General features: G+C 43.9%; 2 protein-coding genes across 2 annotated transcripts; both read left to right on the top strand.

Moving 5' to 3' along the window:
* Positions 1-58,376: 58,376 nt before the first annotated feature.
* On the top strand, positions 58,377-102,545 carry TMC3 (transmembrane channel like 3; the record flags this gene model as incomplete). Its single annotated transcript, XM_082840651.1, has 22 exons — positions 58,377-58,468; positions 59,711-59,857; positions 63,731-63,806; positions 69,045-69,126; positions 71,814-71,920; positions 72,933-73,031; positions 73,128-73,270; positions 75,809-75,956; positions 76,663-76,706; positions 80,513-80,660; positions 82,262-82,371; positions 85,094-85,172; positions 86,671-86,916; positions 87,766-87,894; positions 88,192-88,259; positions 89,959-90,087; positions 92,060-92,170; positions 93,156-93,281; positions 93,905-93,983; positions 96,102-96,144; positions 97,813-98,062; positions 101,726-102,545. The coding sequence occupies exons 1-22, from the start codon at positions 58,380-58,382 to the stop codon at positions 102,543-102,545; spliced, it is 3,273 nt and encodes a 1,090-aa protein (XP_082696777.1). The 5' UTR covers positions 58,377-58,379.
* An 8,629-nt stretch (positions 102,546-111,174) lies between these two features.
* On the top strand, positions 111,175-121,485 carry STARD5 (StAR related lipid transfer domain containing 5; the record flags this gene model as incomplete). The annotated part of the gene is made up of 6 exons (XM_082839454.1): positions 111,175-111,273; positions 111,953-112,002; positions 112,356-112,488; positions 115,576-115,693; positions 116,547-116,640; positions 121,338-121,485. 6 exons carry the CDS (start codon positions 111,175-111,177, stop codon positions 121,483-121,485), a joined length of 642 nt encoding a protein of 213 aa, XP_082695580.1.
* Between the last annotated feature and the right edge of the window lie 4,398 nt (positions 121,486-125,883).

Genomic DNA, 125,883 nt, shown 5'->3' on the forward strand with positions numbered 1-125,883 from the left:
ACTTTCCCACAGTATGCAAAATGAAGTCATTCCACTACTTTTTTATCATGACATTTAATAAATATGCAAATTTTGTGGTATCCTATATCATGACCTTTAATACATATGTAAATTTTGTGGTATCCTATATCATGATATTTAATACATATGTAAATTTTGTGGTATCCTATATCATGACATTTAATACATATGTAAATTTTGTGGTATCCTATATCATGACATTTAATAAATATGTAAATTTTGTGGTATCCTATAATCTAACTCAATAAAGGAAGAGTACACAGCACTAACCAGGAGATCCAGTGTCCCGTTAAGAGATGCTCTCTGTGTTCTGCTCCATCTTCCCAAGATGGAGCTGTGCTGTGTCTCTCCTGGGAAGAATACTCAATCCTGTAAACTTGAGAAACATTGTCATGTTTCATTTCACCAATATAGTGAGTCTTCAAGTGGTCGTATCAAATTTAATCTGGGGGAGAATAAAATTCTCTCCAATGCATTTTCTGTCCGGTGGGTAAGAAAATCAGAATGTGTCCTGGGCACACTTTTTCCTGAGCCTTCACCATCTGTGCGTTGTCGAACATAATCTAAGAGGAGAAATTGGGGCAAAGTTACATGGCTTTTCCTCAAAGTTACTTTTTCTGTCTCAGGCGGTCTGACGGCTCTATTCCAGCACTGTTAAATCTTCTAGTTTTTCCTGAAACCACAACATTTATCCTGTTGACAAGGATGACTTACCAAACAAGGCTTTTCAAAAGCAGCAAAATCAATTGCCTGCCTTCGCTCTGACTCTTGGAGGCTGACAAAAAAAGACCCTGATTAATTAGTTCCTACCACTTGTATTTTTTGGAAACTTAGGCAGGGGTGTGTCAGAAATGGCTTAAAATGGCTATTAAGGAGAGCTAGCGCACGTTTTCATCTGCATACATAATTTATGCTAATGAATACATTTTCCGTACAAAAATCTAGCAGGTTGAATTGTTAGTGGAATGCATACAATCAGGACATCACGTATGAGGCATTTTCCTCTCCTGCAATTTCAAGTTTGTAATCGAAAACACAGAACTACTTAACAATGACTGTAAATGTGCGCTACATGGCAAAGATCATTGCATTTACATTTTGTCTCTTATTTGCTAGCATAAACTTCTCTATGTGTGGATTGCTTCCCAAACGATCTCCAAATGAGTATTTAAGGTCACCGTTTACAACTATGAGCTCCCTCTTCACCGCAGTCAGGAGATACTAGAATGTTTTCCGCACCAGCATTTCTCAAATTCTGTGTGGAAAGTAACAAGTTTCCGCCCCCCGTCCCCCCAACACACCACTGACCAATCATCTTGGAAAAGATAATGAAAGTGAATTTTTATAAAGATGAAATTTAAAAGGTACCAAATATAATCCTCAGGGATTTTTTGCCCAGCTGCTCCGCGGCATGTGGGATCTTCCCGGACCGGGGCACGAACCCGTGTTCCCTGCATCGGCAGGCGGACTCTCAACCACTGCGCCACCAGGGAAGCCCAGGGGTTTGTTTTAATGTTTAGATTAAACAGACATAAAATTACTCACTCTGTCCAATTGCTATAAAAGTTCTAACGCTTACTCTCAGTTCCTATATTTATCTCATTGCAGACCAGTGACAAATAGCTCAGGATGGGCTCCTGTTCACAAGCCCTATTTTGAGAAGCACTGCTCCAGATAATGATTGATAAAGGAACATGTGCCACTCTCAAGGTCTCCTCTGTTAGGAGATACTTAGAAAGTTAATAAAAGTGTCCCCGTCACTGTCTAAACCCCGCAGATTTATGGGAGCTGATAATGTGCCCTCGACTATATTTCTGATGAGCTAGCTGAGATCAGAGAGGCCCTGGGTTCAGGATTTTCTTCCAAATCATGTTTGGATAACCATCTGAAGATGTGAATAAATCTCTTTGAGACCCGGTTAAAGAACCAGCATCTAGGAAAAAGCACCCTGAGAATGGGTGCTCTTAGAGTGCAAGAAGAACACCTCTCAAATCTGCCCCACTCTGCTCCCTCCCCACTGCCATCATTTGATCTGAACCTCTGCAGAATCCATCTGCAGTTCCACTCTGGGTCCCTTCCAAGTCATTCCTTGCTTTCCAAGTCATTCCTTGCTTAAGTCTCTTCTGTGGCTTCCCATCCCCTTTAAGATGATATCAAGATGGCAGAGCACGTTGTCTTTCTCGCCCCAGCATCTTCTGTGTCATTCTCTCAACACTCCCAGAAAACAAGGTCAGGTCAGAAAAATTCACAAGCCAACTTCAAGTGGCTCTTACCAGACAGAGATGGGGAAATTTAAGCAACAGTAGGAGTAATAACTGCAATAGATGAGACATGCTAAATTATTTAAATCCATGTGTTCATAACAACACTTTAAAAACTTGTTGATCATCTTTGGAACATGCTGGGGACGAACTCATTGTTCCGTAAGCAGGTGTATAAAGAAAAGACACAAGCATTTATCCTGCCTTTGCTATGCAAACTATACCTCAGTACTATCAAATAATTGACGAGGGGAAGTTTTTCTATATAGAATTGTTCCAGCTAAAGAAGAAAAGATATCAGCGGTTTGCAGCCCCTAATGGAATAATGGATGTAAGTGATGTTCAGCAATGGGAGTATTCTTGCTAAAAACTTTAACCTGCATCTAATCAAGCCTCTAGATCCAGCTACAAGGTTCAGGAAATACAGAAGGTAGTGAAATATACTATGCATACTATGGGGATGCAACTGAGAAAATCCAGAGTATGGGAACTTTACAGGATGAACAACCCAGTTTCTCCAACATATAAATGGCAGGGGAAAAATAGAGACAGGGAGTTGGAATCTATAGATTAAAGTACACTTAGATGATGTATCAACCAAATGTCATTTTTAGACTTTGATTTGAATAAACCAAACAATATATATTCTTACATACTCATATATATTTGCATTATACATATATTAATATTTGGTATATTAATGTATCAGTGAACGAATTGAGAAAATTTGAACACTTAATACTGATACTGAGGAGTACTAACAATTATGTTAGTTTGATAGTGGTAGTGTGGATAGTTTTTTAAGACCCTTTATGTTTTAGATATGCATGCTGAAATGTCACAAATGAAATTATGCAATGCCTAGATTTGCTTCAGAATAAACCAGCTGGGGTAGGTGGGAGGGTTAATATGGAAGCATAAATGAAACTCGATTGGCCATGAGTTAATAACTGAAATTAGATGTTGAGTCCATGGGGGTTCATTATTCTATTCTTTGTAATATTGTGTTTGAATTCTCATAAATAAATATTTTTTCATTAAATCACGTATAATTTCAGACTCCAAAGTAATCACTACTTGTAACTTTTTAGCTGGTATTTCTCTATGTGCATGTTTAAGTATACACATATAATAATTACATATAATTCATATCTAATTTTATTTTTAAAAGAGGTAATTCTATACATAATGTTCTCATTCAGCCATTTGTACTTAACGGTACATCATAAGTATTTTGCATATCATTGAATATTCTTCTACAATATTATTTTAATGACTTCAAAGGGCCCTATTAGATATATATATGTAACTATTTCTTACTGTATTTAAAATTCCTATCTTTCAGTCATTTGCATTATTTCTACTACGTTGCTGTTATAAATAATGCTGCATTGAACTTCTTTGTATGTTAATCTTTTTTCAAGCAATCATTCTCTTAGGAAATATTCCAGATATCCTGAAATAAAAGATACAGAAGTTGTAAGGCTCTGCACATTTATTGTCATATTACCTTTGTGACAAGTATGCTCATCTTCCTACTCCTCTTTCAGTAGTAGATACTATAGACTTTAAAAACTGGGTTAAAGCATTTTTACACTTAATTGTTGTTTAATCTGGTGCAGAACGTTATCAGAGAACAACCTTCATTCTAGAGGGGACTTCAGACACGGGAAGTCAGTGGCCAACTATTTTCAAGGCCAACCTTGTCCTGCAGTAACCTTTGGGCCATACCAGCCCTGGAACATTAAGAAATAAGAAAAGTTTCCCAAGAAACCATGACACATCATGGACTATGAAATGCATCCTGCTTTCCAACATCAGAAGGTAGAAATTTTTGTATCTTAGACTTAATGAAAAAAAGTATAGTGTTCACTTCTTCTCATTTTATTTAATTACCCATTTATTCAGTATCTAATTCCCACATTCAGAAATATTTCCCAAGCTCCAAGCATAGTCGGGGTACTGTTTAGAACTGAAATGTAAAGATATAAGAATGGATTCTCTGCCTTCAGAAAAGCTGAGGTATCAATCTATATAACGAATTATAACACCGTATTTTCCTGTTAGATCAGAGGAACAGGAAATATTATAGGAGCAGAGAGATTAGCACAATTCCTATTTTTCTGGGGAGATTGGAAAGTACTAGTGAAGACAGTGCATGCCACCTGTCCTCGAAGAGGGAGCCTGTTTCTCCAGGCAGAGGGAGGCAGACACGGTATGGCCCTGGCCTGGCCCTCTGATCCCAGCCCCTGGCATCTCTTTCCTTCGTAAAGGTGCGCCTCAATTAGGTGGGGTAGTAAAGGTTACATTTCAGTCTTGGCTCCAAAAATCAGAGAAACAGGTTTTTAAAAGGCTTCTGAGGAATTCAAGACTACAATGGATTGCCTCTGATGCTGGAGTGAGAATCTAAAATCAGTGCAAAAGGTTAAAAGAAAAAGCGTGTAGCCAAATCTACCCTGGAAAAAAATCACTGTCTCCTTTAGATTACTAGGAATCAGGCCCTTGAAGTTCAAAAGATGTGATCTTTTTTTCCCTTCATTGTTCTGTACGTTTAAAGTGATGCCTTTCTTTTCCTTCTGGCATTTGGGGAAAAGTCCTTGGGAAGGCAAATGAGAAGATGAAAGCATTCTCTCAGCCTCTTTCTCTCCAGTCTCAGAGTTGAATTTGCCCAAATTGGATACTCAAATGATGTGACTCCATTCCCATCACTTGCAGAATATAAAGCAAGTAATTTAAAACATTTAAAGAATTTAAAGTGAGTAATCACTGGAGAAGACAAAAATAAATACCATGAACTAAAAGACAAACGAAAGGAAACGATGAAACACGTAAGTCACATGAAGTCATATAAAAGGAAACACAACATATATCAGCATATGAACACATTTAAATAATATTATATATGGTATATTTTCATATGTATAAGCAGAAAATCCACTGCAATCCAAATTGTTAACAGTGCCTATATTTGTGGAACAGAAACAGAAAGAAAAATGAAGAGCATTCATTTTTAACTGTATCTAATATCATATTATCTGAGTTTAAAAGCAGTGCTTACATCTTCAAGTGAAATAATTATTTAAAATATGAACATTTAGTTTAAGGTTTTTAAATCGTTCTATATTTATTTTGAATGCATCTTTGCTCTTTCCTTTGCTTTTGTTTTAGAAATATTGCTTTATTTGAGAAACTTACTTCCAAATTACTTTTATGCATTTTGAAAAGTATCAAAGACCATCTAAGAAGGATATTTCCTCCCCCACATTCATATAAGTGGGTAGGTAGGGAATCTAAAAGAGTAAACATTTAACTAAAAGATATGGGAAAATGCATGAAATTTTATTAAATTCCTTACTTGCCCCCAGCTATTCAGTGAAAGTGCAGGAACCAGAGAAACTAGATTAAAAACTAAAGAAGTTAAATTTTTTCACTGCAAATCTGAATATAATTGAGTAATTTAGAGACCTAATAACACACATATACCTACCTAGCCAACCTTTCAAAAAATATCAAAAGAACAAACATAAATAGATTAAAACATTTATGTAAAAGACAAAACCTCATAGACTGGGTCAAAAATATAAACCTAAGTTTATGCTGTTTAAAAAAGAATATTTAAAATCAAGGAAAACAAATTTGTGTTAGACAGATGTTTATTACATTTGAAAATAAATGTGAAAAACATTCAATGATATAAACGAAGTCACGTATTGGAAAGAGATCAATTGAAATGAGGAACTATTGTCATAAACTTTTATGCAGTGAATGATATATCCTCAAAATAAATAAAGCAAAATTTTTTTTAATTTTATAAAAAACTCACAGCAAAATTTGATGTCTTGATTTTACTTTTCTTCCTGAAAAAAAAAAATTCCCAAAGTATGTTTTTTTCCTGACACTTGCATGCTATTTATATATTTATACCCTGGAATTTTTTTGTTTCTACCTTTGGTCCTTAAATGTGTTTAGCCTTAGATCCTGTCCCTCTGTTTCCTCCAGAAACAAGTGAATGGATTCTCGCTGGATCACTTAAGCACAGTTGGGGATCTCCCTACAGATACCCAGACCCTATGCCATTTGACCAGCCCCGAGGGAGGTGATGGACCTGGAGCCCGTGGAGACCCCTGTAACAGTCCTTCCTTTGGGCAGTTTTCCCTCCCTTTGGGCATGTGCTTCATGCTATGCCTGATATAGCAGGGCTTCCTTCCTGGTACAGGAATAGTCCCACTTCATCTTGGACCTGTTTCGCAAGCTGTCAAATTTTACAACAAAAAAAGAGTTTCCTTGAAAACCCTTGTCCAGAATCATTGCTGTGGCTTTGGCTAGTTCTGTGACAGTCTTGCAGCCAGAGTCCTCAGAGCCAACTCATGACAACAAATGTAAATGGATCAAAGTAAAAGGCAAAACTTCACAGAATTTAAAAATCATACAGGATTTAGAGTGGAAATTTTCAAGACTGGAGGACATGAAAGATCTGGGGGAAAAAAAGGAAAGATTTTGATACAGATATGGAAAGACATACCGTATTCCTATGTGCGGAAAGTCAATATCCTTAATCAATTCCTGTTCTTTCTTAAAAAATAATCTGTTAGTTTAGTGCAACTCCAGTCATATTCCCAGGTATTATTTTGGGGGGTGGGGGGAGGGGATAAGGATGGAGGAGAGAATTGTAGGAAGGCTGGATACAAAAGTTTTTTAAAAAGCAAAAGAATTATGACATTTTAACAATGCAACAAAAAGAGTACAGAAATTTTAAATTAAAGGAATTGAGAAAGCTTTCATAAGCAAATATAAATAAAAAATATAAAATAAAATAAAGGATAAGGCCAGCAATATAATACTAGATAAAAAAAGATTTCAAGAGAAAAGCCACTGAGTGGGACAAAGAAGGTGATTTTAATTTTCTAAGATAAACTTGGAAATGAAGGTGTGATATTTATGTATCTTTGAATTAAATAAAATCACTTTCACGTTCATCCTCCTTAAGATGACTCTCCAGTCATCTTGTCTGGAGTTGTGGATGTCTCTCAAATTGCAATCACGGGATCACAGGTAATCTTTTAATTTGATCCCTTAGATGACTAATTATAACCAGTGTGGGTGTGTGGCTCTTACCAATTTATATCCAAGTGTTGGAGAGGACCCTTATTTCCTCCTCCAGATACTAACAACAGGTGTCAAAGTATATAAGTTTTCTACTTTTTGGAATAAGTTTGCCCTAGGTGGAATCAACCAATCAATCTTTGAATACAGTAAATGCGGGCTTCATGTCTTCTGTATTATTTTTCTGAATAGGAAGAAAGGAGATGATAAGGAAGAATTGTTGGGTCTGCAATTCACTTCACCCGCAATGAGGTGACACTGTTAGGTCAGAACACCAACAGTTCTGAAATGAGTCAGAAGGAGTCAAAGGAAGAAAGAAACAAAGAATCATGTTGGCTTCATTGGCGGGGGAGGGGGAGGTGTGTGGTGCAGGCAGGTGGATCCTCTGTGTAGAAGACACACATTGCCTTTAGGAATAGCCACAAACATAGTCCTCTTTTGCATTATTGAAACGTGTTCAGACGTTCGTTATTGCTGAAGTATTTTACAACAGTGGGAGAGACTGCTGCAGAAAATAAAACCTTGAAAAGAGAATTTAAAAAGCCATATCTAGGTTAGGTGATCATTTCATTTTCAGCACAGAAAATCCAGAACAGTGAAAGAAGCCTGCTGGTCTTTTCATCTTTATTCTCCTGCGTGGATTCAAGCATCCCTGAGAGTTATTTCAAGAACTGTTTTCACACATTCCCTCATTTTGTTTCTTTTTTTAAGCTTTCTGGAAGCACAACCCAAGCTGTCAGTTGCAGCCATGGAGATAAACAGAGATCTGTAAGCCATCATTTTGAAGCCTTCTTCTCTTTTAACTATTCTTAGCAGGATGAAGCTACCCTGACTGCATGATAGGTCACCTGGGGAGCTTTTCAAAAACCCCAGATACTCAGGACACACTCAAGGCCAATTAAATCTGAACCTTGTGAGGTGTGCACAAGGCATGGCAGAAGTAGAAGCCCCCTGGCAGCAACATTGTCTTGGGACCCAGATTCAGGGGTATTTTCTAGGTCATCCTGATAAGCCCTTAGGTTAGAATAGCTTTCACTTCTCTCATAAATATTATCTCATTTAATCCTTACCACAAGCTGTGTGGTGGGTCATACTCTCCCAGTTTTACAAATGAGGAGATTAAAGTTCAGATGAACTTGTAAGCATCAGACCCAAGTGTGTAACCCAGTGACCTGAATCTAAGGAAAAACTAGATCTTCCTGAACTACCCCCAGTGACTTAACTCTCATTACAAAATTCCTACAGAAGAGAACAGCTGGGTCCATATTATCAAACCTTGAGGAGCACGGGTGAAAGCTCCCTTGGTTTCCATATCACTCCTCTTCTGATGAGAGTCTTCTGGTTTGGAGTGAGTAATGAATTATTAGTATGATTAGAATTCTTCATGGACTCATAAGTCCTGAGAGTTAATAGAAAATTTATGCTGGTCTCTGCCCCTGGTTCCTTACACAGGGCTCCTGAAACCCTTATAATTTCCTGGGTGATAGGAGTGTCTTTTGTTCTAATGAGGTGACTCTGGGTGGGCTCCTGGATGAGGGCTGGTCACTGGAAAGACCAATCCATGATTAGACACTTAGAATTTTCAGCCCTGCCCCCCATTCTCTTGAGAAGGGAGGAGGCCTGAAAATGGAGTTTATGATCCATCATGACTACGTGATGAGGCCTCCATAAAAATCCCAAAGTATGGGGGTTGGAAAGCTTCCATGTTGATGAACACGTGGAGATGCCCAGAGAGGGCCTGGACGCTCCACACCCCTTCCACCATAACTTGATGCATCTCTTCCATCCGGCTGTTCATCTGTATCCTTTATCATATCCTTTTACAAACTGGCAAATGGAAGTAAGTATTTCCCTGAGTTCTGTGAGCCACTTGTGGATGAAAAATGTCTCCTGCTGTATCAGTAAACAAAAGAAGATGGGCCATCCAAGCCAGCAGCCACTGTAGCCTCACCCAACCGTGAGCCCTGAGGGAATTCAGGATGGAGAAAAGCAGGATACTGGCCCTAGACAGCTGAGGTGCCTATCAAAGGAATGCTTTCGGTGAGCCCAGCTTCTTGCAACTTTCCATACCTAGAAAAGCACTAAATTCATTCACTTGAGATGCCTGGTTTTCTTTAACTAACAGCAATCTTTTGATCCTCCAACTACCTGGTTTTTATTACAAAACTGCTATGTATCCTGGCTCCTCTCTGACCTCTTCAGAGCATCCCTCAGAGCGATCTGAGAGGCTGTCTTCTGAGCCTAAGTCCTCAGCAAATCTGCCGAAGGAAGCAAATTCATCAAACCCAAGGAGGGGTTTGTGGAAACCTCCAATTCACAGCCAGTTGGTCAGAAACACAGACGAAAACCAGGGCTTGCAACTGGCATCCGAAGTGCGTGTGGCTGGCCATGCTGGGCAGTCTTGTGGGACTGAGCCCTTAACCTGTGGGATCTGATGCCCTCTCTAGGCAAGTAATGTCAAAACTGAGCTAAACTGTAGCACACCCAGATGGTGTTGCTGAATGGCTTGATGTGGGGGAAAACCTCCACACCTTTGGTGACCAGAAGTGTCAGAAATGAAGTATCTATGTAAAAGTAGAGGAGATACCCAGGAGAGAAACACAGGTAGAAAAACTGAGTAGGTTTTTCCTTAACAAATTCAAAATTTGGAGAAAACTGAGATGTCCTCAAATCATCCTATGGTCAGATAGGGTCTTAGGAATGTGTACCGTTACCTCTTATGATGAAGCAATAGGTATCTGATACTGTTTGGGCTATTTTTAGTAGCTATAAAGAATATTAGTTTTGATTGTGGGTACAGAAATTACCTGGATAGGACATCCACCGGATTGGCCAGACAGGTGGAATTTTTCTGCATAATCAAGTGCTTGGTTGCAGGATAAAGGGGTGCTTCCCACTTAGGGGAGGATGGTTCACTGGACCAGAATATTAAGATTGAAACCAATCAAAAACATGGATGAATCTTAAAATGATAATATTAAGCTATGAGTGAGAATGATGTACTAAAGACCTCTGAAAATCCTCTCCATAAAAGCAATAAAAACATACCAAAAATTGACAACATTAACTTTTTCAAAATTCTAGAAATTAACCAAAGACTTGCAACAAAGTGAATGTTTATTCAAAAAGGGGGGATGGGCTGGAATCTTGATAAAAATAATGAGCTTTGGGATATTTTAACTTGCCCTATTATGGTGGCAGCCTGTCAGTCACTCAAGGGGCCAGAGCGGATTGAAGCTCTTTCAAAGCCCCACTGTCAGAGAATTACCGCTATTTGACCTGTCCGGCAGTTCCCTGGAAAACAACACACACAAGGATCGTCTTTATTTGACTTGACTCAGAGGTCACACAATGCCAATAGATTTTTGCCCAGTGGCATTTGTTAAAAAAAAATTAGCAGCAATTGTTCAACATCACGGCTACCTGAAATGACAATAACAATTGAAGCAAATAGCAAGTAGACCAAAAACTTGAAAGGAAAAGCTAGGGAGTGAGATTTCCAGAGGATGCTTTGAAAAGCTTGAGCACTTTCCTAGGAATCTAGAAGAACACACGTATATATGGGGTTGTGCACAGGCTCAGGAAAAACCTAAGAAAGCTCTAAAGCTCTCACATCTGACCGACCTTGAGGTTCCGTGCCAGTTAAGAGAGAAGGCTAAGGCAGAATAATAAGTTAGGTGGCTGAATGTTGAAAGCATGCCCCCAACATATACAGAGTTCTCAGTAAAGACAGGGAGACTTAATGATTCCATGAATTTAAGTACATCGGTGTCCAATCATTACCTGACCACTCAAATAACCATGCAAAGACGTCAGAGGTCACACAAGAAAAATATACAGAATTTACAGAATTAATTGAAGAAAGAGATTTTTTAAAAAGCAGCAGCAACAATAGCAACAAACAGCAATAATAGTAAATCCTACAGATGGAGAGAATCTGATTTCAAGAGTTGCCACATTATATTATTTAAAATGTTCAGTTTTTAACAAAAATATTTACGAGATGTGTGGAGAAACCAGAAAGTATGACATATATACGTAGGAAAAGAACCAGTCAGCAGATATCATCCCTGAGGAAGTGCACATGTTGGACTTGTTAAACAAAGACTTTAAATCCATTACCTAAATATGCTCGAAAAACTAGAGGACACCAAAACGTGATCCATGAAAGAAAATAATGATAAGTTGAACTTCATTAAATTTAAAACTTTCTCCTGCTTGAAATATACCATGGAGAGAATGAAAAGTCACAGATGGGGGAAAATATTTTCAAACTACATATCTTTGAAAGGACTGGTATCTAAAATATAAAAAATTATTAAAGCTCAACAGCAAGAAAACAACCCAATTAAAATGTGGGCAAAAGATCTGACCAGACACGTCACCAAAGAAAATACATAGATGGCAAATAAGCATATAAAAATGTTCTCAAACATGTCATCAGGGAAATGCAAATTCAGACAAGGAGATACCATTACACATCTATCAGGACAGCAAAAGTCCAAAACACTGAGAGTATTTTCAATACCAAAAACTGGCAAGAACATAGAGCAACAGGAACTCTCACTCATTGCTGATGGGGATACAAAATGGTACATTTTGGAAGACAGTTTGGCAAGTTCTTACAAAACTAAACATAGTCTTACCATATGATCCAGAAAAAATGCTCTTTGGTATTTACTCAAGCTGAAACTGTATGTCCACACAAAACGTTGCACACTAATTTTTAGAGAAGTTTTATTTATAATGATCAAAACTTGGAAGCAATTAACTTAAACAGACTGTGGTATACCCATACAATGGCATACTATTCAATAATAGAAATGAGAGGGACTTCCCTGGTGGTCCAGTGGTAAAGAATATGCCTTACAATGCAGGGGATGCAGGTTTGATCCCTGGTCAGGGAACTAAGATCCCACATGCTGCGGGGCAACTAAGCCCGAGCGCCACAACTCCTGAGCTCGCGTGCCTCAACTGGAGAGCCTGTGTGCTGCAAACTACAGAGCCCACACACTCTGGAGCCCGCGCGCCACAACTAGAGAGAAGCCTGCACACCACAACGAAGAGCCCCCGTGCCTCAACGAGGATCCCGTGTGCCGCAGCTAAGATCCGACGCAGCCAAAAATAAATTAAATAAAAAAATAAAGAATACTTTAAAAAAGAAATGAGCTATACAGTCATGAAAAGACATGGAGGACCCTTAAATGCATACCACTAAGTGAAAGAAGCCAATATGAAAAGGATACATACTGTAGGATTCTGACTTCATGGCAATCTGGAAAAGACAAAACTGTGGAGACAGTAAAAAGATCACTAGTTGCCAGGAGTTTGGGGTGGAAAAAAAATGGACAAAAGATTTGAATAGACATTTCTCCAAGGAAGATATACAAATGGCCAACGAGTCCATGAAAAGATGCTCAGAGTTACAGAAAGGCAAATCCAACACCCCAATGAGATACCACTTCGCAATCACCAGGATGGTTATAATCAAAACGGTGGATGATAACGGGTTGGCGAGGATGTGGAAAAACTGGAACCACCACACATTGCTGGTGGGAATGTAATATGGTGCAGTTGCTTTGAAAACCAGTTTAGGCAGTTCTTCAAATGGTTAAATACAGAGTTCCATGGAATCCAGCTGTTACACACTTTGGTATATCCCTAAGAGAAATGTAAACATATATGTATACAAAAACTTGCACGCAAACATATATAGCAGCATTATTTCTGATAACCCCCAAAATGGAAGCAACCCAAATGTCCATCACCTCACGAATGGATAAGTAGAATGTGGTATATCCTTACATTGGCATGTTACTCAGTCATGAAAAGAAATGAAGTCCCAAAATACGCTGTAAAGTGGATGACATTGAAAACAGTATGTGAAGTGAAAGAAGCCTGACACAAAAGCCACATACTGTATAATTCCTTTTATATCCAGAAATATCTGGAAGAGGCAAATCCACAAGGACAGAAGGTAGGTTAGTAATTGCCAGGAGCCGGAGGAAAGGAGAAGTAAGGAATGACCACTAATGGGTAGAGGGTTTTGGGGGGGATAATAAAAATGTTCTGGAATTAGTGATGATGGCTGCACAACTTTGTGATGATACTAAAAAACACCGAATTGTACACTTTAAATGGACGAATTGTATGGCATCTTTATTATTTCTCAATTTTTTAAGAAAGGAAAAAATCGTGTTAAGCAAAAATATCCAAACAAACAAACAAAATCCCATTTAAATAAATTTCAAAAGGCAAAGCTAAACTATAGTGTTGAGGAATACATACTTACGTGGTAAAACTATAACAAAAAAAATTTAAGTGATTATCATAAAATTCAGACCAATGATTATTTTAAGGGGTTTTTGGTTTGGAGGGAACACATGAGAACTAACGGGGTGCTGGTAGTGCTTCATTTTTTGGTGTGGGTGGTGGTTATCTGACTGTTCCTTTTATGATAATTCAGTAAATTGCACATTTATGTAGTGTACACTTTTCTACTATGTGCTATATTTCATAATACATGTTCTTTTTGATTTGTTAGGAAAAAAAACCATGAATTAGATGCTCTACAATTTACTTAATCATTCCCATATTGTTGACATTTCAATTGCTTCCAATTTTTCATTATTCTTAACAACACTGCAATTAACATTTTTGTGCAAAAATCTCCTCCCATATTTTTTAATATTAACTCGGGATAGATTTACATATGTGGGACTACAGAGTCAAAGGATTCAAATATTTTGCAACTGATACTATGAGCCCTCAAATGTAGTTTTCCTTTTTTGCGTTACATGTGGTTTATTTCAACCCAATGTTCCAGTTTTCCAAGGCCTTACTGAATTCTGATTCTGTCCTTGGATATGTGAGCTACCCCCTCTCCCTCCAAGGCATTTCCATCTTCCTCTCAAGCAGGCTCACAATCTCTCATTACAAGCCCAGGTTATGCAGTGAGCTTGGTTCTGCTCCCTCCTAGTTACATGCATCAATGTTCAGGACCATATCCAGAGCACTCCTGATAATGAAGGAGCTTCTGCATCTGATTTGTAGCCTGTGGCTTCCAGGCAACCTCCACTCTGCAAAGTACTCTTAAAACCACAATGCAGTGCCATCCCCACTGTCAAATTACAGCGCACATGACTCATACAAATATAGAATGAGTGCGTGCCAAATATTTTTTTCAACTCAGTTAACGAGAGACCAGTAAGGTGGTAAACTGTTAAGAGAACAATTCAAGGAATAAAGATTGATGGAGTCAGTTAGTCCAAGAAAGGCTGAAATGAATTTGCTAATAGATATAAAACTTTGTAGAGTCGTACAGGGTGATAAAACAAAAGTAATATTTGGAATTATTTTTTTACCAAACACAGAAATACATAAATGAGCATGTAACTTCACAGTGTGTGGGTTCTAATCAAGGGGTAACCAAGTCAAGTGTAGGTGTATTCGGCTAGATGATAAATAACCTTTAGGGGAAGGATTATGAAATAGTGCCCCAGTATGACATTTTAAAGGACATGGAGTCATCCTTTGGCTTTATTTCCAAGTGTTAGATATTCTTCTAACCACACTTTTTCTGTGGCCCTGAAAAAATTTACTGGGTCTGTCTTTTGCTATTTCGAAAATGCCGAAAGACTTAGGTAGATTGCATTGTAAAATCTAAGTCACTACATAGAAAAATGTTTTTTTCTTCCTAAGGTTAACGCAGTTCTATTTTGCATTATCTGAAAATTCACAAAAGGTCAGTTCTCTTTTGTTGAAGCCATTGATGCTTTGCAAGATGTAAGAAATCTCCCATCTTCAAGTGTCCATGGAGAGAGCATATGCCCATAGTGTCCATGGAGAGAGCATATGTCTCCTAAAATTGTGTTCAGATTATTGGTATAGGCACACATGTGCATTTTGCTTAAAAAAGGAAACAAATTTCCATCACCACAGAGGGTTAAGAAACACTGCCAAGCGGGGCTTCTGCAACTAGTATTTCCATGAAATTAGCCACCATATTGCAGGGTGCCTTTTCTTTATGCATGTCCTACCGCCTTCTTTAGAATCACTGGTTATAAACCCTGGTTTTAGTCCCATCCGTCCTATCCACCAGCCTGTGAGCAGCTCTCTTCTTCCTATGGGCAAAAAAGGTACCCATAATGCTCCACAGCACCAACCCAGACATGCGCAGAGTAACACTGCAAAGAAGGTAGAGAAACACAAAGGTGCGGTATTCTTGGCTGTTACATTTTGCAAACAAACAGACAACCCAAAAAGCCCTGCTGTTAACGAAGCACTGCTCATTTGTTATTGTAATTCCTTCTGTTCTAAATTTTATCTGCAGCCTAGCCTTGCTAAGAATTCGAACACACTCTAACATATCATTTGCATTATGTGAATATATATTCAACGTAAAGCTATTCCAAGATACCAAGAGTAATTGATGGTAAGGTTAGATTTCTTATATAAGCTATGAAATAAAAGTCCAAAATCCTTCTCAAGGCAGGAACAATGCATCAGCCTGTGTTGTCTTTTGGTCAATCCCTAACAAATGCCTCAAGCAAAGCCATTAAAGGCTTCTTTCAACTCACAAATTTTATTTTAATTAGAGACTAGGGTTCCTGGTTACTGAATGAATTGTGCCTATATAACAAGCTTTATATTTAAATACACTCTGAGACACTATTTTTACTATGTTTTTCTTATTTGAATAGGAGGATTAACATTACAGGGGCCAAAAAGTTGATAGGAAAGATAAAAGCGACACAACGCAAGATTTCAATCTCTCTCCAACGATGGATAAATAACATTTCACGGTGTAACAATAATAATAGCAAGTTCCATTTACTTAACAATTACTATGTGGCCATCATTGTGCTCTATGCCTGACAGATATTTAGTCGTTCATTTATTTAATAACTATTAATTAAATGCTTGTTATGACTCAAGGACTGTCTCTGTGCCCTAGCCTAGAAAACATAAAGTTTCTGCCCTCATCATGTTTAATAATGCTAAAGAGAGGAGAGACCGTAAACACAGAAAGAAATACATATACACATATACACACACACTTCATTGAGGTATGACTGACACACAAAATACTGTACCTATTCAGGATTTCCCTGGTGGCTCAGTGGTTAAGAATCCACCTGCCAACGCAGGGGACACGGGTCCGATCCCTGGTCGGGAAGGATCCCACATGCCGCAGAGCAACTAAGCCCGTGTGCCACAACTACTGAGCCTGCGTGCTGCAACTACTGAAGCCCACTCACGACAACGAAGAGTAGCCCCCGCTCGCCGCAACTAGAGAAAGCCCGCACGGAACAACGAAGACCTAACGCAGCCTAAATAAATAAATAAATTTATTTATTTTAAAAAGATATCGTACCTATTCAATGTATACAATTTGATGAAGTTGGAGATAAGCATACACCCATGAAACCATCACCACAGTCAATGCCATAAACATATCCATCACCTTCAAGTTTCCTCCTGCCATTATTATTATTATTATTTGTGATAAGAACGCTTAACATAAGATCTATCTTCTTAACCAATTTTTAAGTATATACTACAGTACTGTCAACCACAGGCACTACGCTGCACATCAGATCTCTAGGATTGGGACTTCCCTGGTGGCACAGTGGTAAAGAATCCACCTTCCAATGCAGGGGACGCAGGTTCGATCCCTGGTCGGGGAATTAAGATCCCACGTGTTGCGGGACAACTAAGCCCATGCTCTACAAATACTGAGCCTGTGCTCTAGAGCCCATGAGCCACAACTACTGAGCTCCCGCACCTCAATGAGACAGCCTGCGTGCCACAAACTACAGAGCCCACGCGCTGGAGCCCACATTCCACAGCTAGAGAAGAGAAAGCCCATGCACCACAACTAGAGAGAAGCCCGCGCACCACAATGAAAGATCCCGCATGCCTCAACAAAGATCCCACGTGCTGCAACTAAGACCCAATGCAGCCAAATAAATAAATAAATATATTTAAATCTCTAGGATTTATTTATCTTACATAACTGCAGGTTTGTACCTTTTGACTAATACCTCCCAATTTCCCCCTCTCCCCCAGCCCAGCTTTCTACTCTCTGCTTCTGTGGGTTTGACTATTTTAGATTCCTCATATAACTGAGGACTCATGCTGTATTTGTCCTTCTGTATCTAGCTTATTTCACTTAGCATAATACTCTCAAGGTCCATACATATTGATGCAAATGGCAAGATTTCCTCTTTTTAAAGGCTGAATAATATTCCATTGCCTGTATAGCATATTTTCTTTATCCATTTGTCCATTGATGAACACTTAGGTTGTTTCTATGTGTTGGCTATTGTGAAAAATGCTGCAATGAACATGGGAGCACAGCTAACTCTTTGAGATCCTTATTTCAATTCCTTTAGATATATATAACCAGAAGTGGAATTGCTGGGTCATGTAGTATGTCTATTTTTTTGAGGAACCTCCATACTATTTTCCATAGTGGTTCCACCAATTTACTTTTCCACCAACAGTGTACAAGCATTCCCTTTTCTCCACATTCTCACCAACACACTTACCTTTTGGTTTTTTGTTAAGTCATCCTAAAAAATGTGAGGTAATACCTAATTGTGGTTTTGACTTGCATTTTTCTGGTGATTAGTGATTTTAATCATCTTACCATATACCTGTTGGCTATTTCCATGTCTTCTTTGGAGAAATGTCTACTCCATTTCTTTGCTCATTTTTAATCATGTTGTTTGTTTTTTGCTATTGAGTTGTAGTAGTTCCCTATATATTTGAATATTAACCCTTTGTCAGATATGGTTTACAAATATTTTCTCTTATCCCCCAATTTTTCTTTTCATTTCATTAGTTGTTCCCTTTGCTGTGCAGGAGATTTTTAGTTTGTTATAGTCCCACTTGTCCATTTTTGCTTTTGTTGTATGTGCTTTTGGTGTCACATCCAAGAAATCATTGTCAAGACCAGTGTCAAAAAGTTTTCCCCCTATATTTTTTCCCAGAAGTTTTATGGTTTCAGATCTTATGTTTAAGTCCCTAGTCCATTTTGACTTAACTTTTGTGCATGATGTAAGATAGGGGTCCAAGTTCATTCTTCTGCAAGTGAAATATTTAGTTTTCCCAACACCATTTATTGAAGAGGCACTCCTTTCTCCATTGTGTATTCTTGGTACCCTTGATTATTGGTTCACCCTTGTCAACACACATATGTATGTATATAATTTTATAACCGGAAACATACCTTAAAGAAAATAGGCTAATCAAATACAGAGGTAACTGGAGTGGGTCAAAGGAAGACTATTTTGGCCAGATGGTCAAAGACCTCTCTGAAGAGGTCCCATGTGATGACTTGGGGAAGAACTTTCTGGGCAAAGAAAACAGCAAGTGCTAAGGCTTTGAACTTACTGAATAGAATTGAATGGAATTTGGTATGTTTGAGAGACTCAGAAAGAAGTCCAGCGGTCATATTGGATGAAGATGAAAATGAGGAGAGATGAAAAGCCCATTTGAGGGTTTAAGTGGGAGAATCATGTCTCTGATTCATTTTTCAAAGATCCCTCTGGGGAATGCACGGTAAAGGAGTAAGAGTGGAAGCAGGGAGATGGGGAAGTTGTTGGTTAAGATGCAAGATGATGGTGGTTGTGTCTGGGTTTATCAGTGTGCAAGGCAGGAGATGTCAGATTCTGTTTAAATTTTTGTGGTGGAGTGATTAGGATTTGATAATGGATGAAATATAGGGTGTGAGGTCAGGGAGGAATCAGAGATGAATACTGGGACAAAATAGAACCCCTGCTCTCCTTATCTCCTTTCCTATAATGGAAAAATTGATACACAATATCAAAAATTCACTATAGCAGCCAAACAAGTGTCCCAACACAGTGCAAAATATGTTTAACTTCAAAAATAATAAAATAAGTGAAAAGTTACAAACCAAAACTGTCATTTTGGTTTGTCCAATTATCAAAGACTTTTAAATGATATATATCAGGATTATCAAGGATGGTTAAAGAACCACCCTCACATCCCAATAGTAACCTGCAAAAGAATCCAAACACTCAAAAGGGCGATTTAACATTTATTTTCAATCACCTTCATACTGTACACTTTCTCCAGCAATTCTACCTCTTGGAAAATATTCTAAGAAAATAATCAACTATGAGCTAGATTTACATTCAAAAATCATTAATTGCAGTAATAATAAAGGAAAATTAGAAACAATATAAATATCCAATGATAGCAAAATGGTTAAAAATATTATGGTACAGGGCTTCCCTGGTGGCGCAGTGGTTGAGAGTCCGCCTGCCGATGCAGGGGACACGGGTTCGTGCCCCGGTCCGGGAGGGATTCCATGTGCCACGGAGCGGCTGGGCCCATGAGCCATGGCCGATGAGCCTGCGCATCTGCAGCCTGTGCTCCGCGGCGGGAGGGGCCACGGCAGTGAGAGGCCCGCGTACCGCAAAAAAAAAAAAAATTATGGTACAAACATTTATGGTGTCCTTAAAACCATATTTGGTAATAATTTTTGTGATTATAAAATGATTATGATATAAATAATGAGTTCAGAAAGCATGATAAAACAACTTTACATGCATAAACATGCCTATGCGTGTAAATAACAGGAAGTAGAAAGCTAAAAGGTTAATAATGGTTTTCTCAGAGAGGTCCGATGATAGATGATTATTTTCAAAATATCCACAATGAATATGTATTACTTTTTTCCCCCAGCTTTATTGAGGTATGACTGACAGATAATAATTGTATATATTTAAGGTGTACAATGTGATGTTTTGATATACGTACACATTGTGAAATGATGGAACTTTTATCGCTACAAATTGTACAATCCCCAAGAAATCCGGGGAAATTTCTGGGCTGCAGTATAGTGACAGGTGCTTTCAAACCAAGCCTGGCAATTTTCACGGACCCCTGAGTCTATCTCTCTAAGCTTGGGGATGTTTGCAGGGCTCTCCTGGGAGACTCTCACAACCACTCTTGTACTGGATCCTCTTTCTCACGTGACTTAACGTATATTGATTGGCTTGTCCCTTCATCTGACGTTGGCTGCAGAAATTGGGCTGAAATGTCTTGAAGTTGGAAGCGTGCTTCCCTGAGACTTGTGCTGGTAAAACACTTCCCTCTTAGGTTCTTTGCATGATTTAAGTGGGAAGGCAGGAGAGGTGGAATCAATTTGCTGAGCCCAGGTCACATTTGCACGCTGTACCCTAGTAGCAGGGCTTCTCCACATCTCCTATCTGCCAAGTTCCCTCACATACCAGCGGAAGAGAACAGGGGAGAAACAGCAGATTATCATTTTAGGGGGATCACGTACATTTGTTTTTGCCACTGTCTCTACTGCTATCTCACCAAATCAGGGTCCCTTTATTTTCTAATATGTGTAAAGCTGAGAAACCAATGAAACCAAACATACACTAGCAAACATCTTTTGCCACAAAGGCCATATTTAGCCAGCGATAGAAGTATATATACAATTGATTGATTAGTGTCCAAACACACAAGAGAAACCAAATTTTCAACCTATTTTGGTTGCATAGTCTGACTTAAAGTTTTGTGAATGTAAATCAGCAGATTTCCCCAAGATTATACCATCCAGTGACTCCAATGTTAATTGTATCAATTATCACATTTTATTTAATTTTATTTTCTTAAAGTCTTATATGAAAAACTTTTCTTCCATGATCATTACAGCTCTTGTGGGTTTTGGAGAAGCAATGCCATGAAAAGGTGGTTGCTAAAGGGTAATTTAATCAGCATTCTCATAAATTACACATGTTTTCTGTCTGATTTGCAGAGAGGAAAATGTCTCAGGACAGAAAGCATGTCCTCCATATTTTAATTTGATTTCCAGGTCTAATTACATTTGCTTAAACTCAACACACTTGTGATTCTACAAGGAGGACATGGTTGTATGATGTTATTTCAGCTTTTTAAAACTTCTAAAGTTGGCTTCCTTTCCTGGAAATTGAGCTCCTACTGTCATCCAAAGATACAGGCATCAAAGGTAACTTACTTTTATCACATGTTAAAGAAGAGATTTAATGTAAAATTGATAAATTGACCATAGCCTCTTTGCCAAAAAAAAAAAATGATAATGGAAAATAGAGCTAGAATTATCAAATAAGAGCAATAGGGTAAAAGGGCCAACTCTGTCAATTCTTCCAGATACACAAGCTTACTCCTTCTCCCAAAATGCACCAGTTATATCACAAAAGGTTTTCAAATCCTGCCAATTTCTTTTGAAATGCTTTGCACAATTTTTCAGTCCTTTTCATTACCAAATTCTAGATCAAACCTTAAGTATTTTTTACAAGCCTGAAACATTACAGTATCTTGTATTTCCTCTCTAGTCTCTCACCTATCTATTTGACACCTCAGTTATCACTTTTATTATTTAAATTACCTAATTAAAATATCCATAATCATCTCCTCAATCAAAATCGTCCCAACATTGGTTACTCCCCATGTGTCAGATCCACTGTTGAGGAATTAATGTTATGGATGATGGGGCAGTTGCAAGAAAACAGACATGCCCTCAGTTTTCCATGACCAGGGTGAACTGTCTGAACTCTGAGCTGCATGGCATCAGGAACCAATGTTTTCTCTTCTTGGTCTTGGTCATGTTCAGAAACATGACAGCAAATGCCAGGAACAGTCTTGCTGAGATCATTCTCAGACTCAGAAGAGTAAGGAGAGATCAAGGGACTCAGCAATTTCAGAGTCTCAGGTTACAGTTTGAAGCCAAAAGCTGAGCAGAAAAGGGCAGATTAGCAGAGCAAAGTCTTTTTCTTACGTCTCTCAGACTCTGCCCAGCCAGGAGGGTACATTCAAGGAAATAAGGATTAAATAGGATTCATTGAAGCACTTGTTGGTACCCTTTCTTTCTTAGAATGTGGACATGAAAATATTTAATTTTTCAATGAGATTACACATAGAAACCACCTGGAGAGCTAGGACTTGCACATACTTAGTAAGTGTATGAGTCAGCTGGGGCTGCCACAACAAAATTCCACAGACTGGGTGGCTTAAAAAGCAGAGATTTATTTTCTCACAATTCTGGAGACTGTGAACCAGATCAAGGTGTTGGCAGGTTCAATTTCTTCCAAGGCCTCTCTCCTTGGTTTGCAGATGACCGCCTTCTTGCTATGTCCTCACATGGTTTGTGGGTGTGTGTGTTTTTTTTTCATGAGAACATCAGTCAGGTTAGGTTAGGGTCCACACAATGGCCTCATTCTCATTTTACTTTAATTGCCTCTTTAAATTAATTAACTTGGCTTATCTCCAACTCCAGCCACATTTTGAGGTATTGGGGGTTAGGACTTCAACATAAGAACTTGGAGGGGAAGTTAGAGATGGTGATACTAGAGCTGCTATACTGAAATAAAAATCATACCAAGATGGGCATCAGTTCATGATAAAATAGACTCATCTGGAAGCACTCAAGACTTTAAGAATGTATCCATAAGAGTTGCCTAAATTACCCCAAACCTGTTTTTATTCTTCATAATCTCATAGGCTAAATAATCAAAACATCCTATTGTAATACGATTGTAGTGCTTTTATTAGCATTCAATGCTAATAGGTTTATAGAGTTCCATTTTGGGGTATTTGATTCATGAGTTTTTAAATGCCTAAGCACATGGTGCATTTTTCATTATCATTGTGTTATTGCTTTCAAGTTTCATTGCACTATGGTGAGACAATGTGTCATGTATGAAAATAATTATTTTAAATGTGTTGAGGCTTTATGGCTTAAGACTTATCCAAATTTTATAACTGTTCCATGTGTATTCGAGAAAAATTGTATTCCTTGTCAGATGCTATATATGTCCATTAAAATCTACCTTATTAACCATGTTATCAAAGTTTCCAATTTGTGTGTCTGTGTGTGTGTTCGACCTACAATTACTACTGATATGGGCAGTGAAATTTCTTAATATACTGATGAATTTGTCACCATTTCCTTGTAATTAGTTTTATATATTTTGATGCAATTTTAGGTAACTGTGTTTAGAATTCTCTCTCTCTGATTAAGTGACACTTTCATTATTAGTTAGTGATATTCTACACTCATCGATGTTTTGTCTCAAAAACCATTTTGTTTGATATTAATAGACATCAGCTTCCTTTTAGTTAACATTTTCCTGGTGTATCTCTTTTCACCTTTTGCTTTTGATATTTCTGTCATTTCAATGTCCTTATATGGTATTTTAGTCTCTCATAGTCAGCAGATAGCTAAATTTGGTGTCTTTTTAATCTTATAACACAGTTTGTGCCTCTTAACAGATGTGTTTAGATCCTTCATCTTTTTGTGTTCTCAATCATTTAGTTGTATTTATCTGAAATTATTTTATGTTATTTTAATATTTTTGTATCTTTTCTCTCTCTTTTTGCTTACTTTCGATTAATTGCCCACATATGCACTCTTATTCTACCATCCTTTGTCTACTATTGGAAAATATACCCACTATTTTTATTCTTTTAAGAGTTCTGCCAATCCTCAAATTCATAGCAGTTGGTTTGGAAATTTTTTGTTTATGAGTTTGTACTTGGCTAAATTTATTCTCTGGGAACCCTGAGGACTCTGGGTAGAGGATTGTTTTCTCCAGAGAGGATCTGCATTTGCTTCTGTTTAGTGTCAAGGGCACTACCAACCCAATACCATTTAAATTTCATTTTCTTAGCTGGGGATTGTCACGGCCCTGTAGGCAGTAACTAGTCACTCTCCAAGTTCGAATGAGGTCTCGTTTTGGGTTACAGTTTTTCTGAGTGAAAAATTTTGTTTTGTTTTGTTATACTTTTTTTGGCTTCTTGTCTGTCTGTCTGTTTGTTCTCCCCAGTCCAGAGGAGTGTGGAGATGAGCAGATTTCCTTGTTGATGCTCTGCAGCAGCAGGTGTAAATGTTTTAACTCCCTTTTTGAGGGAGTATCCGTTTTAAGTGTCCTGATGTGATGGGGTGTCTCAAGTTCATCCCCCCTCCTCCTCAGGCAAAGCCCTAATCTCTTGTTCTCCCATTTGCGGTCCTCTTTGGTTTCTTGGGTAGAAGCTGTGACGCTCCCAGGTCTGTGCTTTTTTACATCCTGGATTCAGTCCCCACTAGGGTAGTTTAGCACTTTACTTTCTGGAAAGTTCAGCAACGCTTATACGATATGCTTGTTCTGATTTATCCAGCAGCTATTTATTTTGCAGTAGCAGAAGTTTTCAGAATCCCTAGACCACCAAACTGATGGACACAGAAGTATAAAAAGCACTTTTCATCAGGTTGAATATTAAATTTGATCAAATGCATTTTTATCCCCTTTTGAGAGATGTTTCCTCCCTTTCCATTTACTAATTCATAATATTTGTAGAGAATTTACAATATGCAAGGCACTGTGTTTTATGTGCTCTACCCCATCTAATCCTCAAATCCTCAACACCTTGAAGGGTGTCACAGATCATTACTCTCTCAAAATGGGATGTGCTTCCAGGCATTTCTTTGCCAAGACCTCCTTTTTCCAAAATAATCCACACAACTCAGTGAAGTAGTATTTAAAACGGGTGACTTGTTGTAAATGTTATTGTTCAGCTGTTGTTTAATTATATCGCTTCATCTTTTTAAGCCTGTTTCTCATCTGTCAACAGAGGATAAAACTGACATCTACTAGACAGATTTGTATGAGATGAAATGGCAAAAAGAGTGGGTAAGAACGTAGTGAAGTACTTGGAGCATAAAAAGTGCTCAATGTATCTATTCATTCATTCAACCAATATTTAATTGATGACTTTTGATTTCCCAGGCATTGGGCTCAGGGTTGGGAAGGTAGCACTGAACAGGAACAGACACAGTCGCTGCCTTCAAGGGGCCTACATTCCAAGGGAGGTAAAAGAGGTTAGATCACAAATTCCACAACTCCCTTCTTAATTACAATTGTGATCAGTGCAATGAAAGAGAAATACAGAGTGAGATGGCCTAGGAACCAGAGCTAAGAGTCCAAGAAAACTTTCTGGAGGTACTGACAGATGACCTTTTCCAGCTCATCTGGAAGGCTGTTAGAATGCAATCTGCGATGTACAAGACTGTAAATACAGACAGAATCCAAGGCGCTCCTCACCCCCTTCTGGACTGGGGAGTTAGTGGAGGTTTCATGTGATTGTGCAACTCTAGATAAAATAGCAAAATAAACCTGCGATAGTGACAATGTTACTCTGCCCTTTTTGAGCCCAGATATGCTTATTTTCATAGAAATGTACACGTTTTGTGCAACTAGCCACCAGCAGGACTCTTATGCCTTTGGATTCTCTTTTTCATCACTATTCCAAACATGTCTCATGGCTCCATCACTGGAGTAAATATATTCTTTTAGTTTATCTACAATCTCCTCTTGTTATACACTGCCTTTTGCTACGGCATAATTCAGCTATTTATGTTGATAAAATATTCTCTGGCAATGGCTTTAATCCCAAGCCATATTTTAAACCAATTTCACAACCAGAAGAAAATAAAGAAATGAACCAGCTTATCAGTCATCATTCAATCCTTCATTCAATCCATCCTGAGCTTTCTCCAACGTGCCAAGGCTGGATATACAGAAGAAGCCAGACTGAAAAGGTTCCTGCTTGCTTCAACCATAAACTCTGGTGGGGGCAGGGGCAGGAAAATATAAAATGAGATGATTCTTATTTTGGAAAGGGCTAGATGAAAGTAGGAAGGGAGATGGTGAGAGTGACTGGGAATCATTGTAGACAGAACAGTGAGGAGAGATCTCTCCAGTGAGGTGACGTACGAACTGAGAGATGAGACAGGGCCAGGTGGTGAGGCAGGGAAAGAACCTTCCAGGTCTCCCCTTGCACGCTGGCATCTGGCTATGGCGAGTGTCTTGGTGCTGCAGAATTCAACCATGAACGTAGGATCAAAGGTGCTGATGCTGCTGGGGGGTGAGGAGGTTGACTATGACCCATGCTTCCCTAGTGTGTGACTTCCTTGTGGAAGACTAGATGTGCAGTACAGTAAGTCCCCTACATACGAACCTTCAAGTTGCAAACCTTCAAAGATACGAACGTGCGTTCCATCAACGTCAGGCATGAATGAAATTGCAGCTCACCCTCCATCTCCGATCGCTGATGATCCTTCAGCTCTACCATCTCCCACCTCCTCTCCCTCCTCCAGTCAGTAACTCTTCTTGCCTGTTTACTCGATGCCAGCCCCTGCATGCCAGCTGTTGTACTGTACTACTGTACTTCTCAAGGTACGGTACTGTAAGAGTCAAAATGTTTTCTTTATTTTGTGTTTGTTTTTTATGCATTATTTGTGTGAAAATTATTATAAACCTATTCCAGTACAGTACTATAGAGCCAATTGTGTTAGTTGGGGACCTAGGCTAACTTTGTTGGACTTATGAACAAATTAGACTTATGAACGTGCTCTCGGGATGGAACTCGTTCATATATAGGAGACTTACTGTATAGCAGGGGCAGGGTGCAGGTCGGGGTGCCTCTTTGATTTCTTGGGTAGAACCTGTGTCTGCAAGATCAGCTAATAACAGATGGAGGAAGGTAAGGTGGGTAGCAACTGTCTGTTAGAACAGCCAGTTCCCCTGTCAGCTGAGCCAGGCCTTCTCCTGCATTGGTTTGAAGACAAAGTGTGTACAGGTATCTGATTGCAGATTGATGCAAATTCACCCTGTAGTTAGTGAATCATCCCCCAGACTCTTTGCTACAGTTTTCAGTCTGGTCTCTTTCTGCCACTTGATGAAAACCATAGCAGGACTTGCTATCTTAAAAGAGAATAAACCACAAAGTCTAAGGTTGTGTAGACTTTTTATGTTCCTGCTTTGCTAGCAGATATTTTTGTATATCTGATGACTTTGCAACAAGAACTTTCATAAGTCAGCTCTGTAGTGACACATCTTTGAGCACTCCCCAAGTTTGTTCCAAAGAGACCCCAGAGAATGCATCTCTAGGGGTCCTGCAAGAAGACAAAACTTGTGGTTTTTTTGCATCAGATTTCCACAGTCATGAATCTATAACAGCAATGGGCATTAGCAAAGAGCCTCATTACCTCCCTTCCTGGGAGGGTGTCACAGATGGTGACTTGTGACAAACAGGGTGGTTTCCGTTGGCCTGCCTGACTCCTGTAAGCAACACAAAGGATCTTTGGAAATGGAATCCTGGTTTTTCTGGTTCTCTGGTGCCATCTGGAGGTCGGATGCTAAATTCACATCCAATTATTTATTTCTACGAAACAGGTCCAAATGTGTGGCGAAGAGGAATGAGTACATAATTCATCAGTTCAGACTCTTTGTTGTATCCTTAAAGGTGAAGCGAAGCACTGGGCTGAGGAAATTATTTAGATACTTTTGACCACACGTCCTTCCTGATGTAAAATCAGATAGCGTGGTTTATCGTTTGTTCAAAGTGTGAGAAAGAATGAGCTATACAGATGGACTGCCTGCACTGAAAGGACTCGTAGGCAACCGTTTAAGGCTTGAGTAGACTCGGGTTTAAACTGCATTAGCCCAAGTTCAAGTGTAAGGAGGACAATAGGAAAATATGTAAAGCATTGTTATTTAAGAGTGTGAGTTCTGAAGACAGTTTGCACTAGTTCAAATACCACCGCCACCACTTACAAACTGTATGATCTTAAATGAGTTACATAAATGATTTTTTTCCCTCCAAAATGAGTTTAATAGTCTGTACCCTAAAAGGTCATTGTGAGAATTAAATGATATAATGTGTGTAAAGTGCTTACCACAGAGCCTGGAGTGCAGTGCTCAACAAACACTAAGATGTATTAGGTAGCACCAGAACCTTCTGAGCCCTCTACCCAAAGGCTTCTGAATAATGAAGATTTCTAGTCCAGCTGGTGGGAGAAGGTTCTATGCCAGTGAAGACAGCGAGCCCTGGGTAGTGAGTACTTCCCGAAAGGGTTAAGTGTTCAGCTGACCACACCGGCCACGCGTGGAGGGGTATCATCAAGGCATGAGGCCAGGCTGGACGTAGGCAGATGGCTTTGCTTCTGAAGACAAATCGTTGGAGTTCTTATTTGCAATTGGAAATGACACCCAATGCAATTCTAGAGAAGTCAGTCCATGGGACTTAATGTGTTGGTTGGAGCTGGAGGGTGAACAAGATCTGATCCCTCCCAAGGAGAAGTATTTTCATGTTTCACAATAGAGTTGAGGACATTATACCAACACAGGCAGGATTCAGGTTTCGTATGGAGAATTCCGTCATAGGTGCACAAGAAAAAATGTCTGGACACACACAGAAGGAACCCAGAATCCCCGGATGTGGATGGGATGGAAGAGAGGGCCATGGTCTCCAACGGGCTGCCCGTTGAAGAAACAAGATAGGCTGTGATTTAAAAACATGCTGCACACAGCATTTTTTTTTCTTAAATTCACGTTAACATAATGCACAAGTCAACTTCGGAAACAAGGAAACATTCTTATTATATTAGTGATTGTTATTCTTGCAATATCAGTAATATCCTCTGATAATCATACGGCCTTTGTAGTTTGTAAAGAATTTTCAAAAATAGGAACATCAGAAACTTTTATCTTTATAAAAGTATATACATTTTATATATACTGAGTTGATAAACACAGAGCACCTTAGACAGAACTCAGCACACAGGCAGTGCTAAATTTATTATTATTGTTGACGTCGTTGTTGTTATCTTTAGAGGAAAATGGTCTCCAGTTACACTTGGATCTAAACAGAATTTCTTCATAGCGTGTTGCAGCATATAGATGTGACTTTTTTTAAATTTATTTATTTAGTTATTTTATTTTTCACTGCGTTGGGTCTTCATTGCTGCGCACAGGCTTTTTCTAGTTGCAGTGAGCGGGGTTACTCTTCATTGGGGTGCGCAGGCTTCTCACTGCTGTGGCTTCTCTTGTTGCGGAGCACGGGTCCTAGGCACACAGGCTTCAGTAGCTGTGGCACGTGGGCTCAGCAGTTGTGGCTCGTGGGCTCTAGAGTGAAGCCTCTGTAGTTGTGGCGCATGGGCTTAGCTACTCCGCAGCATGTGGGATCATCCCAGACGAGGGATCGAACCTGTGTCCCCTGAGTAGGCAGGCGGATTCTTAACCACTGCGCCACCAGGGGAGCCCTAGATGTGACTTTAAAACATACCCAATATAAGATTCTCTCTTCAATGAAGAAAGTAAATTATTGCTTTGAGAAAAATTAAGCTCTTTATGATCAAGTTGTTTGTCCCATAATTGAATCCCTGGTCTCACATTCTCAACCTTAAAAATTGTGATCTTTGCTCTTTAGGTGACAAATTCACGCTACTTAAGATATTGACCACTCAAGGGTGTAACTCTATTTATTCAAGAGTCGAAACTAAATAAGCACAACAGGAAATGGTTTTTGTTTTTCTCTCATCTTTGCTTTCAAACTCAATAAGTCGGATCTCTCCTTTCTCATCCATTTAAGGACGCTTTGGGCAAATCTCATAACTTTTCAGTCACTTTCCAGTACTTATGTGATACTTAACAGCCCAGTCTAACACAGTTGGTTTTGAATTTCAATCACTTACCAGATCTCATGTCACCCGTCTCCTGTTCCCCAGGACCTGCCAGACATCAGACCAGAGACTTGAGCACGATATGACACACGCTCTCTGGAGCACTTCTCCCTCTCTTTTTTCCTCCCACCTTAGGGCAGGGGAGGATAAATCAGAGAAAAGGCGCAAAGATGTTTTTATTTAATTGGCATTATTGCTGTTCTGGCGCCAGTGTGCTCTGTACAGGAGACTATTTTGTGAGACACGCATGTGTTCCTTTGGGGACGCCATAGGTGGCTTCCTCACGCTCATTTTCTTTATTACTTGGGAGAGTCACTCCAGCTTAATCCCTCAGTAAGTCCCCTCCCCAGCTCCTGCCTCCAGAGAGATGTCCTTATCCTCTTGTTTTCTGGTGAGCCTACAGCTGCTCTTGCTTGACACCTTCCATGGTGTCCACCTGAAAAGCAGGAAATCTGCCCACCCTGTCCCACCAGATAAAAGGGATGGGGATGGAGGGCACTCGCTGTTGCCCCTCTATCTGCCATCTCCCTCCCCTCTTTTCTTTTGTTTGAACAGGCACAGATAGCTCATAGGAGCAATTCACTGCCTACACAAATGTCTAGCCAGGGATTGAGAAGCCCGCTGCCCCCCACTCACACGGACACTATAGTTTGGGTTTTTTTTTTTAATAAATTTATTTATTTATTTATTTTTGGCTGCGTTGGATCTTCGTTGCTGCGCGCGGGCTTTCTCTAGTTGCGGCGAATGGGGGCTACTCTTCGTTGTGGTGCACGGGCTTCTCACTGCGGTGGCTTCTCTTGCTGTGGAACATGGGCTCTAGGCACGCCGGCTCAGTAGTTGTGACTCACAGGTTCAGTAGTTGTGACCTGTGGGCTCTAGAACACAGGCTCAGTAGTTGTGGCACACAGGCTTAGTTGCTCCGCAGCATGTGGGATCTTCCCAGACCAGGGATCAAACCCATGTCCCCTGCATTGGCAGGCGGATTCTTAACCACTGCGTCACCAGGGAAATTACACAGACATTACTGAATGTCCAAATCTCTGTAAGTGATTCTTAGAGCACTTCTCATTTTGCCTGGAGGAGAAGTGTGCAAAGCCCCAGGCTTTGGCTATGACTCTGCAGGGTCCCCTCCCTTCCTCAGTCCTATTCTCACCTACACTGAAGGATGTGGTAGACAGGGGGTACCCAGGCCAGTTCTTCCATCTCTTGGCAGTCTCTGGGCAGGCCCTTTGCATTCAGCCCTCCTAACCTCTGATTTCCACCACTAGACATTAGTTTCAATGTAGTAATGTAAAAATACAAATGAGGGGCTTCCCTGGTGGCGCAGTGGTTGAGAGTCTGCCTGCCGATGCAGGGGACACAGGTTCGTGCCCTGGTCCGGGAAGATCCCACGTGCCGCGGAGCGGCTGGGCCTGTGAGCCATGGCCGCTGAGCCTGCACGTCCAGAGCCTGTGCTCCGCAACGGGAGAGGCCACAACAGTGAGAGGCCCGCGTACCGCAAAAACAAACAAGAACAACAAAAAAGCAAATGGGCTAACCACCTGTCAAATACAAACAACACGGGGAAACACGGGGCTGTTAGCTGAATGGGAGCTGAGACTAACTCACCCAAGCATTTCCTGGATCGCTTAAACAACCTTTATAATAGAATAACTAGGAGTGCAATGAAATTTTAAATTTACGAATAATATTACACTTTGAATTTATAAAACATATGTAAGTAGAATTGTTTCATCATTTTTTCTCTAAAACTGCCAAACTACACGAGGACACCTTGATACACCAAGAGCAATGTGTAGGTCACAATATTAGAAGCCTAACTCAAGGAGGCTCTTGGCTTTAAAAAGGCCATGACAGGGCTTCCCTGGTGGCGCAGTGGTTGGGAGTCCGCCTGCCGATGCAGGGGATGCGGGTTCGTGCCCCGGTCTGGGAGGATCCCACATGCCACGGAGCGGCTGGGCCCGTGAGCCATGGCCGCTGAGCCTGTGCGTCCGGAGCAACAGTGAGAGGCCCACGTACTGCAAAAAAAAAAAAAAAAAAAAGTCCATGACATTGACTCCTCCAACTAGATAAATGATAGTTGTATGAACTGAATGTTTATACCCCAAATTCATATGCTGAAATTCTAATCCCCACTATGGTGGTCTTTGGCGAAGAAGCCTTTAATGTGGCTGATCAATCATTTGCTAAAAAAAATTAGTGTGATGTGATGTGATGTGAACCAAAGACCTAATTGGTCATCTCAGTGGAATCCTGGAGTAGCAATGGGATTATACCAGCAGACACATGGCCAGCTGGGACTCAAGGAAACAGAGACAATAGGACAGAATCAAGGTAGGCTTCCAACATGCACTATTCTTCAGCACAAAGGGGAGATTGACCATGAAAGCAATCCACAGGTCATCAAGGCCACCGCCTCAGCTTCAATAAGCCAGCCAGTCTCTGCCCAGAGCCATGGGAGAGGGATCTCCCAACGCCAGGGGGCAGGGCCACTCAGAGCCTTGGGGCCACTACTTTCACGGGAAGATAGAATGAATGTACTTTGAGGTAAGAAGGACAGGAATTTGGTGGTGGTTGGGCAGGGGGAACAGTAGCACAAGGTTATCAACGGAATGTTTGTGTTTCCCCCAAATTCATGTTGAAGCCTTAATCCCCAGTGTGATGGTATTTGGAAGTGGGACCTTTAGGAGGTAATTCAGTTGAGCTGAGGTCATGAGGGTAGAGCTCTCATGATAACATTAGTTCTCTTATAAGAAGAGGAAGAGAACAGAGCTCACTCTCTCTCTGCCACATGAGGTTACAGCAAGAAGATCGCTGTCTACAACCCAGGACAGGAACCTTAATCAGACATCGAATCCACTGGCACATTGATCTTGGACTTCTCAGAACTGTGAGAAATAAATATCTGTTGTTTAAGCCGCCCAGCTTATGGTATTTTGTTATAGCGGCCCAAGAAGAATAATATAATAGGATATATGGGGTGGGAGAGTAGGGCATATATATCTCTTTCTGGGGAAAATCTGTAACATGCATAAACGTCAAGGTGGTTTGAGAATTGGATGGGGGAGTTAGTCTAGTATAGTTCATCTCTGATGTCAGTGTAGTTAAGAATCAGCTCTTCTATTTGTTGAATAAATGTAAAAGCAAAAAGAGAGAGAGAGAGAATCATCTCTTCTAGCCAGGTGCATGGACTTTACCCCCATAGCGTATGATTCAGTAGGTAGTAGGGTCCAAGGACCTGAATCTTCAACAAACATCCCAAATGTTTGATACAAGTGATCCATGGACCTGACCTTGAGAAAGACTACCTTAGATCATGTTTAAGACCACTCTGAATCTTAAAATCTGATTCCACGAATTTCATATGACTGTCGGGTCACTGGAAGGACTTTGTCTGACAAAAGGTGACAGCATGTCAGGGATTTTCTGGCCGTTGTTTCCACACTTGATGAGACATTGAACTCATTCATCTTTAAAACCCTGTCCCATTTTTAAAATGTGTCCGTTCATTGTGCACAGCTCACAAGCATTCTTTACCTGGGACCACTAGAGTTCCTGGAAAGAAAGGAGCTGACACATGGAGACACTGCTCTCCTCCACAGGAGAATCTGTCACTCCACAGGGTCAGAACAAAGGGACAAGAGGGCAAGAACTAGGAGAGGGATTGTGGTCCAGGATGACAATAGAGGCAGAGAAGTCTCCCTCAGACATACTCAGCACCAAGTTCAATGAAGCACGGCAGGTGATGATCTGACCACTACTGCATGAAGCACGTCCTGCAAGAGATCCTGGATTTGAGCCCTGGAAGTTACGGCAGCTTCCCCAAAACACCTGTTCAGAGAGGACATCCCCATGCTCTTACCTGGAGGCTGGACTGAACAGAAGCCACTCACACCGTACTCTTAGTGCTGGGAAATGGCCGATAAAGAATTTCATGTCATAGGTAATTACAGGAGCTCTCTCTCCAACAAGAGTCACCCAAGAAAAACCAAGAGAGTTAAGAAATACAGTGTTGTAAAGGATTGACTGCTAATTTATAAGAAGCCGGAAGTGTATCTAAGATGAGCCATCTTCTAGAAAACATCCACAATGAGCAGAAAAGACCAAGGATGCTCAACATTTTCCCACAATGATGTCCTCAGAATATTCCATTTAAAAAATATTTCTTGGAGTCAACACACTTCTTGGACAATGAACATTGAAGTTAAATAAATAATAATAATAATAAAACAAATGATTTTCTGGAGAATAATAAGCAATACTCTGAAATTACATTATATTTGTTAGCTCTCTCTCTTTTAAATCAAATTATTTTTCCCACTTCAATTCAAAAAAATCTTCATGCAATTCAATAGAATAATTTGATAAGTCAAATATCACTGTGAGGTTTATAGTAAAAAATAAAATAAAATAAAGACTGCAATCACTTGGGCTTCTTTTCCTAACCTCCGGGATAGCTGACACAAAATCCAAGTAGGAAAAAAATTTCTCCTTCCACCACCATGGAAGAGGGCTGGGAGGGCCCTGAGTCTGAATTTGTTCAAGTGACCTTCCTGAATACATCACTAAAATCAGGGAGATTTCATAGTGAGCAGCTTATGCCAGTCAGGACCCACTCCTGGAACTGGACAAAGGTCCCTCTGAATGACACCTCATGGCTGCTCTCCGGTGGTGGCAGTGATGCTGGACAGACCAGTAACAGTGTTCACTATACTCTTGGTGACACTTTTCCCAGGTCCTCTTCTTTTCCCCCCCTGTAGTAGACTGAATCGTAATCCCCAAAGATATCCAGGTCCTAGTCACTGGAATACGTGGATGACAAATCCCTGGACCTTATATGGCAAAAGGGATTTTGCAGATGTGATTACCTAAAGGACGTTGAGATAGGGAGATCATTCTGGATTGTTCAGGTGAGTCCGACGTAACAACAGGTATTCTTATAGGAGTGAGGCAGAGGGGGATTAGACACAGAAGAATAAGGCAAGGTAAGGACTGAAGCTAGATGCTACCCTGCTGGCTTTGAACGTGAAAGAAGTGGACATAAGCCAAGGAATAAAGGAACACAGCTCTAGAAGCTGGAAAAGATAAGGAGAAAATTCTCCCCCAGGTGCTCTGGAGGGAGGGTGGACATGCAAACACCTTGATTTAGGTTCAGTGAAACTGATTTTGGACTTCTGACCTCCAGAACTGTAAGAGAATAAATGTGTTTTTTTTAAGCCATCAAGTGTGTGGTAATTTGTTACAGCAGCCATAGGAAACTAATACACTCCCCAATGCCCTGATTTTTTTAACCAAAACACACTCAAATCTCTGCTGCAACTTCCTATCCTACGCACTATCTTCATCATGTAGATTGCCCAAGCCCATCCCTCAGTACTTCTCCCTGCTCCTCTATGCTCCAGGACATCCTTCTCCATGTAATTGTTTATTCTGCAGCACACACACAAAAAAATCTAGGACCTGGTCAAAAAGAGAGAGGCTCTAAGAGCTAGAAGAGGCTGAGTGTAGGAAGGGAGAAAATTGGTTTTGCCACTGAGGATTCTCTTTGTAGACTGAGGTGAGTCACTGGCGTGGAGAGACTGTGGACAACTAAGCATTAATAGTTAGGTCCTGCCAAAGATGGTCAACCAAGTAAGAATAAATTTAAAAAACAATTGCCCCAGTAATAAAAGGAAATACACAATGAAGAAATATAATTGGTTAATGAATATATAAGACATTATATGGTTAGTTCACCTACTAATAATCAAACAAATGCAAATTTAAACCACACCATGATTGCATTTTCACCTAACAAATTGTCCGTCCGAGATTAAAATCATTGCCTGATATTTCGGAAATAAATGTTCACTCTCATAAATTGCTTACTGAGAAGTAAATTGGTGCAGACTTTTTTTAAGATTTTTTTTTTTTTTGATGTGGACCATTTTTAAAGTCTTTATTGAATTTGTGACAGTATTGCTTCTGTTTTATGTTTTGGCTTTTTTGTCCGTGAGGCATGTGGGATCTTAGCTCCCCAACCAAGGATCAAACCCACACCCCCTGCATTGGAAAGCAAAGTCTTAACCACTGGACCACAGGGAAGTTCTGGTGCAGATTTTTTGGAGTACAACTTGTGATCAATATCAAATCTATTTAAAATATGCATTCTGTTGAATCAGCTATCCTACCTTTAGGAATTTATCCTTAGGAAATAATTATGAACACGTGTAACATTCAACTTTAGCCACAAAAATGTCCTCAGTAGAATTTTTATAACAACAACAAAAAATTAAATTGTAGAAATAATATATGGGTGAAATAATTTATGCTCCATCCATACAGTATATTATTTAAGTCCTTTTTGCCAAATGGCAAGATAGCATCATTTGCCTCTCTGTCCTTTGCATAGGCCTGTTTTATATTAGTCTTAATATCTTAGTTCTCCAACTTTCATCTTCTAGCCAAAATCTAGCCACAATTTAATAAAATTCAAAACTTTTATCTGCTAAGAAAGGTAAAAACCAACTGGTTCAGCCCTACCCCTGGGTCCACCACATTTTAACACTTTCTTGAGACTCTTTTTCTTGTCTTCCAGCACCAGCTTTAATGATCTGCTTTCTTTCCAAAACTGTATATCACAAAGAAGGTGTTTTATCACTTCAAGAGGTCTATACTCCTCACAGTTCAAGGTAAACAGCCGTCCTGAAACAGGATTCTGCTGGCCTCACTCATGAGGTATGAGAATGGTTTCCTGCAATAACCCTGCTCAACTTCAGAGTTGTAGTATGCACTTCTCCCTCCCATGGAATGTTTTATGGACTAAATACCACCTTTTCTGGTCTTGTGACTGCCACTCCTGTTTGGTTTTGTTTAAATTTGCCTTGTATACATCTGCCCATCTTTTCCTTCCAACCCTTCTCCGTTGCATCGTTTGGGGTATGTCTCTTATAAACAGAGGAGAGCCACATTTTGCTTTTGATCCAACAAAGTATTTTTCTCCTTATAGATTAGTTCAACCCATTAGTAGTTATTTATATGACATGTTTTGTCTCAGTTCTGTCATATTCTTTTCTGCTATAGTTCCTGTTTTATCGTTTTAAAAGTCTTTTGCTATGTGGAGTGTGTGTGTCTGGTTTTCTAATACAGGTATATCCCTCTTTCTGAAAGCTTGCTTTATGTCACTTGGCTTTTACGAAAGACCTTGCATTAGTACCTGGAGAGAAATTCGAAGAGGATTTTTACTTTTACCGAAAAAGCCATTGCCATACTAATGTAGGACTTCCCTAAAAGTAAGCGACCTAACTTGAACTTTTGGAAAGCGGGGGACACTCTTCACTTTACACCACTTCAGCTTGAGAAAGGTTTCATAGGAAGGCTCTGCTTGGTGCTTTCAGGTATCAGGGGAAACCTGTATTTCTAAAGGTTTGTGTGTGAGTTCTAGTGGTTACCTATATGACATCACTGAATACCATCATGTCTTGATTTCTTTAGATTCAATGAGAACAAAAAGTGATAAATTAGCAAGTTTCTTCTTCCTTTCCCCCACTCCCTTTCCTACAACCCCATTTTAGTTTACAATATTATATCTCTCCCTGTTGCTTTTGAACTACTAAATAACGTGATTACTTGATTTAAATTAAGCTTTAACTTAATTGCTTTGGTTCCGAACTCTCACAGACTAGGTGCTGAGTATTCTTGTTTTATCTCCCCACCTTGAATGGATTTCTCTCATCCAATTCTGTTGCTTATATCAAATATTATATATCAGCAAATATAATATTTCTATTCTTCTCTAAACCCTTACTTCTGCATTATTTTACTCTTAGTTCTACAATTAAATATATTTCTTGCTCATCACTGGTCCTTCTGTCATAGTATGCTCAGCCATTTCTTTTCTCATTGAGATGCATCCTTTGGTGGTTTCTTCAAAAGAGTCTGAGTTCTTAATTACCCACAAGCATGTCTGTAGCCCTTACACTTGCATTACAATTCACTTGGAAATAAAATCCTTGGATTTTCCTTTCTTTTGTTGAGCATCTACAAGTCTCGTTATGCTCTCTTCTGGCTTTGAAGGTTGCGATGGAAAAATCTGAAGCCAACCTGAGTTTTTTTCCACCTATAACTGATTTTATTTTGCTTGGACACTTGAAAGAGTCCTTCCTTATCTATAAGGTGCAATACTTTTATTCAGATATATCTTGTGTTTTTGCCCATAGGTCATTTTTCCCTGATACAAGATGTGTCTTTCACATATTTTGTTTCAGGAATGCTTTCTTGGATTACAACTTTAAATATCAGTTCTGTTCCATTGATTTAGTTTTCTCACTGGAGATACGTTGGAGTCTCTTTACTCATCATTTTCTCCCCAACCCTTTAATTTTTTCTTCTTTGTGTTCACTGTTTGCATTTCTATCTCGTGTCTTCACTGTGTTTTCCACAATGCCTATTGTTTCCTGCGCTCCTTCCAGTTTTATCCTCTTACCTGTGATGTTTGTCTCTGTTCTCTCTCCATCTCCCTTGTGTTTCTGCTCCTGAGACTCCTTGATGCTGATGAAGGCTTAAAAAAAATTCTTGGCAAATTACTTGGTCACTATTTTTATCTCTTTTGAGTCGACATTGTTATGGTGTGTGTTCTCCATCTCTTGGCAGTTTTACTCCTGTTTTCTTCCATATTTCTCTTTAAAAAAACATGTTATATGGCTGCTCCACCAGTTTGCTTTTTCTTCATCATGAAATCATTTTTTAAGACAGCTCTTTTGTCTATTTATTTATTTAAGACTTACTACTTCTTCCACCTTTTATGCTACCTTAGAAATTGGCTGCATCATGTGCGTATGGTTCTCCTGTGTGATTCCTTGAAATTCCCATTCCCTCTGCTTCTCCAAACCAAATCAGGCCCAGGAGGGCTTCTGCCACCAGCCTTGCTCACTGCGGTTCCTGCACCTGTTACTGCAGATGAAGTGTCTATGGTGATCCCCTTCAGGGCACACCTCTAACTTCCAGCGGGGAGGTCTTGCTGCTCCTTTCTGAGATCTGCTGGCACTGGACTGTCTCTTTACTCTGCATGTTTTCTCTTTCTTCAGTATGTGTGTTTTCTGTCCAGTCTCAACTGCTTTCTAAGTTCCCTAAAAATGGAGACAGTAAATTCTTCCCCCCACTCCGATTTTCCTTGTTTCATGGGGGTTATTTGGGAGGAAATGTGGTTTCTAAAATATTGTTAGTTTGTCCAAAATAGCATTTCTAATAGTGTATTCTAGAGACCACTACTTTATAGGAAAAAGAGTTACTCAAAATAATGGAAAAGTTTGGAAAATATTGGATTAAACTAGTAAAGACCTCTTTACTGTAGGACAGTCTCGGATCCTTTTGTAAGCTATTGGATTTGTCAATCTCCAACACTTACTGTAATATTTCCCCTTGTCCCACAGCTGCCCCTAATAAACTATAGTGTGCAAGTTAGGAAGCCCTGATCTAAAACGTTTCTCTCAAACATCACTTGACCTATTTGCCCTTAACATTGATGCTCTGCATATCTGGTGGGAGATGAGCCTCAAAGTGCCTGAGGGCAGCTCCCTCCCCCAGGAGCACAACCTAACCCCGGAGGAGTCTGGTGAGCTTCAGGGGACCCCATCATGGGCTTGGATTCTTTGGGACTCAGCAAGACCCTGGGCTGGGGTAAAGAGAGCCCAGGAGGGCAGCAGGCACAGGAGACCTTGATGGAGATGTGATATTGCACGTGGGAGGCCAGGGCCATTTCACAAGGAACAAAGCAGGAGCTCAGTCCTTGGAATGTGAGTGCACAGTCAAAGAGTAATCCGGCTGATTTCATGAGCTAGCTAAGTGTCCCGGGTCCTCATATTTCCTATCTCCAGTCACTGTTGCTGCAGGTGATAATGAATCCTGGCTATAAACAGAAAGGGAATCGGGCTACAGAGAGGGAAAGGAAAAAAGACTGTGAATCTCTCATTTCAGAGGCTCCCAAATCCTAAAACGTCATACCTAACTTTTAATGCTAGAAATTTCCTTAATGTGGTTTGAAGATTCATTTCACATTTGGATGTAGAAAACATCCAAGTCAAAGACACAGATGGTTACCTAGGAGATTATTTTCCCTTTGGAAAGAGAGATATGGAAAGAAACAGAGAATAACCTGACTTGAGAAGGTCACCCCTAATAGTAGAGAGGTGCTGGCGTGAACAGCCAGGGAAGATGGGCAGGTCTGCACAGCCTTCTAACTTTTCCTGCAATTCTGATACCATGATATTTGAGAGTCTTTAAAAGAGCTACAGCTTGCAACCACTGAGCTCCCATCTCCCAGAGGTACAGTGTCATACAGTTACACCGTTGTGAATGAGCTTGGGCCCTTCACACACAGTGGGCCTGCTGTTTCTCCCAGGTAGACCAGAAAGCCCTGGAGTTTCCTCTCTTCTTCACAGCTGTTACCTCAGGACTTGCCCTCCTCACTACCCTCTCCCTCAAAGACGTCTGTGGTGGGTAGAATTCTTGAGATGGCTCCCAAGAATCCCACCTCCTGGTGCACACACCCTGGGTAACCCTTCCCCTGACTGTAGGCAGAACTTGTGGCTAGGATGGGATTACACTCTCCTGATGATATGTCATGTTCTACAGCAAGGCTGATGGGATGGCCCTGCCATGATGGCGTTACATTATGTAAAACTCCATCTTAGCAGACAGGAGGGAGGGACTCCCCTGCTGACCCTGAAGAAATAAGCAGCTGTGATGTGAACAGCCTACAGAGAGGGTCACACAGCAGGGGAACCGGAGGAGCGGAGGGCCTCTTTCCTACAACGGCAAGGAATTATATTCTGCCAACAGCCACATGAGCTTTGCAAAGCACCCCAAGATGCAGATGAGACCACAGCCCCAAATGACGCTTGATTTCAGTCTTGTGATGCCCTGAGCAGGAAACTCAGTCGGGCTCAGAATGCCCAGTTGACTTCCGGCCTACAGAAATTATGAGATAAAAAATGGGTGTTGTTTTAATCCACTAGATTTGTGGCGGAAGAGGAAACTACATGGGATACATGGAATAGGAAACGAATGCAAGTTTGACACCCAGTTTAGCAGCTCGGATGTCAACCTGCACAAGAACCACCCAGCCATTGTCCTGACCTTTTAGATTCTCAGACCATCTCAATTTCCATAAAATTTTAAATTCTTTCTTCCACTTTAGCTACCACTATCGTAATAGCACCTAGGACCTTGTCATGGCCTAGATCTAATCCACCTCTGTATCCTCCTCTCCATCCCGCCTGTCACTATCTTAGTTGGGCCCATATTAGCTTTTAACCTTCCCCTGCCCTCCCAGTCCATTTGCTAGGGCACCAGGGTGCTCTCTCTAAATGCATGTGACTTAAATGTTGGTGCTCAGGACAAAATCGAAGCTCCTGGTAGTAATTTACATTGTGGTCTAAGATTTTGTTCCTTTTTAAAATTCTACCCACTCTTACCTCATATGTCATATCAGCCACTCTCTCCTCCATCCCAGTGCACTCCCCCTGGCTAACACCTACACCTCCTTGAGGTATCAGCTCAGATGCCTCCTGTTCTACAATACCCACCGGAGTCTCCAGGTATCCCAGGTGTTCCACAGCACACCCTACTTGCATAGCATCTAACACCCTGTATGTCCTTGTCTGCACAACTGCCCCACTAGACTGTGAACTCACTGGGGGCAGGGACTGTGCCATGTACCAGTGTATCTTCACTTCCCAGCACATAGTAGGCCCTCCCCTGAGTAAAAGAATGAATAGATCTCTCTGCATAGTTCACTGTACAAGTTGAAATCCCCTTCCAAATGGGTGAATGAAACCTGCCCTGCTCAATTGAAGCTAACAAGCTGTGTTTATGTTTCTTGTGGAAGACGTTGACAGCTAAGCTGCTCCTCTAAGTTGACTTTTAGGAGCAGCTCGATGTTCACGGTAATAAGAGTGATTGCAGAGCTGAATTTAGCCACAAGGTGGAGACTATCCTAGTCCTGGAAAGCATCCCAGCTCCTGGAATTTCTGCCTCAACAATTTTAGGATGAATACCTTAATTCACTTCTAGTCCAGCCTCTGGCCCCATCTATAAAATGGAGGGGTCACATAGAGGTCATAGAGCCTGTTTTCAGCAGGAAGGAGAGATTCTCCTGCTGATCTTGAAGAAATAAACAGCTGTGATGTGAACTGCCAATGAAGAGGGCCACAGAGCAGGGGACCACGTAGGGCCAGATTTATTCAGGAGTTTACACTGGATTTGGAAGAATTCAAATTGAGTAGTTTCTTATGGGATGAAGGTGACAGCACCATTTAGTCTCCTTAACAAGGTAACTCAGCATGTCCTGGACATCCCACTGAATGGGATGGGGTAATGGGCTGAGCAGTAGGGCCAGCGTGCAGCAAAAGGGTGGGAAGCATCGCTTTCTTTCTGGCCCTAAAGGTCATGTCTTCAGGATTGGGCCCCTAAAAGTTTCAGGTATCCCTCCTACCTACCCACACCCACTGAGTAGGACAAGGTCTGGTATCAGTTGATTACCACAGGGAAAGATCTTCCCAATCGGGGAATGTGAATGTGAAGAAAGTCTAGCTTCAGTATTCTTTTTTTTTTTTTTTTTGGACGATTTTTGGGTGCGTTGGGTCTTCGTTGCTGTGCACGGGCTTTCTCTAGTTGCAGCGAGCGGGATCTACTCTTTGTTGCGGTGCACAGGCTTCTCATTGCGGTGGCTTCTCTTGTTGCAGAGCACGGACTCTAGGCACACGGGCTTCAGTAGTTGTGGCTCACAGACTCTAGAGCACAGGCTCAGTAGTTGTGGTGCACAGGCTTAGCTGCTCCGTGGCATGTGGGATCTTCCCAGACCAGGGCTCAAACCCATGTCCCCTGCATTGGCAGGCAGATTCTTAACCACTGTGCCACCAGGGAAGTCCTAGCTTCAGTATTCTGACGTAAGTCTCTCCAAGTCCAAGGTGGCAGGAGTTGTCTTCTCAATGTGGCCTTGTCATCACTGGGCTTCGGCATATGGAAAGGAAAATGAGTCTGTGTACATCCTACACACACACACACACACTGAGATCACCTAGTTTCCATCACTTGTATCCTGGACTCTATTGTACCTTCCTGCATACCCCCCGCCCCCGACAAGGCCAGGCAATGAGACATCAGTCCTTCACTACAGAACCAGAAGACAAAGGTTGCAGATACTTGACTGTGAAATTCAAAAGCTCAATGGCATTGAGATGGGCAACTTGTCTAAGTAAATAATAGGAAAGGTTGCTATTTCCTGCCTTTAGATACCAGGAAGCCGGGGGAGAGCCAGAGAAGAAAGGGACAAGGTAGACAAGAGAGAATAAGACCCAAAGATTTCCAGCAGCACAGTGATCAGGCATCGCAAGTCAGCATAATCTTAGAGCCCGTTTGTCTTTCATTTCATCATCAAGGGAAGACCAGAAATGGAGAACAGCCATCACTGCTTTCAATTATCCAAGGAGAAGAACATCTGTCTATGTTGTGAGAATTTGCCCTAGCCTCCATCCAAACCATGCCATGTAGATATCCGCCCTCCTGTGGTACAGAACACATTTCAGCTGTGCCACATACACAGGATGGGGTCCTGGATGCCTACAGAATGGTGGGGTCTAAATGAGTTACCCTCTTAGCACATCAATGTGTGACATTATGCAGGATATTATCAACAAGGAGAGCTTATCCAGCTTTGGCGCCCCGAGTGTTTATTGGGGTTTCATTATGTAGACATGATTGATTGAATCATTGGCCATACGGTTGAACTGAACCTCCAGCCCCGCTGCTCTCCTGATTGGGCTGATATTACCTGCCTCAAAGCTTCACCCCACTTAATCACACAGCTGGTCTTTCTTACAGGACCAGCCCCCTTCCTGAGTCATCTGCTTAGCATAAACTATCAAATGTGGCCCCATGAATAACAAAGATACTTATTTATTTATTTATTTATTCATTCTTTCAGTCAGTCACTCATTTATTTATTTGGTTGTGCCAGGTCTTAGTTGCGGCGGGCATGCTCCTTAGTTGTGGCTTGAGGGCTCCTTTGTTGTGGCATGTGAACCCTTAGTTGCTGTGTGCATGTGGGATCTAGTTCCCTGACCAGGGATCGAACCCAGACCCCCTGCATTGGGAGCACAGAGTCTTAACCACTGTGCCACCAGGGAAGTCCCCAAAGATACTTCTACCATGCAAGAAATTCCAAAGGTTTAGAGTCGACCTACCTTAATAACAAAGACACTCCTATTACGCAAGAAGTTCCAAACGTTTAGAGCTACAGGGGCAAGGGTCAGCCATGCAGTTTATTACACACCAGCTAACATAATAAGGATCATGACAAGAATTGGTTGTAGGAGGTGTCCATTTTCTATGCCATATCAGAGTTACAAGGACAGTGATGGTTGGTAAAGTCAGAGTGTGTGAGGATCAAAGGGCCCCGGAGGTGGGGTTAGGAAGTAGGGGGCTAACGCATAACAAAGTCTCCAAGTGTGAAAGAAGGATGGGGAGAATCCTGCCTTCTGGCTTAAAGGATAGGAATCCTTGGGCTCTTTCAAAAGCTGTCATCTTCCAATGTTCCTGTGTGGCCTTCTGGCACTGACATCTCTATAGTGGCTCCCAGATTTTCCTGGAGTACCTCAGTCTTCAAGTACTAACCTGCTGTCCAAACACACATTAAAACTCTTCTTTGTGGGCTTCCCTGGTGGCGCAGTGGTTGGGAGTCCGCCTGCCGATGCAGGGGATACGGGTTTGTGCCCCGGTCCGGGAAGATCCCACGTGCCGCGGAGCGGCTGGGCCCGTGAGCCATGGCCGCTGAGCCTGCGCGTCCGGAGCCTGTGCTCCGCCACGGGAGAGGCCACAGCAGTGAGAGGCCCGCGTAACGCAAAAAAAACCCAAAAAAAAACCCTCTTCTTTGTATCTACCCAGCCTAGATGGGAAAGTTCTTTGTTTTTCATTCCTATTGCCTTAAAAGTGAAGACATTGGGGGGAATCCTTTCTCCACTTGCATTTTGTCATGGGCTGGGTCAAAGAAAGACCTTGCTTTTATTCTCATATTATTAGACAAAAAACATAAGAACAAAGGAGTTAGTTCACTTACTCTTTATTTCAACTCCTCCCTTGAGAAGAGTTCATTTCTACAACCTGTAAACTTAAAGAGTAGCTTGGAGATGTCATTCTGAAAGACCGGCAGTCTGTTCCAAACCATCTAATCATTCAGTTTCTCATGTAGATAAGTCTCGGACTGGTCCATTCAACCAGCCCTCCCAATATGCCTGGTCGTGCCTCTACCATATGAAGGGACCCAGCCCCAGCCTAGAGATGAGGTCTCCTGTGACACAGAGATGAGGAAGTTTATAATGAAAGGTTGGCTGTGGCCTAAAGAGTCAATAGATTATTCACTGGGAAGTCAGAATTCTAATGCAAATTTACAGCTCTATTCCCAAAGAAGCTTTGTTTGTGTTGACTTGTGTTTTCATTTGAAATGGCTTTCTCGTGATCCCTGTTCTCCAGGAGCTAATGATATCTTTGGAACAAGGCAGTGCTGCGATAGATAGGCTACTTCTTTCTGTTCTGAGTAACAGACACCGAGGGCTGCCTTGGGAAGACACTTGGCTAGACTTCCGCCTATTTATCTGCATCAGGGCTAGCGGACACTGTAATTGCATCTGCTTCATTTCCTATACAATTTATAGGAAGATCATCGAGCAACAGGAAAGAACAGAGGTCAGAATATGTGAGAATGACAGTAAAAGTTTTAGGCTGGCCATTGGAATTAGAAAAACCAGAAAGGTCTGCTTCAAGGACTTACAAAAACGTCTGAAACAAGGCTGTAATTCTCTCAGGGATTGTCATTCCTTCGGCCGATATTCTTCAGGAGATTTTTATTACAAAATAGATCATCAGTCATATCAATAAAGACTACTACATAATTACATTGTGATTACATAGTAGATATTATACATTAAGTCTCGGGTCTGTGAACATCATCATTAAAGAAGCTGTGTTCAACACAATAAAAATTAGTATCTGGCTCATGTCCGAGACTTATGTGGTTCCGGTGATGTTCCAGAGAAGCTCTTCTCCGTGTAGTGACTCAGAGATCCAGCTTACTTTCATCTGTGGCTCTGCCATCTCAGCCCATTAACCTCCATGGTCACTGCCAAAGGAGATAAGACATGTAGATGGGTTATAACAGCTCTTAAATGGTCTATATATATAACACATTTTACTTTGGTTCACATGTCATTAGAACCAGGCACAGGACCTGGACTAATCACAAAGGTGCTGGGAAATACAGTCTTCCCCACGTGTCCATGAAGGACAGAAAAATCAGATATGGGTGAGACCTGGTTGCCCCTTCCTTTTTGCCTCATAACTGTCCTTATTATCAGGGTTATATTAGAGGTATACTCTTATATTTAATAGATGTAAATAGCACACAGGAGGTACTCAGTGAAAGCTAGCTTTTGTCATCATTTATTATTCCATGTCATTACTCATTACAGTAAACATGTGGTTTGCACAAAAGAATAGCATAAAAATAAAAGGAGGAAATGACGTTTGGAAAGGCAGCTTAGAGCTTTATTTTCCCCCCCGTACTTGACAGTACCACGTTTTTTTTAAAATAAACTTTAATTTTATAATATTTTTATATTTAAAGAAAAATTGTAAAGATAATACCCCACACCCAGTTTCCCCCATTATTAATATCTTGCATTCGTATGGTACATTTGTCACAATTAATGAACCAGGACAGATACATTATCATTCATTAAAGACCATACTTTATTCAGATTTTCTTAGCTATTACCTAGTGACCTTTTGCTGTTCAGGAATCCCACCCAGGATCCCACATTACATTTAGTCATCATTTCTTTTGACTAGAACATGCCAAAATATGTCACTTTGGCATATTATTTTGGATTAAAGGCACTTAAGAAACAGCCAGTACAAGAAAGACACTCTGGCACTCCTTTGTCCCTCTAAAAACAGGAGACAAGTCTCCCATGTGAAAGGTACCCTCCCTGTACCAGGATGATAGAAGGCATCCTTTTCAGCAGAGACAGGGAATTCAGGGCTGAGAAGGCTGTATTAACAAACCTTGATACTTATTCCCCATTTACTACCTTTGGCCCACATCCCTTTGTCTTGTCAATTGTTCACAAATTTATTGTTTCCTTGTCTACAAAATACAAAAGCTTCCTTCTCTGCTCACTTCTCTGGATCTTCATTCTCTTGAGAAGGCTTCAGTGTACATGTGAAAATTCAGTAAAACTGGAATGCTTGAGTCCTGTTAATCTGTTTCATATCCATGTAATTCTGAAGCCCAGCCAGAGACGCAAATTGGGAAGAGGAGAGTTTTTCCTCCTACGCATAACACAGCGGTTAACTCACTGCCTGGTGATTCTTGCTTTGTTTGTCTGTCATGCCACGAAGCATCATGTTGCTTTAAGGAGAGGATCATGTATTGTTTTCCATTTCATCTCTAAGGAAGTGCGCAGAACCAGGCACAGACCAGACAGTTGGTAAATGCCTGCTGAGCAAACACAGGAATAAATGTGCTTGTTTACATCTTACATCCTGGCACATCTGCTTGTCCTCCTGGCCTCGGCCATGTCAGCTCATCCCCAGAACAGGCCAAGCTTGAGAATTCTACTTGGGGACAGAGCAGAAAAGCTATGGACAGTAGGAGAGGAACAGAATTTTCTTCAATGAGGGTGCCAAAGAATTTCTGCCCAAAGGGAGAAAGAAAAGGAAAGGGTCAACCCAGCTTTCAGCATAAACAAGTCTGGATTTAGCAAGTGACACTTTATTCCCACCCCTCACCCCACTGCCCCCCCCCCCATGTCTGTTGACTGCCATCTCTACTTGATGGTCATTTGGAGATCATTTGAAGTGCATTCTGTAATTGTTTTCTTGCTAAGCTTCCTTTATGCAGAAAAAATGATAATACAGTTAGGATGCTTTCAAAACTCCCGGGGGAAATTAATTTGTTTACAGGATTGTGTATCATGTGGTTAAACCAACAAGGAGGAATAGACGGTTCTCTTTCTAAGCTGCGCTAAGCCACTGTCCAGTGAGGTCACAGGCAGGCGATGCTTCCAGGGTCCCAGCGAGCTCAACACGGGCTCTCTGTTTTGAACGGTGGCCATGCAGACACACCCTAGAGCCATTCTTTTGAGAGTGGCTCCCATATCGTTCTCACCACGGTGCTGCTCTCACTTACACTAGCTCAGCTCTCTGCTCTGGGATTTTGGTCCTCTTCCTAGGATTGATGTGTACAGCCTGGACTGACACCTCTCCTGCAACCCACCCCGATCCTTCCTTGCCTGTGCCTTCATGAATCTTTTCTCTCCATCTTGCAACCACTCAGATGCTTTCCCGGCACTTGGGCGTTATTCCTGCAGCCCAAGCATTACACTGGAAGTGAACCTCAATAACATTCAAGCAGATGGCACCTAAGGGTCGAAAATAAGTACACAAAATTGAGATACAATAAACTCCCATAAATGATTGGCCTGCATTGTCTAGCGGTGTGCTGCTAATATAAAATTTCCACGTGACAGCATTGAATCGTACACACATCTTTATTCTCTTTAACATACGCCAAGTCTGCATTATCAGAGTTTCCAAATTTGCAGGGTAAAAATTTAATAAGACCCAATCATAATTAAGCCTGGTTCGTCTTCCTTTTTAAATCTCACGAAAGATACCACTTAACAGATTTCATCCTTCCTGTGATTGGCTGGGACCACGTGTTCAAGGACACAGTGAGGTCTCTCTCAGCCATCAGCCTGCTTCCCTGGGAGCTCTGGGACTGAATCCCTATGTTTCTGCACCTTGGCAGGCTGCTTCCCTCTTCCATGGCCGACTGCAGTAAATGCAAACACCCAGAGTTAAATTCTATACTGGTAATTGGCTACCGTTTGGGCTTGTTTATTAGATTCGTACGCTTTTTAGAAAGGGGAAGGTATTTTCAAAATTGTATTTGTAGCCAGATGAAGGAGCACACAGTGTGGGCTTCCCTGGTGGTGCAGTGGTTAAGAATCCACCTGCCAATGCAGGGGACACGGGTTCGAGCCCTGGTCTGGGAAGATCCCACATGCCGTGGAGCAACTAAGCCCGTGTGCCACAACTACTGAGCCTGGGCTCTAGAGTCCGTGAACCACAACTACCGACCCCACGTGCTGCAACTACTGAAGCCTGTGCACCTAGAGCCCGTGCTCTGCAACAAGAGAAGCCACCGCAATGAGAAGCCCGTGCACCACAATGAAGAGTAGCCCCCGCTCACTGCAACTGGAGAAAGCCCGCGCGCAGTAACAAAGACCCAACCCAGCCAAAAATTTAAAAATTTTTTTAAAAAGTGTATAAAGAGGACACAGTGTGTGTCTGTCATGTAGTTAGTAAGCAGATTTGCAATATACTTTCTTTGCAAATTCTCTACGTGAATCAGGCCAGGTCTCGAGAAATAAATAATTTCAAAACCAGTCTAATCAAGCTTTCAGGCTGAAGTTGAAATAATGTTAGTAATGGTGATGATAGCGGTCATAACAATAGTTCGTATAAAATTGCTAAACTCAAACCATTCTAGCCGTGCTTTCACGGTGAGGTTTAAATAATACTACCATTAGAGACACAACAGTAAAACGTAGTTGCAGGTTGTTAGGTTTCCACCATGCTCCAGGCACTGTGCTAAGCTCAACATGCATACTAGTACTAATTCATACAACAACTTTGCAAGGTGATTGCCACTCTGCAGGTAAGAAAAGCAAGCCTCCAGGATAGTCAGTGACTGTTAATATTGAGAACTCTCTCCTAAGCGTCTAACCTTTGACAAAAGATTTGAAGGAGAAAAGGTAGCAGGAATTCCACCCAGTAGAAGCGGAGAATATTAGGTTTCTTTTTTTTTTTTTTTTTTAATTAGGGGGAAATCTGCAGTAGCACTAGGAACTGGGAAAGCGACGCTTCCACATATTAAGTGCTTCAAGAAGTTTCTAGAAGATAAGGTAAAATGGAAGAAGATTAAGGAAAGCTCTGATGAACACTTTAGAACTCCTGTCCATAGGTAAGTGTGTTACCAGGTCCAAGCTCGCTCTGCTCGCCACACAACAGGCCAAATTCAGAGACAGCTGTTGAGGCAAAGGAATATGACTTCATTGGGTTTGGATGCCAGTTTCTTTTATAGCACAGAGAGGGGGAGGAGATGAGGAAGTAAAATAAAAAGGTCATAAGTTTTGCAAATATCCCCAGGAATGGCCAGCCTCGGGGAGGGGATGTGTTAATTTCTCTTTCTTGCAGCCATCCACAGGTAGAACAGTGTCCCTTTGTTTCCCTGAACAAAGGTGCTGTGGTTTACAATTCAGGCAGAGGGGCAGGGTTCCCCAAGGCAGGCCATTATGCATAGACAGTATCCTTTTAGTGAACAAAAGCAACGGGAAGCAAAGGTTAAAGTGAAAGAAACAGATCCAACGTGCAGTCTGATTTGGTTCTTCCCTGTTACAAGTTGAGGTACATCCACAGGAAGTTGCTAGAGCCCCATAAACACCACTATTGTGAAAGAGCAGGGGCTAGATATGAAGACGGATAGTGCAAGAGATGGGAGCAGTTTTTATTCTGCCCCTTTCCCTGCTGTAGCTTAAAAACATTCAGAATGATAAACAATATGCAGTAAATACATACGACGGAGTATGAGTCAGCCTTAAAAAGGAAGGAAATTCTGACACAGGCTACAACATGCATAAACCTTGGGGTCCTTTTGCTAAGTGAAATGAGCCAGTCACAAAAAGACAAATGCTGTATGATTCCAATTCTTTGAGGTCCCTGGAGTGGTCACATTCATTGAGACAGAAGGTAGAACGATGGTTGCCAGAGGCTGAGGACCTGGGGCCCTTTGCTGCAGTGCTTGCACCTGGGCAAACCTCTCCTCCAGCAACAAAATACAAAGAAACTATATGGGATTAAAAATAACTGCGCGCATGCGCAGTTGGGGCATATTTCTGGACCAAAAGATACAAAAAGACCAAAAAACTCAACTGCCACTTCTGAAGAGCCGCAAGCAAAGCAGGGGGTCGGGAACAAAAGCAGGGTACTTTGCATCCCTGCACACACCATCGCCTAAGCCACCCCTCCAGCCCAACCCCTGGACACACCCCTACCCTCACCCCAGATAAGGAACAAGTTTGCCCCCCCTCGGGGAGCTAGCAAGCAAGGGAACCAGTTGTTTTTCTTGCTCCCCCCCGGCTGCAGCAGGGGCCCCAAAAAAGCCTTGCCTGAATTTCTGGTCTGGCCTCTAGTCAATTTCTATTGATTGGGGAAGGCCAGGAACCCTGGTCAGTATCAAGGGGAAGCGGGGGATGGGGAGTTATTGTTTAATGGATACGGCGCTTCCGTTTTGCACCATGAAGAGAGATGCGTGATGGTGATGGTTGCACAACAGTGTGAATGTAAATACCACTGAATTGCACCCTTAAAATGGTTTTACAATGACAAATATTATGAATATTCAGAATTAGATTGTAGGGATGGAGGTGATCAAAACAAGAGTGGCCATTCCAAACAGGAAGTCTCCAGCATGGGTATTTTCCAGAGATTCTGACTCTCTCCAATGTGGTGAGATCTTCCTGCTGTGGAAAAGTTCCTAACAGCAGGAAGGGAGGCAGACTGAGTCACATAAGGACCTGAGGAAGAGGCCACCATGAACAAAAGGACACAAGGAGAGAACTGCCTTCTGGTGCAAGAAGGGAGGAGTTAACGAACACCCAATTCTTCTTTTCAAGATGCTCCCCACCTCGCCTCCCCCTCCACTGCCTCACCCCACAAAGTCATCACCCAGCAGTCTCCCCCAGTGATGAGCTGAGAGGAGGAATCCAACAGCATCCCTGAAGCCGCGAGGAAAACCAAAGAACAGTATGGGGGAGCAAATACCCAACGTTCAGAACACTGCTTATTCAAGGAGCATGAATAGAAAAAGAATTAACTAAAAATTCTGCAACATAAAAAAGGAAATGAACGTGAAGCATGTAAGAGTAGAGAGAAAGCATATGTCAGAAAAAAGATTTCCTGCAGAAAACAAAACGTAAATCTTAGCCCATATTTACTTCTCCCAATGAAATAAAATCAAATGATTCTTTCTGAAACGAGAGGCAAATTGAGGTAACAAGAAAAGATAGTGCGTTATAAAGGAAACCGGAAGAGTTAAGAAACTGTGAGTGGAAATTGACATGGCAAAATGAAAACAGGATTAGCAGAATCCCAAGAAATAGGATAAGGGTAATCCAAGCCCCCCAATCGCCTTGAATGAAAGGTTAAGGTCAAGGATTATAAAAATAGGGGAAAACTTTAAACATGGTAAAAGCAAGGATGTCAGTCATATACATATTTCAATGAGCTTTTTAAAGATACATCATAGACAGATCAAACAACTAACCCAAAGTAGGTCATCAAGAATCTAATCACAAGGGCTTCCCTGGTGGCACAGTGGTTAAGAATCCACCTGCTAATGCAGGGGACACGGGTTCCAGCCCTGGTTCGGGAAGATTCCACATGCTGCGGAGCAACTAAGCCCGTGCGCCACAACTACCGAGCCTGGGCTCTAGAGCCCGTGAGCCACACCTACTGAAGCCCGCGTGCCTAGAGTCCGTGCTCCGCAACAAGAGAAGCCACCATAATGAGAAGCCCACGCACCACAACAAAGAGTAGCCCCCACTCGCTGCAACTAGAGAAAAGCCCTAGCGTGCAGCAACGAAGACCCAGCGCGGCCATAATTAAAAAATAAAAAGAATCTAATCACAATTCCCACTTGGCTCTTTGCCCTTTCTGAGAAAGGAGTTGGGGAGGCAGGGTTTGGGGAGAGAGTCGAATAATTCTGGCAGAGCAATGCAACCATCTCCTAATTTAAGAGAAAAACTCCAGAGGCAGGAGCAGCCATGAGAGCTTTCTCCATCAGGGTTCAACCAGAGGAGCAGAGTCAATATCTGGGCTTTGTAATAGGGGTTAGAAGGTCTTCAGTCGTGGCAGCCGGTGAAGTCGATGCAAAGGAGTTGCTTTTGCCTCTGCTCTTGGGCTGAAGTTGCTCTAGGTTGCCTGGCCTGGGAGTGAGGAAGGAGAGCTGAGTGTGAAAGGGAGGAGAGTGAAGACAAGAGAGATTCCTCCCTTCCCCACCCCCGCCGAATGACCGGAACCCACCTGGGCAAACTAGAGCCCACCTGTGTCCCCCATCATCTCCACCCTCACAGATGCAGATGACAGACAGGGGTGGTTGGTGCCTATCACACAGAGGTGCACATACACCTGGTCCAGCGCTCAGAGGGGCTGAAAAAGGAGACCCAATAGGAGGAGAAGGAGTTGAGTGTTGGACTACAACCCCACGCCAACGGGGCGGGCTAGCGACTCAGAGGTGACGTGTGTGAGCCGCGCACCACCTGCTGCTCGTCGCCAACCTTGAGAGCGCAGAAAATGGCAGCTCTTTCTCTTCCATCTTCCAGATCGTTCACGCATCTCTTGTAGCCAACCACAGCCCAGAGCCACACAGAAAAGGGGCCACTGGGAAACACCTTTCCAGCTTAGCCATGTTACCACCGCACAGAGCCTCCCTCAAGAGACAGGAAGACCCTATGTTTAGAATCTCTTTTGTCACTACAGACCCATAACCCTCCTCTATGTCTGCCCAGGAGACTCGAGACAACGTTTCACTACCAAATACCAAAGGGTGCTGCCGATGGGCTTCTCGCTGATGCTACAAGTTTCAACCTCCACAGAGAAGCGCTCAACCTACTCCTTTGTGGTCCAGCGGGACTCCCCACCCCCATCCCAGACCCAGCAGGAGGTAGCAACAGGAAGGCAGCCAGTCAGCCACAGCCACACTGGAAGCTGCTGGAATGAAAGTGACTTTGGAAACAAACAGTGATGCCAGAGGTTGGCAAACGGCAGAGAAACACAATAAGAAATTTCACTTTGTCTGCTTTTTCTCCAGTCCTAGCTGCCCCTGCTTTGGGCTATTAAAGCTCTAAACAAGTAGTATAAAAATCCCAGAAGATTTATAAGGGAGATCCTCATGGCATTCATGGGCACAATACTTAAGATGAGAATTCAGTTTGTACGTGAACTATTTTTGAGCATAAATGGGCCAGAATAGACCTCTCCTCATTTGAAAATCAACAAATGTGAACGGACCTACGAAAATATGCTTTAACCTAAAAGGAGATATGGTTCTAAAGGAAAATAAAGAGAGAAGGGCATTTAATTGGTTAAAAGTCTTGCTTGAGGAAAGGAAAGGAAATTTTAAGGGAAAAATTGCTTTGCACTTTAAGAAAAAGGATTTTGAAAGGTCACAATAAAGCAAGAAGTGACAATATGTCAAAAAAAAAAGACGAAAAGAGATGTCAGTAAAAATGGAAGGAAAAACGAAAATAATTTTTTGAAAAGAGAGGATTTTAAAATATCACAGACTAAAGCAAGAACGTGGTACACTTCATGGTTAGGTAGTAGGTCAACATATTATAAAGATGTCTCGTGCGGAACCTGCTTTGTTCTGTTCACTCAGCCGATCCGTAGATGATTTTGGCTTCCATCAGCTTCTGGAGACATAACGTTTCTGTGAAGGATGGGAAGGAAATGCTGAGATGAGGTCACCACTCCCGAGAGACAACACTGCTGAACTGTCTAAAAGTCCCCCCAAACTACGGAAAATACAACCTAAAAATCGTTAAAGAGAAACCTCAGCCAGCTACTAAATGGTTGCTTGACAAGGAATTCAACTGCTTTCTTTCACCCCCGTTTTTGAGAATGCTCGATTTTTCCCTGTTTCCTAGGACAGTTTATGTGTTTAGATGTAATCACCTAGGAAAAAGAATTTCTTTTTTTGAGGAAGCATAACCGCAGAGCAGGATAGGAAAGCTCTATAATTCGTATCCCAGTTGCCACCCATCTGATAATGATCACTTCTTCCTTCCACAGGATTCTGTTGGGGTGGTGACAATCTGTCTTCACTCATGGCAGGGAGCGAGTGTAGCAAAGGACCCCTCCAGCCCTGTGGTCAACCTCTCACAACTCTCAGAATGAGTAACAAGAGTATCACGATTTTCCTCATGGAAATCTCAGAGTGTCTGCTCAGTTTCAAACTTATTGGCAGCCGGTGATTTCAGGAGGAACTCAACAATAACAATTTGCTCTCATGTCTCAACAAATTCCGTTGTCATTTAGAAAATTGGAAACAATTCTTGAACGTCTTCCCTCAATAACATTTTCTGGACCCAAAGTGCATTTCTAAACTTCAAACAAAAGCTTTTAGAGTCACTCAAACAATATAACAGGCAAGTAAATATATCCCAGAAATGGAAAAGTCTCTCTTGTAAAATCTAGAGCTAAACACTTGATAACTTAGAAAAGGGAACTTGGCTTTGCTGATGCGACTCAGTACCCTCTCGGGGATATTCATGTCTCAGAATTCACTTAGCAGCAGGGGGAAATGTCTTTAATTGACGATGAAGGGAATGAATGTTATTGTTCCTGTAAGCTAAGCCATCTGATGATTTCTGTTAAAACCTCCTGGGATTTCTAACAAAATTTTATTCTTTTTTTTTTTTTCCAACTGAAAGGGATTTGTGTGTTATACAAATAGAGCTTCCCTTGCTACTTCTCTCCTTTTCAACCTTTATTATCTTCTTCCTTCTCCCACTACCCAGAACCTGTAAGCAGTTCATCTAGGAAATAATAGTTTAGCCCATTTTGACACTGGATCCTTTCTGATTTTTTTAAGTGTTTAAATTGTTCACATTTAAGGGATTTTTAGTCATTTATCTATACACACATGCTGGCTTAAGTTAAAACCACCCAGCACATCTAAAACCTCTAATCAAATTGTCAGAGGAAGTCAGATGCACGCTCAATAATTTGTCCCTTGCTTTCAGAAAGCGACATCCCCTGCCTGCACTTCCTCTTTCTGCCTGGCCCTTGGGAGCCCAGAGGAGCAGGGGGCCCAGAGGGGAATTGGGGAAATGAATCTGAGTCCCTCGTGCTGGGAAGAAGGAGTAGCAATGACCCCGTCACCTTGCGCTCATCACCACAATGAATGCCAGGTGGACTTCAAAAAGAATTTTTAAAAATCAGACCAAGGAAGCCATAAAAAATTAAAATTAAAAAAAAGAGACAAATTTGAGCACATTAAAACTCATTTTACCAATGTTAATAAAAACACATCATATCGTAATTTGTTTTAATAATTCCCTGTAGTATACTTCAAAAATTGCTATTATCTTTTCCTACCCCTTGAAAAGCACAAGCATATATATATGTATACACGTGTATATATACATATACATGTGTATAATATATATAAGCAAAGAAGAGACAAAAATGCTGAAAATAGTTGATTGCATAAAATTAACATAAAGTATTTCATTTTTGAATACATATTTCAAAATAAGGCAAAGCAGTCTTTAGAAAAAGTAGGATGAAAAAAATCTTTGAAATGCTCAGATACAGTTCATGTAAGTAAAGATCTCTAAAAGAATGCTACAAAAAAAAAAACAAAACTCAGGAGGCTAGAAATAATTCTGTTACTATGCCATTTTGTTCATTTGATAAACACAAATTTTATCTAGTATTAAGACAGACGATCAGGTCAAACGGCCTCGGGCAAATTGGCAGACAGGTGACCTTACTTCACAGGCCCCAGTCCATCTCTGAGCAAAGGTCAGCTCTGGCGCCCCGGCCTCTGCTTTGTTCTCATGCCCAGAGCCCGAAGTCTGAATACCTGTCTGGTGGTCCCTGAACCTCAATGCCCCAGTCTAGGGCTCTGGCTTCCTTTGTCAGTCTAGTGCATGGCAGACAGTAAGAGGGATCTAATGATTTGCTAATGAATTAACAGAGGAATGAATGAGTGCATGAATGAAGTCCCCCTCCTAAGCCCCGCACCTGGAGTTGCTAATAGATTTCCTTTCTGTCCTGTCGTCCGGTGCCTGCCCCATTCACTGACTCACCCGGTTGCGGCATCTCTAGTATACTGACTAGGAGGCGTCTTCAATAGCAAAGGCTGTTTCTATTTCAGTCCTGCACCAGCCCATTCAGTTAATGTACAATCAACCTTGCTGCGAGCAAATTGTTTCTTGTGTTAATTAAAAAATGGAGGTTTATATGGTGAAGCTATGGGAAAGTCCTGGACTTGGGGATGAATTCAAAGGTTAAAGTAAAAGAAACACATCTAACATGGAGTCAGATTTAGTCTTCCCTATTACATGAACACGGACAGGATTCTTACCCCCTCTAAGCTTTTTTCTTGATAGTTACTTTAAAATGGTGTAGGGGGAAAAGTGTATAGATAGAAATAAAGCAAATATGGCAAAATGTTAGCAATTGGAGGATCTATGTTAGGAGTATACAATATTTGTGGTATTGTTCTATCATTTATGTAGGTTTGACTTTTTTCAAAATAGAAAAAAAGAAGCTGAGAATAGATATATAAAAACAAATAAAGTGTTATGACGGTGCCTCTCCTTGGGCTCTGCTGTGTGGATGTTACCGAATTCAAGTTTGTGTGATGCGCAGCGAGACCAAACAATACCGAAATGTCAGAGTCTGGAGCAGAGAAAGGTTTATTGCAGGGCCATGCAAGGAGACAGATGGCTTGTTCCCCAAAAACCCAGAACTCCCCAAAGTGTTTCAGCAAAGCATTTTTAAAGGTAAGGTGAAGAAGGGGCGTGGTTGGTTATTGCAAATTTCTTGGTATAGGAATCCTTTGTTCCTGCAGCTGTCCACCTAGGTCAGTTCATGATGTTCCTGTAAACCTCCAACAAGACAACTGTTATTCTCTGTGCTGCAACTTTTTATCTCTGTATGAATGGAAAAGTGTTATACCCTTAAAGGTCAGAGCCTTGAGAATGGGCTCTCCTGTATATTTCAGGCTCTAGGCAACATTCTTAACTCAAAGCAATAGAATACAAAGGTTAAAGTAAAAGAAACAGATCTAATATTGAGTTAGATTTATTCTTCCTGGTTACATGAACACACACAAGATTCTTACCCTTTCTAAGCTTCTTTCTTGGTAGTTAGAAACAAAAACCAAAAACCTATGCCTTGCATTCTCCCTAAGTATTTTGTGAACACCAGTCATGGTAATAGATGCAAAGTGCTTTGCAAACCACAGAGCCCTTTCTGGGCACAAGGGTAACCAATGTGATTATTTGGGCAGCACCAAGTGCTCTTAGATCACCTGGCCAAGCCTCTTGCCTTTGTCTGTCTTGACTCCAGCCAATCTCTGCTGCCACAGCCGCCTTAACATACATATGCATGATTGGCTTCCTGGCTTCTCCCCAGCTCCGAGCATCGGCTCCAGACGTGCAGTCCAGCTCCTGAGAACTGGAGGGCAGAGCTCCTTGCAGATCCAGTTCAGAAACCTCCGTTGGAGCAGACTCCTGCCTGCCGGCTTCCCAGCACCCTGCCCACCAGTACTAATCACTGGCAGCCAGTCTGCTCCCATGAAACCATCAAAGGCATCCCAGCGTTACAGGAGCATCCGGAGAAATGCCAGCCAGCACTACTTCTACCAGGAGTCCCTGCTGCTCAGGTGAGCCAGTCCCATCCATCCACTGGGGCAGGTTTGTGAGGAGGGAAAGCCTGGGTCACCCTTGCTTGCATCTGACCAGAGGACCAAGTCCCCATCCTGCTCGGTTCTCCTTCAGAATGAACTCCGAAACTCCTTTTTCCAGGTCACTATACAAAAAGGGTGGCAACCTCAGCGATGTACACAGACATTGACGGCTCTACCTGCTTCCGATCAGAATCCAAAAGCCTGTACCCCAACCTGGCTTTATTGCTGGCCAAACCCACAGACGTTCTTTATCTGTTTTCTCTCTGTTTACTCAATCAGCAGCGTCAAGAGAGAGCAGACAATACATCTGTCGTAATAAATGAGGTTTCTGTTGGAAAAGGCTACAGGCTGGTTAGAAGTGGGGGAGTATTATTCAAATTTGTTAAATATTTATAAAGGTATATTAAAATCTCCATTAATTTGGAGAACCTGGAGAAAATTCTCCTTTGAGTAAGTAAAAACAAGCTGAATTAGAGAAAAGCAAAGGAATTCTTTTCCCTTACTTTTAAGTGCATCATTGATGAAATAGCCACGGCAAAATACCCTTATCTCCTCCTGAAAAGTTGCATTAAGATTAGTGTATTCATTTTCACTGGGAATAAGTGTTGCTATGTGTTGAAAAGTTGTTCTCCTAGAGAGTAACTATTTCCCTGAAACATTTGTACATGTAAATTTGCTTAGCTAATTTCTTGTTCATAGAAACTGCTTCCTGTTTGCCTCTGTTATCTCTGATTTCAAATGAATCAAAGCAGGAGTACAGAGAGCGGGGGATCTCTGGATGAGAGAGTTTGATTTTTATTTATTTTACATCCAGAGTTAGGGGACAGGAGGCGTCCTTTCTTTGGAATTAGCTGATTATTTCAATGAGCCTGAAAAAGAAATGGTTTTGCCACCAAAGATGCTGCTATTCAGTAATCCTACAGGAGCGCTCTCTTGGTTCCTTTTATGATGTCTTCTGATAGTATCTCTTATCCTTTGAAGCCTTTCCCTTTCACTGACCCATCGAAGTAACAGAACCCAGTGACTGTGTTCCAGTGGCTGCTAACAACTGCCGAATTCTCTCTCTGACTCCCCGGATCCCTCCCCTCTCCTTCTACACACACTAACTTCATACAGATGACCCCAGGGCAGCAAGATGCTAAACTTACCCAGGGCAAGATCTGGGATGGAAGCAATTCTACTAATCAGATTTCCCCCTTAATGCCCTGATCATTTCAGCAACTTGGATGACAGCTTTACTGCTGATGAAACAGGGGACAGCCATGATCCGGAACAAATCTTCCAGAATATACAGTTCCAGAAAGATCTCATGGCAAACATTCGCTGCCGACCCTGGACCATGGGACAGAAGCTGAGGGCACTGAGGTAAGGGTTATGGGTTATTGCAAGTATGCTTCCCACGAAACCACCCACCCTGCCCTGCCCTGGGGAACGAGCATAAAAATCCACATTGGAGGGAGTGGTGGGTCGGATGCTCTTGATCTGACTTAGAGAAGCCACAGATACGTCTGAGGGATCTGATCCAGACGGGCCTCAGTGTGTGTGTCTGTGTATGTGTGTCTGAGTTGGCTGTGTGCCTTGGTAGAGAGTGTTTTGGGTTTCTACCTCCTTTTCAAATACTAGATTTTAGCACTATGCCTAGAGATGAACAAAATAACTAAACTCACTAGGTATGCAATCTAGAATGAAAATAAATATTAGTTTTACCTGCTTGGCTATTACCTCCCTCTTGCGGCGGGGATCTCTGTGGGAAACTAGATGACTGGGACGCTTAGAGTCATATCGGAGAGTCTGTTTAGGTAATAATGAAGAGCTGAAAGTTGGAAGACATTGCCTTGCCATGTGGTATTAGGTTCTTTTCATAATTTCTCTAAAGACCTTTCTCTAAAGTTGAAGTGAAGGTGGAGCGCACCTACCTCCTGTGGCACTGTTAAGCTGTTAAGCAATCAGACAAAAATTCCTGGCTGCCCTCGGACTTAATCAGGAACTACGGCAGAGGGCTCCAGCATTTTTCGCATGCATTCAGGTTGATTCTTTTGCAAACTAGAGTTTGAAATCCCTTGATAGCAGTTCAAGGATGAAATGAGGTAAACCATACGATATTAAGCCTTGTATCTGGGCTGTAGTAGTCACTCCCTATGAGTGGGTAGTAACTGATGGTGTGGGTCCCTGGGATCACAGCAAGGGGAGTGAGTAGAATGGTTCTTAATGACCAATGCCACTGAGCTACTCTGACCCATGAAGTGGACCTTCCTAGAGAAACAGACATGACACGTAATCATCGGGTACCTACTGTGTGGACAGGATTAGAACCACTGTCGTATCTTACGTTCTAGTGCCCCTTTCCAGACACCAAGCGCATTGCCCTGTCTCTCCAGTCCACCATTAGGTTTGACTTGCTTTCCCATCAAATCATGCCTTCATTAGATTTCCACTCCGGTCATTGTTCCTCCAGTCTGGCCAAAGATCCAGCCTGCCCCCCCCCCCCAGGTGGCCGCAGCAGATAGCTAAGGTCATCCATAGTTTCCACTCCCAGAAGTTTCCAGTTAATTCTCCAGGTCCGATATCAGTTCTCATCACTTCCATTTCTTTGAGTAAGGATGACATTTTTCAAATGAGAAGACTGATACTCAGGGATGTTAAGTGGCTTCCCCCAGGACACACAGCTTCTGAGTACTGGAATTGAGCCTTAAAGCTGGGCTTCCTGACCTCAACTCCAATATTCTATTCTATTGAAACAGAGGAACTCTACCAATTTATCCTAAAAAAAAAAAAAAAAAGCCATGTAACTATATAGCACAAGGAACTATATCCAATATCCTGTGATAAACCATCCTGGAAAAGAATATAAAAAAGAATGTACATATATGTATAACTGAATCACTTTGCTGTACAGCAGAAATTAACACAACATTGTAAATCAACTCTACTGCAATAAAAAAGTCATGTATTCTATCAGAATCTTAAAAATCATACAGGAATGCCGATGACTAATAACTATCTGAACTGTCAGAGAGTGAGTCTTTTTAACCTGCGGGCAGAGCAAAGCAAATGATAACTTTTCTGTCAGAATCAAAAGGACAAACCAGCCCCTTCCTCCACAAGCGTAAGCCAGGGACCTCAGCCAGGGCTGCGAGACACCAACGCCAGCGAGGCGCAGGCCAGTGGTCCAGCTCTCAGAGAACAGCTCGCCCTCTGAGACCTGCATTTGTCATCCCCGCGTCGCATTTTCCTCCCCGTCACCTTGAGAAGCTACTGGAGCAGTGCTTCACTAAGGGGGCCTGCGAGGCTCATCAGGTCTGTGGAAGGCGCAGACCCTGACTGCTTGGGGCTCAAGGCAGCATTGCTGACGCACAGAGAGCAGCGAGCTCTGTCTATGGGGGGACAGAGCATCTATTTATCTCCCCGGTAGGGAGGCAAGTGGTCAGTGCCATGGAGTCAGCATTGGTCTATGATGGGGCCTGGGTCAGGTACCGTCCCCACTGCTGTTACTGACCAGGGTTCTTGGCCTCCTTAATCAATAGAAATTAATCAGAGGTCAGACAAGGGATGCAGGCGAGGCTTCATTGGAGCCCTGACCGCAGCAGGGGGGAGTGAGAGCAAACAAGTTTCCTGGCTCACTCACTGGCTGAGGGGGAGGCGAGCTTGCCCCTTATATGGGGTGAGGGTAGGGGTGTGTGCAGGCATTGGGCCGGAGGTTGGCTTAGGTGGTCTGCCCATCCCCTTGGTGGTGTCGTGTGCAGGGCGCATGCGCAGTGCCCTGCTTTTGCTCCTGACCATTCAGAAGTGGCAGTCGGGCTTTTTGGTTTTTTGTATCTTGCTGTCCATAATTTGCCCCAACTGCACTTGCACGCAGTTGTTTCTAGTCCCTTAAAGTTTCTTTGTGTTTTGTTGCTCAAGGAGATGTTTGTCCGGGTGCAAGCACTGCAGCACAGGGTCCCAGGTCCCAGCCTGTCTCACTGCCGCCTCAGCCCCCTACTCAGCTCCCCATTCCTACACTTACACACCCACCCACTCCTATTGTTGTTGCAGGTCTCTATCATCCCTATTAGCTAGTGGGCTTCTCCAGGGCAACAGCTCTATTTTATGCGCCTCTGTATTCCACTATACTTGACCCAAACAAGTGTGCAGAAAATGTTTGCAGGGAAAACAATTAGAATGAATGAAATTAAATGAATTATTATTTCACTTATATAGGCTCCTATCTTTTAGATGCTATAAAAGGTATAACATCAACCCTCACCCTTGCCTGCATGTCTGGTTCTGACCAGAATGAAGCCAGCCCATTGGCGGGGCTGTGAAGGTGGAGTATTTGCAGTAAGGGCAGGGAGGTTCAAAGCTCAGCACTCTGGTCAGGCATGTCCTGAAGCGATCGCGCTGTTTGTGGAAAAGGAAGTCAGCTAGTTCCTTGTGTCAATCAACGAAAGGCTAGGAACCTGTGGGTGTTACTTGGGATATACATGCATGAACTCCCTACCAAGTACACTGGTCCAACTAACAAACTGAATAATTCAGCAGTTCTTCAATCCTGAGCATAATTAAGTGGTCAACCATGGATTCATGAAGATCTCATCAATGTAGTCACAGATGAGGTCACCTTGAAGGTGACATTCTTCGCTAAGAGTTTTTGACTTCAGTCCGTTCCATGGAATTAACATTTTTTTTCTATTCCTGTGGTTCTTTAAGTGTGAATTTAACCATCTATCCTAATGAATTCAGTCTGTTTTCAAGGATTAGCCATTTAAGTGACCCATCAGGTCAATTCACCGAAGTGGTCAGCTAGTGTGCCAGTAGTTAGTCTGGGCTAAATCAGGTTGTTCATGGCTACATAGACACAACTTTCTTGTTCACATTAACCAGACACTACCCTTTTCTCAAAGTAGATTCTCTGAGCTAGGTCTGACTTTCACTTCCAAAGAATTAATTGCAGGAAGAAGGCTGCTGAGATTAAGTGGAGGAGCTGAGATGCTGGTACCTGATACCAGGATTTCCAAAGCCCATAATACCCAGCCAACAGCCAGAATCAGGGCAGGGTGTTAAGAAACTCAGTTGCAACTGATTTTAGTATTCACTCATCATTTCCTATGAATTCATGCATTTAAATGTTATAGAAAATATTTTAAGGGAGTTGTCTGGTTACCACTGTTTGATTACCTATTCCTGCTGCACTTCCACATGTTTTGCCAAGATTATCAAGGTCATAAAATTGTGCTCACCACCAAGTTTTTCTTCTCTCAGGCGAGCGAAGGACATTGTGCTGAAGTTTGAGGGGAGGCTGACCAGGACCCGAGGCTACCAAGCGGCAGGTGCAGAGGTAAAGAGCCCACACATGGACGTGCCCACCCTTCCTGTGGTCTCCGGGCCCAGGAAGTTGTCCTTGCAGTTGCTGTACTACATAGGTTGTGAACATCCATCATTAATAGCTGTAGAACAGTATGTTGAGCTTGAAGGTCTGCATGTCCCCAAACTTGGATTTTAGTTCCCGATGCTGTCACTTACCAAATGGTGTGACCCTGGGTAAGCCCAGCTCATCAGAAGAAGGTTATATCTGCCCTTGGGAGAATCCTGTAGCCTCTTCCCTGAGTTAAGCCCACCCATGTGTGTAGGTTTCATTCACTGTACAGTAAGTCCCCTACATACGAACCTTCAATTTGAGAACTTTCAAAGATGCGAATGGGCGTTCACATGTACAAACACATAAGTTAGTTTACGTATCTGGCATACACCGTCATGCGCGTGCATCCTCTGCAAGTGGTTGTGCTTTTGTGTACTTTACTATACAGTGCTGTATAGAGTGAAGTAGTACAGTATCTTTATTTCTTGCCTGTTCACTCGATGCCAGCCCCTGGATGCCAGCTGTTGTACTGTACTACTGTACTTTTCAAGGTACTGTACTATAAGATTAAACATTTTCTTTATTTTTTGTGTTTGTTTGTTTTTTATGTATTATTTGTGTGAAAAGTATTATCAACCTATTACGATACAGTACTATATAGCCGATTGTGTTAGTTGGGTACCTAGGCTAACTTTGTTGGACTTACGAAAAAATTGGACTTACGAACGTGTTCTCGGGACGGAACTCGTTCGTATGTAGGGGACTTACTGTATTTCTTATAATGAGAAAGTTACAGGCATATTCCAATGCTCATTTTATAATACAATGCTAAGATTTTTGTTTGTTATTTTTCCCATTCAGTTACTTGCAGTTAAACTTTAATATACATTGAAATTATCTGTTTATAGACATTCCAATACTTTTCATAAATGTTTCCAAGACAAAGAAAATAATCATTTCTCCTACTATAATTCCCTACTTCCCAAGATAGAATCTATTTTAAAATTTCACATTTCAGCCATTGTATATATCATTTTCACATCGGAGTAAGTAGAGTATACAAATATTTTTGTCTTGCTTTTTTTTTCACTTACCACCATAACAAGGATTTTTCTCCATGTTGCTATGTAGCTTTTATACCTATTGTTTCCTATGACTGTGTAATATTCCATCAGAAAAATGTCTATTAATTTAATTAGTTATGTACCTGCTGGTGGTCCTTAAATAGCTTCTAATTTTTCGTTAGTATTAACAGCCCTGCAAAGACCGTCTTTGCACAGATGGCTTTTCCTATCTTTTAAAATTCTTTTTCTAGGATAAATGTCAAAACTACGACCTCTGTAGTATAGAGTATGATCCATGTTTTTTGGCTCGTGATAAATACTAATCAATTATTTTCCAAAAGCTTTGCCATCCACAAGGAAAGAATTTGCTGTCTTCATAGTATCTCCACTAATGCTGAATATTGTAGTTTTTTCAGGTTTATTATTTTAACAGACAAAAACTGACAGACACACTCTTTTTCGATTCTCTGAAACAAAAAATATTCTTAGTAAAATTTAAATTAAAGCTGGTCATAAAGTTTGCATAACTGAATAGCTATAAAATATCAAAGAATCCCCAAGATTGTGCCTTGGCTTTCTTTCTTCTTACTTTTCACAGAATCTGCCTGAAGACGCTAATCCACTCCTATGATCAAAATTACCCATAACTCTTTATGCCTGTCACACTATGATGGAGCTTATGGAATAAATCTGTAAAACAAAATTATCTTTTTATAAGCATATGTGCTACCAAACTCTCTCATTTTCTCTAAATAAACTGTATGAAATGCTATGGAAAAATATCTGAAATAATGTAGGGTCTCTCACTTGGGTTCAGACAACCTGTAATACGTATAACAATGAAAAAGTCCTGGGGCCTTTAGTAACAGTGGGCTCAAAGTGGATTAAAGGTATAAGTTAATAATGGACTGAATTCTTAGAGTCAGAGTTTTTAAAATGAGAAAAGTGATCCAAATGTTCAGTCTTACCTACAGATTGTCCCACAGTTTTCAGCTTGCACTTAACAGACAGCTGCCCCAGTCCTTTCCATTTTACCAGCGGCCCTACAGAAAGCAGTTCAATCCAGTTCAGCTTAATCCATGTGCCAAGCTTTGTGCTGGGCACTCAGGGTAAACAGATGGCTGAGATACAGTGTCTTCTGCCCTCTGGACACACAGCAAAATGTCAAAGAAAATCATCCTCCCACCATGTCTTCCTGACTCTTTGGTTTTCCCCCTTCTCATTCTGAACATCATTCCTCTACCTTTTTATATTTAGAATTTTTTTTTTTTTGCGGTACGCGGGCCTCTCACTGCTGTGGCCTCTCCTGTTGCGGAGCACAGGCTCCGGACGCGCAGGCTCAGCAGCCATGGCTCACGGGCCCAGCCGCTCCACGGCATGTGGGATCTTCCCGGACCGGGGCACGAACCCGAGTCCCCTGCATCGGCAGGCGGACTCTCAAGCACTGCGCCACCAGGGAAGCCCCTATTTAGAATTTTTTTATGCTGGAAATTTTAATACAGACCCCTGAGGATCAGCAACCACTCCAAAGCAGAGAAAACAGAAGCTATCTAGCTGTTATCTGCAGCCCAGTGAGTTTTGTCTCTATTTACAGTCTTTGGTTTCTCTTAGAAAAATGATAACTTCGTTTTTCAAATAGTAAATTTTGTATAATATAACTACTGTATACTTTCTCCCATGATTCCCACGACTGATATCCTGGTCACTGCTCCCCAGGGCTGCCCCTCTATCCTCTCTTGGGAATCACGGTTCCAGAAGACAAGTCATCCTCTGGAGCCCCTCCCACTGTTTCCCACCTGCATCCTCTGTGCACATGGGTTTCTCCTTGATTCCAGCAGGAAAACACCTTGTTACAGACAATCTGCCTTTGGCACCAGTTTATTTCTATGCTTCATAAGAAAGCAAGGTCTGAGCATGTGAGACCACCAGGACCCAAGCAGCCACGTAGACAGAAATGCTACCCTGGGCACATGGAACACCAAACACCAAGAGTCAGGACACCTAGGTGCTTCTGCCATTGTTTCCCTGCTCTGGGTAATGACCTGGAACCTGAGGGGGTTTTCATGCTTGATTCTTAAGATGTCTTCTAGTTCGAATAGTCTATGTCCTTGGTTTCTCACATGATACCAGCAAGGGACGTCATCCTTCCTGAGAGCCTTCATGGCATGATTTGGCAGGAACACTTCCCCTGTGCAGAAGCTAAAGGTACCTGCCCATGATGGTGTATAGACTGACTGGCCTTATAACAGATTTTCCTGTTTCCACTCATGTCCCTCCATCTTCCACTTTCTTCCACATAGGAGCCAGGGAAATCTTTGATACAGTAAACTACGCATGCCATCCTTTAATTAAAATAATGAATGATAGGGACTTCCCTGGTGGTGCAGTGGTTAAGAATCCACCTGCCAGTGCAGGGGACATGGGTTCAATCCCTGGTCTGGGAAGATCCCACATGCCGCGAAGCAACTAAGCCCGTGTGCCACAACTACTGAGCCTGCGCTATAGAGCCCTTAAGACACAACTGCTGAAGCCCGCGCGCCTAGAGCCCACACTCCGCAACAAGGGAAGCCACCGCGATGAGAAGCCCGTGCACAGCAACAAAGAGTAGCCCCTGCTTGCGGCAACTAGAGAAAGCCCGTGCACAGCAACAAAGACCCAACGCAGCCAAAACTAAATAAATAAATAAAATAAACATTTTTAAAACTAATAATAATAATGAATGGTAGATAGATAAGATAGATAGACAGAGTTTCATTACACTTAGAATCAAATCCAAACTCCTTCCTCTAACCCACCTGATCTGGCCATGACCTAACTATTGGACCTCATCTCACTCCTCTCTTCTTTATTCTCTTCTATAAAATGCCCAGCTCGTCCTAATCCACAGGCTCCTACTGGCCATTCTCCCCTCCTAGACAGATCCTCTACCAAGTGAGGACTCTTAGCGACTTTACAATGGACCAGAAACTCAAATGCTTTCAACACCAAACCCTCCCCAAAGGATACTGGGCATTCTGCCTCTGTCTGCTGTAGGGGATGAAAAATCAGAAAGCCATGGTCTTCCTCTCAATACTGGAGGAGAAAAAGCCAGGTGAACAATATAAAGGCAATATAAGCTAGGATGTGATAAGCATTATCAGAGACCAGAATGATAGCTGGGGAAGTTTACAGATGGAAGAATGTATTTCTGGCTACAGAGAATCTGTGTGAGGTCTCCATGGGAGGAGCTGTATTTGAGTTGGGTCTTAAATCATGAGCAGAAAGTGAACAATTCCAACTTCTGATAACATTCAAGTAGATTTTCGTTTACAAGCAGCCGTTTTGGCCTTAGCAGACATATTCAGGATAACATAATCATGCATGTCTGCATCAGGACCACGTGCTGTCTTATAGTTCAGAAGGTTGTAATTACATCTGTAACCCTTCTATCTGCAATGATATCATTTGCTTCCAACACAAACCCACATTTTTTTTTTGTGTTAAAATGAACAACCTGCTAATGTTGTGGGAGAGAAAGCCCAGTGTCAGGGCACATTTGCACATTTTGCTTTATTCTCCTTTGAGGAAAAAAAAAAAAAGATTTTTGAACTTTTGGCGATTGTGTCTTAAACATCCAAGACAAATTTCCAGACCTTATTTTGGCAACTTTGGCCAGGAGAGAGGCTGGGAGATGAGCTCCAGCTGCAGGATGGGAGGCACACAATGGGGCTCATTTTCAGGGTATGTTCTAGACTCTTGGCCCTTAAATAGGGACGGGAACTGTAGTCACTGGGGAGTTTGTGAGCCATGTGGATTCCTGAGCCCCACTCCCGGAGGGGACCAAGGGGGTGTATTTGGACTTCATTCCTCAAGTAGTTCTCAGTCCTCACAGCAGGAATGGTGTGAATAAGGCAGGCTGAAACCCTAGAGAATATGCACCTCAGTACAGACACCGCAGCTTAGAGCCCTTAACAGGAGCCTTCACCTGGGCAGAAGCCCAGAGAAGACAAGTGGCTGCTTTGGTTCTAGGACTCCCTAAAGGCCTGTGAAATCATAATGAAAGGTATCAACTGGTGTGTCTGCGGGCCTCGCCTCCATTTAGGACCCTGGTTCCACAAAGGCATTGCCGTCTTCACGAATGTCAAGTCCTCTAATCCTACTCCCTCCTGTCTAGCTGTGGCGGAAGTTTGCTCGTCTGGCCTGTAACTTTGTGGTCATCTTCATCCCCTGGGAAATGAGGATAAAGAAAATCGAGAGTAAGTGTTGGCACTTGGAGGAGTGGGGTGGGGATGCGGTGCCCGTAGCCAGACAACGGTGAGGCCTGAGACGGGTCTGGTACATCCCAGACCTTACACTGAGCAGCCAGGGGCCCTTGCACACGTAGTGCCGACCTAGGCTGGACATGGGTCCGTGGAGATGGAAGACACAGTGCCTGTCCCCACCACCTCCCAGGATAAAAACGGTCCCACGTTCCACTGTGGCTCTGCAGTTCTCTGTCCGTTCATGCCTTAGACACAATACAAACTCAAAAGGATAGAGGGGAAAACTGTGTAGAGGAATAAAAGGATAACATGGGCAATTGCAGAACAAAAATGCAGAAATTTGGAGAGAAGTGACTATAATCATTTAGAAAAATATCCTAAAAAATAAATCAATCACAGTCACCTTTAAAAACACACACACAGTACAAACACACAAATGCAACACACAAGACCAGGAATAAATATAACCAGAAGTCTGAAATAAAGAAACTGTAAAATTAGACCATGGGATTTTTTAAAAGTCTTGTGAAGAGACATAGAATGATTTAATATTTGGAAGGTGTTGATTTTCCCAATATGTTTATGTTTTAATGCAATTCCAATAAAATTCTCAGTGCAGCGTTTTTTGTATTCAACATAATGAACTCATATGAAAAAAAAACTAATTGAAAACTTTTTTAAAAGGAAAAACTCAGATGAACTTGTGTAACCAAAATGTTAAAATACATTATAAAAGCTACAAGAATTGAAACAGTGTACCGTAGCACCATAAATGATGCTGGAACAATTCAACTGTTTTAAAGAATAACATTAGATCTTTCATTTCAAAGTTCCATTAAATATTTAAATAGAAAATAGGAAGCCATGAGAGAATTAAAAGAAATATAAGTAATGTGATCTCAGAATGGAAGCCTGTCAAATTATAAAAGTAAAGAAGGAATCATCAAGGAAAGTACTGTTGTATTGAACTATACATCAAAGAAATTTTACATACATAAAAAATAAACAGATCTAAAAGATGACAAATTGAGGGGGGAAAAAATTTTCAACACTGAAGTGGAATTAAATACCAGCTGGTGGAAATGTCAATTGGGATGATGTTTCTAGGGGAAAGTTATAATTTGGACCAAACGTCTTCAAAATGTTTGTACTCTCTGATAGAACTCTTCCACTCCTTAACAACCAGAGAAAACAACAGCCACAACAAAATCAATGCACTAGGCTGTGTGGACACACTTGGTGCCCAGCCCAGATCCCTTTACTTGGCTGGTCCACTTTTTCTCAGCTGCTCTGAATGTTAGCTGCTATGACTCATAGCTGTCTCCTTCTCTAGAGGATGAGCCTTGGCCCACATTGTTCCAGATGGTGGGCACTCATCACCTGCTCCCCCAGACCCAATGGGTAGCCTAGAGGCAATGACAAAGGGGTATTCAAGTCCAGCTTTTTGTTCAAAGTGGAACCAACTTATGATGCAACTTGCCCTCCAAAGTTCCCCATGGGATAAGGCTAAGCTGGGCTCCAGCTGAGACGACATCTTTGCTGAGCTCTTTCCCCTGACCTTCCTTGACCCCCTCACCCCCTTTATCCTGAGAGCACTTCCTCAATATATCATGTTAGCCGAACCCTTTTCTCAGGCTCTGCTTCCAGGAAATCTGACCTTAGACAGAAATTGATTCTTGCAGAATTATTTGCCCTAGTGAAAAGTTAGAAACTTCCTAAGTGTCAAGTAGTGGGGGATAAGTTAAATCAATTATGTAAAATTGGTTTGCTGGAACAATAAAATTCATTTTATAGGGAGATATTTTGTATGAGAAAATGCTCATAATATATTGATAGCTCAAGATGCATATTATAGAGATATGCCAATTTTATACCAAAAAAAATACACATATAGAATGAAAATGGAGGATTCCCCTAAAAATTTACTAGAAAGTAATTCTGGTAGTGATTTTAATTTAGTAACCTGGCAATAGGTAATTTTTTGGTCGTCTTTGTGATGTTTTGTGTTTTCCTACCTATTATGAAACGTAAGCTAGATTTGAAATAAAATTTCAAGACGTTATTCTTCCAAAGTATGATACAAGTCCAGAAAGTCACCACAAGTATCACGCATATCCTAATCCAACTTCTTCTATGCCCCCTTGTTTTCTCAATAGAAATTTGTTTTTAACTACACTTTTTATTTTAGAATAAGTTTAGATGTATGGAAAAGTGACAAAGAGAATTCTCATAACCCCTTCACCCATCTAACACCATGTGAGATGTTAATGTTAACATGTAACATACTGTTATTTCTTTTGAAATTAAGACAAAAGAATCCTTAGAATATCCTTGGAATTTTCAGAACTATGCAAAATAGAAAAGAAATATATTAAATTCTCAAAAGATGCTGATACTTCTGAACATAGGTGAAATGTAAATTTGGTAAAAGCATTTTCGATCAATATGACATTAGGGAAAGTAATCCATTAGGGATTAGGGATCTGTGTATATGACTGGGAGACATTAATGAACATCTTAATCCTTCTAAATGATCATCGTGGGACAACACCCTGATAGGTACAATTATGGCATTCTTAGTCTATGTCCTGCTGCTGTAAGAAAAATTACAGTGTTGCTTTACAGAGAACTTCTTACACTGGGAGGATTTTCTATAAACCGTTCTCATTATCTTTCTTTAGGTCATTTTGGATCTGGTGTTGCCTCTTATTTCATATTCTTGAGATGGTTATTCGGAATTAATATTGTGCTCACGATTATGACAGGTGCTTTTATTGTCGTTCCAGAGGTAAGAACTATTTCCGGTGAGTTTAAAAGTGCCATTTGTTAAAAAGTAGAGACGTTTAGAGCCATAGCATTAGACAACCGCACTCATTATCCTCATGGGAAGGATAATGTATGTGTTAAAATAGGGCCTGGCAGGGCTTCCCTGGTGGCGCAGTGGTTGAGAGTCTGCCTGCCGATGCAGGCGTCACGTGTTCGTGCCCCGGTCCGGGAAGATCCCACATGCTGCGGAGTGGCTGGGCCCGTGAGCCATGGCCGCTGAGCCTGTGCGTCTGGAGCCTGTGCTCCGCAACGGGAGAGGCCACACAGTGAGAGGCCCGTGTACCGCAAAAAAAAAAAAAAAAATAGGGCCTGGCAAACTTTTTCGGCAAAGGGCCAGAGAGTAAATATTTTAGGCTTTCTGGGCCGTATGGTTTGTCACAACTTCTCAAATCTACTGTGTAGTACGAAAGCAGCCATAGACATTAGGTAACTAATAAGTGTGGCTGTATTCTAATAAAAGTTTATTTATAGATACAGAAATTTGAAGTTCCCATCATTCTTATGTGTCACAAAATACTACTCTTCTTTGGTTTTTTTTTTTCCCAACCATTTAAAAATGCACAAACCAACCTTAGCTCTCGGGCCACACAAAAAGTGGCGACAGGCTAGATTTGGCTTATGGGACGGTTTGCAGACATTGTGTTAAAATAAAAACCACTTCTCAACTAAAATTCATCCTTGTAAAGTAAATGGGGCCATGTCCCATGCCATTCTAGAAACCCAGTGGCTTCAGTCATCCACCCATAGAAGCCACGTCCAGCCTAGAGAGAGTACACCCAGGCAGGCCCCGATCAGGCAAAAAGAAAATCTGGCCACTCATGATTAATGTCTCATCCATGAGTATCAAGGAGAATCCACCCCCTAGGGACCTCATATGTGCAGCATCTTCAGAGGTGCATGGAGATCAGTGGCCCCTTTTCTTCTGGTCCCTTCCCACCCAGAGGACCGTGTGACATCCTTTCCTCTCTCACCAGCTCATTGCAGGCCAACCCTTTGGAAGCACAGCCAGCAAGACCATCCCCAAGGAGCACACTGCATCTGCCCAAGATCTGGACACCGTCTGGTCCCTGGGGGTGAGGTTCAGGCTTGGCCACACTTTTGTCTCGAGGCGGGTGGTGAATGTTCTGGGACCTGGGAGTCAGAAGTGACACCGAGTGCTCTCTTTGCAGGGTTACCTCCAATACTCAGTCCTCTTCTATGGCTACTATGGCAGTGAGAGAAGGATCGGGAGGGCTGGCTACCGGCTGCCCTTGGCCTATTTCCTGGTGGGGATGGCAGTGTTTGCTTACAGCTTCATCATTCTCTTAAAAAAGTATGTCTGTTCAGTTTCTCAAAATACATGCCAAAATGATACATACGATCTCATTTCATCTTGTCACTCACCCTGTAAAGTCAAGGCCATTTTCCAGATGAGGAGACCACAGATAAAAGAGATAAATGCTCATTTTAACCAACACTGATTGAACACTTGAAGCTTTGTGCCAGGTTCTGTGTTGGGTCTGGAGAGACAAGAATCAAATAGACTTACCAGGTAACATCAGTTTAGACAATGTAGATGTTACCGACCAGGGTTCCTGGCCTTCCCCAGCCACTAGAAATTGACTAGAGGCCAGACAAGAAATTCAGGCAAGGCCTTACTAGGGCCCCTTCTGCAGCAGCAGGGAGCAAAAGCAAACAACAGGTTCCCTTGCTCCCTGAAGGGGGGCAAGCTTGTTTCTTATATGGGGTGCGGGTAGGTGTGTGTCCAGGTGTCGGGCCAGAAGGGTGGCTTAGGTGTTTTGCCCACCCCTTAGGTGGTGGTGTGTGCAGGGGGCATGCACAGCCCCCTGCTTTTGCTCCCGACACCCTGTTTTTGCTCCAGGCTCTTCAAAAGTGGCAGTTGGGTTTTTTTGGTCTCTTTGTATCTTTTGGGTCCAGAATTTGCCCCAGCTGCACAAGCACACAGTTATTTTTAGTCCCATACAGTTTCTTTGTATTTTGTTGCTCATGGGGAGGTGTGTCCATGTGCAAGCATTGCAGCACTGCAGCAAAGGGTCCCAGGTCCCAGCCTGTCTCATAGGAACTGCACTAAAAGAGAGGTGAACGAGATGGGTTAGGTGACCAGAGGTTGCAGAAAGCAAAGCATCCTCCTTCGACTATATGTTTGCCTGTGACCTAGTTACAAATTACGTAAAGGCCAGTCTCGTCTGTGTTGTGATGCAGTTCAAACATGTAGTTGGTTATTGAAAGCAGGGCGCAGTGCAAAGAAAGCAGACTGGCTGGGGCCTCATCTGTAAAATGGGCAGGTTGGCTCAGAATATCACCAGGTTCCCTTAAGGCTGTTCCATTCTGTGCTTCTGTGTAGGAGCTAGATAAATGCAGAGTGACAGAGAGGCTCTGAGCCCAAGGAGAAGCGGGCCCCCACCCTCTTGGCTCACCTGCTACTTCCCTCGGATGCGTGTGTACCAGTACGTCTTCATCACACTGCCCCTTGTGGCATTTTTGCAAAGTGCAGGTAGAAGGGGCTGGGATTAAAAAAAGATAGAACAATCATCATCACCATCGTCACCATCATCAAACAAAGACCTAGGGAGATGCACAGTGACTTGAGGACCTTCAGTTCCCATGAAGCTTTCCAGCTTAGCCTCTGGATGGCCTCAAGACCCCACGACCCCACCTAGAACACGGGCTCTTTGCGAGATGTTACAATTTAAGAGACAAATTGATGTCAACTCGGGAGCAGGAAGTATGGATGGACAGAGTGGTATAAGCTTCTAACAGGAGAGATGGTCTAAAAGGCAGAGAACTTGCACGCAAGGAGGGATCGTGACCCCTGGCTTCCCATACACCTGAGGGAAAGTCGTGTTAGGGAGGGATCCGAAGTGCTTCTGCTTGGTGAGGTGGGGTAGTTACTTCAATGGACAGGGGCTCCAAGGAGATGGATTCAGCTCAGAGTAAAGAATTTGGTTTCACAATCACAGTCGCACAGAGATGCAGTGGATGCACACACCTTCAGGGACCTCCTGACCTTCAGTGACGGGAGAGCTTGTGCACCGGACTCACCCGAGAATTTGCTGTTTTCACACTGTTCAAAGGGGTTGGCTGAGGACGCAAGCCAGGAGAGGGGCTGAACCCAGCCGGCACTCTGCTTGCCCACATCCAGATGGGGCTCCTTGCTCTGCGTGGACTCGCAGCAGCCCCCTAGTGGCTGAACCTGCTCCTGACACTGTTCTTACAAGACCCTTTCTGGTCCTTTTTTATAAAAATTTTTATTGGGGTATAATTGATTTACAATGTTGTGTTAGTTTCAGGTGTACAGCAAAGTGAACCAGTTATACATATACATATATCCACTCTTTTTTAGATTCTTTTCCTATATAGGTCATTATAGAGTACTGAGTAGAGTTCCCTGTGCTATACAGTAGGTCCTTATTAGTTAACTATTTTATACATAGTAGTGATTCTATGTCAATCCCAATCTACCAATTTATCCCTCTCCCCCTTACCCCCCCATAACCATAAGTCTATTTTCTACATCTGTAACTCTATTTCAGTTTTGTAGATAAGTTCATTTGTAGCCTTTTTTTAGATTCCACATACAAATGATATCATATTTGTCTTTCTCTGTCTGACTTACTTCACTTAGTATGATAATCTCTGTTTGCATCCCTGTTGCTGCAAATGGCATTATTTCATTTCTTTTTATGGCTGAGTAATATTCCATTGTATATATGCGCCACATCTTCTTTATCCATTCATCTGATGATGGACATTTAGGTTGCTTCTATGTCCTGCCTACTGTAGTGCTGCAAGGAACATTGAGGTGCATGTAACTTTTCAAATTATGGTTTTCTCTGGTCCTTTTCTGCAGGATGGCTAAGAATTCCCGCATGAGCCTCGCCAGCGCGTCCAATGAAAACTACACGTTCTGCTGGCGGGTGTTCTGTGCCTGGGATTACCTCATTGGAAACCCAGAGGCGGCAGAGAGCAAAACCGCTGCCATCGTGAACAGCATCAGGGTGAGTAAGCGAGCCTGTTCAGGCTGCCGGGAGTCAGGGCTCTGCAGATCACAGCCTTCACAGCGTGAGCCGCTGGCCCTCTGCTGGGAGAGTCAGCGTGGTCTCCTTCCCATGGTGCTCACAGACCAGGGCAGCCACGGTCTGCACCGAGACGTGACATACTGTGCCTCCAACAGGCACCAAACAATCTGATGGTGTACTGGAGAAAAATACGGGAACGTCTCTTTTTTTTCACTTTCATCCTTCTAAAATTTCAGTGTGTGTATCTTTGTTCATTTGCATAATGGATTGCTACCGTGTTGCGTGTACATAACTTGTAAATGAATAAGTACATATATGTGAGGGATATAAGCTTTTAGTGTTACCTTAGAAGATAATACAGTCAAAGGCATTCGGAGACCTGGATCTACTGAACACCACAGACAGTTCAATGGTGCCCCCTTTTGAGAAAAAAAATGATTTAGATCATTTCAGTGACCTAAATAATTTACTCCTTCCCCTCTTTTTCCCATTCCCCAATTTCCTTTTTTATCTATCTATTATCATATAAAGCACTGATATCAATAGAATCTTACTGAATGGAGTCTAGACATTGAAGTTATGATGAAAAATACTGGATAAGTCATTTCTTTCATAAACTATTTCTGAATATTTATGATTAATGATGATGCTAAGCTTTTGATACCATATGTGTCTTTCTTTAAAGGAGGCTATACTGGAAGAACAGGAGAAGAAGAAGAGCAAAAACCTGTATGTATGAAGACTCCCCATCCTGAATTCATTGATAAGCTGTTTTAATTTAGTAGAAAAATCACCAGACTATATCTCATTTTCACACCTTTTCAGGCAGTTCTTCTCCTTAAAACCTGTCCTTCTGGTAATGTGGAATGTGGGAACCCCATAATTTTTCAATAGCAGTATTTCGGAGTTGTTCCTCCTTCCATGGATCTAGCAGTAGGGTGAGAGGTCTGAGGCAGATCAGCTTCCTGTTCTTTTACTTAGATAATAAAAGATATTTTTAGCACCAATTTCTAGTTTGTTAAACTAAGCAAAGACTAATTTTATTTAGCAACAAATCTCTAAAGTCCTAGGACACAAGTAGTATCCAATGCTTGTTGACAAAACTTCTAAAGTGACTTCTCGGGTTTGGAGTTCTTCTCAAGGTTGTGAGGGCTTCCTTGGTGAGGGTGAGGCCCTTTGGCCACAGAATGGACGACACAGAAAGGCGATGACCCAGTCCTCCTGGGCCAGACACGCCTGCTCATCCAATATCCTCACTGGTTCTTTTTTTAAATTAATTTCTATTGGAGTATAATTGCTTTACAATGTTGCATGAGTTTCTGCTGTACAGCAAAGTGAATCAGTTATAGGTAGACATATATCCCCTCCTTTTTAGATTTCCTTCCCATTTAGATGACCACAGAGCATTGAGTAGAGTTCCATGTGCTATACAGCAGGTTCTCGTTAGCTATCTATTTTATATACAGTAGTGTACATAAGTCAATCCCAATCTCCCAGTTCATCCCACCCTCTCTGCCCCCTTGGTAACCATAAGTTTGTTCTCTACATCTGTGACTCTATTTCTGCTTTGCAAATGAGTTCATCTCAACCATTTTTCTAGATTCTACATATAAGCCATATTATACGGTATTTGTTTTTCTCTTTCTGACTTACTTCAGTCTGTATGACAGTCTCTAGGTCCATCCTCACTGGTTCTTTAAGCCCCATGATTAGTTCCTACAGTGCAGAAAGCCTGTCCTGGGGACTGCTGGAGACCTGGGGAGTGGAGGAAACACCCAGACCCCGAGAGGAAGCAGGGTGTCGTGGTGGGAAGGACTCTCCACAGGGTGTCAGCAGATGGATTCTAGCCCTCTCTTCGTCATTAACTTCTATGACCCCGAAACTCCCTTGACTTTTCCGGGCCTCTAATTCCTCACTTGTGAAATGAAAGGATGGGACTCCATCCGTGCTTCTCAGAGGAAAGAGAGAGCCCGCCCACATCAGAACCACCCGCGGGCACTGCAGACGCAGACCCCTTTGGCGCCCACCCTGATTGACTGAATTAACGTCTCTGGGAGTGAGAGACAAGGCTCCACATCCTTAGCAGGTCTCGCAAAGCAAAACTCACAGGAGGTTTTTATGTTCCCTCAAATTTGGAAGCTCCTGCCGTCCTAAATGCATTCCAGTTAAAAAATGTCTCATTCAATGATTCATTATTACAAACAAACAAATCAACAAGGAACCGGATTCTCATCTCTCTTCCACGCACAAATCCTGAGTCCTCCTGATTCTGTCAAAACTTGAGGAAAATAGATGTGTAAGAGGTATTCTGGGATATCCAGGATATTATAACAGGAGGTGGAAGGAAGAGGGTGGAGACAGGGGAAAGCTAGCATGCGACTGCCTACTTCCCCCGCAAGCCCATCACGTGCATTTTCTGGTGTAATTGCCACAAGGACCAACAGTGCTGGAGGCGGGGAGGGGGAACCAGAGATGCAGGACCTGCCTCAGGGACCACATGGGTAGCATGACCCTACAAATGATGACAGGGTGATCTGGGGACAGGAGGAAGTGAAGAAGCACTAAGGTGGTGTTAATGGACCTCACTCTCAAGTCTTCCATCTCTGGTGCTCTATGACGCCTTATCTAAAGCTCCCCTCTGCCAGAAGACAAGGTGACACTTAGCATTCCATTTGGGAGTGAGTTTCCTTATTGCGCAGAGGAAAGGCTAAGATCCGTGCAGAAGGAGATGTTGTGACCTGCCCAAGGTCACCCAGAGGGTGGGGAGCGGGTGGTACACCCCTCGCGTGCCCCTCCAAATCCTCCTGGCCGCACCTCTTTCTCCAGCCCTTGATGCCAGGCAGGCTGTGCAGGCTGCCACCGGCTGCACACATGCCCCTCAGAGCCTCCACTGGTACCCATTGCTCGCTGCCCAGGGCTCCTCTGAGGCTGCAGTGTGGGGCACCCACAAGATCCCAGTCCACACGTGTTCATGCAACCAAAAGACTGGGTGCAGCACTGGGAGTCAGTGCTCTGGAGTGGCTCTTGACCACCAGGGAACAGGAGCTGATGGAAAACGCTTCGCATTTGCACCCCGGCCAGGCATGTCTGAGATGCCAACTCACAGGCCCCTCAGACGGCCCTGCAGCTGCTTCCAGCTGTGGCCAGCTCCACTCACACCTTGTACCGCCTGCCCTCTCTGGTCTCACTCCCCAGAACTTCACGCACACTTCCTGGCATCACTTCCCAGAAAAATTCCTCGCAAACACACCTTTGCCTGAGGTTCTGCTTTCAGGGAAAACGAACTAAGACTGACCCCAAAGTCGGAAGCAGATGCCTTAAACATAAGCCAATTGGAGTCAGTGAGTTTTCCTCCAGAAAGAGTGGGTTTTTTTCAGTTAAAACTGGAAACTTACCGTAAATGCAGTAAGTCCCCTACATATGAACGAGTTCCGTCCCGAGAGCACGTTCGTAAGTTCAATGTGTTCGTAAGTCCAACAAAGTTAGCCACAATCGGCTCTCTTGTACTGTACTGGAATAGGTTTATCATACTTTTCACACAGATAATACATAAAAAACAAACACAAAGAATAAAACATTTTGACTCTTACAGTGCGGTACCTTGAAAAGTACAGTAGTGCAGTACAACAGCTGGCATCCAGGGGCTGGCATCGAGTGAACAGGCAATAAGTTACTGACTGGAGGAGGGAGAGGAGGTGGGAGATGGTAGAGCTGAAGGATCGTCAGCAACAGGAGACGGAGGGCGAGCTGCGCTGTCACTCACGCTTGACGTTGCTGGTACAGGTTCCAGATGCATGTTCGCATCTTTGAAAGTTCGCAACTTGAAGGTTCCTATGTAGGGGACTTACTGTAGTAGCAACACGGTTGATTGTAAGAGGCCTTTGGGAAGTGAGACCTGGCGAGGAAAGAGCAGCCCGTGTCCCAGCTCCTTTCTTTACTTCTTCCTCCAGCAAATATTTATGAAGTGCTTCTATGTACTGGGCCTGTTCTAAGAGCTGAGAATACAGCCGTGAAGAAGACTTTTAACAATCGAGCGCTTGCTTTCTAGAGGGAAAAGACAGATAACAAATCCCAAGTAAATACGTGGTATAATATTGAAATCATGGTGTGAAATGAGAGGCAGGATCATTAGCTCCCCTCCTTCCTCCCCCTTGCCTCTCCTGAGCACCCGTACCTGAGCTCCTATAACTGAAATGTGCATACGCCACAGGACTCCAATTTTAAGTGGCAAAGCAAACACTGAAGCCCAAATACTCAGACTCCAGAACGTGTGTGTGTGTGTGTGTGTGTGTGTGTGTGTGTGTGTGTGTGTGTGTGTTTAAAGCCCCACTGATGCTGGTGGCTTAGATTAATAACTCACTGTTGATCTCTTAGGAAATGAGGGATTCTGGGGGTGGGGGAAGAACACTGATTCTTCAGGGCAGAGAATCCACTTGGCAGTAAATGTCTTCCCATCCTTCACTGGCCTCTTCTGTGCATCAGGGTGCCCTGTGCAGAGCCCGGTGTATCGTCCTCATACCTGCCTCTCCCCGCAGGGCAGTGACCATCTGCCTGAGGGTCATCGCCAACATCCTGGTGCTTCTCTCGCTGGCTGGGAGCATCTATCTCATCTACTTCGTGGTGGATCGGTCCCAGAAGCTGGCCCAGTCCAAGAAGGAGCTGACGCTCTGGGAAAAGAACGAGGTACCCACACAACAGTAGCTGCCCCTCTGTTTCCTGGGTGTTTCTTAAGTGGGTTCCCTGGAAACATCTCCACGGAAAAATTGCAGTCTTCTTCTTCTAGAGCACGGGCTGCAAGAGCTTGGAGCCAGAGTGGCAACACCCGGCCTTGGCTAAATGATTTCACTGGTCTTAATAAGGAAGATTTTGATTCAAAAACACCTTCAGGCATTTGCACAGTCTTTACCTTTGAGTTTTGCTGCTGACTGTGCTTTGCTTTTCTGGCTTCGTGTTCCTTTATATACATGTTTCCAGAAACTGACTTCACCTAGACTTGTATTGGCAACTGCACTGTCTTTCATTGCATGTGTCAAAGTTGACCGTGTGGGGATGATTGAACATTTAGGTGCTTTCCATATTTCTAAATCACAAATAATGCTTCCCAAACAGCCCCACACCAATGGCTTATTTTTTTCTTTTAATTTTTTTTTTTGGCGATACGCAGACCTCTCACTGTTGTGGCCTCTCCCGTTGCGGAGCACAGGCTCCGGACGCACAGGCTCAGTGGCCATGGCTCACGGGCCCAGCCGCTCCGCGGCAGGTGGGATCTTCCCGGACCGGGGCGCGAACCTGTGTCCCCTGCATCGGCAGGCGGACTTTCAACCACTGCGCCACCAGGGAAGCCCCGGATGGCTTATTTTTTAAAACGCTCTTTCCCCTCCATTTATGGGAATATTCTCATGAATAGAAAATTACCAAGAGGAAGGTTATAAACAATTTTATAATTCTTAATATTTATTGCAAGATTCTTGTCCTGAACACTTGGCTCAATTTACCTGTAAAGATTGGAGTGGTAGAAATAGCACAAATGCTACCTCTCAGACCACTTGTATGAAAATGATTACCATCCTTGGGATTTAAAAAACAAAGTGGGCAGGCCAGGTGATACTTATCAATTTATCCCCAATGTACAATAATTTTTCAAAATCTGAGACTGCATTAGGTAACCTCTTCCCATACCTCTTCGTGTTTTATGTCAGTTAAGTGGGTTATATATTGATAAATATGGGCTTGTGTGTAGATAGATATTTTAAAGGTAAATTCAGAAATTATTTCTTCCTTTAGCTCACACCTCTTGTGTACCAGCTAAGCCTCCTTTTTCATTTGCAGAGAAAGTACATAAGTCCAGAGAAACAAGAGCCAGGCATAATTCTCTAGATAATTAATCTTCCACGTGCAGAAAGAATATTAAATTACCTCTCAGCCTTCCCTCTTCTATTCTTAACAGTTACAGTTATTTCCTTCTTCCATCCAAGGTAAGGGAAGTAGAAATAGAATGAGATGGTAATTGGAGAAGGTGGCAGAAACACCAGTAAATCTCAAAAGGCCTGTACGAGTGTCTTCAGATTAAGGAGTGTTCCTAGAAGGGATAAACCCATGGCAAAGTGGCCTTTTGAAAACAGCTAATTAGCCAAGATTTGGGGGAGTTTTCCATGTAAGAACTGCATGACCCCCTGAATACCCCCCTCCCCGACCAAACACTAGGCTACAGACCAACTATGAGGTGAGGGAGGCTGGGATGCGGGTCCCCGAGGAGCTCAGTGGGGCACACCCTCTCTTGGTAGGTGAGCGTGGTGGTGTCCCTCGTCACCATGCTGGCACCGTCAGCCTTTGACCTCATCGCCGCCTTGGAGATGTACCACCCACGGACCACACTGCGCTTCCAGCTGGCAAGGTACCGCCACCCCGCTGGGAAATGGCTTGTTGTGGGTTACCCGTCCGGCCACCCACTGTGGGAACTCAGTCCCTCGGGAGCCAGGGCTTGCTTTGTTCCCCCCAAAACTTAGCACAGGACTTCCCCTACGGCTGCATCTCAAGAAACTCAGGGGACCACAAGAGAGAATGGTGGGAAGAAGGGGGAAGAGGAAGCAGGGAGAGAGGAGGGGGCTGGAGAGGATGGACCAGGAGGACAGGATGGAAGAAACGGGTAAAAGGTGGTGATGAGAACAAGAGGAGGAAGAGGAGGTGGGAGAGAGGGGGGGGAGGGGGAGGGGAAGGGGGAGAACAGGCAGAAAAAGCAGATACAAGAGAAAGAGGACCAAGAAGATGATGGACAGCGTACTGTCTATTGCTCACGTTGGGTCCCTCAGTGGACTGACCGTGAGAGGTGAGAGACCCATGCTGTCTTTCCAGACGCGAGATGAACATCGTGCTTTGCTAATAATTCCCCAAAGCGTAGACTCAAAGCGGTTCTTGTAAGTCAGGGAGCCTCGGGCATCAGGGCTGTGCTGGGATGGTCAGTGGGTGTGAATACAGGTGGTTAATGCAGATGTGAGCACAGCAGGCGGGGAGTAGGGGCGGCGGAGGGGGAGGTCAGAGGGGCCAGCCCCCTGAAACCACACGTCTTCTCTAGTGCTGGCATCATCACTGTCTTCCCGAAAAATCCCCGTCTCTGTTAGGGTGACTGTCGCAGAGGGTGGCACTGTCCGAGCCCCGCTGATTTGCCTCCCATCCCTCCCGGGTCTACAGTGTTTGGTTTGTGCTTTCTCTTGTAATGCTTGATCACGTTCCACAGAACAAATTTCCCACAGAGCACTTTGGCAAGAATGGCTGTCATTCAGGAGTCGGCAAATGTTTTCCATAAAGGACCAAATAGTAAATCTTTTTGGTTGCGCGGGTCACACGGTCTCTGTGGCTCAACTCTGAGGTTGTAGCACAAAAGCAGCCACAGACAATACATCATCCGAAGGGTGTGGCCGAGTTCCCTGCAACTTTATTACAAAAATAGAAGAGGGCAGGGTTTGGCTAAAAGGCTGTAGTTTGCCACGATCTTGAAGTCCAACTGTCACTTCAGAGATAGAAAAACATCACTCGAAAGATCAAGGGGTGTGTGGAAGCCCCTCACCCAGGGTAGCTCTGGAAGGCACTCCCAGCCCCCCAGGCTTGAACCCTGGTCTCTGTGCTCTGCTCGGCACCTCCTCTGTTGACCTAGGAGAGAGAAGTGCTGTCCTCAGCAACTCCCTCACGGCAGGCACTGGGGAGGATCAATTCTGTGATTGCATTTGGTCTAACAGCACTCCTATTATACAGATTGGCCTCGTTATTCTCGTTCAAAACTAGAGAAACAGAGGCTTCAAGAGACTTGCCCCTGATGAATTCAGGCTAATTCTAGAAATAAGAGTAGGATATATTACTTTAGTTCCACTAACTCGCCAGCAGACGAAGCTACCTTTTATTCAGGGCACAGTGAGAACCAGAGCCATGCGACACGAAGACGGCAGAAGGTTAAATTCTCTCGGTCCTTCCTTCAGCCAACAAGTGCCAAGTCGACTCTGAGGGTCCTGCCCTGTGTTAGGTGAAGACAGAGATAGAAAGGGAAGCTGAAGGGAATCCCTCCACAGTGCACAGGGAAAGCCAAGATGAGTCAGAATGATGCCCCCGGAGGTGTCTTAGCCCCTGTTTCCCTGCTCACTCCTGCACACCGGTGGCCACAGGTGGTAAACTCTGCACCTGAGGAGATGAAGGCCTGTGGGGATGGGCGACTCAAAGTGCCAGTCATCTGGAGTCTTTTCCTCATGTTAAATCTGCTTTCTCTTTTTCACCAACTGGCAGGGGCTTCATGATTCTCCAAGTGCCAACCACTGTCCTGTGAGAGATTTGTAAACTTGCCATTTTCCTTTCTCATCTCATTTTCCCAGACATGTTTCTGTTAAGACCCAAGGCTGCAGCCTGGGAAACTCCATGACGTGTTTCCCCAGACCTTCCAACTCCGGGGAGACGGGCATCAAGTCTTGGATCACTGGCTGATAGAGGCTGCTGCGGGCAGGTACCATCTGCTCAAGGTTGCCCACCTGTGAGCAGGTGTAGACGTGCCCACAGCCCCTCACTGATTCAGCCCGTCTGACGGGTTCAGCCTGTATTTCAGAGCCAGACCACTGAGATCCTGAAATCTCACCTGCCTCTTTTTAACTGTGTGAACCCGAGCAGGTGACTTAAGGCCTCCCCATGTTCAATACCCTTGTCCCTTAAGTGGGGGTTATAATAATATGGACCTCACAGGCGAGACTCAAATGAAATAATGCCTGGAAAATCACTTTATAAACCAGAAGACATGACAGGACATGGGTAATTCACACTACACTTCAGAGCCCCGCTTCCTGAGCTCACACACTGTCTGCTATCCCAGCGGTTCTGAAATACTGATCCAGAGATCGGTTATAGTGGAATCACCTGGTAAGGAGATAAAAGGATTCCCAGACCCCCTCCAGACCTCTCGAAACAGTGTAGATTCTGGATTCTGGATTTTGTTTTAATGCCCACAGTCTGATTCTGAAGGAAACCAAGTGTGGCAACCAGCAACTGTCTTAGCCAAAACATGGTGGTCACTCCCAAATTGTGGTCAGTCTAGAACCATGGAGTGGTGGTCTGGTCATTCAAGGTGGGCTTGTGGCTTTCAGGGTCCTTGTGCTGTACCTGGGAAACCTCTACAGTCTGATCATCGCCCTCCTGGACAAAGTTAACAGCATGAGCACTGAGGTGAGTGCTCCGTCCTGGGGACGTGCCCAGCCAACCACTGCCCCCCACACACCACACACACATACACACATGCACATACACACATATATACACACACACACAAACACACACACATACACACATACATACACATATACAGACACACACATATACACACACATACACAAAGACACACACATATACACAAACACATGCACATACACACATATATACACATACAGAAACACACACACATATACACAAACACGCACACACACACACACATACACACATATATAGGCATATGCACATACACACATATGTACACACATATATACACACACACATATACACACATACATATATAGGCATACACATATACACACATATACACACACGCACATACACACATATATACATACACACATATATATACACATGCACAAACACATACACACACATATACACATACATATTGAATACATACACACATATATACACATACACCCATATACACACATACATATACACACATATATACACATACAGATATAGAGTCATCATCAGTGTTGTCAATATCACTGCTAGTATTTGCACTCTGTTCATCATGTTCAAAAATCAGTTCATTTGTGGTCTTCTCAACAGAGGATAGGAAATTTGGTCTCATTTCTAAGATAAAGAAACTGAGGCCAGAATTTATGGCTAGTCAGTGACAGGGCTGGAATGAGAACCTGGGTCTCTTAACACTCTTTCCTGGAATTCCATCAGGAAAGGTTATCAACAGCTATTGTAAATGATCTCAGGAGAATGGCAGACCATGGGACTAATTTTCACTTAGAAAATCAGGAGAAAATAAATATCTTATGGAGAGCAGTTCAGGGCAGGCCCCACCATCCCAGCCTAGGGTAGTTTTGGAGGTCATTTTAAAGCTGCCCCACCGGTGAGGTGATCCCAAAATGGTAGGGGAAGAGGAGGCAGGGAGTAGGAGGCTTCTTTAGGGTTGTTTGCCCAAGCCATACCTTCCTAGCATCAAATCCTGCTGCTTATAAGACGGAAGAGGCCACAGGGAGAAATGGTTCTGCATCAGGACTTCGATGCTGCGCAGACTGGGTCCTTACCTGCCACTTCCTAGCAACATGACCTCGAGCGTTTGACTTCAACTAGCTGAGCTTCAGTCCCTTCATCTGTAACACGGAATAATCATTCTTACCTGACACTCTTGTGAGAATGAGAAATACAACATGCTGTAAACTAGGACAGGCTCTGACACTTTACTAGGGAAAAATCAATGCTATTCGTTACAACTCTATGTTCATTACTGGACCAACTCTAGTCAGGTGGCTATCAACCAAGCTAGAGATAGTGAGAGAGAGAGACAGAGAGTCGGAGACAGAGAGAAACAGAGATAAAGAAAAAGAGATTATTCCCAAGCAATGCAGTGATATCCTTGGTGTTCATGATGGATTCTTCTTTACACATAACTGGACAACCTTTTCTTCTTCCTTCCCTCTCTCCACAGGAAACTGCTCCCCCCAATGGCACAACTCATTGGATAGATTCTACCATTTTCTTTGTCACCAGGGCAGCCCCTGGAGAAGAGAAGTGGTCCACGCCTGGGCCTGGGATAGGGCTCAGGAGAAACAGCACTTGGGCCCTAGAACAAGCCAATGTTCTGACTCACACCTCGCCTCTCTCAGAGGCCAACAAGACCACTGCTTCCACCCAGAGTCCGCAAGGCCAGTGCTGGGAGACATACGTTGGACAGGTGGCTCCCTCGTTCCCTTATAAAGCCCTTTCGTGCCCATTTCATCACTTAATTCTAGTGACTCTCTGAAGTGTCATTATCTCTATTTTATAGAAAAGGAAAATAAAGTTCAGTGGGGGATTAGGATTTTCCAGGTCTCAAAATGAATTATAATCAGTGTAAGGACTCAGGCAGTATTAACGATGGGCTTGACCCTGTTCTAAGTGCTTAGTCTAGAATCTTATTATCATCCTTAGAAGCAGAGATGAGGAAACTGAAGCACTAGAGTTTAAGTAACTTGCCCCAAAACACAGATAGTAAAAGAAGAATGAAGGGGACTTCCCTGGTGGTCCAGTGGTTAAGACTTAGCCTTCCAATTCAGGGGATGAGGGTTCGAGCCCTGTTTGGGGAGCTAAGATCCCACATGCCTTGTGCCAAAAAAACAAAATATAAAACAGAATCGATATTGTAACAGATTCAATAAATACTTTAAAAAAGATCCACATCAAAAAAAAAAAAAAAAAAAAAAAGCAGAATGAAGCCCTAAACCGAGGCATCTGCTCCAAACTCTGCTCTGAACCCCTCTGCCTTTCACCTTCACTATATCCCATGATAACATCTCAAGTAGTCTCCCGTGGCTCAGAACCATAGACTTTTTCCCTGGCTTTGTGTAAAGCTGGCCTCAGATATCAAAATTCAAATTAACAAATATTTGTTGAGCAGCTATTATGTGCCAAAAATGAAGTCGCCATTGGAGGGGGCCCGGTGGCTCAAGCCATGGGAATGAAGAGAGAAGGGAGGACCCCAAGGAAGAGGTGGACAGTGGGAAGGGCAGGGCCTGGTGGCATCCAAGGACACCTTGTGTTGCAGGAGATGTTGAAGCTCTCCATCATCGACATGCTGTTCACTGTGGCCAGCATTCTGCTCATAGACTTCTTCCGAGGACTTTTCGTTCGGTACTTAAGTGACTACTGGTGTTGGGACCTGGAGAGCAAGTTTGTAAGTAAGATGCCGTGTCCATTGGGGAAGTTCGTATGGCCAGATCCATCCTTTCCTGATGGCCAGGCTGGGAAACTGACATGGCTGAGAGAAAATATGTGAGGGAAGAGGGAAAGGCTGTACAAAGCTGAGTTCCCATTTCTTTCTTACATTTACCATTTGCTGGGATGGCCTCACAGACAATGATCTCTACGTATCTAGGCGAGCAGAGAATTCTGTGTATTTGACTATAATGAACTGGTTTATGCAAAGAAATTTGGAACGTTTTTTAATGCAGAAGTTCGTTTTCTCTTGTAGCCTGAATACGGGGAATTCAAAATAGCAGAGAACGTGTTACATTTAGTCTACAACCAAGGAATGATTTGGTACGTAGCAAAGCTTCCTGCTGTGCTTACATCTAATCTGGGCTAAGATTTTAATTTACCAAGTCTGGATGGGACATGACCATAATAAACACAGTCATAAGAGTCAAAGAGTTTCTGATTGAACTATTTCACATATATAGTAATTTCAGTAATGGTTTTCTAAGCATTTTGCAGAAAGGAATGAGGAAGGAAATAGTCCATTTTTAGGCCACTATCGGTCACTGAAAAACAAACAAAACTGCACAAGAACAAGTAGAATAAGCTGCTGGGGAGGATTGTGGGGAGGCTAGGAGGAGAGGCTGCTGACCCCTGAGGAGGACTTCCATCAGGGGCTGTGTCACAGCTGGGGAGCCTGCCTTCAGCTACCCACTCTCCTTCCGTACTCTCACTTGGACATTGAGCCCAGGTGCACGGCTATCCCCCAGAAAGATAGACCTAGGGGAGGTCTGCTCACCCAGGGCAGCCCCCAGCCAAGGCAATCATGTTCCTAAAGATACTAAAGGCTGAAAGGGATCATCTGATCGACATGGAGTGTGTGTCCATGGGGACACGGCGGAGAGCTCCCTAACCATCCCTCCATCTCTGGCTTTCCCTACTGGACCACAGAAAGTGCTATTTGTTAAAATACAAGCAAACAATGAAAAAGAAGAAGAACCTGGGTGTCCCATACCTTCAGAAGACACAATCTCTCTTCATAATCATTCAGTAAAATGCAGGAGGAATGGAATATAAAGTAATATCCCTTTACTCAAATTCCGTATTCTTAGAGTGCACTTATTTTGAAAAATATTTTCACAAATACAGTATTAAAAATAATACAAGACATTTACTTAACGTTTCTCCATTTTCAATATGAGGAAACTGAGGAAAAGAGAAGCTAAGTGTCTTGCCTGATGTGAGAAACCAAAAGTTTTTTTTAAAAAGCGTTTTACTTATTAAACCTCTCTTTGTATCTATTTTCCTGCTGCTAAATCCAAACTTCGCAAGTATTGTATTGAATAAACATCCAGTACAAGCAGATTTAGTCTTAAAGTCAGAAGGTCTGGGTTTCATTCCGGATTTGGCCCTTATTTGCAGGGTAGATATACCTCTGTTTTCCCGGGATGTTATCCCAGATCTGTCACTCTCAAAGGTCTCTCAGTTTGGATGATATAGTGTCACCCTTTTATTAGCCTCTGAGCAAATCACCTAATTTTCCCAGACCCACATTTCACGTCTAAAAACTTTGGCTATTTACCCCTCCTTTTATGGTTTCAGAAGGTTAAATGGGCCAAAGTGTGCGAGGATGCTTAGCAAAGGTCCAACAAAAGTAGCTCTGCTCCACATAATGTTGATCAAATCTGAAAGTCAATAATGTATTAACGTAGCCCCACCAACCCCACAGACAGGCAAAATCCAGAGCTTGCCCGAAACCGCAGTTATCCACCATTTGCCTCTTGACCGGAAGAGGGCGTTTCCTTTGCTAAGTGTGAAGAGGCAGGAGACACTTAGCATCCTTGTGCCAAGAGGATATTTTAAAACAGACTCCCTGCTCATCTGCAGAAGTGACTTGTCTTATCTCCAGCAGGTGGAAGGTTGGGGTCTCAGATCTCCAGGGGCTTCTTCAGTTGTTTAAGCACAGAGTTTAAACCTCAAGCTCTCAGAACCAAGATAGGCCAGAGGAGAACAGACGCTAACTGGCCTCCCATTGTGGTTTCAGGATGGGAGCCTTCTTCTCGCCATGTCTCCCTGCCTTCAACGTCCTCAAACTCATTGGGCTCATGTACCTGCGCAGCTGGGCCGTGCTGACCTGCAACGTGCCCCACCAGCAAGTCTTCCGAGCCTCCAGGTCAGTGAGCGTCAAGTCCGCTTCACAGAGAGAACTCACATCACCCACACTCGCCTTAGCCAGAGTGACCTCCAGCAAGGGGGTCTCCCCAACTCCCTGCGTGTCAAAATCTTGTCCGCCCTCCAGTTGCCTTTCCTCCCTGAAGCCATTGTCAATGCCCCACCCCTCAAATGAATCATGACTCTTCTTAAGCTCATGCCACATCTTTTACAACTTTTTACTGAAGTTTAATAATCATCCAGAAAGGGCACACATCACAAATACCTGGCTTGATGAATATTCACAAACTGAACACAACTCTGTAACCAACCCCCAGATGGAGAAACAGAACAAGAACAGCGCCCAGAAGCCCCCTTGTACTCGACGCCAGTCGCTACCAGCTTCTAACAGCGTAATTCGTTCCCCCCCGCCACACCATTTTTTACTTGATGTAAATAGAATCACACTCAGTATGACCTCTTTTATTCCTGTCTTCTTCTCAGTATTGTGCTTGTGAGAATCACCTCATTGAGGACACCCCCCTCCCCAATTTCTTTATCCATCCTCCTGTGGTTAGCTATAACGAATAACACTGCCTTGAATATTCTCACGCATGTCCTTTGCTGGGTACATACCTAGGACTGCGCTTGCTGGCTCACAGGCCACGCATGTGTTCTCCTCTAGTAGAGAGCACCAACTATTTTGCCAAAGCAGAGGCGCCCTTTCCACTCGCACCAGCATCATGTGAGAGTTCCAGTTGTCCCACAACCTTGTCAACACTTGTTCTTCTCTGTATTTTTCACTTTAGCCATTTTGGTGAATTCATATCACATTTTGAACACCTTGATTAGAACTCATTTATTTTATGTTGACATAATAGTTATTGATGTGGGTGTGTATCAGTGTCTTTCAAACTTTTTGACAATAACCAGCATGACAGTGTATTTATCTTTCACCTAGTTACCAGTGTAGATGCATATATTCATATATATGTTTTATATATAATTTATATATGAATGTGTATATTCATTGACATCTGTGTATGCCTATATATAAAAATACATGCATACATATATACACACATACATATACATAACACATACATATAAATGGATACACACATATATTGAGTGTATATATATGTGTGTGTGTGTCTATACATATATATAAAGAGAATGTGTGTATATAAATAGAGAAAGGTTTCACAATTTAACACTCACCTACTTAACCACGTTGTATGTGCCCTGACATTTTCTGCTCTCTTCTAGTCCAGTCTATTTCATTAGAGAGAGAGAGAGCATGCAGGCTGAGAGTCTCAAGCTGAACAGACCATTCATTCTCTTTTCAGGACTATATACAGGGCCTTGCACACCAAACAGACCTGTGCTGCCCTCGGGGGAAGCCTGGGCAGCCGAGCTTTCAGACCAGCTTAGGGCCCAGGGCCCAGGGCTTACTCAGGCAGACCACTCACCCTGAGCAGCCAGGAGCAGAGCAGATAAGAGGTTGAGAGAGACATCCAAGTAAGAGAGTCAAGAACCGTAACCAAAGAGTCAAACCATCCTCAGACATAGGGGACAAGTTCAAGGCTGGGAACAGGACAGGGAACCACTAGGTAAGGACTCAGCAGGGTGGGGCAAAGGTGCTAAGATTTTTCCATGGATTAAGTTTATTGTGTGATGGCCATGGGGTCACCCATCTCTTGGTTTGAGGTGGACAGGTGCTCAGCCAGCGTTTAGTAGATGAACAGGTTGGGCTGGGTGATCCACGAATTCCCTTTGAGCCTCCATTTCTAGTTTGCTAAATTGCCTGTGATCCTATAACAGACCATTTCCTAGGCAGTGATGGGAGGAGGATTTTTCTGTTTGCAAAGAGTCAGGGCTACAGTTTCTGTGTCGGTTTTTTTTTTTCGGGGGGGTGGGCAGTGGGGTGCACAGACATCATCGGCAGCTGGCCAGAGAGTGAACTCAGTGCCTGGCATTTGGTTTCTTTACAGATCCAACAACTTCTACCTGGCAATGCTCCTTTTTATGCTCTTCCTGTGCATGCTGCCAACCATTTTTGCTATCGTCCGGTACAAGCCATCTCTAAATTGCGGGCCATTTAGGTAAGTTCTCTTAATTCAGTCCACTCTGCCTGGAGCTACTGACAGCTATAGAGGAAGGACCCCTGCATTGAACTGAATTCTCCTTCTGGATCACAAAACAGGTCAACAGCAGAGAAAAACTTCAAACTCATGTCTTTGGAATCCAAGACCATTTCCCTTTCCTTGCTAAGCAGGCTGCCCTCAAGTATGATCATCTCTGTGCTCACCTTTAAAAGATACAGCCCACTTCGAATCAAAACGGGAAACGGCATTGCTCCAAGGCTAGAAGGAAATTCTACCTGGTCAATCTTTCCCTTCCAGAACTCAGAAAGCTTTTATTAAGAGATAGTCCATGTCACTTTTTTTTTTTTTTTTTGCGGTACGCGGGCCTCTCACTGCTGTGGCCTCTCCTGTTGCGGGGCACAGGCTCCAGACGCGCAGGCTCAGCGGCCATGGCTCACGGGCCCAGCCGCTCCACGGCATGTGGGATCTTCCCGGACCGGGGCACGAACCCGTGTCCCCTGCATCGGCAGGCGGACTCTCAACCACTGCGCCACCAGGGAAGCCCTCCATGTCACTTTTGATTCTACATTATCTAGCTGCATCAAGACAGAAGTCACTTCAATTATCTTCACCTAGCATCTGCTTTAAGTCAGTTTTGATACAACGTATATGTAACATTTAGAGTCTATCTTTGTATACATTACATACACACACACACACACACACACACACACACACACACACACACACACACACACACACACACCATGTAGTTACTGACCCCATCTTCAAACCTACATGTTAATTAAATGGCTACTTCAGATGAAATCATTTCAGGAATGTTATGTATCTTTCACATTCATCAGATACTTGACTTTAGCTTTGAAACTGACTTTGAGGATTGGACTCTAGCTAGCTAGCCTTTTTTCTTTTTTTTTCATGGCTCGCAGGATCCTTCTGCCAAAAGCAATATAATCTGGAATTATGGTTTTCTTTCTCACAGCGGACAAGAGAAAATTTATGACATCGTGTCAGAAACGATTGAGAAGGATTTTCCCGCGTGGTTTGGCTCTGTGGTTGGGTACATCAGTAGCCCTGTGGTTATCCTGCCAGCTGTGCTGCTTCTTTTGTGAGTACTTTCCTGCCTGCTTTGGGGGGACTTCTGCGTGTCTGGCCAAGAAGAAAGCACTGCTTTCCAATAATTGTATAAATTCAGTGAGTTCATTCAAAAGTCACTTACGGAGCCGGATGATCTGAGCAGGGCTGCTGAATGACACGGGCCAGGGAGGTAGAGCATGATTGATTCGTCAACAGCATTTCGGCGATCGCTGTGGCCATGATCATGGGGTTGAATGTGATTATCATTATCTTATTTTCCAGAAGTTTAATCTCAACATGGAATTTTACAGTGCAGCTCACTTGCGTCTGTTTTAACTTAAAGGGGAAATAACATCAAGTAGTTGATCCAATACTCCTACCATGATACACTGTAACACGCCTCTCCCGTCTTCACTCCTTCCTTACGGCTGTCCTCCGTGCAGAATTCCAGGTCAATGGAGGTCGCTTTGAAACTCAGGAGAGAGAAAAGGAAAGCAGCTCCTTCCCAGCACTTGCCAGCCTGAAAACTCCCTGATATCTTTTGTCCTCAGGGGGTGGTGGGGCGGTCAGTGGGTAGCCCACATCGGGCCGGGAACACAGAAGCCCGACCAGGGGGATGAAGTACGCTCACCGCCCTGTGCTCTTCTGCCCTAGCATGCTCATCTATTATCTTCAGAGCATCGCAAGATCCTTAAAGCTCAGCAACCACCAGCTCAGAACGCAGATCCAAAACGCAAGTATTACATAACCTTTGCTACCGTGAATGGGTATCAACCATCTGACTGATTTCCCTGGCCAGGGAATACCAGTGAGGTCACATTTTCAAATTACTGGAACTCTTGGCCACGCGCTAGAGTGCAAGGCCACCCCTCCCCGGCCAGGAGCTCCCAGGGCTGTTTCTAAGAATACCCAGGCCCTCAACTGCCAGAATGAGCCTCCTCTCCTAGAGGCCTCGCTCATGCCCTCAGCACTTCAGCTCCCCCTCCTGTGGCCACCAAGCTTGCAATGTACTGGGCTTTTCTGCTGGCTGCACTGCCTGGGCGGGGAGAAAGGATCCCTCCCTAATCCCATGTCGAGTTGGACATCTGAGCCCAAAGACACTGTTTGGACCCAAAGACCCACCCTTTTCATATCTTTTAAATTCTGGTTGTCATTACAGTAAGTCCCCTTACGTACGAACAAGTTCTGCTCCGAGAGCGCAATCGTAAGTCCAATTTGTTCCTAAGTCCAACAAAGTTCACCTAGGTTCCCAGCTAACACAATCAGCTACATAGTACTGTACTGTAACAGGTTTATAATACTTTTCACACAAATAATATATTAAAAAAACCCACAAAAAATAAAGAAAACATTTTGACTCTTACAGTGCAGTACCTTGAAAAGTACAGTAGTAAAGTACAACAGCTGGCATCCAGGGGCTGGCATCGAGTGAACAGGCAAGAAGAGTTACTGGAGGAGGGAGAGGAGGTGGGAGATGGTAGAGCTGAAGGATCGTCAGCAACAGGAGACGGAAGGCGAGTTGCGATGTCACTCATGCCTGACACTGATGGAATGCACTTTCACATCTTTGAAAGTTCATAACTTGAAGGTTCATATGTGGGGGACTTACTATACCTTCTCTCCCATCTGGGGCTCAAACCATAGATCTCAGAACAGTCAGAGGGAAACCAACACTCCCCAATCCTTCCACAGTTTCTTCTCCTCTGCACACCCCAGGTGCTCCCCCAGGGCCAGGACTGGGGCGAGGCACCAGGCTGCCAAACGTAGAGGCCCAGACTGTCAGGGTCACACCGACCCTGCACTCCCACAGCCCCAAGAGTGAGCACCTCCTTAAATTTGACCCCTGGATACCTCACTTGCTTCACCCAGCCCCAGAACCCCACGCAAAAAACTTCCACCTTTCTCCGTTTAAAAAAAAACAGCTCTCACAAATATCAACTCATGTAAAGGAACACCAACTCATTTTATATATAGTCAAATAAGAAATGCATCTAGGAACTTCCCTGGCGGTCCAGTGGTTAAGACTCCGTGCTCCCACTGAAGGGGGCCCAGGTTTGATCCCTGGTCGGGGAACTAAGATCCCACATGCCACATGGCATGACCACAAAAAAAAAAAAAAAAAAAAAGAAGGAAATGCATCTGGAGTTGCAAAGGGCATTTTTATGGAAACACACATCTCCCATGTGGTTGATCCATATTTTCTCTTTTGTGTCTCAGCCAAACCGTGCTTAGCAGAATCTCAACATGGTCTATCAAAGAGCTGCCTCTAAAAATGAAACTTGCCGGGGATAAAACTTCAGCTCTCAGGTGTCAGCATTTATTCGTTCAAGTAACAGGCTTAGGACCAGAGCACACTGTCCCCAGGTGATGGCAGTAGCTCAGCCATGGCCCAAAGGATTAGCAGTGATACCTACATCGTTCCCCAGCCCCACCCCCAAGAATAGTACAGCAAGTCCCCCACACACGAACCTTGAAGTTGAGAGCTTTCAAAGATGCGAATGTGCCCCTGTATGCCAGCTGTTGTACTGTACTACTGTACTTTTCAAGGTACTGTACTGTAAGATTAGAAATGTTTTCTTTATTTTTTGTTTGTTTTTTATGTATTATTTGTGTGTGTTTGTTTGTTTTTGTGCATTATTTTATAATAGTATTATAAACCTATTCCAATACAGTACTATATAGCCCATTGTGTTCGTTGGGGACCTAGGCTAACTTTGTTGGACTTAAGAACAAATTGGACTCACAAACGCCCTCTCGGAATGGAACCCGTTCATATGTAGGGGACTTAACTGTATTTGTTACTCCTTCCTGTAAATCCAAAACAAACATATGGTTATCATTTATATTTTAGGCAAGATCTGAAGACAAGAAAAAGGTTGCCCAAATGGTAGAAGGTAAGTACAAACAAAAATTCCCGATGTCTCAGTTGGTGAGCATTTTAAAAAAACAGCAGTTTAAGGTTCATCACGAATAAACATTCCTACTCAACTGTGGCTTTCACAATTAACTAGACACAATAAAAATCTAGGGATATAAATGTTGGTTTATATCTATAATCTTTACATCAGACCCAGACCTGTGAATAACCCCAAAACACATCTGAAATCACAAGGAAGTATTGAAGTAGGAGAGAAAAAGAAGCACAAAAATCTGAAGAAAACCCATAAGAACATCTTGGCCTTATTCACTTTTGTGTACTTCCTCTCAATGGCCCATTTTTTCCTTGCAAGCCCCCCTCCCCAGTTCTCTGCCCCTTAGGTCATGTCCTCTCTGTCCCTGCCTGCAGAGCAATACCAGGTGGGCAGGTCCAGCCATGAAAACAGATTCCCTAGTATGAAATCCAAACCCAACGGGCACACTTCTTCCCATCTTCCCCAGCAGCACCTGGACATACTTGTTCCCATCTGGGCTCATTGAGGGAAAAGGAAAGAGCCTCCCTGTAGAAAGAATGATAATACAAGAAGCACAAGTCTGGTGTGGGCTGAAGGGAGGGGAAAGTGGGCAGGTGCAGCTCAAAGGAAACATGTGTGCCACTTGGAGCCACTAATAAGATCAGTGGGCAACGGCAAAATGGCATACGTAGTCCATACTCTTCCTCAGAAAATAAACAAAAATGAGACCCAAAAAGGCTTTGCGGACCAACTCCTTTGTCTGCTTCAATGCAGAGCTAACTGGGAGGGATGTGTTTCCTTCCAAGAAAATGCCTGAGTAAGAGTCATGAGGCCTAAGGGTTGTGTTTGCTCCATCCACTTCCTCAGAGAGCCAGCCTACAGATGAAAACTGCTATGGAAAGTGACATGTGTACACTGCTATATTTAAAATAGATAACCAACAATGACCTACTGTATAGCACAGGGAACTCTGCTCAGTTTTCTGTAACGACCTAAATGGGAAAAGAATTTGAAAAAGAATAGATACATGTACATGCGTAACTGAATCACTGTGCTGTACACCTGAAACTAACACAGCACTGTTAATCAACTATATTCCAGTATCAAATAAAAAATTTAAAAAAAACTGCTGTGGAAAGAGACTGCAGCTCATGTTATAAAATTCCACTGTAATTATCAAATATTATTTGCCAATGAAGCATAATTAAGTTTAGTTCAGGTTGCCTTCAAAAACTAGGAACTTTCTCAGGATAACAATATTGTCATCTAATGTTTTTCAAGCCCAAGACCACACTTTTTTTCAGAATGCTCTGTGAACTGTTTCTAGAAAATCATAATCATCGTCTAAGCTTCATCGTATCCACTGTATAGATAAAGAACCAGAGCCCCAAAGCTGGTGAAGAATCCACTTTGCTCATGGGGGCATCAGATGGTGCATGTGTAAAGCCTCGGGGTTCATCTGGTTCCTCCTACGCTCCCTTCCAGCTCCAACTCTCAGTGAAGAAATGATTTGAATTACGAAATGTTTGTCACCCATGGGGTCAGGAGTATCTGCAAGTGCACACACCTGTTTGCAGACCCACCTGTTGGAAGTCAGGACACTTGCAGCGAAACCAGCCTGAGCATGTCCCCCCTCAGCTTGTCTTCCCCTCACCCTCTCTCTTCCTGCAGCCCGCATCCAAACGCAAGATGACAGCACCAAGAGGTTTCCAAAGGACAGCGATTTCGGCAGCCAGCTGTCCTCGGCTCACTCGGCGACACCTCAGAACAATGGCAATGTGGTCAGTTTCGACTCATCTAGCAGCAAGAGTAGCAGGGTGGAGACCATCACCCAGCCCGTGCCCCCGAGTCCCCAGCCAGGACCCGGCAATCCCAGCTTGCCTCTTCCTGGCGTCTCCAGATCCGGGCACAACTCTACCAGGTGAGTTAACTGCAGCTCGGCAGGAAATCTGCCTCCTGGGTAACGCTTACCAGTGATGGTCCAGAGCCATAAAGAGCAGGATAAAAAGCCATTAGGGAAGCTGAAATGTTAGGGACAGCCACGGATAAGGAAGGATTAGGTGATGAGGAGAAGCAGGAGACCAGAGCATTATTTTCCCATCGAGAAGAACACAGGTCTCTCAGAGCAGAGGAGACTGTCCCCGTCATCCAGACCTGATGGAGCGTTTTAGAAGGATAAAAACTCGTTCTTATTTTTGTTGTGTTTATTTCCAAATAGAAAATAAAGTGATAGTTCAGTTTTTGTGCATCAAACAAAACAAAACAAAACAAAAAAACCATGAGGGCTTCAAAGGCCCTAACAGGTTCAGGAAGTGAGAGCCATTAAATTCCATTTCTGCCCGAAGGCCACAAGGCCATTTCTGCCTGTTGACATCTGCTGTTGAGAAGAAACCAGGGGACAAAGTTTGTCAAACAGGACAAATTCTTCCTCCTCGGCCTTCTGCCGTATAACCTATAAGCAAACCTTCCTGCCAACCTAGGGTATTTATTTCTATCGCCTAAGAAAAGAAAATGCCTTAAAAAATTTTTTTTTTCCCATTGGGGACCTGGTTTAATGAATAGAGGGATTAATTGTAATTAGAATATTAGTTGTTTGCTTGTCAATGGCAACAACACTCTAACTCAAAAAATTCCAAATTAGCATAATCCAAACACGTTTGTATTGTAAAGAATTCTCTAGTATCTAAATCAACAAACTTTTATTGAGAATCAACTCTATTGCACTCTCTGGGATGGATACTACAGATTAATCAGAAACATCTCTGCCTCCGAGAGTTGAAAGTATAGTGAGAGAAGGATGTAGTTAAATATTAGATAATGTGAGCAATGCTATGCTTCTGTGATAAACAGTATGTTTTCAGAGGACAAGGGGGATTGAGATAACGTCTATGTGGAGAATGCATCAATATTTCTTAGGAGAAATTATATTGGACTTGGACTTTAAAAACTAAGTAAGAGCTCACCGAATGGAGAAGAATCAAGAATGTACCATAGGGCTTCCCTGGTGGCGCAGTGGTTGAGAGTCCACCTGCCGATGCTGGGGACACGGGTTCGTGCCCCGGTCCGGGAAGATCCCACATGCCGCGGAGCGGCTGGGCCCGTCAGCCATGGCCGCTGAGCCTGCGCGTCCGAGCCTGTGCTCCGCAACGGGAGAGGCCACAACAGTGAGAGGCCCGTGTACCGCGAAAAAAAAAAAAAAAAGAATGTACCATAGTGTTGAGTAATAAACTGGTATCAATGAAAAGCCGTTTTTTAAAATTAAGATTAAAAAAAACAATTCCTGTATTTCTGGGATAAACGACACTTGGTCACAGTGTACGATTCTTTTTATTTATTAAGAAAGAAACTAGAATATGTTCCAGAGCGTTCTTGGTTGGTAATAGACAGTATTGCCTAAGCCATATACCAGTTTTTTTTTTAAAAAGTTTGCAGTTCTTGGTCAATTAAATCCCTCTATTAAAAGGAGACAATGACATGTGTCATAAAAAAAAAACAAAAAAAGTAGTTACTCTGTGAGATGATGAGTGTGTGAATTAGCTTGACTGTGGTAATCATTTCACAATGGATACATATATTAAATCAAGTTGTACACATTAAACATATGCAATTTTTATTTGTCAGTTATACTTCAATAAAGATGGGGAGGAAAAGGTCAATTACTATTCCACTGTCTAGATATGCTATGACTTATTTAACCAATCTCCATTTAATAATTTTTGGGGGGATATAGAAAGAATGTTATAAAGAAAACACAAAAAATTAAAAAATTAAAAACCAAAAAGAAAAAGTAAGAAAGTACCATAGTGGAGAATAAGCATGAACAAAGGTATGACGTTATGAAGAAGTGAGGCATCTTTGGGAAATGACTGCAGCAAAGGGAGCCTGGAGGGAAGCCAGAGATGATGCTGGAAAGAAGTGTAATACAGACCACTAAGGCCTTTGAGTCTCTCTGGAGTTGGGACTTTATCTCTTCTTTTTTTTTTTTTAATTGAAGTATAGTTGATTTACACAGCAGTGTTAGTTTCAAGTGTACAGCACAGTGATTCAGTTATATAAACATGTATATACATATATATTCTTTTGCATATTCTTTTCCATTATAGGTTATTACTAGATACTGAATATATCAATAGTTCCCTGTACTATACAGTAGGACGTTGTTGTTTAAATTTTTTTTTATCTTTTATTTTTTCACTCCAGACTGGCTATATTATCGGCAAGATCTTTTATATTTTAGTTCCAGGCTGGCCAAGTTATGGGCAAGATCATTTCTGCATTTGTATGGGTCAATTATTTCAGTTGTACCTACACATAAGAAAGCAGTAGAGCCCTGTGTTCTTTTCAGGGAGGTAGGACATCTAGAAGGATGCACTGACCCTAACTTACATGGAGAATTATATCTGATCTGAATGTAACACAGTGAAAGCAATACAGGTAATATATAGGAGAGTTGTTTGGCAGGGATAAGGGGTGAGGTTGTTTTGTTTGTAAAAGCAATGACTAAGTGAACAAAGAATTCAAAATCTTGCTATATTAGGAGTTGTCTTCATGTATCTATTGGGCTTTGGTACGGAGGAGAGATTCCAATAGTCCTGGATAGGTGTCAACTGAAAAAAAAAATGCACAACCTAAAATTTGAGAATTATGTTTTATTTGGCGGACTTACTGAGGACTATGACCTGGGACACGGCCTCTCAGATGGTTCTGAAGGACCGTTCCAAAGAAGGAGCTAGGAGATACAGCAGTTTTTGCTGGAAAAAACCCACGTGGTTGAACATCAAAGCCTTACTGCTAATCACAAAAAGACAGACATTTCAAGTTAATGATTTTAGTGCTTTTCTATCTTCTAGGGAAATATGCAAGAGCCTGAGCTCATTGAAGTTATTTCTTTGATACACATCTTAACTATCTAGGGCCAGTATCTTGTTTTTCTCCATCCCGAATTCCCCGTAGGGTACACCGTCACGGCAGCCGCAGTGACCGATGGCTTTACATCCTTTTGTTCTCTGAAATGACAGGTGACATTCTTTGTCTACATAGGCTATGGGGAGGAAGTGTCCAAGAACCTGGACGGCTGCATGGCAGAGATAGTGAGGGGCAGTGTTCCCAGCGTGTGCTCCACAGTTCTTAGGCCCACTATGTGCTCCTGGACAAAAGGAGGTCTCCATGATGAAATACACCAGCACAACGCTTTGCCCTCCATGGAGATTCACGGTGCACATCATTACGTTAAGGGTTCTGAGAATTCCAGCAGTAAAGAAATCTATTTAACCCAGTTCCCCGAAGCCTCCTGTGCATGCAACCCACTGGACACCCATTAAGAAATTTTTTTTTTTTTGTCCTCACTGCACAGCATGGGGGATCTTAGTTCCCCTAGCAGGGATCAAACCCGTGCCCCCTGCAGTGGAAGCACAGAGTCCTAACCACTGGACCAGTGGGAAATTCCCCACTGGACACCCATTAACATTTCAGAACAAGTTTCATTGGAAATGCAGAGAACTGCTGTTCTAGCTCGCAGTGCTGGGACAGCATAGGGGTCTGTGAGCACCAAGGCTACAGGTGTTCAACCACCTCTGTCTTTCAGGTACCCACGTGGTCTGTGTGCAAGCACAAGTGATCTTTACAGGAAGAGACCCTGCACACCTGGAATGTTTACAAAGCGCATCGAAGACGTTCACTCAGAGCCTCTTTTCCGAAAAGACCTTCAGCAAATCGACCATGGATCAAGGGTCTCGGCTTTGGTGCCACGGGGTCATAGGTCCCGTGCCCCCAGATACTATATGGTTAATGAACGTGACCCTCACCAAGAAAACCATTCAACTTTCTGGCCAGAAAGACGTTTCAAGGTAGACATCTTTGGGGACGCTGTGGAGATGTACCCCAGGAACATGCAACAGTGTATTCCCTGGGCCTCTCCACAGCTCAGTGAAGAAGAGGAGGAGATGCAGAGGAGAAAAATGAGCAGACGGGCTTTCTACCCACGCTCCCTGACCGACCTCCACGGGGCTCCTCATTTTTATGTTGGCAGAAGTTTAGAAAGTCAGGCCCTGACTCCTGAGCTCCAGAGACGGACACATTACAAATCTTGGAATGATGGCATTGAGGGTCAGCTTGACCGGCCGATGTATGTGCATAAAAAGCCACGCTACCGGAATTTCCAACCCCCCCAGCACCCTCTGAAGCCCAGAGTTAAGGCCAAGTTCGAGCCGTCCGTCACAGAATCTGATTCCATGTCGGCAGCATCCAGCAGTGACCAGCAGAACAGCAGCACCGACCAGTGTCTCCAGGTCACCCGCAGCCAGCCCAAGTTTCCAAGGTCTGCGGGCCAGTTTGGCAGGAGGAAGGCCATGTCTAGGCAGGAGCTGACCACAGATCTGAATGACCTGATTTGTTCAAATGTCTAGGGCCTTCTCCTGGCGTCCCATTCACAGCGATCAGAGGCCTATTGGAATGCCGTGTAGCGCAACAAGTGTATGGTCCCTCCCCTTCCGGGAAGAGAGACAAACACACCCAGTAGGTGAGATCAGTGGGGCATATCCAGGCGTGTGGCCTGCTGGCTGCGGCCCTGAGACCCACAGGGCTATGGCCCCCTAATCTACAACAACCATACACAAGTGTGGGGGTCTGTTTCCAGGGGGTCTCTTTGGGTCCAGCCACTTTAGGCCATCATTTCAAAAAACCTCCGTCCTTGACCTCCATTCAGGGTGACCCCAAATCACAGGCAAGCCAGACAGCTGATCCAATTACAGAAGACTCACCCCACGTGTCTGCCCTTGTCCTGAATCTTAGGAGTGGCCTGTTCGTATTGTAATGTTCTCTTTCAGCGTACAAAACTCAGTCCTCCCTGATAAACACCCCAAGATGAGGTGGCTGCCCTTAAAGATTTCACAGCGCTTAATTACTTCATATCAATAATCAGTGTAGTAATGACCAGAGTTACTAAAATTTACTGAGTGCTTACCATACTGTTTACCCAACTACCTATCTGTATTCATTAGTCAGGATACTTGGGTTGGAGGTAACAAAATCCCCAGGGTTTACTGGTTCCTTTAACTGGGAGGGTTGAGCATCAAACTGGCTTCAGGCTCGGTTGGACCCGGGTGTCAAACATCTTCAGGATTCTCTCTTTCACCTTTCAACTCTATGTCTGTTTGTTGACCTTGTTTTTCCTACTGCTGACCGGCTTCCTCCACGTGGTAGGTGGAGAAGGAATGCTCAGCCACAGAAAATTCCAGGTTGATGGTACCCAGCCAGTGAGCCCCAGGGAAGGAACAGAGCTGTCCCTCCCCACTTGACGTTATCTTCACCTTTATGGTCAATGCCTCTTTCACTGGCATATGCGGGGGTTTAGCAGCCATGAGCATTCAGCCTTCCGTGGTTAACCGGACGTGTACCCCTATTCCTATTTCCATGGTAACTTTTCGCTTTAAATTGTGTCTTTTAAGTTTTCCGTCTCCTCCAACAGACGGTGAGTGCCTTTGGGAGAGGAATGGTGTTTATTCATTTCTGCAGCCCCGGTACCTGACAGATGACAGATATTGTACTTGCTTTCTCTTGCTGCATAACAGACTTATTGGCTTAAAACAACACTCATTTATCATCTCAGTTTCCATGGCTTAGCTGGGTACTCTGCTCAGCGTCTCAATCGAGGTGTCGGCCAGAGCTGACATCTCATCTGAGGCTAGGGTGTCACCTTCCAAGCTCATGTGCCTATTGGCAGAATTCATTTCCTTGAGGTTGTAAGACTGAGGCCCTCTGCTCCCAGAGGCTGCCCACATTTCCCTCCCACATGGCGCTCTCCATAACATGGCTCCTTGCATCTTCAAGGCCAGCAAGAGAGGGGTTACTGAGCTTTGAATCTCTTTCTCCCGGCAAGATGTGGACTCACCTGATTAGGTCAGGCCCACCCAGAATAATCTCCTTTTGATTAATTCAGAGTTAATTGGTCAGAGACCTTAATTACATCTTCTAAATAACTTCACCTTTACCATATAACAGAACCTAATCATGGGAGTGAAATCTTATCAGATTCACAAGTTCAAACACACTCAACAGGAGATTTTATAGGAAATGTACACCAAGAGCAGGAATCCTGCAGGCCATCTCAGAATGCTGCCTATCCTAGGTACTTAATAACCATTAGTTGCATGTGAATGGATGGATGAATAAATAAATGAGCGTACTAATGAGTGAATCACGAATGACATGGTAACGGGATTATCTTCCAAGATCTACTGCTAATTCTAACCCCAAAGAAAAATCCAGTATAAGTAATGCCATTTAAAAGTAGACGCAGATGAACACTCCTCCCCAAATTCATAAAAAAGTGTGCAGTATTTTCCAGTTGCTTGACAGTGCTTAATTACTTCATGTCATGACCTCCTGACCATGACAGATCCAGGAGGTTGTGCCTTGTTCAAGATGAAATGCTCTACCTGCCACGGGAACGTCCTTTTGTAATACAGGTGCCCACAGGAGTTCCACGGTGAGGGTATGCTCTTCTACATGCTTAGTCTGGGGCTGTTAGCCAAGAGATCCCTGGGACATTGAAACGTATTTTGGAAAAGCCTGGCCCTGCCTCCAGGCACCCGCAGGAGTACTTGTGTCTGTGTGAGAGCAGAGAGGATTCCATTAGGATTAGGGGACCAGCAGATGCCGCAGCATTCCTAAGAAAACACGCGTTTTGCCAATACTTCTCCAGAGCTGCAGATACGTTCATCACCTTTCAGTGAGCAACATAGCTCACAGGTACTCCAGCACTTAATATTCGGCTATGTCTTTTTGTTGGTCAGAATTTTCTTTTATTGAAGTATTACAGAAAAGTATACAGATTATAACAGTATGGGATTGTTCTGTTCTTGAAACTTTTCTGTAGGGTTGAAAATATATTTATTTTATTATTTTTTAAAAATTTGTATTGGAGTATAGTTGCTTTCCAATGTTGTGTTAGTTTCTGCTGCACAACAAAGTGATGGGCTATGTCTTTAATTTAGAGAAATTTAAAAGATGCAGAAGAGCACAGAGACTAGAGTGACAAGGACCCATCCTCCCCCTGTGTCAACAGATGTTGAAATTTTATTTCCATCGAGTCATTTTGTTATTATTATTAAAGAAAATAGGACAGATGTCATCAGAAGCTACTCTAATCCCCACACTTAGTTTCATTCCCCTCAGGCTGCCAAGGCACGTGACACACGACACGGCATGCGTCCGTTCAGCCAGCTGTTTACAGCTATACATGTTGTGTGTGTGCATGTGTGTAAATATGTATGTATACACATCCATAAACAATATGTAAGTATGTCTTACTTAAGTAAATGCTATTATACTGCACATATTGTACATATTTATGTTTCGGAGGTCTGTTGAAGACATACGCAGATCAAGCTCACCTGTTACACCTGCTGTGTAGTATTTCACCATTTGAATAAACTACACGATATTTATCCATTTCTTACTGATGGACATTGAAGTCATTTCCACTTCTTTGCAGCTAAAAGTAATGTTGCACTAAACATCTTTTATACAGCTCTATGGCCCATGTGCTCATGTTGACTTAGAAGTGGATACTGGTACTTTTTTTTCTTCATTTTAAAAGTTTTATTGAAATATAGTGGATTTACAATGTTGTGTGAGTTTCAGATGTACAGCTATGTGATTCAGTTATACACACATACACATACATATATATTCTTTTTTAGATTCTTTTCCATTATAGGTTATTACAAGCTATTGAGTATAGTTCCCTGTGCTATACAGTAGGTCCTTTTTGATTATCTATTTTATATGTAGTAGTGTGTATATTTTAATCCCAAACTCTTAATTTATCCCTCTACCCACTTCCCTTTATGGTAACCATAAGTTTCTTTTCTACGTCTGTAAGCCTACTTCCGTTTTGTAAATAAGTTCGTTTGTACGATTTTTTTAGATTCCACATATAAGTGATATCATATGATGTTTTTCTTTCTCTGTCTGCCTCTGTCTACAAGTGAACTTATCTACAAGACAGAAATAGAGTTACAAATGTAGAAAATAAACTTATGGTTACCAGGGGGTAAGGGGGGAGGGATAAATTAGGAATTTGGGATTAACAGATACACACTACTATACATAAAATAGATAAACAACAAGGACCTACTGTATAGCACAGGGAACTCTACTCAATAGCTTGTAATAACCTATAATGGAAAATATTCTGAATCACTGTGCTGTACACCTGAAACTAACACAACATTGTAAATTAACTATACTACAATCAAAAATACCCCAAAACTTCTCAGAAAAAAGCAGTCTGGTAAATATCTTAGCAACTTGAGGATGATTCTCTCTGTCACTCCTGTTTCTGAATTCGTGAATGCAGGAAACTCAGAAAAAAGTTTTCTACACGCTTCTAGAAGACTAACTCCCCTAGTCTGAGGTAGTAGTCCTGTTTTCCTGCCACTCTGTATGTGTGTGTTTTTGTGTTTTCCTCCCTTTTAGAGTTCGTAGGTTATTGTGTATGTGTTCTAATCTTTACCCATTTCACGGTAACCACTGCATATCCTTCTAGGAAGTAGGAATCGGTAAAGCATGAGTATAAATGTGACCTTCAGAAATAGAAACTGGGCGTGGTGTTTGCCATAGTTCTGCCACTTACTAGCTGTGTGGCCTTGGACACCCCATGTGATCCTCAGTTTCTTAACCTGTAAAGTGGGAATAGATGTTTCTACTTGTGAGGGTTAAATGACACAATACAGGTAAAGTGCTTCGGACAGTGGCTTACCAGTGAATACATAAATATATGTATGCTTACAGACTCGATTCACCTAGCAGCTGCCTGAGCTAACTAAGTAAACACACATACAGTTCTTCATCAGTGACTAGGTAGAAAGCAAATACTCCATTCAGGAGATTTTAGGATTGGAGCACTTGGACACTTGGGCCCATCCCCTTGATGGTCTGGCGGTGGTTTGGGTTAGAAGTCTCTGGGCCCCCTGCCACACACACACCTATTTAAAGTTCATCTAGGACTTCAGTGAGGTCTGCTTTGGACAACTGGCTGACTTGGAGGCCCGAGGACCTTATGGGTGGGATCTGATCAATGGAATCTACAGACGTCAGTTATTCCTTCTACCCTGTCAGCTCTGAACTGCAGCCTCAAGGAGATTACTAAATAAAGAGCCCAACGCAGGCTGGGCTGAGCAGCTCTGTGGGCAGCTCACACCCTCCCCGGCTCTAGCCAGATACTCACCCTGCCCTGTCCTGGCCTCCAGAGGCAAAACAGACCAGAGGCCTGCCTACAGCTGTCCCAACGTCACCCGTCTCCCGCTGCCAGTGTGTACAGGCCTCAGGGTTAAACAGTTTGCTTCTCCAAATATTTCATGTATACCCAGGACTGGCATTTTCTGGCAGCAAAGATTAAAGTCTCTTATACTGCTAGAAAAATTTTAAAACCCATGCTCCATTTTGTAAGTATAAACATCTCTTAAGCATTCGATGTCTAACAAAAGTCGCTTTCTACAGCAAGACTTACTTTCCCGCAGCTTTGTTTTCATAGTGTTTTATCCCCAAACAAAATTCTAATAGGCTCCAGACTGAGAGGGTCCAGAGCTGCAGCTTTCTAGAAATATTCTACATTGAATTTTTATTTTTATTTTTTGCGGTACGAGGGCCTCTCACTGTTGTGGCCTCTCCCGTTGCGGAGCACAGGCTCCGGATGCGCAGGCTCAGCGGCCATGGGTCACGGGCCCAGCCGCTCCACGGCATGTGGGATCTTCCCGGACCGGGGCACGAACCCGTGTGCCCTGCATCGGCAGGTAGACTCTCAACCATTGCGCCACCAGGGAAGCCCTAAATTGAATTTTTTAATGGCGCTTTTTATTTTAATTTTTTAAATTATTTTTTTAATTAATTAATTTATTTATATTTTTAATTTTGGGCCATGTTGGGTCTTCGTTGCTGCATGTGGGCTATCTCTAGTTGCAGCAAGCGGGGGCCACTCTTCTTTGAGGTGCGCAGGCTTCTCATTGTGGTGGCTTCTCTTGTTGCAGAGCACCGGCCCTAGGCGCGTGGGCTTCAGTAGTTGTGGCACATGGGCTCAGCAGTTGTGGCTCGCGGGCTCTAGAGCGCAGGCTCAGTAGTTGTGGCGCACGGGCTTTGTTGCTGCGTGGCATGTGGGATCTTCCTGGACCAGGGCTCGAACCCATGTCCCCTGCATTGGCAGACAGATTCTTAACCACCATGCCACCAGGGAAGTCCCAATAACGCTTTTTAAATTAAGCAAACCTACATGCTAGTAATTAATATATTAAGCAGTATATGATGATATAAAATGAAAAAGAAGTGTCCTGTGGCATTACCCCCTCCTGTTAATAGTTTATTCTATACCTTTCTAGAAGTAAATATTCCAAACCTATAGTACATGTATAAACATACATAACATATATGTAAACATAAAAATATCATATATAAGCACATCTCTAGTTATTTCTCTTTCTCACTCAAGATATATATACATGATACATGATATATATCATACTATGATACTATATATAAATATATACTTATTGTATGCCAAGCAACATTCTCATTGCTATTCATTTATTAAATCCTTTAACCCACATGTCAACCCTATGAGTTAGTACAACTAATTTTCTCATTTTCCAAATGAGGATGCAAAGGTCTGGAATGGTCAGTTATTCACCAAGGTCACAGCTAGTAAATGGTGACACTGGGATTTGAACCAGGGCACTCGGACTTGAGCCCTGACTCTTATTCTTATCTACAGTACCGCTGTCCTTCAATTTACATTTTTTTAATATATATGGTGGATATTTTCCCTGTTAGTACACATATAAACATTTTATTTGGTGCGGGTAAGAATTTAAATAATTTTAAGTTATTTTAAAGTTAAGCTTGAAAATACCATTTGTTTCCTTCATAGAGAGTGAATTGCTCTTGATTCAAATAGTCCACTCATATCCGCTCATACTTCTAGTTCCCTAGGCTCTGTTGAGTATTTCCTGTCTGTTCCAGCCCCACCTTTTTCCATCGGGGCCACACTATATTAATGGCTACATAATAATCTAATAAATGGATATCCTGTAACTTTGTTTAATCTATTGACAAACACTAGGTTGTTTCCAGTTGCAAGATCGATCTTATACATCTGTGTGCAGGAGTTGCTGGGTCAAAAAAAAAGTAAATTAAAATTTTAATACATGTTATTTTGCTCCCAGAAGGTTACATAAATTTACACTCTCAGCCACAGAGCGTAAAAACAACTGTATAAAGTTGTATAAAAACAACTGTTTCTCCATATACTCATCAACACGGAATTAACCACTGTCAGATTTGTCAGCCTCTTGTTTGTCCTTTGTTCGTCCTCTGAGGGACAAACCTCTTCAGATCTGTCCCTCAGATAGGTGTAAAAAGTGTCCCCTTGTTTTAAGTTTTAATTCCTTAACTCTGGGGGTGGTTCTGCATCTTCTCATATCCATGTTAGCCATGCTAATTTATTTTTCTGCAGAGTGTCTGTTCATATCTGATGCGTTCTTTTTGTCTGTTGGGTTATTTGAAAATGACTTAGTGATTTGTGAGAGCACTTGGTACATTAAGAAAACTTCCTTCTAGTTAAAATATGCTCTAATTTTTCCCTCAGACTATGATCTTTTTATGACATTTTGATGCGCTTAATTTTTTAACCATGGTTAACTTATTGGTCCTTTTTTTTTTTTTTTAATGGCTCCAAGGTACATTCACATGCATTTCTTCACTTGCCTATCACAGTGGCATGGGGAGACATTCATTATGGTCCCATTTCACCTACAAGCAAACAGGCTAAGTGACTTGCTCAAAAGCACACGGCAAAGTGTGGGTGAAACCAGGTCTAGAACTTGGACTCCCTAATTCCCCATCCGGCTTCTTAACACCTGGCAGCCCATCACATCTTCCAAAAGGGGGTTTCAAGTAGTCATTTTCTTTACACCATTTTTTTCAAACCTTTAAATGAAATAATAAGCACACACAACAGAAAATATAAACTGATCTCAGTGTTGACCTTTTCAAATATTTAGTTGGTTAGAGCGCTGAAGAGGAGGATAGGATAGGAGGCTGGAGGGGTGTGACCCCCCCACTCACCCTCCAAGGTAGATGCCACCCAGAGGCACAGAACCCTGCGATCTCTTATCTGGAGCCCAGTTCTCTCCCAGATGCCAGCGTATCCCACTGTCTCCCGGACATCACATAGAGGTCTTTCAGGCACCTCCAACTGAACATGCCCAGAACTGAATGCACCATGTTCCGCCTCCAGCCTGTCTTGTCCCCAGCTCAGCTAAGCCACCCGTGGCTCAAGCCATAAGGTGGGAGTCACGATGCTTCCTGCTCCTCCGGCCTCCACCATCTGTCACAGAGATCTCTACGTTCTACCTTCTAAGCACTTTACGAGGGGTCCTCTTCTCTCCACCCCCACCACCCAGCCCCTGCTCCAGGCCACCCCCATCTCTCTCACTATCGCTGCAGCTTCCTAACGGGCCTTCCAGTCTCTACGCTCATTCCCTCTTGCACCCCTGCAACAGCCGCCCTAGAAAGGTATTTCGGATGGAAATTTCTCCATCTTCCCGCCTGGCCGAAAGCCTCTGTGCATTCAAGACAGAAGTCCACGCTCGTTACACAAGCCTACGACGCTGCACACGACCTGGCCCGGCCCACTTGGCTCTCCACCACTGGCCTTCTCAAGTTCCGGAGTCCCAGAGTCCCTTCCTGAGCTGGGACGGGCGAAAAGCAGGTTCTGCAGGACCGTGCCGGGCGCGCCTCGGACCCGTCGGGGCGGAGGGCGTCCTGCAGTGACTGGCCGGTGATCTCCGACCCTGCCAATCTCAGAGAGGGGCAGGGTCTGTCTGATGGTCTAGGCCAATCCTAGAGCGGGGGCGGGGCTGGGGGCGGGACTCCGGGCTCCTCTGCTGGTCCGGGCTTTCCGGCCTCCCATACCTAAGTGCCCGGCCGTCACCGCACACCGCATCTGCTGGCCAGCAACCTCGCGCAGCTCTCGGCGCAATGGACCCGGCGTTGGCCGCGCAGATAAGCGAGGTGGTGGCGGAGAAGATGCTCCAGTACCGGCGAGACGAGTCAGGATGGAAGATTTGCCGGGAAGGCGTGAGTGAGGAGCTGGGCAGGAAGGGGTCGAGGGGCCTTTGCTCCCTGTGGCCGGGGTTCCAGAAGCCCCCAGGCTGCTCTCTCCTGGAGGTTTTCTGCGTTCCATCCTCCGGAGCTAGACTGAGGAGGAGATCGCACTGGGGTTTGTTTCCTTAAAAAATTGTCGGGCCTGTTTTTGCACACAATGACCCCCCCGGGAGATAAGTATCTGTCCCTTTCTTTGAAAGACATGGCCAAGGTCACCTGGCTGGTAAATGGTTAGGATGGAACCGGAAGCACCAGGCTCCAAAGCCTTTACTCCTTTCCTCAGAGCAGGAGCCCCTCTCTGCCTTCCCAGGAAGGTGGCAGAGGGGTGGTGCTGGTCACTGGACACTTAGGATTTTTAACAAACAGACATAAATTGCCCGAGGAACAAGATGCATGGTGATTTTTAAGGTGGTTTGAAAACTCCCCAGTGCTCTTCTAGTCAGCCACATAAGATCCCTTTGTCCATCACATCCTCCTGGGGGCAGCTTTGTCCTGGACCAGTCCCCACTCTGCTACATGTCAGTTGGGTACCTTGGAGATTTGCATCTCTTGGGGCTCTCGACTTTTCTTCCGTAAAACAGGGGATTGGGCCTGGTGATCTCCCAAGGGCCCTTCTAGCTCTAAAATTTTGCGATTCTGTGCCTTTTGACAGAACGGAGTTTCAGTTTCCTGGAGGCCGTCTGTGGAGTTTCCAGGGAACCTGTAAGTGCACCCCTTGTTCAAAGCTTGTCAAAGGTGCCACACCTTTCCTGCTGTTTCTGTGGGTTTGCTTCCTAAGAGACTCTAGTCAACCCTAGCACCTGGAATCAACTTGCCAGTTACCTTCCAGAAAAGTTTCCGTGTTTAACTACATCATTTCCTCAAACTATATTCTTATGAAAGCTTGCCTTCCGTCCATTCCTGCAGGCCTGAGGGGAGGTGGGCTGGTAAATGTCAGCCCCTTCTCTGCAAGGCTGTCTTAAAGAACAGTGACAGACGTGACTTCTAGTCCTTATATGTAATCCCAGGATAAACAAGTTTGACGCCTTGGGGTCACATTCCTCTTTGTGCTCCAGGTACCGAGGAGAAGGCATTGTGAATGGGACACCAGAGCAGGTGTGGGACTGTGTGAAGCCACTTGCTGGGACCCTACGAGATAAGTGGGATGAGAATGTGAACAGTTTTGAAATTATCGAAAGCATCACTGATGTAAGTCTTTCTAAGCACTGTTATCCCTAGACAGTAACCTGACTCTGTTCCCTCTGCGGGGGGTCAGTGACACCTTTAGGCAAGAGGAGTACACTGTGAGCCCCTGAAGCCCAGCAAACAGGTTGCCCACTGCTTGACACTCAAACCCAGCCTCGGCCCAGGTACAGGTAGGTAACAATGAGACCCAGAGAGGTAGAGCTGCCCTAAACAGAGCTGAGAGAGCATAGCAGTGGATGATGAAAGCAGGAGTGCAGAGTGAACATTAGCTCTGAGTATGCTGAAGCAGTGCCTGGATTGGAAACATCCGCTCTAGTTTGAAATATTGCCCGTTACTGGGACCATGGTAATGAATTGAGTCCTGGCCAAAGAGTCAGGATTCTCTGCCAGCTGTAACGCTGCGCCAGGCGGCAGATGCTGGATGGCAGTTGCTCCATTGGTAAAATGTGTGGTATCTACTCTAGCGCTGCCCAGGAGAACTTTCTGCTATGATGGAAATATGCTCCAACAGCACTGTTCAATACGGTAGCCACTAGCCCCACGTGGCCACAGAGCATTTGAAAGGTGTCTAGTTTGAAGAAATAAATTGTTAATTTTACTTAATTTTCATGACTCGATGTAAATTGAAACAGCCACATGGAACTAGTGGCTACCGTATTGGACAACAAAGATCTAGTTTGTCCTGCCCTGGGATCCTCTGTAATATTAAGTATTCACCTCCTTTTGATTATAGAGGTTAAGGAGAAAAAACAAAACAAAACATAGCCAAAACGAATTAAAAAGTTGCCCTGGGGAAATGTTGCCGGCTTTTTTTAATTTGAATGGTGCCTTGATTTTGACATCTGGGGACATGGTACCCTCTTGGGTGTTTCTGTAGATGGTGCTGTGAAACCTCAAGCCGTAGTTCTTTACTGGTCAATCCGTAGGACCCAAGTGTTCTTAACCTTGACCAAGAATTCACATTTCAGTTCATTATCACAAATTATGTCAGTGTTTCCTGAAGGGTGGGGCACCTAATGTTGGGGCACTAGGTGATTCAGTGTATTAGGTCTTTAACAGTCAAAGCTGAAACTGAATCACACATAGGGAGGTCACCCCGTTTCAAATCTTCAATCTCTCTGATAACTTGAAGGGAAAAGTCTGGGATAGGTGCTAATGTGCCTTTGACACCTGTTTAACACTTGCGAATCTCCATTATAACAAACAGACAGCTGGCCTCAGGCTCAGAATTAGAACCCAAAAATCCCTTGTGTGTGTGTATATGTATACATATATATATATATATATATATATATTTTGCAGTTGTCTTTTATTTATACCAAGTGGTACCTTTTTTTCATTTCCAGTAGTTAAATAGCTTCCTTTTTAAAATAAGTTTAACTTTTAAAAAGTGAGCACATTTAGATAAAAATATTAAGTGAATAACAGGATAGGTGCTACCAGAGATAGGAAAAAATTGTGAAGATAGTATTATACACAAATGCTTGAAGTTGAGGAAACATGGGTTAATGCCCTTTGAAACATAATGGAAATGTAATAACAGAATGACAGCATGATTTTGACAAATCTCAAATATCCTAATTCTAAGATTGATAGATAGTAGATGGATGAGATACAGAGCCCTGCCACAAGTTTGTGGCAGTTATAACATGTGCTGCCGCTTTCAGCATTTCTTACCTATATGTCCTCTTCATCTTGTTCTCCAGATACTCTCTTTCAGGATTGATGCGTTTTGTAGCAATAATCAGGAGTGGAAGCTGTATAGTTACTTTTTTAAAAATCTCATCACTTCTGCCATTCCTACTACAAACTACTAGAATTCAGAAAAGGCAAAATTACCTTGTTTCTAGCAACAAGCTTTGGCCTTTAAAAAGAATATATGCTTTAAGAGAGGGGGAAACATGGAAATTCTAACTGCAGTGTGCAGTGCCTTGGTTAAATATTGAAATCAGCATCCCTCAGTGTCCCTTTGGCCCCCTGGGGAATTTTACACCCTAGGACAGTGTATGATTGGAAGATTCCAGATGGGTGGGGTATGTGGCACCTTTTTCAAGTGGGAAAGGGAAACCTGCATGAAGGTGCAGGCTGTTCTCAGGCAGGTCATTCTAGGAAGGACACATGGAGGATGAGCCCTCTGGAAACTGATTCCCAGTGCTCCCAGAGCCCACTGGAAAGTTCTCAAGTGCCCCCAGAGATTGCATGCCCACCTGGAAGACTCATACCCAGGGTCAGAGTTTTCTCAGCAACACACGGTGCCCCTAGTCTTAATAGCCAAAGAGGCAAGAGACCTTCTCGCCTGCTCCCCAGAGGTCTCCCCAGGACTGTCCCATCCTCGGGCCTGACCTGTACCTTGTGACCTTGAAAGGACTGGGGTCCTGCTGGAGGAGGGGAATCATGGGATAAAGCATGGGGTGGGTTTGAAGGGCCCTTGGCTTGTAAAGTGGGAGAATGGACTTGGTGGGATATTCTGAGATGGAGTGCAGTTCAAGGGGTGCTCCCTCCCAGGGCTGGGGCTGGGAGAAACCAGAAAGCTGCCCAGGACACACATTTAAGGAGGCACTGCTCTCAGGGTTAGGCAAGTACCCAGTCGGCCTTAGGAAGGAATGGCCTCTCTTGCCTCACCCTACTCCTGGTCCTGTTCAGGCCTCATCTCCACCCTGAGCTTTGTGGTAAATTCCTTCATCTCTCCAAGCCTCAGTTTCCTCACCTGTGAAATGGGTTCGTGAAACCTATTTCTCAGTTGCAAAGGACCACTGAGAGCTTTGTCCAGCCGGGCTCTTACTACGTGCTCAATTAATGGCAACTCTCGTGATCTTTTGAGACATAAGCTCAGAGTGGTCCTGATTGGCCATGGGCAGCCCGTGTCACAACCCTGGATTCTACGAGCTGGGTGTGTTGCCATGACCCTTGGCACGTCCAGGAAAGTTCATTCTAGACCCTCCAGGTCACAGCACCACCCTGCTGTCAGTGCTATTCCCATTTTCCAGACCCTGGGGTATTGGGACAGGGTGGATGAGCTCCGAGTCGAGTTGGGGTGGGGAGCAGATGCGCAGCCATCAGACGCAGCTGGATCCCCCTTTGCTCTGACAGACACAGTGCGTCAGCAGAACCACCACCCCCTCGGCCGTCATGAAGCTCATCTCTCCCAGAGACTTTGTGGACCTGGTGCTGGTCAAGACGTATGAGGATGGGACCATCAGTTCCAACGGTGAGTGACGGCAGGGCTGCTGCAAAGCCTTCGTGGGATGCTGGGCTCTGTCTCCTCCACACCCGCCCAGCTCTTCAAGGAAAGCCGACCAGCTGGAAATCCCTGGAGCACTCACAGCCTGGGTCCTTTTCTCTGTGCCAGCCTCCCCTTGTCAGGTTTGGGGAGCTTCTGTGCCAGGGAGGTCTGAGGTGGGAGAGTCCACACACTAGTAATTTTAGTTATAAATCGCAGATTTCGTCAGCACCCCGTTTTCATCCCTGCTGAGGTGCATAGTTTGTACCCTAGACATGTGGGGTATGGTTTGGCTTCAGGGAACCCCAGGGTGCGGTGATTCCCTGCACCCACGGAGCACCGTCCCGAGAGGGCTGTGGGGCTGTCCACTCCCCTCCTTCCCACGGGGAGCAGAGTTCCTGCCTCTGCACTTTTGATGGTGCGTCCCACTGAAAGCCACAGCGCCTGCCACTCCTCTGAATCTTCCACATGGGGGTCGATTGTGTGTCCATCCACACCTCTCGCGGCTGCGATTTGAGAGGGGTCCCTTCGTTCTCCTGCCCCCAGGCCTCATAGTCGGAAATGTTGTTTTCTCTAATATTCCAGCAGGCTTGGGGAAGCTGTGGACATGAGTGTGTGCGTGTGTGTGTGCGCACGAGTATGTGTGAACGTGTGTGTGAGTGTGAGGGACAGGGGGGTGGCAGTAGGAAGAGCCCAGGGCCAAGTGGCAGGGTCGTCCTCTGACGCCTGGGCTCCAGATGACTGGTCTGTACCCACCGTGGGTGCCCAGTAAGGCCCTTCAGCGGCAGTGACCCAAATGCCCGAAGTTGTAGCTCACGGAGCGTCTTTCTCTGTCTTCCAGCTACCAGTGTGGAGCATCTGTTATGTCCCCCAAAGCCAGGTTATGTGAGAGGATTTAACCATCCTTGTGGTTGCTTCTGCGGACCTCTGCCAGGGTAAGGATAACCTCTTGGATTGAATGATGTGCCCAGACCTAACTGTGGCTTCACTGAGGACATTCTACTCAATGGCAACATGAATGATGATTCGCAGTAATAAAAATGCCTCGCCACTCCGTAGGCCTTGATGTTACAGAACCCTATACACACACATTGGTGACGTAACACGCCAAAGTTCTAGGCACATGGGAAAGAATTGTGGGCAAGTGTCATTATTTCTGATGTGGGGAACCCTCCCTCCGGCCCCAGGCAAGCTGAGCAAATGTCACGGTGCCATTTAGCAAATGAGGAAACTGAGGCTCGGGGAAGTTAGGTGGTCTGTGCAGGCTCACAGGCTGGCCATGGGGGCCCTGGGCACCCAGTCTTCTCCTCCATGTTCTGAGTGCTCTCCAGCAGCCTGGAGCAGGCAAGAGCTTAGCCGTCCTCACCCCGAATCCCACACGGTGCTCCTCACCCCTCACTGAGGAATGGGGTGGAGATGCTCGGGGCTAAAGGGCGATTCTCAGAGCACACCGTGAGTCAGCCCCAGAACCGAGCTCAGAAATGGTTCTGTCCCTGTTTTCTCGCAGGTCATGGCCAGGTTCTTTTTGGGCTTTTGGTTTTGGCCTCACCGAGCAGCGTGCGGGATCTTAGTTCCCTGACCAGGGATCGAACCCACGCCCCTTGAAGTGGAAGCGTGGAGTCTTAACCACTGGGCCACCAGGGCCAGGTTTTTACCAGGAGCTTTCCGTGTAATAATAACCCAAAGGTCACTGGTTTATCCTGGGAACCACTCAAGTTGACAAAGAAAGAAACTGTACCTGAGGGTCTGTCCCTGTCACCCTGCAACCCACAGACAGACACCAGCAGGGGAAACATCGATGCTGTCACTGCACAATCCCAGGAGAAGGGTTTTGGTGCTATAGCATTGTACCGAAAACCCACATCCCACACGTCCACCTGACACTTCTGACTAAGCTGGCTTTTCAGACATCTTGTGGCAGACTTCTGTTAAACGTAGCAAAACTTTATGAGTTTGAAAATAATAGCATAGCTGCAGTCCAGCACAGCTCCCCTCACCATGCACACACACACACACACACGCGTACACACACACACGCGCGCGCGCACACACACACACACACACACACAGAGGAATTTTCAGAATAAGAGTCAGCGCACCTTCCCCTTAGGGGCTGAATTCTATGGATATCTTCCTTGGGGAGAGCATACAATTTGATGAGTATCATTATGCCTCATTCCAGATGGCAAGAGTTGATTGCACAGACTTTGTAGCTGGGTCACTTAGAGCCAAAACCCAGCTAGTGTGGAGGTGTTTTTCTTAAGACATTTTAAAAACATTTCTTATTATATATGTTACAAATATTTCTTCCCAATATGTTATATATATATATTTCTTGTTGTTTTATCTTTTGGCCACACCCCATAGCATGCGAGATCTTAGTTCCCCGACCAGGGATGGAACCTGCCTCCGCTGCAGTGGAAGCGTGGGATCTTAACCCCTGGACCACCAGGGGAGTCCCTAGTGTGGAGGTTTTGACTCAGCTCGCTTGAAAGCATTTTATGTGGATCTGAAAGCATTTTATGTGGATCTGAAGCCTGTGACTGTGATGGTTCCCATCACTCTATGAATATAGGCCTGTTCTAGGCGCTATGGATTCAAGAAGTGATACTAATCATGACAGGAACAGCAGCAAATGTTTATACATCACTCCTGTGTGTCAGGCACTCTTCTTTATATTTTATAATTTAACTCATTTTTATTCTTATAACAATTCTAAGGTACTGTTATTACCTTCATTTTTTATATGAGGACTCTGGGCACAGAGAGGTTATGTAACTTACTCAAGATCACACAGCCAGGAGCTGGTCAAGCTATAGCATCTGACTCCAAAATCTATGCTCTTAATCTAGATATTGACCCTTCAAAACAGATAAGCCTTCTTGGAACTTAGATTCTAGTGGGAGCAGGGTAGACAGACAAAACACAAGCACCATAATTATATCAGATGTACACGCTTGTAATGATCAGATTTTAAATGATTTGGAGAAAACTGAAACCAGATAAAGGTGCTGGGGAGGGATGGGGGAGCTAGACCAAAGGCCCCCCTGATAGGACGTTTGACCAAAGCACGGCACAGGGAGCCTTGGGGATGGAAGGGGGCTGGGGGGAGTGCGTTCCTGGCAGAGGGATAAGCAGGTCCAAAGTCCCTGAGGTGGGGGCAGGCAAGGGGCATTGAGGGAATGGCATGGAGGCCATTGTGCCAGATGGCAGTGAGCAGGGGGAAAGGCAAGGAGATCCCGTCACTAAGAGAGCAGGGCCCATGTCTTGGAGTCGTGGGCGCTGCCCTCGGAATCGAATGGGGAGCTGGCGGGGAGTCTGGAGCAGTATGTGCCCTGAGCTGGTGTCCAGTGCTGTGATGCCTCTGGAGTGGGCGAGGTTGTGAGCCAGAGCAAGGGGACTAATTAGAGGTGAGGGATGGTGGCGCCTGAGTCGAGTGGCTGCAGCGGACAGGGCAGAGCTGTCGGGTTCTGGTTGTTCTGCAGGCGGGGGGGGCTGGTGTTTGTAGCAGGGGTATCGTAGTCACATCGTGAATGCAGCCCTGCTCTGTGCCCAGCGAGTCTGCTGAGTGCTCTGCACGTGTTAGCTCACGAATCCTTACAACAAGGACCAGTGGTGGACGCCGTTATCTAGCCCAGCCTTCTCCATGGGGAGACCAGGTGATTCCAACATCTCTCTGAGCCCCCCTTTGCCCGCTCTGTTAATGATGTCCAAGCGAGAAACACTCTTCACCGTGACCACTCTGTAAGGTACCGAGTTTGCCTCTTCCACCCGGCCTGTTGCGTGTTTACCTCCTCCCAAGCCCCGTCTTCACCCGGAGGAAAGCATGGTCACTGGGCAGACTTTCTCCCTCACCTGTTCAGGCCAAAGAGGACAGCACTGAGAAGTACGAGGGCTTGAGTGAGCCTGGAGAGGAGGAACAGAGAGAAGAGAGAAGGTCCCAGCAAAGGTGGAGGGGCTGGGGGTTGGTGAGCAAGGAATAGAGTCCGATGATGCTGAGACTTTAGGATGGGAGGCAGTCTGTGCCCCCCCGCCCCGCCCCGAGTTCAGGCTCTTTGCAGAGAAGGCACGAGCAGAGGAGAGAAGCCTGCCCAGCCAGCACCATCCTGCACTGTCATTCATCTGCTGGTCCCCGGCCCTGTCTGTGCATCTGGGAGGGAGGGCAAGGTTCTAAAGGCTCTCCACTTCTCAGCCCTTGACCTCCAGGATGTCAGGAAACATTTGATGGGCAGGTGCAATGCTCCGTGGGGTTCCTGTTGAGACTCTGAGGCTGCTGACAGCTCCATTCAAATGAAACGCCAAATGGTCTCCGCAAAGCCCGTGCCTTTGTTGTCCTGGCAATTGGGAAGTTTGTGACACTGAAGACCCCTTGTCCCTACCAAGTTGGGTCCCATCTCCTCCCGTGCGCGCCCCTCACTGAATCTGACTCTCGCTGGTGGGCTTCACTGCCCTTGTGCCCCTGAGCGTGAGGCCACTACGTGTGCAGCCCAGGGAGGTCCGCTGAGTTGCTAGGTTGGTGAGCGGACCCCGCCTCTCAACTTCGGCACAGGTCTGTGCCATGTTCCGTGTTGTGGCCTCCCTCGGGGCTTCTGCCACCCGCAGCCGAAGCCCCTTCACATGGGTGCGAGTTACGCGTCAGGTCTCTAAGTCAGCCCTTCTCACGCTTTTGGTCTGAGGCTCCATTCCACTCTTAAATATGATTCAGGCATCAAAGGGCTTCTGTTCATGTGGATTATATCCATCAGTATTTACTATACTTGAAATTAAAACTGGGATATTTAAAAAACATTTACTTTAAAATAATGAGAATACGTGTATTATATGTTCCCATAAATAAACTGGGATATTTAAAAAACATTTACTTTAAAATAATGAGAATACGTGTATTATATGTTCCCATAAATATTTTTGTGAAAAGTATCCCATATTTTTCAAAAGAGGAGAAGAATAGTGAAGAGTGGCCCTGTTTGACATTTTGGGAAATCTCTTTAATGTCAGGTTTAACAGAAGCTCATATCTGCTTCTGCATTCAGTCTGTTGTGATATCACACCTCATGTGGCCTCTGGAAACCTCCCCCGGAAGCTGTTGACAGCTCCATTCAAATAAAATGCTCAGTGGTCTTCACGAAGCCCATGCCCTCATGGTCCTGGCCAAGAGAAAATTCGTGAGAGTGAAGTACACGCTGAGAGAATGGGAGTGAAAAAGGCAACTCACATCTTAGTGTTGTGATGAAAATAGCTCTGACCTTGCAGACCCCTTGAAAGGGTGTCAGGAGCCCCCAGGAGCTGCCAGACCATTTGGAGAACCGCTGCCCTCAATGGACAGAGTGCAGCATTGTGTCTGTTCCTCCCAGGACCCGGTACAGGAGTGACTTCTCTGAAAGCCTTTGCCGAGTGAGTCGGGCACAGGGAACGAATGACCTTCCTGGGCTGGAAGTGGGGGGTCGTCCTCGCGCAACGGCCTGGCGGGGCCATGGAAGCATCCACGAGAGGACCCGCTTCCATCCTGAAAAGAAGCAGGTCCAGAGGGATGCCCTGGGCAGTGAACCCAGCGAAACCCCTGGGTCTGGACCGTTCCCCTGGGCGGGCTCTCTGCTCCAGACACATAACAGCCCTGGCCTTGCTTTCACAGGGAGCCCAACAAGACCAGCCTGGTCACGTTCTTCCAGACCGACCTCAGCGGTTACCTTCCTCAGGGCGTGGTGGACTCCTTCTTTCCCCGCAGCATGGCCTGGTTTTACGCCAACCTCCAGAAAGCAGTGAAGAAATTCTACGGCTGACATCCTGGCTGGTGGGCCGAGAACTGCCATGACTCGTGCGGAGCTGCCGTTGTTGGGACGCAGCTGGAGAGCCTGGGAGAACACGGGCTCCAGTGGAACCGCTCTACCTTTGGAACCCACCAATGACCAGACATCAGCCAGAGGCAGCCCTGGCCCCTCCTGCGCCTCCTTCCACTTGGGTGGGGCTGCCATTTCCCAAGCACCCCTCCTCCAGCAGGGTGGACCCCCAAGGCCCCGGCCACCGGACAGGGACTCTGCCCGGGCACCGTGCGATGCTCGCGGGTCCAAAGCCTTTCTGTGCCGATCGCTCTCAGAGACCACGTCTCCCCGTTTGTTGAGAAGAATCACCATCAATCCCGAGAACCTGGCCCAGCCCCTTGGTAGCATTCGAGCTCTCAGTCCTGTGCCACAGATCCCCGGATGTGCCAGACTTTCCCCCTTAAAAGACGTCAGCTGGGCAAAATGATGCTGAAAAAATGAGTTAAGCATTCAGGAGAAAACATTTTCAATACTCCTTTCGTTGTCTCTTCTGTTCAAATCATTTTTCTCTCTTTTTCCCCTGCATGAGTTAGCTTTCAGGCGCCCCAGGGAAACCAGGCCGTGTGAATCTGCCCAGGCAGCGCTCTGGAATTGATTCTGGGCTCAGGGCACCTACAAGGGGAACTTGGAGGAGAGCCTCCTCTCCCCTGGGCATTTGCCGGTTCTTGTGTTCTGTTATAGAAGATGGAACAGGAGTCCTCTGGCCTCCAGGACCTGGTGAGCCCGTACTGCTGTCAGCGGGAAGGACAGAAGAGCGATGCCCCACCCCCAGCAGTGCTGGCTAAATCCCCCCCAGGCCCTGCTGCAAGATGAAACGACCCCGAACGGGCTATGCTCAGCCCGGTGCATCATCAGAACCAGGGAGCACGGCCTTGCCACCTGGAAGGGGCTTCACAGCCACACGACTCCCTGTCCTTCTCTCCGGTCAGGGCCACACAGTCCTGTGTGGAATTCTCCAACATTCCCTCACGAGCTCCTCCATGGGCCCACCAACTTGCTGGTGAGGGAGGCCCACGTGTGTTTGACGAGAGTGCCCTCGTATTGCAGTTTCTCAGGTTACCAGCACCCTGTGCAGAAAATTTCCAGAGCCCTCAGCCTTTGTGCCTCCAGATGGAAAACGTTCTCCTCGTATCAGAGTATCTTGCTTCCCCCCTTTGAGTCCTGGGGTGCCTGTCTTCTGAATGTGCCGAGGTCTGAGCAAGCTTTAAAACATGAAAGTTCAGTGTCAGGGGCTTAGAAAGCCTTCTTTCTGGGCTCTAATGCAGCTGCAGATCCCACAGTCATGCCGGGAAGATCATCCCCCAACTCCCTCTTCTCATCAAGAAATCTTCACAGGACTCTCCCGTTGCGGAGCACAGGCTCCGGACGCGCAGGCTCAGCGGCCGTGGCTCACGGGCCCAGCCGCTCCGCGGCATGTGGGATCCTCCCGGACCGGGGCACGAACCCGCGTCCCCTGCATCGGCCGGCGGACTCCCAACCACTGCGCCACCAGGGAAGCCCTCCAGGACTCTTATATGTACTTAGATTTCATTCATTCATTCGCCAAGTACTTAATGGGTCCTTACCTTGTGCCAGACGTCGTTCGGTATCAACTCATCACAATTTGATCTCCCAAACCCAGCCAATTCTGGGCACGCCAGCCCAGGAGACCCAGGAAGGTGGTGGTCGTACCAAGATGGAGCCACCTGTGCTGCCCCATCTGGCCAGGAGGGGAGGTCAGCCTCCCAAGAACACGTCTCACTGGGCCCACTGCATGGACTGCACCTGCACTGCTCCTACGTGCATCTGCTGGCAGTGGGTCAAACTGGTTTGAGCACTGGACCGAGTCAGAAAACGTGCAAGTGGTCCCATCCCTGCCAGTTAGAAATGATGCCCTCGGACAGTCACTTAACACTCCTGTGCTTTGGCTTCCTGTCTTTAAAGAAAATCTGGGGATGTGAATACCAGTCCTGGGGTAGCCTGCTTAAGAGTCCCTGCAGATGCGATGATGATGGTGAATCAGTGAGATGCTGTACAAAGCCAGGAACGAGGGCTGCCTGGGAGAGACTCTTGGATGGACTCATTTCCCTGGAGAGTTAAAGTAGATCCGGGATTGTTGTTTGTGTGTTTGCGGTGTTGGGGATGACTGGAATCATTGTTTGCAAAGGCACTGTTTTCTCTGCCTGCTGTCAGCTCTGAAGAAGGTGGCCAAGGCGCACTAAACCTCACCTGTAAACTGCAGCATCGTGACGCTCAAATGGATGAGCTTTTGTTTTAAGACCTTCTTGCTGATTCTTTTTTTTAATAAATTTATTTATTTATTTCTTGGCTGCGTCGGGTCTTCGTTGCTGCGCCCAGGCTTTCTGTAATTGCGGCGAGCATTGCGGTGTGGGGGCTTCTCGTTGCGGTGGCTTCTCTTGTTGCGGAGCACGGGCTCTAGGCACACAGGCTTCAGTAGTTGCAGCGTGCGGGCTTCAGTAGTTGCAGCGTGCGGGCTTCAGTAGTTGTGGCGCACGGGCTTAGTTGCTCTGCGGCATATGGGATCTTCCCGGACCAGGGCTCAAACCCATGTCCCCTGCATTGGCAGGCGGATTCTTAAACCACTGCACCAGCAGGGAAGTCCCTTTCTTGCTGATTCTTGATTTGAAACTGGAAAGCTGGCAGTGGCAGCGTCCTCAGTGGTTCTATTTGAGCTGGGGGAGAAGGGGGTCTTCAGAGACAGAGGGGCTCCTGGGAGGGCCTGGGCGCATCCTGGCTGCATGTGAGTCCTCATACAGCCCCACTCACTCACTTGATTCATCTGAGCTCCCAAGGAGGCACTCTCCGTGCCCCAGGCCCATGGCTGGCACTGCGCTCATCCTTGTCACCACCTCCCAGTCCTGATGGAAAGACTCTCCTTCCCCAGGCTGGTCCACCTTCATCACCTGGCTGCTTGATAAGACTCAAAACAATAACCCGATTATAGGAAACATGACTGTGTGCAGACGTGAGATTGCGGGGGTGAGGGGTGTGCCCGCTGAAGCCCATGGCCTGGGTGCCCAGCCCTGGACAGGCACACAGTAAGATCCGGTAGGGTGGGTGTTGAATGGGGTCATACCTTTCATTGTCAAGACCATGTTCAAATTCAGCATTTCTCTTAAATCTAAGGAGCTGACGCAAATGGTTATCTCCAAGTTCTTGTCTCCTCTAGAGCTCGACACAGATGACTCTGAGCACATAATTTCTCAGGCAGAATAGGGCACTGGGCTGGCACCCACTGTGGTGAAGTCGCTGAAGGGGCTCGCATGAAGATTATGATTCCCCGGGAGAGTTTTCTAAGAGTCCACTGCCAGGAAGCAGATTCTTAGCTTCCTGTGGACCCTGAAGAAGCTATTGGATGACATTAAGATGACCCCTTTAGGGGCTTCCCTGGTGGCGCAGTGGTTGAGAGTCCGCCTGCCGATGCAGGGGACACGGGTTCGTGCCCCGGTCCGGGAAGATCCCACATGCCGCGGAGCGGCTGGGCCCGTGAGCCATGGCCGCCGAGCCTGCGCGTCCGGAGCCTGTGCTCCGCAACGGGAGAGGCCACAACAGTGAGAGGCCAGCGTACCACAAAAAAAAAAAAAAAAAAAAAAACGGCCCCTCTGATACTGGCCTAGGAGTAAGGACTCCTAGTAAGTGTCGTGTCTGTGGTCCTTGCCAGGTCCTCCCTCACACCCTTATTCACGGGAGCAGGGCCAGGAGCAGGGCTGACACGCTGTCCAGGCCTCGTCACGGGGTGCTGGGTGTTGCTCATGCATTTCCTTGTCCCGAGCTTGCTTTAAGCGATGACCAAACTTAAGAGCACCTTGGCCTGTTAGTCTCTTCCCAGACCACAGAAGAAAGGACTCACTCTGCATATCATTTACCAGCTGGACAAGTTGCCTCTTACATCTGGGTCTCAGTACCCTCATCTATACAGTGGGACAATAGCACGCTCTGTAGACACTGCTGTGATTACTAAGGACAGTGTCCACTTAAGCCAGCACGGTGCTTGGCTCGTGGGGGTTAAGCGGCAGCCATTGTGTTGTACTCTCTCAGACTCACGCTAGTCCGTTCTATTGGCGCAGCTGAGCACACGTGGAGTTTCCATTGTTTGTTTACTCGCTCTGCCACAGGGGACCACCCTGGCTAGGAGCACTTCTCCAACCCAACCAAATCCAGTTTTGCAAATGTTTTGTGTGCTAGATTGCCTTTTCCAAAAACAGCCCCAGCAATCTTTCCCTTCCCCTTAAACCGGGCAGGTCTGTGCCGGCTCTGACTGATAGAGCATAGGAGAAGTGATGCTATTTGATGTCAGAGGCAAGGTCTTAAAAAGGATGCAGCTCCTCCGTGGCCCTCACACTCCCTGGGGGACACCCG

This window comes from Leucopleurus acutus, assembly GCF_964270905.1.
Source record: "Leucopleurus acutus genome assembly, chromosome: 1".
Classification (NCBI taxonomy): domain Eukaryota; kingdom Metazoa; phylum Chordata; class Mammalia; order Artiodactyla; family Delphinidae; genus Leucopleurus; species Leucopleurus acutus.